This window comes from Cibotium barometz, chromosome 2 (genome assembly GCF_041138505.1).
Source record: "Cibotium barometz isolate CiBa-2024 chromosome 2, ASM4113850v1, whole genome shotgun sequence".
Taxonomy (NCBI): Eukaryota; Viridiplantae; Streptophyta; class Polypodiopsida; order Cyatheales; family Cibotiaceae; genus Cibotium; species Cibotium barometz.
Window position 1 is genome coordinate 46,820,237 of NC_141047.1, and position 119,803 is coordinate 46,940,039.

At 40.2% G+C, this 119,803-nt stretch overlaps 2 protein-coding genes and 1 pseudogene across 3 annotated transcripts; 1 reads left to right on the plus strand and 2 right to left on the minus strand.

Moving 5' to 3' along the window:
• Positions 1-64,941: 64,941 nt before the first annotated feature.
• On the minus strand, positions 64,942-68,845 carry LOC147641155 (uncharacterized; annotated as a pseudogene). Its single transcript, XR_015267788.1, has 2 exons — positions 68,474-68,845; positions 64,942-68,441 (listed from the first exon to the last, which is right to left on the minus strand). The product of XR_015267788.1 is annotated as an uncharacterized LOC147641155 (transcript).
• Positions 68,846-78,559: 9,714 nt separating this feature from the next.
• LOC147641156 (protein MRG1-like) lies at positions 78,560-119,328 on the minus strand. The gene is made up of 10 exons (XM_086818721.1): positions 119,096-119,328; positions 112,083-112,136; positions 92,226-92,501; positions 88,018-88,058; positions 87,623-87,727; positions 83,475-83,554; positions 79,866-80,041; positions 79,644-79,728; positions 79,142-79,264; positions 78,560-79,025 (listed from the first exon to the last, which is right to left on the minus strand). Exons 3-9 carry the CDS (start codon positions 92,335-92,337, stop codon positions 79,168-79,170), a joined length of 696 nt encoding a protein of 231 aa, XP_086674847.1. The 5' UTR covers positions 92,338-92,501; positions 112,083-112,136; positions 119,096-119,328; the 3' UTR covers positions 78,560-79,025; positions 79,142-79,167.
• LOC147641157 (uncharacterized) lies at positions 107,021-108,181 on the plus strand. The gene is made up of 2 exons (XM_086811748.1): positions 107,021-107,145; positions 107,290-108,181. The coding sequence occupies exons 1-2, from the start codon at positions 107,021-107,023 to the stop codon at positions 108,179-108,181; spliced, it is 1,017 nt and encodes a 338-aa protein (XP_086667874.1).
• Positions 119,329-119,803: the final 475 nt, after the last annotated feature.

The following is a 119,803-nucleotide window of genomic DNA, read 5'->3' on the forward strand; positions in this document are numbered from 1 at the left end:
GTTTTTATGTGTGTGCACACGTGTTTGTTTGTGCTCATTTGCAGGAGGGAAGTACTCACTTGGACCACACTTTGGAGGAGGGAAGTACTCACTTGGACCACACTTTGGAGGAGATAGCTAGCAAGGGTAATGTCTAAATGCTTTGAATTATTTTTATTTGACTAGACTGATGAAACTATATGCAGATTAGGGGCAAAGGTAAGGTCAAAATGCTTTGAACTATTTTGAACAAATGCCACATGATGGTTTTATGTTAATGTACTAACCTTTGCCTAAATTGTGGTAGCATTATGTCAAGAAAAATATTTTCTTGACATGCATAAGATTAGGGTTTTACTCTTTTGACTCATCAAAGCATATGCTTAATAAGGGCAAGGTCTAGATGCTGAGAACTCTTGCTTCACATGTGGGATGCCTTCTCTTGGACTGCACTTATCCATGTGTGATATGGGCTTTCAGTAAATGAGATTTATTGATGCTTCTATCTTCAATATGTAGATTACATTGATGCCTCTTGGAATGCACTACTCAATATATGCTTGGGATGGCCTAATGGAAGATAGAAGCATCAATGTCAAGAAAAATATTTTCTTGACATGCATAAGATTAGGGTTTTACTCTTTTGACTCATCAAAGCATATGCTTAATAAGGGCAAGGTCTAGATGCTGAGAACTCTTGCTTCACATGTGGGATGCCTTCTCTTGGACTGCACTTATCCATGTGTGATATGGGCTTTCAGTAAATGAGATTTATTGATGCTTCTATCTTCAATATGTAGATTACATTGATGCCTCTTGGAATGCACTACTCAATATATGCTTGGGATGGCCTAATGGAAGATTTGAACTATTTTGGAACCTATCCATCAAATGTATGCCATGTGTGGTGTGTTCACAGAAGCATGACAAGTGCTTGTGGAGCTTTCTTCTTGCTTCTCACCTAGATGTTATCTTGAATAGGGCCAAGGTGAGAAAGCATTAGAGTATACAACACGAGAGCTCCTTTTCAGATGCAGGCTCTCTTTTAGATGCAAAGACATTTGCTTACATCATGCAAGCCCATGGGCTATAGGAATAGGGACAAGGGGAAAGAAACTCACCACAAGATTGCTAGAAAACGTTTTTGGCAAATAGTACTAATTTGGTGGATATGTATACCAATTGAGGTGCACTCGCATAAGCATGAAAAGTGCTTGGAGAGCTCCCTTCTTGATATGTTCTCTTGGGATGCACTATTTGCTAGGTACATCCAACAAGGCCAAGTAGAGGAAGCAGTGGACTAATTTTAACAGATGGAACAAAAGGACCTTTTCAAATGCAATGACCTTTTCTTGCATCTAAAGCCTATGGGAGCAAAGTAATAGTTGACAAGGGGGAACAAATTTACGATGCGACTTCTAAATAGGGGGATGATGTAGGAAATATTGTTTTTCTTGGTAATGTGGTGGTGTGTATGTATGCCATGTGCGGTGGGGTTGATAAAGACCACCAAGTACTTCAGGAGCACCTTTCTTGGGATGCTATTCCTTGGATTGCACTAATAACAGGATATGCCCTACAGGGTTGATATGACCAAGCACTGAACTCTTTTGATGAATAGATACAAGGCAAGGCTTTTGTCTAGATGCGTAGATGTATTCCCCTGGACTACATTTATTGTGCAAAATGCCCTGCAAGGACTACGTCATGATGCTCTTCATAAATACCTGGATTTTGATAGCACCGCAAGTGTGCCGTCTGAACCTAAGTTGCTTCCGAGCCTACATTCCTCAAAAACCTTCTTGAATAATAATGACAGCTGTGTGCACCTTTCTATAAGCCTTCCGAGCTTGCCATCCATGCACAAGTTTCTAAATTTGAATGGTTGCAGCTTCTCTCTTCAAGTTTTCATACTGCATTCGAGCAAGCTTACCTGCAATTAGAAAAAGAGCTTAGTGAAAATATTCACTTCAATAGCACATCATCTATTGCAATTCACTTCCCTATGACAAGAGCTTATTGTTTTCCTCATATTTCTAATGCTGGCTTTAAAAGTCACCAACAATCCATTTTAATTAAAAAAAACATAAATGAACAACCCATAAAATAATCTCCTCTTGCTCAAAAAACCCTTCAAAATAACAATTGCATTTAATATTGAGCTTGATTGTAGTCACATTATAGTTACAATAAGAATGATAACGGAACATATGCAATTGTAGCCTCCTACCAAAAGGGCTTCACTTGATAATTAATCAATTTGATCTTCTTCAAGGAAAACCTAGAAAGTCTACAATTTTAAATGCTTAAAATCTAGGATTAGCCTTTGAAAATGTCAAAGGGTTATCTAAAACAAAATGATTATCATGTCTTGCATTGTTCAAAACAAACTACCGATTCAAATTTGTGCACTGCAGATCCTTGAAACAAGCTGTTCCAATTGAGGGAAATTTGTGCAAAGACTTCAAGGATTCACTAGGAAATGGAGGAAAAAGGCTTGCCACAAAGGGGCTATTGGATGAACCCAACAAGGTTTGGTGCTCTGCAACAACAAAATCCTTGTTCTTGTTAAGAAACAAATTTTCCCCTCAAGGGACATGCATTGAATCCAAAGATGCAAAGGTTAGAGACATTGCATGCATGCCAAACAAGTAAAATTGACACAGCATACTAAACCAAACGGCTTACCTCACCAGCATAGTGAGAAATCATGAAGCCTGTTCGAGAAAGGTTGGGTTTGATAAACCATTGGGGATATTAATGTTCAAGCTAGAAATGCATGCCAGGTTTCATCCAAAAGAGAAAATATCCCCAAGGGTTTCTATATTACAAACAAATGAAATAATCATAAGGTAAGTAGAACGTGGCTACACACGCGGCTATAGCCGTGCAACAGTAGCCACATGCAGAGTCGGGTACTGTAATTGTGTGCACCCTATGCCGCACTTGCCCGGGTCCCCTGTCTCTACTATTTCTCCTCTTCATGCAGCTATGCTCCCTATCTCTTGTAGTCTTGTAGTATAGTAAGTGTACTATTTTATTTTTTTAACAACTTCATGGGAGACCCTCTCATAGCCAATTGAGTGCATTTTTAACTTGTACCTTGTTTCAATCTTTTAATTACATTTGTTATTGCGCTTGAATTGATTACACTGAAAAACAATTGTGATCAATATGTAATCATGGGTAGCAAAGAAAATATTACAAGAATGCTTAAAATTTATTTCATAGGATCATAATATATTGAGTTGACAAACATGCTTTATGTGCATGTGCAGCAAGAGAACATGTCACAATGCCTTTTATCATCGTAGCCCCACAACATTGTAGCCACTTATATTAATGGTAGAAGATAGCAAAAAATCAATGGTGCAACCCCTTACTACTACTACGCCATAAAGAGAGAGAGAGGGTCAGTGTGGCTCTTGATTCTGTAATATGTATTATATAGCAAGCACTGCCGTGCATGCAAGGATATCATAGATCATAGATAAAATATTGAGTTGACAAACATGCTTTATGCATGTGCAGCAAGGATATTAAAGAGAAGTGAGAGAGGGTCCGTTTCTGTATGAGCACTGTTCACTCACTGTTTGCATGGCACCTCAGACTTGCTTGCTTCTGCCATACATGCAATAAGAATTTAAAAGATGAGATGCCATTCCTAGTATATGGAGGTTACAAAAAATTGGATTCAGATACCTGCATGCAAGGATATCATAGATCATAGATAAAATATTGAGTCGACAAACATGCTTTATGCATGTGCAGCAAGGATATTAAAGAGAAGTGAGAGAGGGTCCGTTTCTGTATGAGCACTGTTCGCTCACTGTTCGCATGGCACCTCAGACTTGCTTGCTTCTGCCATACATGCAATAAGAATTTGAAAGATGAGATGCCATTCCTAGTATATGGAGGTTACAAAAAATTGGATTCAGATACCTGCTACGATAAATATGTGGAATCTGTTATATGATGACCAAGTGTGCATGTAATAGTGTGGGGAATGTGTTTTCTGTGTCGAATGTAACATTGTAGGGTTCACAAGGCCACAGAGAGAGAGAGAGAGAGAGAGTTGCATACCCACAACTGCAATAAACAATCTTCTTTCCATGTCCTTAGTGATAGGGGGGCCAAGAGAGTATGTGGATGTCAAGAAGAATGGAGCTCATGACCTGGAGATGGGGCTGGTGGGCGAGCAGTAGAGCCTAGCTATATTCTTTGAGGAGGTGAGCATATTGAAGAAGGAAATGGAGAAGGTGAAATAGCTACTGAGCAGGTGGCATGGTGCCCACGAGGATAGCAAGCCTGCACACCAAGCACACTCAATGAATGATGTGCGTAAGCTTATGGATGGAGATGTGTGCAAGGTTTTTCTCAAGTCCACAGCTGTTAAGGCTAGAGGATCTAGATGCTTTCGATCAAACCACTAGAAGGGTTCTTGGGTGTGATGACACTAACTTTTAGCTCCCCGTTGAGTTTAACAAATGATTGACATCCTAGACAGTGGAATTGGAGTTAGTTTAATCATGGGAGAATGGTGGAGTTAGCTTAATCATGGAAGAATGGTGGAAACAATGGGGAAAGTCACCTATGGAAAAGACCCCCTAGTTATCAAACTAGTAGATATTAACCTTGCTACACCCGAAAAAATCCTCCCAAAAAAAACCACAATAACCTTTGGGATTCAATTTTTCCACACCCTCATAGTCATGCGGGTTTCATACAAACACACATCATTTGACTACAGCTTGGGGTGACCATTCTTGCATATAGCGAGAATGCTACAAGACTGGGATAGGAATAATGTGTACATCCCCGAAGGAAAAATCAAACCTTGAGAATCAACTTGGAGACTTTAAAAGTTAGAGCCATGGAAGGCATCCCTTTAGTGGAAGACCACCCTATGATCACTATTCACTCACTGTTCACATGGCACCTCAGACCTGCCTGCTTTTGCCAATACATGCAATAAAAATTTGAAAGATGAGATGTCATTCCTAGTGCTTCCAGATCGAGGATAGAAAACATTGGATGCAGATACTTGCTAAATAGATATATGGAATCTGTATATGATGACCAAGTGTGTGTGTGTGTTAGTGTGGGGAATGTGTACTGTGTGTTGAATGTAGCAATGCACGATTCAGATACTTGCTACAATACATATGTGGAATCTGTATACAATGACCAAGTGTGTGTGTAATAGTGAGTACATCCCTGCGAATGAGCACAAATAAACACATGTGAACACACACAAAAACACACACGCATGCACAGCATAGCATCTCTCTCTCTCTCTCTCTCTCTCTCTCTCTCTCTCTCTCTCTCTCTCTCTCTCTCTCTCCCTCCGAACCCTCAAGTGCCACATTATACACCTGACAACCCTCCTAGTGGCTTGATCGGAAGCGTCTAGATCCTCCACCCTTAACGGTGGCTGTAGACTTGAGAAAAACCTTGCACACATCCCCATCCATAAGCTTATGCACATCATTCATAGAGTGTGCTTGGTGTGCATGCTTTCTATCGTCATGAGCACCATGCCACCTACTCAGCAACTCTTTCACCTTCTCCATCTCCTTCTTCAATCTACTCACCTTCTCAAAGAACATAGCTAGGCTCCACTGCTCACCCCCAGGCCCATCTCCAAGTCCCGAGCTCCATTCTTCTTGAGGTCTACATACTCTCTTGGTCCCCCTATCACCAAGGACGTGTCAAGAAGATCATTTATTGCAGCTGTGGGTATGCGACTCTCTCTCTCTCTCTCTCTCTCTCTCTCTCTCTCTCTCTCTCTCTCTCTCTCTCTCTCTCTCTCTGTGGCCCCCTGAAACTCGCAATGCTACATTCAACACATAGTACACATATTGGAGCAAGGAGTAAGTGTTATTTTTTGAATTTGGGCATGGATCTCGTTGATTGACCTTGCTGGTCCTCAACGGATGAGTCCATGGCTCTTTTATATGGATCTGCTGGTTGATCTTGCTGATCTTCAACGGAGATTCCAACTGGTTATTTTTATCCTCTCAAAAATAAAAGAAAGATCCTGTTTTGGCCTGGAGAGAGAAAATGTCTAGAGGGAGGTAATTCAAAATTGAGATATTCTTGGATATAAAAATCCTCCTAGTGTCTAAAAACATTTTCCTTGAAACAGAAATTCAAAAAGAACTTTCCAATGTGCAATTGGAATTAATTGAAAATAGGTAAAAAGGACCTTAGCCTAAGGGTCCAGATTTTCAGAAATTTTTGAATTATGCTCCAATTAAGGTTCCTATGGACCAATAAGATTAACCCAAATGTAGGGAGGAGATAAATTGAAGAATAAAAGAAAAACCCCCCAAAAAAAAGTAAATGCTCACATAAGATGAAGAGTTGACTGAGTACAAGGTTTATTAGTTAAAAATTAAGAGATATTTAGAGGAAATGATGCATTTTTGACACCTCAGTGTGGGGATCTCCCCTCATGAAGGAGGTGCCTATTTCACATGTGTGGAAGAGTTTTAAACTCAAAAATAATGAGATATTTTCATCTCTTCTCTCTTCTGTTTCATCTAGATCCAAAAAGTAAGCTAAACGGACCTAAAAATGGTCAAAATTGACCAAACTGATCTGGAAAATTCTAGAATCAGTTTTCTTGGTTAGAGGCTCCTTTTTTTCCTATAAATAGAAGCCTCCCCTAAAATCTGAATGGTGTTTATGCACTATTACTCTGCTCCCTGTCCTGAGCCATTTACATTAAATTTCTTGATAGCTCAATTGTTTTTGGCTTAATCCTTTCCAAAGTAATTGGTGGCCACTCTTGCTTCAAACAAGAGTAGAACCCTCAATCCCTCAAGCCAAAGGAAAGATTACAACTCCATGTAAGCTAAATTTTCTTACTTTTTAATTTTAAATCTATGGTTTTCTTGATTTTCTTGTTTTATAGTTGATTGAAGTAAATTCTAATGCTATGCCTTGATGAAAAGGCCACCCCCTTCTCTTCTTTACAATTCAGCCTTTCTTAATCCTAAAAAGATTAGTTAAATGATTAATTAAACTTTTCTTATTAGTTACTCTCTTGATTTTTCTAAAAATTACGTAGATTAGAGTCATATACATCTAGATTGGATTAATTTAAGTTGAAATTGGAATGAGAAAAATGAGGAATGGTCAGCCATATAAAGGAGATTATGGTAAAATTCTCCAGAATTTTGTGGAAAAGAAAGTTTATTTTTATGTTATTCCAAAAGAGTAATTCCCACCGTTTGTGCATTCTAAAAGAAATATTCTAATTACTCCATGCACATATTCACCTATGAATATGCATGGATATCACTGATATTAATTATTAAAATTGATTTCTATGCATAGAAAGATGCATAATGGAATTTTTTTAATTATAAAAGTGTTATTTTCATTAAAATTGATTTTATGCATAGAAAGATGCATAAAGGATTTATTTTTATTTCAAAAGTGTTACTCTCATTAAAATTGATTTTATGCATAGAAAGATACATAAAGGATTTATTTTTATTTCAAAAGTGTTTCTCTCATTAAAATTGATTTTATGCAAAGAAAGCTGCATAAAGGATTTATTTTTATTTCAAAAGTTTTACTCTCATTAAAATTGATTTTATGCATAGAAAGATGCACAAAGGATTTTTTTTATTTCAAAAGTGTAATATTCTTTAAAGTTGTTTTTTATGCATAAAAGGATTTTTATAAAAGTGTTATTCCCACTGAAGTTGATTTTTACACATAAATAGATGCGTAAAGAATCTTTATATCAAAATTAGAATTCTCTTAAATTCTATGTGTAATTTCTATGAATAGATGTAATAAGATGTGATGAGAATCAGATAGGTGTGAATGAATGGATGGATGGATGTGATGTGAATAGAGGTGATGAGATGTGAGGTGAATAGATGTAATGAGATGTGATGAGAATCAGATAGGTGTGAATGAATGGATGGATGGATGTGATGTGAATAGAGGTGATGAGATGTGAGGTGTGAATGAATGGATGGATGGATGTGATGTGAATAGAGGTGAGGAGATGTGAGGAGAATAGATGTAATGAGATGTGATGAGAATCAAATAGGTGTGGATGGATGGATGTGATGTGAATAGAGGAGATGAGATGTGAGGTGAATAGATGTAATGAGATGTGATGAGAACCAGAGAGGTGTGAATGAATGGATGGATGGATGTGATGTGAATAGAGGTGATGAGATGTAATAAGATGTGATGAGAATCAGATAGGTGTGAATGAATGGATGGATGGATGTGATGTGAATAGAGGTGATGAGATGTGAGGTGAATAGATGTAATGAGATGTGATGAGAATTAGAGAGGTGTGAATGAATGGATGAATGGATGTGATGTGAATAGAGGAGATGAGATGTGAGGAGAATAGATATCATGAGATGTGATGAGAATCAGAGAGGTGTGAATGAATGGATGGATGGATGTGATGTGAATAGAGGTGATGAGATGTGAGGTGAATAGATGTAATGAGATGTGATGAGAATCAAATAGGTGTGAATTAATGGATGGATGTGATGTGAATAGAGGTGATGAGATGTGAGGTGAATAGATGTAATGAGATGTGATGAGAATCAAATAGGTGTGAATTAATGGATGGATGGATGTGATGTGAATAGAGGTGATGACATGTGAGCTGAATAGATGTAATGAGATGTGATGAGAATCAGAGAGGTGTGAATGAATGTATGGATGGATGTGATGTGAATAGAGGTGATGAGATGTGAGGAGAATAGATGTAATGAGATGTGATGAGAATCAGATAGGTGTGATGAGAATCAGATAGGTGTGAATGAATGGATGGATGGATGTGATGTGAATAGAGGTGATGAGATGTGAGGTGAGTAGATGTAATGAGATGTGATGAGAATTAGATAGGTGTGAATGAATGGATGGATGGATGTGATGTGAATAGAGGTGATGAGATGTGAGGTGAATAGATGTGATGAGATGTGATGTGAATCAGATAGATGTGAATGAATGGATGAGATGTGATGTCATGTGAATCACGATGTAAATGAATGATATGGGATATGAGTGGATGATATGTGATGAAAATAGATGTGAATGTGTAAGTGAAGAATGGATGTGAATGTATATGTGAAGAATAGATGTGAATGTATATGTGAAGAATGGATGCGAATGTGTATGTGAAAGAATGGGTGTGAATGTATAGGTGAAGAATGGATGTGAATGTATATGTGAAGAATGGATGCGAATGTGTATGTGAAAGAATGGATGTGGTTATGTAGGTGAAGAATGGATGTAAAAGTATGTGAAATAATGGATGTGGATATGTATGTGAAAGAATGTGATGTGGATATGTATGTGAAAGAATGTGATGTGATGTAAAGAGATGTGTTGTGACATGAATATATGTGGATGTGAAGTGATAGATATGAATGTACGAATAGATGTGGGTAATCGTACATGTGAACAATTGGATGAATGTGGATGAATGAGATGAGATGTGTATGAATGAGATATGATGTGGATAGATATGATGTGATGTTATGTATGTGATGGGATGGTGATGAGAATGAATGTGATGGATATAAGTGACTGTGATGTGAATCGGGATAGATGTGAATAAATGTAATGTGAGGTGAAATGGATGTGATGTGAGGAGATGGGTAGATGCGAGTGGATGAGATCTGATGAGGATAAATGAGGAAAGATGTGATGAGATGAAAATGATTTGATTGGATGAGAATGGGAATACATATGAAATGGATGTGATTTAAATAATGTGGATTGATGTGAAACAATGTGGAAAGACGAGAGTTCGTTTATAGAAACTGTATTTATGACCTGTTTTTAAATGACTATTTTATGTCAAGAATGTGGGGAAGCATTTTGATCATCTTGTGAATGAGGTCGTGGAGACCTAATCTAATAAAGTTACAACAGCTGACGGAGAGTCAATGGAGGATGTCTTGCGTAGCAATGGATGAGGGACCAAGGAAGCAGCCTATGAGTGAAGTGCTAGGTGACCTGCGAAGGATCCTAGAGGGTGCTAACCATATGGAGGTAGACCGATGATGAAGGACAAATTGGAAATTAGGATTCAACCGGATATTTTGGAGGTTTATGATCAATGATACTATAGTTTCAGTAAAAGATTGTTTTAAAGACAGCTGATTCTGTGAAAAAGGCAATTTCATATTGGGTGTGTAAGTGGTGTGACTAATTGTAAGTTTTTCGTGAATATCCGGCTAGGGGGCCTGGGAATTCTTTTTCCCGGGACAAAACCTAACCGAATTCTTACTTGGATCCCATCACTACAATGGTTGGGCGGTTGGCTAACCCACGGGACTAGATGGGGTTAGGCTGGACTGATGGGTCCCTAAAATGAGACTCAATTCTGTTATGGTACGATAGATGAAGTAAATCCCAGATAAAAATTGTTCTATTGGAAAAGAATCAACGGCTATGCCTCTCAATGAGGAAAAAAGCGTTGGTCTCTATGATGCAATCTTTTCCTTCATCTGACTATGGGACTTACTAGTTCCATCAGATGAGTTCAATTAGATAAGGCTTTTAACTACGTTAGAGTAAAATTATCCTGGAGGAATCGCCAGTGCTTTTCGGGCAAGGGAAGTTTTTTTCGTGTTCGGTTTTGGAAGAACGGAGGGATCAGTCTCTTGTCCGAATATCCGTGGGGCGAGGCCCCGAGTGAGGGACCCTGCCCCACGCAAGAAGTGTTATTTCCGGCTGCTAGCACCCTTGAATTTGTTGCGCGATGGGGACAAGCTGGTATCAGAGTAAATTTGGCTAATGTGGATCAACCGAGAAGCCAAAAAATGTCAAAAATTTATGAAGTAACAGTAAAAGGTTGTAATTGTGTGATGAAATTCATACAAATTGATATTCAGACTGAAATTCATAAACTAGTAATTGGGTCTTCAGATGGAAGTACCGCAATTGCACGGAATCCCTGACTTGCTTGAGGCCTAAATAGACATGATGGTATTTACCTTATAATTCCAAGGACCGTGACTACCCGTATATACCGAGGGTATAACTGCAGCTCTTTACTGGCAGTATATACGAGTAAATCTAAGACCTTAAAATTATAAGCATACTATCCAGATGATGAATTCGAATGTGGTTGATATGATTTTAAAATTCTGGTTGAGAACTGATGAGTTAATTTGGATTCTGATTGAAAAATGATGATTCCTGAGTTTTGGTTGAAAAGCGATAAGCTAAGCAAAACCACAATGAGGATGAAGGGGACGAGTTCCTATGATGATGTTCGTAACTGGAATGATGACGATAATGACTTCAGCAAATCACTATGAGATTAGTGGATTGTACTAACAGACTACTACTGTTAACACTTGATCCAGTGGATCAAGTTAAGGGATGTCAAATTAAAAATCTGTATAATTGAAAATTCCCATGGAGGACTGTTCAAATGGAAATTTCAGTCTAATGGACCATTATTGTGATAATGATATGATCTAAAAGAATTGTTATCTGATGATGAGTTCTATATAAGGGATCTTTTTTCCATGATTCTATTGGGTTCACCAGACTATAAGAAACCCCAGAATCAGTTGGATCTTGAGGGAAAGAGTTGTCCTCTAATTTTGCGAGATGAGGATATCTCGTGTTTTTTAGGTGGGGTAGGATGTAAGATTCCTCCCTCCAGCTTTTGAGGTGTGCAGGTGTAAGTACCTCCCCTTCTGATCTTATAATTATTCCCCTCTCAGAAATAAAAGAAAGATCCTAATTTACCGTGTTTTGGCAAGGAGAGAGAAAATGTCTAGAGAGAGATAATTCAAAATTGAGATATTTTTGGATATAAAAATCCTCCTAGTATCTAAAATGATTTTCCTTGAAATAGAAATTCAAAAAGAACTTTCCAATATGCAATTAGAATTAATTGAAAATAGGTAAAAAGGACCTTAGCCTAAGAGTCCAGATTTTTAGAAATTTTTGAATTATGATCCAATTAAGGTTCCTATGAACCAATAAGATTAATCGAAATGTAGGGAGGAGATAAATTGAAGAATAAAAGAAAAACCCCCAAAAATGAGTAAATGCTCACATAAGATGAAGAGTTGACTGAGTACAAGTTTTATTAGTTAAAAATTAAGAGATATTTAGAGGAAATGATGCATTTTTGACACCTGAGTGTGGGGATCTCCCCTCATGAAGGAGGTGCCTATTTCACATGTGTGGAGGAGTTTTAAACTCAAAAATAATGAGATATTTTTATCTCTCCTTTCTCCTGTTTCAACTAGATCCAAAAAGTAAGCTAAACGGACCTAAAAATGGTCAAAAATTGACCAAACTGATCTGGAAAATTCTACAATCAGTTTGCTTGGTTAGAGGCTCACTTTTTCCTATAAATAGAAGCCTCCCCCTTTGTAAAATCTGAATGGTTTTTATGCACTATTACTCTGCTCCTGTCCATTTACATTGAATTTCTTAATAATTCAATTGTTTTTGGCTTAATCCTTTCCAAAGTAATTGGTGGCCACTCTTGCTTCAAACAAGAGTAGAACCCTCAATCCCTCAAGCCAAAGAAAAGCTTACAACTCCATGTAAACTAAATTTTCTTACTTTTTAATTTTAAATCTATGGTTTTCTTGATTTTCTTATTTTATAGTTGACTGAAGTAAATTCTAATGCTATGCCTTGATGAAAAGGCCACCCCCTTCTCTTCTTTACAATGCAGCCTTTCTTAATCCTAGAAAGATTAGTTAAATGATTAATTAAACTTTTCTTATTATTTACTCTCTTGATTTTTCTAAAAATTGAGTAGATTAGAGTCATATACATCTAGATTGGATTAATTTAAGTTGAAATTAGAATAAGAAAAATGAGAAATGGTCAACCATACAAAGGAGGTTATGGTAAAATTTTCCAGAATTTTGTGGAAAAGAAAGTTTGTTTTTATGTTATTCCAAAAGAGTAATTCCCACTGTTTGTTCATTCTAAAAGAAATATTCTAATTACTCCATGTACATATTCACCTATGAATATGCACTAGTTTGGTACCAAAACAGGACACTTGAGTGTCCTTTTTTGGGGGTTGCGAAAAAAAATCAAACTCCTAATGTAGGCTTTAAAAACCAAAATGCTTCATTGGGCATGTAGAACATAACCCTATGCTTATGTAAAAAATGCTAAACATATAAAATGCCTTTTTATTTGGAAGTACATAAGCAACAAAGTAGCATATGTCTTGAAAATGAACATTTTTCAGGATGTTTCAGGATTTTTCCAAATATGCAAGCATCATTCTCTCAAAAAAAAAATCCAATGATATCAATAGCATTTTTCCCAAGATATTTTGATAGCATACATCAGTCCAAGGAGGTAGAAGTTCACCAAAAAAATCATTTTCCTTTCCTAGAATTTTTTCCAAAAAAGTTGTATAAAATCAGCAAAAGTAACGCGTATTATCAAAACTCAATCACGCCACTAAAAAAAATTATAGCCCTATCAATGAGAATGTTGATTATTGGTTTTCATGCTTGAGATGAGATAAATAAGCCATAATTTGATGTGTATGACACTAACTTAGCCTCCACTTAAGTAGGTTCTTATCGCCTAGTTCTAAAAAAACTGTAAAAAACAAAAATATAAAATTTGATCATCTTTTTTCAAAAACTAATCATAACTATGCTTGCACAAGTAGTCTACACCTATAGTTACAACAAATAATGCACTTACACAGCTTCCCCCTTTGATGAAAATCAAAATTAGGCTCATAATTAGACATTTTACGTATTAAAAACAGGTTGCACAAAAGGCCATGTATGAGAAGAGGCCCAAAAAGTGGCTCTAAAGTTTTGAAAAATTCAAAACAAAGTAGTATTTACCCTATATAACATGGGTGCACCTCAAGTTTTACATTATTAGCTTGCATATGGAAGGAGAAAAATTCATGCTCCACCTATATAAAAAACATCATTTCAATATTAGCGAGTCAAAAATTTATCCAATAATTATCGTTTGATGATTCCAAGATTTAGTTTACATCATGGGCTTTCCATCAAGCCAAGTTTCATGATCAAACTATGTCCCTTCTAAAAGTTATGTACAAATTACTACTATTTTGAAAACAGCAAAAATCATGCGTTTTATCAGCATGTGTCTAAGAAAATTAAAATATTACCTTGCAAAAGCTAAGAAAAGTGCAATTTAAAAAATCTCAATTTTTTTTTGGGTCTTGAGGAACATCTGTGGATGTTAAGCATTTCAAAACTCTTAATAGATTGCCCACAAAAATTCAAGAAAAATGCTAACTTTCAGGACACTTTAGTGTCCTCAGGACACTTTAGTGTCCAATTACAGAACTAGTGTTAAAATTGATTTCTATGCATAGAAAGATGCATAATGAAAAATCTTTTTATTATAAAAGTGTTATTTTCCTTAAAATTGATTTATGCATAGAAAGATGCATAAAGGATTTATTTTTTTTTCAAAAGTGTTACTCTCATTAAAATTGATTTTATACATAGAAAGATGCATAAAGGATTTATTTTTATTTCAAAAGTGTTACTCTCATTAAATTTGATTTTATGCATAGAAAGATGCATAAAGGATGGTATACATATGAAATGGATGTGATTTAAATAATGTGGATTGATGTGAAACAATGTGGAAAGATGAGAGTTCGTTATAGAAACTGTATTTATGACCTATTTTTAAATGACTATTTTATGTCAAGAATGCTGGGGAAGCATTTTGACTGTCTTGTGAATAAGGTCGTGGAGACCTAATCTAATAAAGTTGCAGCAACTGACAGAGAGTCAATGCAGGACGTCTCGCGTAGCAAGGTCTGGTAGTACGGTGGATGAGGGACCAAGGAAGCCGCCTATGAGTGAAGTGCTAGGTGACCTGCGAAGGATCCTAAAGGGTGCTCACCATACGGTACTCAAGCTCTAGGTCGCCGAAGATACCCACCCGTGCGTCGTGGAAGATATTAGAACAAGGAGTAAGAGTTGTTTTCTGAATTCGAACATGGATCTGGTTGATTGACCTTACTGGTCCTCAACAGATGAGTCCATGGCTCTTTTATATGGATCTTTTGGTTGATCTTGCTGATCTTCAACGGAGAATCCATTTGGTTTTTGATAAGTGAAAATATTACCGATTACTATGAGCTAGGAACTATCGAAAAGGTCCCTGAGTGGACAAGTGGTGAGTGTTCTTGTTGCCAATGATGCCATAGGTACACCGATGAAGGAAAAATTAGAAATTAGGATTCAACTGGATATTTTGGAAGTTTATGATCAGTGATACTATAGATTCATTAAAAGATTGTTTTAAAGATAGCTGATTCTGTGAAAAATAAAATTTTATATTGGGTGTGTAAGTGGTGTGACTAATTTTAAGTTTGCGTAAATACCCGGCTAGGGGACTTGGGAACTCTTTTCCCTGGTACCCGGGACAAAACCTAACCAAATTCTTAGTTGGATCCCATCACTACAGTGGTTGAGCGGTTGGCTAACCCACGGGGTTTGGCTGGACTGATGGGTCCCTAAAATGAGACTCAATTCTGTTATGGTACGATAGATGAAGTAAATCCCGAATAAAAATTATTCTATGGAAAAGAATCAACGGCTATGCCTCTCAATGAGGAAAAAAGCGTTGGTCTCTATGATCCAAGTGCAATCTTTTCCTTGATCTGACTATGGGACTTACTGGTTCGGTCAGATCAGTTCAGTTAGATAAGGCTTTTGACTACGTTAGAGTAAAACTATCCTGGAGGAATCGCCCGTGCTTTCCGGGCGAGGGAAGTTTTTTTCGGGTTCAGTTTTGGAAGAACCGAGGGATTAGTCTCTTGTCCGGATATCCATGGGTGAGGCCCCCAGTGAGGGACCCTGCCCCGCGCAAGAAGTGCTACTTCCACTGCTAGCACCCCTGAATTCGTTGCGTGGTGGGGACAAGGATCTTTCAGCTCATATCAGAGCAAATTTGGCTAACGTGGATCAACCGAGAAGCCAAAATAAATTAGTAATTGGATCTTCAGATGGAAGTACCGCAATTGCACGGAATCTTGACTTGCTTGAGGCCTAGACATGATGGTATTTACCTTATAATTCCAAGGACCGTGACTACCCATATATACCGAGGGTATAACTGTAGCTCTTTTTACTGACAATATATACGAGTAAATCTAAGACCTTGAAATTATAAGCATAAATGCTATCCAGATGATGAATTCGAATGTGGTTGATATGATTTTAAAATTCTGGTTGAGAACTGATGAGTTGATTTGGATTCTGAATGAAAAATGATGATTCCTCAGTTTTGGTTGAAAAGCGATAAACTGAGCAAAACCACAATGAGGATGAATGGGACGAGTTCCTATGATGATGTTCGTAACTGGAATGACGATAATGACTTCAGCAAATCACTATGAGATTAGTGGATTGTGCTGACAAATTACTACTGTTAACACTTGACCCAGTGGATCAAGTTAAGGGATGTCAAATTAAAAATCTGTATAATTAAAAATTTCCATGAAGGACTGTTCAAATGGAAATTTCAGTCTAATGGACCATTATTGTGATGATAAGGATTTGAATGATATGATCTCTAAAAGAATTGTTATCTCATGAATGAGTTCTATATAAGGGATATTTTTCCCAGGAATCTGTTGGGCTCACTAGACTATAAGGAACCCCAGAATCAGTTGGATCTTAAGGGAAAGAGTTGTCCTCTAATTTTGCGAGATGAGGACATCTCGCGTTTTTTAAGTGGGGTAGGATGTAAGATTCCTCCCTCTAGCTTTTGAGGTGTGCAGGTGTAAGTACCTCCCCTTCTGATCTTATAATTATTTCCCTCTCAGAAATAAAAAGGAGAGAGAAAATGTCTAGAGATAGAAAATTCAAAATTGAGATATTTTTGGATATAAAAATCCTCCTAGTGTCTAAAATGATTTTCCTTGAAACAGAAATTCAAAAAGAACTTTCCAATGTGCAATTGGAATTAATTGAAAATAGGTAAAAAGGACCTTAGCCTAAGCGTCCAGATTTTCAGAAATTTTTGAATTATGCTCCAATTAAGGTTTCTATGGACCAATAAGATTAATCCAAATGTAGGGAGGAGATAAATTGAAGAATAAAAGAAAAACCTCCCAAAAATGAGTAAATGCTCACATAAGATGAAGAGTTGACTGAGTACAAGGTTTATTAGAGTTAAAAATTAAGAGATATTTAGAGGAAATGATGCATTTTTGACACCTTAGTGTGGGGATCTCCCCTCATGAAGGAGGCGCCTATTTCACATGTGTGAAGGAGTTTTAAACTAAAAAATAATGAGATATTTTCATCTCTCCTCTCTCCTGTTTCAGCTAGATCCAAAAAGTAAGCTAAACGGACCTAAAAATGGTCAAAAATTGACCAAACTGATCTGGAAAATTCTACAATCAGTTTACTTGGTTAGAGGCTCACTTTTTCCTATAATTGGAAGCCTCCCCCTTTGTAAAATCTAAATGGTGTTTATGCACTATTACTTTGCTCCTGTCCTGAGCCATTTACATTGAATTTCTTGATATTTCAATTGTTTTTGGCTTAATCCTCTCCAAAGTAATTGGTGGTGGCCACTCTTGCTTCAAACAAGAGTAGAACCCTCAATCCCTCAAGCCAAAGGAAAGCTTACAACTCCATGTAAGCTAAATTTTCTTACTTTTTAATTTTAAATCTATGGTTTTCTTGATTTTCTTGTTTTATAGTTGATTGAAGTAAATTCTAATGCTATGCCTTGATGAAAAGGCCACCCCCTTCTCCTCTTTACAATTCAATCTTTCTTAATCCTAGAAAGATTAGTTAAATGATTAATTAAACTTTTCTTATTATTTACTCTCTTGATTTCTGAAAATTGAGTAGATTTGTCATATACATCTAGATTGGATTAATTTAAGTTGAAATTAGAATGAGAAAAATGAGAAATGGTCAGCCATACAAAGGAGATTATAGCAAAATTTTCTAGAATTTTGTGGAAAAGAAAGTTTGTTTTTATGTTATTCCAAAAGAGTAATTCCCACCATTTGTGCATTCTAAAAGAAATACTCTAATTACTCCATGTACATATTCACCTATGAATATGCATGGATATCACTCATATTAATTATTAAAATTGATTTCTTTGCATAGAAAGATGCATAAAGGATTTATTTTTATTTCAAAAGTGTTGCTCTCAGTAAAATTGATTTTATGCATAAAAAGACACATAAAGGATTTATTTTTATTTCAAAAGTGTTACTCTCATTAAAATTGATTTTATGCATAGAAAGATGCATAAAGAATTTATTTTTATTTCAAAAGTGTTACTCTCATTAAAATTGATTTTATGCATAGAAAGATGAATAAAGGATTTATTTTTCAACAGTGTTACTCTCATATTAAAATTGATTTTAGGCATAGAAAGATGCATAAAGGATTTATTTTTATTTCAAAAGTGTTACTCTCATTAAAATTGATTTTATGCATAGAAAGATGCATAAAGGATTTATTTTTATTTCACAAGTGTTACTCTCATTAAAATTGATTTTATGCATAGAAAGATACATAAAAGATTTATTTTTATTTCAAAAGTGTTATTCTCATTAAAGTTGATTTTTATGCATTAAGAAAAATGCATAAAAGGATTTTTATAAAAGTGTTATTCCCACTGAAGTTGATTTTTATGCATAAGTAGATGCGTAAAGAATCTTTATATCAAAATTATAATTCTCTTAAATTCTATGTTTAAATTCCATGAATAGATGTAATGAGATGTGATGAGAATCAGATAGGTGTGAATGAATGGATGGATGGATGTGATGTGAATAGAGGTGATGAGATGTGACGTGAATAGATGTAATGAGATGTGATGAGAATCAGATAGGTGTGAATGAATGGATGGATGGATGTGATGTGAATAGAGGTGATGAGATGTGACGTGAATAGATGTAATGAGATGTGATGAGAATCAAATAGGTGTGAATGAATGGATGGATGGATGTGATGTGAATAGAGGTGATGAGATGTGAGGTGAATAGATATAGTGAGATGTGATAAGAATCAGATAGGTGTGAATGAATGGATGGATGGATGTGATGTGAATAGAGGTGTTGAGATGTGAGGAGAATAGATGTAATGAGATGTGATGAGAATCATATAGGTGTGAATGAATGGATGGATGGAAATGGAGGACGTCTCGCGTAGCAAGGTCGCGGCCGAGGTTTTGACCAGCCTCGGTTCGATTTGAATGGTGAGCTTCCGGTACGGTGGATGAGGGACCAAGGAAGCGGCCTATGAGAGTGAAGCGCTAGGTGACTTGCAAAGGATCCTAGAGGATACTCACCATACAGTGCTCGGGCTTTAGGTCGCCAAAGATACCCACACGTGCGTCGTGGAAGATATTGGAACAAGGAGTAAGGGTTGTTTTTGGAATTCGGGCATGGATCTGGTTTATTAACCTTGCTGGTCCTCAACGGATGAATCCATGGCTCTTTTATATGGATCTATTGGTTGATCTTGCTGATCTTCAACGAAGATTCCGTTTTGATTTTTATAAGTGAAAATATTACCGGTTACTATGAGCTAGGAACTATCAAAAAGGCCCCTAAATGGACAAGTGGTGAGCGTTTTGGTTGTTGCCAATGATGCCATAGGTACACCGATGAAGAAAAAATTAGAAATTAGGATTCAACCGGATATTTTGGAAGTTTATGATCAGTGATACTATAGTTTCATTAAAAGATTGTTTTAAAGACAGCTGATTCTATGAAAAAGGCAATTTCATACTGGGTGTGTAAGTGGTGTGACTAATTTTAAGTTTGCCTGGCTAGGGGGCCTGGGAACTCTTTTTTCCTGGTACGCGGGACAAAACCTAGCCAAATTCTTACTTGGATCCCATCACTACAGTGGTTGGGCGGTTGGCTAACCCACAGGACTGGATGGTGGATGGGTTCCTAAAATGAGACTCAATTCTGTTATGGTACGATAGATGAAGTACTTCCCAGATAAAAATTATTCTATCGAATAGAATCAACGACTGTGCCTCTCAATGAGGAAAAAAGCGTTGTTCTCTATGATCCAAATGCAATCTTTTCCTTGATCTGACTATGGGACAAACTAGTTCAGTCAAATCAGTTCATTTAGATAAGGCTTTTGACTACGTTAGAGTAAAATTATCCTGGAGGAATCGCCCATGCTTTTCGGGCGAGGGAAGTTTTTTTCAGGTTCGGTTTTGGAAGAACTAAGGGATTAGTCTCTTGTCCGAATATCCGTGGGCGAGGCCCCGAGTGAGGAACCCTGCCGCGAACAAGAAGTGCTACTTCTGCTGCTAGCACCCCTGAATTCGTTGCGCGATGGGGACAGGGATATTTCACTTTTTCAGATGCAGGCTCTCTTTTTAGATGCAAAGATATTTGCTTGCATCATGCAAGCCCATGGTAGCATAGGAATAGGGAGAAGGGGAAAGAAACTCATGACAAGATTGCGTAGGGCCCACGAAATCATAAGAGTAGATGTAACTAAGGATGTTGGGGGAGAGCCTAACCAGTATTTTATAATCTTTTGTTTCAATCCTCTCTTTAAAGACTTTAATATCTATGCTGTAGAAAAAAAAGGTGTTTCTAAACACCAACATTGAACATCTCTTTAATCAACTCTTGTTCAAGCATATAATTTTCAAACATAAATATGTGACTACTAGCTCTTATCCTTTTTTTATTTATATCCTAACATTAAACTAGACGACATATACATATACATGTATATACATTATATATGTATGTATGGATGTATGTACGCACACACACACACACACACATGTATGTATATACATATATGGGTGTGTGTATGTGTGTATATGTATGTGTGTGTGTGTGTGTGTGTGTGTGTGTGTGTGTGTGTGTGTGTGTGTGTGTGTGTGTATGTATGTATGTATATGTGTGTGTCTGTGTGTATGTATATATATAAATATCCTTAAAGACTTTGAGGAACCAAGTACTTTCCCTTCCTTTACCTTTACATTGTCATGAAATAACTTTTAAATACCAATCATTCATATAATTTTATCTTTTAACTTTTTGAGGACCTCCAAAAGCAGAAAGGACCACCAAGGCCATATTAGTGCAGTGGTGCTGCCGTACGCAAGAGGCAGGGCATGGGGAAACCATTGAAGACCAGGTATTGAAGGTTGTAGAAATCTGTTATACTAAGCTCAACCCTTGCACACAAGGCATAGCTAGATAGATGGGTTTAGAAAGATGTATCCTAAAGTTAGCTTACGTGTTGCTGAGGGGTTAAAACGTACTCAAGATATCAACATATGCCCAGAAGTGCTGAAAACTCTAAATGATAACCTTGAGTGCTTGTACAACTTGCATAAGTATCCCCCTAGCAACATATGGAATGTTGATGAAACATGTTGTTAAGGCTCCAGAGAGGTGCGGGATGAAGGTCCTAGCAAAAAAGGGGACAAGAATAGTATATGACATCACATCTGACTCAAGGGAGCATCTTACCATTTTGTGTTTCATCTCTCTCTATGGCAGCAATACACTCAAGAGACTTGGATTACACCTAGTCAGCCTCTACCGTCGAAGATACTATACTACAGAGATCAGTTTATGCGTATCTCAATGGATGGATTCATACAGAGACCTGGATGGATTCATACAGAGACCTGGATACATGGATGTGTACATGCCTCATAGTGCCCGAGTGGTGATTGGCCAGCTCAGAGTGTCATCACAACAGCTTGAGATTGAGACAGATAGGGCAGCAAGGATCCCAAGAGCAGAGAGGATATGCAGACTATGCCAAGAGGAGGTTGAGAGTGAGGAACATTATGTATGCAGATGCAGAGCATATATTGTCATTAGAGAGAGATACACCACCATCTTTAGTGGACATCCCTCACTCCGCCAGATCATGGAATCCGCATACCAATGCAGATTTGGCCAGTTCTTGCTAGAGACACAGCGCCACGGAGAGACACTAATACAGACTCATACCACAGGGAGAGGTGGGCGATAGCTCCAGCTCACTGATTTCTTCCAGAGATCTATCCCAGTGTCTACCCTGACACAAGAGAGGGTTACACTTCAACGCGTTGTAGACCTCCGAGCCAGACGGAGACCGAGAGCAGCAGGCTACCAGACTCCCAAACTACATGAGAGGGAGATCATAGAGATACAGGATCGACATCAGCACCATATCCAAGAGCAGCTAGCTCACTTACACTCACACTCGGAGATCATGCTCTGAGTTATTTTTGCCTCGCCATCGCCTATGTATCACATATTACACCCCCATTATGGTACTAGTTGGAGCTAGACAGATCTGCATTGCATTCTTGTATACCCTATGCATATAGGTTGCATACTGAGCCTCTAGCAGTAGTGCTCCATCCATCACAACCCCTACTAGCTCAGTACATTCATAGTTTATTTCATATTCATTTTGTCCTTTTTTTCTGGACATCCAAAAGACATTGACAGTTGTACATTCATTTATCTCATAGGTCGAGTTCGGCCTCTAGTAGACGTTATTGTGCAAAATGCCCTGCAAGGACTACGTCATGATGCTCTTCATAAATACCTGGATTTTGATAGCACCGCAAGTGTGCCGTCTGAACCTAAGTTTCTTTCGAGCCTACATTCCTCGAAAACCTTCTTGAATAATAATGGCAGCTGTGTGCACCTTTCTATAAACCTTCCGAGCTTGCCATCCATGCACAAGTTTCTAAATTTGAATGGTTGCAGCTTTTCTCTTCCAGTTTTCATGCTGCATTCGAGCAAGCTTGTGAGGTAAGCCGTTCGCTTTGGTATGCTGTGTCAATTTTACTTGTTTGGCATGCATGCAGTGTCTCTAACGTTTGCATCTTTGGATTCAATGCATGTCCCTTGAGGGGCAAATTTGTTTCTTAACAAGAACAAGGATTTTGTTGTTGCAGAGCACCAAACCTTGTTGGGTTCATCCAATAGCCCCTTTGTGGCAAGCGTTTTTCCTCCATTTCTTGGTGAATCCTCCAAGTCTCCGTACAAATTCTCCTCAATCAAAACAGCTCGTTTCAAGGTGCACAGATTTGAATCGGTAGTTTGTTTTGAACAATGCAAGACATGATAATCATTTTGTTTTAGATAACCCTTTGACATTTTCAAAGGCTTATTCTAGATTTTAAGCATTTGAAATCGTAGTCTTTTTAGGTTTTCCTTGAAGAAGATCACACTGAGATATTATCAAGTGTGAAGCCCTTTCGATAGGAGGTTGCAATTGGTTATGATTCGTTATCATCCTTACTGTAACCATAATGTAACTGTAATTAAGTTGTAATTAACCATAATGTAACTGTAATTAAGCTGTAATTAACCATAATGTAACTATAATTAAGCTATAATTAACCATAATGTAACTGTAATTAAGCTATAATTAAGCTGTAATTAACCATAATGTAACTGTAATTAAGCTGTAATTAAGCCCTTTCGATAGGAGGTTGTAATTGGTTATGATTCGTTATCATCCTTACTGTAACCATAATGTAACTGTAATTAAGCTGAATATGAAAAGCAAATGTTATTCTGAAGGGTGTTTTGAGCAAAAGGAGCTACTTACTATTACTTTATGGGTTTCTTCATTTAAGTTTTTTTTACTGGTGACTTTCAAAGCCAGCATTAGAAATGTGAGGAAAACAATAAGCTATTATAGTGAATTGCAGTAGATGATGTGTTGTTGAAGTGAATATTTTCTCTGAGCTCTTTCAAATTGCAAGTAAGCTTGCTCGAAAGCAGTATAAAAACTTGAAGAGAACATTCAAATTTAGAAACATGTGCATGAATGGCAATCTCGACAGGCTTATACAAAGGTGCATGCAGCTGTCATTGTTATTCAAGCAGGTTTCTGTGGAATGCAGGCTCGGAAGAAATTAAGATTCAGATGGCAAACTCGGGCTGCTATATCAAAATCTAGGTATTTATGAGCATCATGACCTAGTCCTTGCAAGGCATTTTGCACAATGAATGTAGTCCAAGGGAACACATCTACGCATATAGACAAAAGCCTCATCATGCATCTATTCAAAAAAGTTCGATGCTTGGTCATCTCAACCCTGTAGAGCATATGATGTTATTAGTGCAGTCCAAGGAATAGCATCCCAAGAAAGGATCTCCTAAAGTACTTGGTGTTCTTTTGTAACCCCACCACACTTTGGCATACATACACACCAGCACATCGCCAAGAAAAAAATTATTTCCTACATCATCTCCTATTTATAAATCGCATCGTAAATTTTTTCCCCCTTGTCAACTGCACCTTTGCTCCCATAGGCTTTAAGATGCAATCAAATGTCATTGCATTTGAAGAGGCCCTTCCGCTCCATCTGTTCAAAATAGTTCAATGCTTCCTCTACTTGTTGGCTCTGTTGGTGGATGTTTCTAGCAAATAATGCATTGCAAGTGAACATATCAAGAAGAGAGCTCTCCAAGCACTTGTCGTTCTTTTGTGAGTGCACCACAATTGGCATACATATCCACCAAATAAATACCATTTGCCAAAAACCATTTTCTAGCCATCTTGTCATGAGTTTCTTTCCCCTTGTCCCTATTCCTATGCTACCATGGGCTTGCATGATGCAAGCAAAGGTCTTTGCATCTAAAAAGAGAGCCTGCATCTGAAAAAGAGCTCTCGTGTTGCATACTCTAAAGCTTTCCCACCTTGGCTCAATTGGAGATAACATCCAGGTGAGAAGAAAGAAAGCAAGCTCCTCAAGCACTTGTCATGCTTTTGTGAACACACCACACATGGGATACATTTGATGGATAGGTTCAAAAATAGTTCAAATCTTCCATTCGGCCATCCTAGGCATATATTGACTAGTGCATTCCAAGAGGCATCAATGTAATCTACATATTCAACATTAAAGCATAAGCAAATCTCATTTATTGGAAGCCCGTATCACACATGGAGAAGTGCAGTCCAAGAGAATGCACCCCTACTCATACATATCAAGCAAGAGGTCCGTGTGGTGCCATAAAGAGAGAGAGAGAGAGAGAGGGGGTCCGTGTGGCCCTCGCTTCAGTAATATGTATTATATAGCAAGCACTGTTGTGCACGCAAGCTGCAGCTCCGCATATGACAAGTTCGCCAAGCCGGCACACAGCTGCATGTAATCATGTAAACATTCTGCGCAAACAGTTAAACAAGGAACAACTGCGACAGTCTAATGCTAAAACTGAGAAAAAAAACAATTCTTTCTTTACTACAAATATTTGAGGAGCACATACCAAGTCTAATGCTAAAACTGAGAAAAAAAAACAATGCTTCTTTACTACAAATAACATGTAATCATGGGTAGCAAAGAAAGAAAGTATTAAAAGAATGCGCAAAATCTATTTCGGAAGATCATAGATAATATATATATATATTGAGTGGACAAACATGCTTTAGGCATGTACAGCAAGGATAGGATATTCAAGAGAAGCGAGAGAGGGTCCGTTTCTGTAATATGTATTTATATAGCAAGCACTGTCGTGCATGCAAGCTTCGTCTTCATCGCCACTGAGAGAAAACGCAGGCGAGCCGTGCCGTGCACGCAACCAGCAGCTGCTGCTCATGAGCGAAGCAGCTAGTGGCCTATAAATAACATAATGTGCGAATTAGAGGCTGCAAGGGAAGCTGGGAAATAAGTCGTTCGCTGATTATGTAAGTATTATTAATTATCTCAATATCTCCCTAGAGCACCCACTGTTGTCTCCTGCAAGATGGCGCTGTGTTTCAAGCAGCTTCTAGCGGTTGCGTTGATGGCCTGCCAGGTTTCATGATCAGGGGCTCAGCCTCAGCCTATTCTGAAAACTGCTCAAGCTCCGCCCTCTGCAGCTCGAACGATTGCATTACAGCTTACAACCGCTTTGACAGTGGTACCAAGTACTCAGTGCCTTCAAGCTCTCAAGTCTTCCCGTCTCACTCGCTTTATGAGACCGTAAATAATAAAGGCTTATGATTATTAATAACACGCGTATATTTACATATAGGTTTCTTATGCTTCCCCCGGGCTTGTTATAGTATATTTTTTTTTACCGATTAAAATTCCAAAAAAAAAAAGAAAACGATTGAATTTACTCTTGCCTTTACAACAAACGATGAAATTTATAGGATTTTCATATAGCACCTCACCTTCAAAGGTTCAGTATGAGTATGAGTGCTACTCGAGTGAAACTGCATGCAGCCCCATTAGGGTTTTGTAGGACTTCCCTCATCTGCCCCCGCCCCTCTCTGTTCAGTGCTGCCTTGGTCATCCTCTTTGTCCGCAAGCGCCCCCCCTCTCGGGTGCATGGGCATCGAGTGGAGGGGAACCCCCACCCTCCTTAAGAGTGCAAAGCATTAGCTCTAGTCCGACTGCTGCGCAGAATTCGCCCCCATTCAAGACAGTGCAAACACCTTTGTACCAGGAATTTCCACAGTGGCCCCCTGCCACATAGTCAAATAGAGAAGAAATGATGAAGTATGATCAAGTAATGGAAGACTTCATGGCCACAAAGAAACAGCTTGAGGAGTCCAAAGCAAGGGTGGAGGAGCTGAACCTACTGCTGCTACAGAATCAAGTGGAGGAAGGTGCACCTGCTCCCAAGAAGTCTTCACCAAAGGTCACCATTCATGCAGGTGTTCCTGGTTCCTCTAAAACACTGGCCTGCTTGCCACCATTCATGCAGGTGTTCCTGGTTCCTCTAAACCACTGGTCTGCTTGCCACCATATTTGGTTTTTTCTTTGGAAAGGGATTACACAGCCAGATGTTTAGTGGGCTTACTCTTTGGCCCAAGGCCCCCTGTAGATTTCCTCAAAAGTTGGGTTAGGGACAACTGGCTAACTATAGGCATAGAGGTTGAAATCATTCAAGCTCTCCCCAATGGTTACTATATCTTCCTTTTCAAAGACCCGGGCATGGCTCTCAAGGTCCTGGGTTTTCAGGACAATGGATGTACAAAAATATTTCCTTAAATGGTTCTTTAGTTGGACCAAAGACTTCAACCCCCAGGGGGCCAAGCCCTCAGCCTATCCAATATGGGTAGAACTCCCTAATCTTCCTTTTTACTTGTACCCAGGGATTTTAAAAAAATATCTCACCATTAGGTAAAGTTCTAGGTATGAGACAAAAAAATGATTACAATCCTGCTTGGCATCCTCAAGTTCTTGTAGAAGTGGATCTAGACAAACCCCTAATAAATGAAATTGAGATCAACTATGGTGAGTATAATATCTAGTAGGAAATCCACTACAAGCACCTTCCCAATGCATGCTTCCATTGTGGGAAGCAAGGGCATGTAATCAAAGAATGCTCAGCCAAGTACCCTAACCTGACCACTACAAGTACCCCAGTTCAGCAACCCCCAAACAGTAATAACCAACCTATTGGAGAAAATAATAGTCTGGCACCCCCCCCCTCCAAGGCGCCTCTACCTCAAAAGACAAAGGAGATAAATTATCTACTCCCAATAAAAGGAAGACCTTCAGACAGCATAGATCTAGACACCAGAAGCCTTTTGCTAACTCCTATGCTTTGCTAGACAACATCTCTGACCTTGAGGACTCTATAGACTCCCAAGAGTTCATACTAGCCACCCCCTAGACAGATCTAGAATTCTGGCTGAAACTAATCAAATGGATCATGATCTGATACCCCCAACATACTAGCCTAATGGGTTTGGGCACTTGGGAGAGGAGCCAATCAGAGCTGAACACTCCCTCTCTGATTCAGAAAATGGCGACCCCAACGAAATGGAAATAATTAAAGAACTAAAAAGGAATCATGCACTGGTTGGTTCAATTACCCCACAATCTACATCCAAGGCATGACCTAAGAAGGTCAACACCCAGAAAAAAGGGGAAACAGTGCACGTTTGACTTCATTGCATTGTATGAAGTTAAAGTTGCTGGGGATGAGAAATGACTGCATAGCATCTCTAAACACCACATTTGGATATAGGGAATGCATATAGATTTGTAGAATGACTTGAAGGATGTAAGAATAAACATGCATGACAGGTGCATTTGAGCCAAATACCTTCTCATCCATTGGGGTTTATGCTAGAGGATCTCAAGCTCATAGAATTAGAACTTGGAGATCTTTGAAAACTGTCCCTGAACCAATCATCTTAATGGGTGATTTTAATATGGTGGAATCTAGAGAGAATAGATTCAGAGGCTTGGGACAAATCCTCAAAGGGGCCCAGCTCCAGGAATGGCAGTGCATTATAGATCATTTTGGGATGTGTGATCTTGGGAACACTTGGAAAAACTATGCTTAGGGGGATTTAACCAGGAAGGCTAGGCTGGACAGAGGTTATGTGAACAAGACCCTGGGTAACTCCTTTGTCAGATGTGAATGGGTTAAAGCATGGTTAGGTGGTATCACTTTTCTCCTTTCAAGTAGAAAAAAGATGATTGATTTTAGGGTTCCTACTATCGTTTCAAATTCTAAATAATATTATGCAAAGTACTTTTATGGACAAGAATCTTAAAACATACTAGTAGTATTTTTTTAAATTTACCTAAAACTCTCCAAAACAAAATAAAAAGTAGTATTAAAAGGAGTGTCAAAGACACTACTTTTTGTACCACCTATCCATGCTTTCACCCGAATGCAGATCTGATGTATCCACTTGCCTTTCAAATCATTTTCCTATTACCTTCTCCTAGACAACTATGACAAAATGGTGTACAACCAGTGGTTTAACACTGACCATGCTTTGTTCAAGATGCCAGTTGTTCAAGAGGACGTGAAAAGAATTTGGACTGACTTCTTCAATTGTGGTCTCACTCCTTCTAGGACTTGGAGTCTGGCCATCAAATTTACCCAGGCTTTGCTAATATGAATCAGAAAGGAGGTAACCAAAATTAGATATTAATCTTCTTGCACAAATTGATATTTTTTATCCTCCTCATTGATGTTTTTCTATGTCTTACAAATGTTGATCATTATGATGGTTATGCAAGTGTCTAGGATGTCTATTATATAATATTGTGGAGATTCTATAGAAATTATCTCTGCAATCACAAGATTTGTGTAATCGAACAAGTACTATCACTTAATGCAAATGATTTATCAAGGAGTATTATTTGAAGATGGCTATGATTCTATAATCGTGGAATTATGTGAATGTAAGGAGAATACAAGATACAATTGATAACATTATGAAATGGTGAAAGAGAGACTTAAAGAAGAATAACACCTTAGATGTAGAGTCAATAACAATAAATGATGCAAGTGATTGGAAAAAACTAGTCGTGTATGATAGCATGGATAATTGTAAAACTTGGAGGCAAAGGAATGTATTGCTTGGGTCAAAGGATAAAAATATGTGCATTGGAAAAGGGGTGATTCTTTTGGTCTATCCATATGAGGCTTTAAACTTTTCATAGCTTAGTGAACATGGTCTATCCATATGAGGCTTTAAACTTTTCATAGCTTAGTGAACATGGTCTAATTGTGATGTATAGAGAATGAATGTAACAACATTACCACACCTTCAATGGTAATAAGTAACATAAACTTAATCAGGTTTTAATCAATAGACTTATCTTTAAAGACAGCTCTCTTTCACTTTAATGCAATGACCATAGAACAATATGATGAGGAATAGCCTAGGATTAAAGTAATGGGTTCTTTCCAGTGTCAAAAAGAAATCGTTCTTTAATGTAATTTTCACGAGTCAAATTGAGAAAAATCGGTTGTAATTTTGGCTAGCCGTGAATTTAAAGATTCAAAATTTTAAAATTTTAGTTATAAAACCAGTTAAACTATACAAGTTTTCAATAAAAACCGGTTGAACTTTAAGGTCATGTTTTTTTTCACTGGTTAGAAAAAAAGCTTATTTTTGACACTGCTTTCCACAAAACAAAAAGAGGTAATAGAGTAATAAAACCCGATCTAGAAAGAAGAAGATATAGATAAAAAACATTAGAGGTGGTTTTACTTATTTCTCGCATTGATTGTCTCTAGCATTTATTGTTACAATTGATAATATTTTTAATTAGCATAATGTAAAATGGTCATGGATTTGCAAAAGAAATACTGAGGACAATGCTTGGAAGCGCAAACAACTTATCTTTACAAACACATTTGGTGCTACATGTCGTATATTGATGGTTTTGATAAAAGAAGGGTACGATATGTATATTGCAAAGCATGGTATAACATGTAAGGCAGAACATCATTTTACAAGTACAAATAGTGATGTGTGCATGCTACAAGGAAGAAAATACATGAAAATAAGTATATGTTAGGGGAAAGAGCAAAACTCGAACATAGTATTTTTTAGAGAATGCCTATCCTCAATGTAAAAAACTAAAGGAATCATTCCAACCTACGGTGGATGTAAAAAAGGAAGAAATTAAGCTAGTTTGACCATCAGAACCTGTATATCCTTCTTGGTTAGACATAGCTCAAACTAATGTGGATATGAAAAAACCATAATAAAATATTGATTCAATATAGGGTGTTAATATTAATACTTGATATTGATTCAATATAGGGTATTAATATCTCAAAAAAGAAATGTGGATGATGTAAAATTATAAATATATTACTATACCAAAATTTTAATGTGTCAACAAAAAAATATTAAAGTTTGACGATTCCATTTTATGGGCATGGTGGGTGACCAAGGGACAAAAAATTCATAAAAGGATCAAGTAGGGATAAATATACCTCCAAAAATATATAGTAGGGCCCACGAAATCATAAGAGTAGATGTAACTAAGGATGTTGTGGGAGAGCCTAACCAGTATTTTATAATCTTTTGTTTCAATCCTCTCTTTAAAGACTTTAATATCTATGCTGTAGAAAAAAAAGGTGTTTCTAAACACTGAACACCAACATTGAACATCTCTTTAATCAACTCCTCTTGTTCAAGCATATAATTTTCAGACATAAATATGTGGCTACTAGCTCTTATCCTTTTTTTATTTATATCCTAACATCAAACGAGATGACTTGCGTATTTTTTTTGCAGACAACAATTACGAGTGGATTCCTCAAAAAAATTTAGGACTCCAAAAAAACAACAAAATAAAGGAGTCTTAGCTGTAGAGTATAAGCACACTTACAATTAAGTGTTAATAACTCATTTTACATAACACTTTTAATAAACACCATCATTCGTAATTTGCATTATTTCTACATCAAAAACATAAATTTTTGCGGTCATTTCAAAAGTTAATTACATTTTTTAATTGAAAATTCTCAAAGTTAACAAGAATCTCAAAACTTCAAGCTCCCAAAATTAACACAAATCTCACCAATTCAAATTTTGAAATTTCCCAAAGTTAACAAGAATCTCAAAATTCTAAAATTTCAAAATCAACAAGACCTATGTTGGAGGTGGCAATTCTTGTAGCTACTCTCGGGTTATCGCATGACTAGAAGTTGTGGTGGTGGATTATCCCATATGCAAGAGCATGGCAAGTTAAAGAGCCATATATAGGGTGTGGTGGCACCTTGTCATAGATATCTCCTCCGGTCGGGTTTTTGGGGGGAGAAACAGCTAGGAGATGGGAGCCCAGCCACTGACGTTGCTCAGTGCCCTAGGATGGTGTGCGTGCTATTGCTACGTGACTTTGACATGGTATCAGATCTCGACCTGTGTGGTCTTGGGTGGTCCTAACCTCTATTTTATTGAGGTGCTCGAATTGAAGGAGGGTGTTGGAGGTGGCAATTCTCGTAGCTACTCTTGGGTTATCGCATGACTAGAAGTTGTGGTGGATTCTCCCATATGCAAGAGCATGGGAAGTTGAACAGCTATATATAATAGGGTGTGGTGGCACCTTGTCATAGATATCTCCTCCGGCCGGGTTTTTGGGGGGGAGCAATGGCTAAGAGATAGGAGCCCAGCCCACCGACGTTGTGCTCCTGCTGTGTGACTTTGACAACCTAGACATTTCAAAATTTAAAAATTATATGTATGTTCTTAAATTTTCATATATATATGTATGTAATACATACATACATATATAATGTATATACATATACATATATACATGTATATATATGTATGTATGTATGTATGTATATATATATGTATGTATGTATGTATATACATACATACATATATAATGTATATACATGTATATCTACATATACATATACATATATACATGTATATACATTATATATGTATGTATGGATGTATGTACACACACACACACACACACGTATGTATATACATATATATGTTTGTGTGTATGGGTGTGTGTGTATGTGTGTATATGTATGTATGTGTGTGTGTGTGTGTGTATATATATATATATATATATATATATATATATATATATGTATGTATGTATGTATGTATGTATATGTGTGTGTGTGTGTGTGTATGTATATATATAAATATCCTTAAAGACTTTGAGGAACCAAGTACTTTCCCTTCCTTTACCTTTACAGTGTCATGAAATAACTTTTAAATACCAATCATTCATATAATTTTATCTTTTAACTTTTTGAGGACCTCCAAAAGCAAAAAGGACCACCAAGGCCATATTAGTGCAGTGTTGTTGCCGTACGCAACTTTAGAGCTTGCATACTCTTTATGCTTTATGCTCTATGCTCTATGCTCTATGCTCTATGTTCTATGTTTTTTACTATTTATGATTTTCTTATTTGCACCCTTGGGTGATGGGGTTTAGGATTAGAGAATAGACAGCATACATAGAGCATGCTACATGCATGCATAGAGAATAGAGAGCATGCATACTCTTCACCACGCATCTATTGGACACACAAAAGGTGATAGTATAAGGAATTTGTCTCATGTGTACATAAAAGCGAATGTATGAAATCAGTAGGCCTCCCATTGTTCCCATAATTGAATGGAACATATCATAGTAAAGTTGAAACTCCACATGGCATCGACAAAAACACATGCCACATTAAGTAATACACAATCCATGGCTTGCATTACTCAAAAGATCTTTGGCCAATCCTGAGGTGAGGGTGTGCCTACACAAAATGAGTATATAACACACCTCAAGAAAGCAAGCCCCATGTTTATCACATAAATTAACAAATAGCTAATCTTAAAAATGATTTTTAATAACTCATATGAGTACAGTAATATATTTTTATATCATAAGAGTATTTTGCATACATATGCATGGATTATCTATAATTATTTTATATATGTTTTATATACATGTGAAACTATGAATGACATGGAAACTCAAGGTGATGACATATCAAGGTGGATTATTGAGCTGGCATACACGTGTGTGACATATGACACTGACTCAAGATGATGTGATATGTCCACATGGTGATGTTTTGATGATAAGGACTAATAATGTGGCAATTAGAGTGAGGTGACAGCTCTCCCTCCTTAATAATACATCAATGCATATGACATAGCATCAAAGGAGGTGGTATGCCATGTTATCAATGATGAGGTGATATAGTGAGGTGCCATGTCATGTAATTAATGATGAGATGGTATGCTATGTCATCAATGATGAGGTGACATAATGAAGTGGCACATTGAGATAGCACATTGAGGTGGAATGCATGTCATGTGTAGGTAACATGTCAAAAAACATGGGCACATGCATTTTCACATTAGGATTCTCCACCTAGGCTTGGTACATTACCTAACATGAGTTATCAAGCATAGTTAGGTTTAGAAGGACAAAAACTACTCACGTAGAGCTATTTTCACAAACAAATGAATAAAAATAGACCTTTTCTTAGTAAAATTAAACCAAGTTTTTTCTATAGATTCATAATGATTAGCACTACTATCTTACATAAATTTATTGCACAATCATATAAAAATGAATTTATATAATTCATTTACTAATTATGTTCAACTGCTTTAAGAGTTTAAAGTAAATTTCCAATAGAGATCTTGGAAAATCTGATCCACAAAAAATAAAATTTGACTAAATGGCCATATTATCCTCATAATTATCTATCCTTATATCTTTTAATCAAGTCAAAATAAATATTTTTTATGATAAAGATGTTTCATACAAAAAACGTACTATTTTTATATATCTTCAAAACATATAATAGTTTTAAATAGAAATTATATGTAAAAATTACTCAATAAATTAAGTTAAGATCACCATTACATACCTATCTGGCATGCAGAGTGGAAATGGAACTAGAGTTAAAATAAGGAAGCTATTAACATTTGATGATCATATTGTCTACCTATTCAAATTTGGGACATGCCATATACAATACATTTGTGACTTAGGAAATTTAGCATTTAAAATTTATAATTGTTCATTATAAGAGCTCAATGTTAAATTCCTTTGCCAAGTGGGTGAGATTAGCCATTTTTAGTGAAAAATGGTTAGTTTTTTTCTATAAAAATCTTGGAAGGTGAACCAAGGTGAATTGCTTTAAAGCTTTAATATTTTATGCCCTCATAAGTATCACTAGAGTAATCCTTACATAGTGACACTTGTAACTATAAAAGAATACCTACAATCTACATAAAGATTTACACTCTTAGATATTTCAAGCCATTTAAATACTTAAATACCTACAATCTACATAAAGATTTACACTCTTAGATATTTCAAGCCATTTAAATACTGAAACTCTCACCGTCCCTTCATTGCCTCCCACCCATGCAACCATGTAGAGGATAAGAATAATCTTAAAAGTAAATGGATGTTACGCCATCCCATGCGTGTCCTAGTGAGATATCCTTATTTCTTTTATTCTAGTTGTTAATTTGTTTTAAAACTAAAAATGTAACTTTACTCTATTATAAAATTATTATTGTTTGTATTCTAAATATGTTATATTAAGGTTTTATGTAGAATATTCATAATATTATTTGCTATTATAAATCTATTTTGTTAAATTTTTCTTTAGAATATTAATGATATTAGGTTTAATAATAAAACTTAGTAAATCATAAGAACATAAGGTTTAATAATAAAACTTAGTAAATCATAAGAACATTAGGATTATCAAGTAGTCTAACAATGTATGATATGTTTGTTTTGTTTTGTTTTGTTTATTTTTCCTCTAGATTCTTCTCCTTCACATCCCAAAGAGCTGAGTCCACTAAGCTCTTTAATTTTCTATGGGTCATTTTAGATTTTATGTATTCTTATTTTTTATAAATTCATAAAATTTAACTATTTTTAATAATGTTGGTTTATAGTTCTTTTATTTAATTTATGTAATGATTAAGGGCTAGGATCTCTAAGGCCCTTTATTATATAAATTAATTAGTCAATTATAAGTAAAAAAGACTTACAAAATCGGTTTGGTTTGTGAGAAAGAGTGTGAAGATTTAAAGCTTTGAATTGTTATTACTGTAGGATGTGCTACTATTATTATAACTATAGGATGTGATGTTACTATTATAACTATAGGATGTGCTACTATTATTATAACTACAGGATGTGCTACTAATAGTACCACTTCATAACTCTTTATTAAAATTCCTAGTACTCTCTAGATTTTGATGGAATGCATTCTCATTTAAAAGCTCCATGGAACTTATTTTTGAGGTTTAGAAGCTCCTTCATTCATCTACTATAGCTTGATGTGATGTATTACTCTTTTTAAAAGATTGATTTATGAGAGCTATTATTAGTTGTTGCCTTGATTAGTGTGCCTATGTTTAAGCTTTTCATAGTTCAAGTTAACTTAACCTTTACTTAACTTAAATCATGAGGTTTATGAAGTTTAAGCTTGGAACTGTTATTATAACTATAGGATGTGTTACTATTGTTATAACTATAGGATGTGCTACTAATACTACCACTTCACAACTCTTTATTAAAAGGCCTCTTGCCCTTAGGATAGGGTGCCCATGTAACTTGATGTAATGTGTTACTCATTCAAAAATCTACATGGAACTTATTTTTAAGGTTTAGAAGCTTCTTATTTGAGCTATAACTTGATGTAATGCATTACTCTTTCAAAAGCTTGATTTATGAGAATCATTGTGAGATTTTTTGCCTTGATTAGTGTGCCTATGTTTAATCTTTTCATAGTTCAAGTTAACCTTGATTAGTGTGCCTATGTTTAATCTTTTCATAGTTCAAGTTAACCTTCAAATTGTGAGGTTTAGGAAGTTTAATCTTTAAATTGTGAGGTTTAGGAAGTTTAATCTTTAAATTGTTATAATTATAGGATGTTCTACTAACAGTGCCACTTCACAACTCTTTATTTAAAGTCCGACTACCCTCAAGATAGAGTGTCCATGTAAATTGATGTAATGCATTACTCATTTAAAAGCCTCCATGGAGCGTTTTTTTAAGGTTTAGAAGCTCCTTCATTGAGCTATAACTTGATGTGATACATTACTCTTTTCAAAAGTGTAATTTATGATAATTATTATGAGTCTTGTTACCTTGTTTAGTTTACCTATGTTAAAGCTTTTCATGGTTCAAGTTTACTCAGATTGGGGACACTATAATTTTATATAAAGGTAAGAATCTATTTTTATATGGTGTATATGCTTTTAAGACATGGATATAACTTGCTAGCAATATAGAAAGAGGATGCTTTTAAGCACTTTTACAGAAATATAGAAGGATGATGATTCTATTATGCCTTGCTAAAATATAGGAAGATGATGTTATTGTATGCACTTCGCAAAACAACTTCTGGACTCCTTATCCTCTCACACACCACCTTCTCAATGATTACTGGCCTCCTTATTCTTGCACGCACCTTATCCATATCTATACCCCTCCCCTTTCCTTCCACTTAGCTATGTTTTTCAAATCCAAGCATCCCCACTAAGGTAACATCATAATTTCAACTAATGGCATGATCGTGCAAGTTGGGGGATTACAAGACCATGTGTTTTAGCAACCTTCTTATAGTGTTCAAAATGAAAATAACACAAGAAAAGATTAGAAAGAGTGACATAAGAGAAGTGTATGCAAATATACCATGTGCGGTGTATATAAGAAAATACTCACAAGAAGTAGGATTTTTCAAAGCATAAAATTTTAAACTTAAATTACATAAACATAAGGAACGGAGTAAACCCACATGGATAATTGATGAACTATGTGAAGAAGGGATTAGCATTGTATCTATATAGTTCTATACACTTATAGAAGCTAGGGAGTAAACTCACAGTGATAATTGATTAACTGTGTGCAGGGTTTTAATATTTACATAATCATGTAAAATTTCATGTTATTAACAAATGTTAAAAACATGTTAACGTGATCACAACGCTAATAACAAGCTATATTAACGGCTATAGGTAAAGTTTTTTACCTATAGCACATTCCAACATCACAAATTCAATGTCAAGCACCTTGATGGGAGAGCATATGCTCCAATAGTAAGAAATAGGCATGATGGGTGAGCCTAGTGTGAGATTTCAAGTGGTGAAAAATCAATAATGTTAATACTAACGTAAATTAACGTTAATAATAAGTTTGGAGATGTTATTAACAAACGTTAATAACATGTTAACATTTATGTGACCACTTCAATGAAATCCTTGACTATGTGAAGAAGGGTCAGCCTCGTATCTATATAGGCCTATACATATATACGTGGGGCTACCACATCTGTGTAGATCCATAATCATAGTTGGTGCCACCATCCCATAGTTATCAGAGTTTATCTTGGGCCCTCACAATGAAATTAAGATATTAGAGTGTCCATGAGTAAAGTCTATCTACTCTATGTATGGATTTTTATGGGGTACAGTCCAATGTATCATGTAGCCTATTTAAGTAGTGTCTTTAATTTAATCTAAGTCATCTCTAAAGTATCTGGTCTTCTACTCCACCGTACAAGATGTTGGTGTACACCCATCTTACTTAGCCATTAGGCAAAATTTGGACTCAAAAAGGGCCCTCTAAGCAATTCCATGTCAACTTTTTCTTTAAAAATGGGTTGATGGTTAAATTTTTATAAATAAAATCAAAATTTGTTGGAGATTTTAGATTAGTAATCTACTCTTTGAGATCTTTCCAATGCATTAGGGGAAGCTTGAGGTCTATAGGGGCCCTTTAAGTTGCCATATTATGATTTTAATGACTTTTTGTTAAAACGTTAAGTTTCTTTGACTTTAGATACCTTCTTGTTCTTCAAACGGCTAGAAGTTTGAATTTCAAAGTTTCCCGCCAAAATTGAATTTGAAATCGAGTGAGCAAAACTATATCATGTGACATATCTATGGAAAGAGCTCGACGAGTAGATTCTAGATCTGTAATCTCTGATAAATTTTGAGCTCATATGTAGAAGTTATGGACGTCCAAAATTTCAAAAACTTTCCCCCCACTTTTTGGAAATGAAAAGTACAAAAAGGCATCTTCTAGAGAATCTTTTGACCACCTTTAATCACAAAAAAATTTTGTATACATGGCATCACACGATTGGCTCTTTTCCTTAATAACCTTTTAATCACATGGCATCTTAAAGGGCCCCTATAGACCTCAACCTTCCCCTAATGATATATAGCATGATGTGAAATTTTGCATATTCAAGAAGTTTCCAAATTAGTGAATGATGTAGCATGTGACATGCCATGTCATCACCAATAAGTTCCCATTGGTGATGATGTTACATGCCACATCATCCCCAATTTGGGAACTTCTTAAATATGCAAAATTTCCCATCATGTTATATATCATTGGAAAGATCTCGAGTTACATGCCATGTCATCACCAATTTGGGAACTTTTGAATATGTAAAATTTTCCATCATGCTATATATCATTGGAAAGAACTCGAATAGTAGATTCATAATCTATGATCTCTGAAAAAATTTGATTTGACTTGTAAAAAATTAACTATGAGTCCATTTTTTAAGAAAAATCTGACATGGCATTACTTAGAGGGTCCTTTTTCGAGTCCAAATTTTGCCTAATGCCTCATTGCACTCAGGTTGTTAAGTCCCCATCTAGACTTCTAGTCCACCATCTAGGATGTTGGTGGGAACCCAGGTTCCTCAGTCCCCATGGAACCCAACTTTCTCATCCCCACAATGTTAGGATAGGGTTTCCAGGAGTAAAGTTTATCTACTCATGTGTGAACCATTATGGAGTAATAGTTGAATGTAGCATCATGTAGTGTGCTAAATTTAATCCAACTCATCTCTAAAGTATCCAATCTTCTACTCCACAATCCAAGATGTTGTTGGTGGGCACCCAAGTTGCTCAATCCCCATGGCTACTCCTCATAAGAGTGGTTGTAAAAACATGAGCATGATGACATGACAATACATATGAAGGTAGTATGATGATAAAGCAAGTTACATCTCATTTGCCTAAGATCTCTCATTTTCATATATTATGCATGAGATCTCTTGTGCATCAAGTGTAAGAGTTCTATGCATAAGATCTCTTATGCATGAATCTCTCACTTGCATGGAGCTCCATGAGTAAAGTCTATCTACTCCATGTGTGGACTATTGTTAGAAGAGTTGTTGTCCTCTTAGTGCCACGTGTAAGGGAATTATCCCACATGCAAAACAAAGGGGTTGAAACCCCTTAGTATAAGTGTCAAAAGACCCTTAGGCCTCCCACATCCCTCCATACGGGTGAGTGGGTTGAGGGATTGGATGGGCCATGTAGGAGGCTGGCCTGCTAGGCCATTCCGGGCACTGTCTTTCTCTCTCGACATGGTATTAGAGTTGGCACTCTACCTTGCCTTGCTTTGCTCATTGTATACTCCCGCTTGTGTGTACACGTTTGCTGGGCTGAGTGAAGCCAAGCTCTTTGTAAAAGCCTCTGTGCCCAAGCTCGCCATGGCCTCTAACCAAGCTGATGCTGCCATGGCCACCACCACTGCTGCCTCTGAGCCTAAGCCACTCTCGTGCCTCTAAGCCAATCCATCATCGTACATCACTGTAGCCTTTGTCGTGATCTCCATGGAGCCAAGTTTGGTGCCATGGGAGGTGTTGGAAGAGCCGTGGTCCTCATACTGCCATGTGTAAGGGAATTATCCCACATGCAATAAAAAGGTGATGAAAACCCTTCGCATAGGGGTTAAAATGCCCTTAGGCCTCCCACATCTCTCCACAACCCTTTACGGGTGAGTGGGTTGAGGGATTGGATGGGCTCTAGGGGTGGCTATCTAGGCCATTCCATGCACTGTCTTTCTCTCTCAACAACTATTATGGGGTAACAATCCAACCACTATATGGCATTTGGTCCTAAAGCAACACTCTAAAACTAATAAAAGTTACAGATGTTGCTATACTACTCTTGTAAGCAACTAGCAACATTATAAGCAATTAGTATTCCCTTTAAAGTGATGAGTGTCTATTAGCAACACAAATAGTGACTCTATAATTGGGTCGCTAAGTGACAGTTATAGTGACAAGATTCACATCTAATAATAGGGTATACTATAGTAACTTTACCTTAAAGTTTTCATTTATGCATTGTGTACTACATCCTACCTTTTTTCCAACGTTGCCTGCATATGCACCCTCTTAGATCTCTAGAGGCCTCTTGTTTTTTTACACCTTAGGAAACCAGCTTTGTTTCCTAGCTATAGTTAACATTGCTCGCAACCCTAGCTATGGATCTTGTCATTACCACATTGTTGATCTTGCTCAGGGCAGATCTTAGTAGATGCCGGTTTCCTTGGGGATGTTTTGGAGGATGCCAGTTAAACTTGAGGTTTGGATCCAAAGTTTAAAATCTTGAATTCTATGGACTAGAAATGAATTTCAGTGAGTCACTAACACAATTTGTTAGCAAGATGAAAAGCATAATGACACAACTAGATGGTATAGATGCCAAGATAGAAGATAAAGATGCATTAGCCCCTTTCTCTTAAAAAGCATGCCAAAAGAGTACATTAATTTTTTTCAAAACCAACCTTTAAACGATGTGTCTCCTCTGTTCTTGAAGAAGAAAAAGAGCTAAAGCAAGGAAGCACAACTGTGCATTAATGACTATACTAAAAACTTTTCTAGAGAACCAACCTATGAAGGATGTGTCTCCTCTCTTCTTGAAGAAGAAAAAGAGCTAAAGTGAAGCATAACTATACACCACCACACACTTTTCAATAAAACAATCAAGAAATACTTTCACTATGAAAGGATGGGATATTACCAAAGAAAATGTAGACTCATGTACAAAGTGTGACCATTACAAGAAACAAGGACCCAAAGAAGAGGAATGCAGGTTCAAGAACCAAGAAGCTAACTACATTGAGTCTTTATCAAGCAAAGAGGAGATTCCCACCGATAGAATCTTCTAAAAGCTACATCAATAAACCTCACTACCCAAGCCTATTTTTCAATCTACATGTTATAATAAAAAGGGGTCACCATATGAGTAGACACCCATCTCATTTCACTTCTGTTGTTTCCACCACACCTTAGTAGCTATATTGGCACTAAAGGGAAGTGATGACATGTTGTAACCAAACCTGACTACCTAAGAGTTGCAAATCAAGAACCCTAGGGGGGTTATTAGAGTTGTAAATCTCACATCTAACCACCTTACAATAACCTAAGAATATGTCACCAAGGGGGTGTTGAGAAATATGGTGCCAAGGAGCACAAGGTAGGTAGTTAGTGTAAGTCTCACAAGCTACTATATGAGCAAGAAAGAATTGTCCCACATAAGCTAACAAATCCAAGATACACCCACCTCATATAAAAGGGGTCACTTTTAAGCAATCAAAAATATGAGCCAAGTAATTGTCCCACATGAGCTAACAAAGCCAAGATGCACCCACCTCATCTAAAAGGGATCACTTTCAAGCAATCAAAACAAGCAAGCTCTCGAGTCTTTCTATGATTACAAGTCTCAATCTTGTAACCTAACTGATCTTGAGTCTAAAGCTTAATTAGTTTATCTTTTCATCATTATGTGTGTCCTTAGGCAACATCCACTTAACTTAGGGTTTTACATCATTTATTCAGCCCACAAGCTTCCATAGCCATAGCTTGAGGTACTCATGTTTTTCAACATGGGGCTGCAGACGACAAAGTCTCTACTTTAACCTCTCTAAACATGTGGTGGTATGGACACTCATGCATGGGTGCTTGGCCATTATTGGCCTATACTTATAGGGGAAGATCAAAGAAGGCCATTTTTAGCAGAATTCAAGTTTTCTTCATGCAAATTATTGGGATTGCAAGTGTGTTGGATTAGAATGTGATTAGCAAAATTTTCAAAGATTTTATAATTTGTAAAACTCTATGGAGGGGAAGCTTATGTGAGCATGAGTGCGAGTGCGGGTGCGAGTGCGAGTGAGAGTGTAAGTGCGAGTGTGAGTGCAAGTGCGAGTGAGAGAAAAAGTAGCTCAAAGCTTGAGGTGGTAAGTAGGTTCAAGCTCTACCATGGAGTGCCCTTTCCATCATACTTCCATTATCAAAGGTTCATGTCGATTCTATCCATATGGCATAAATATGCCATTTTGAGTTATTTTCTATTTAAAAACTCCATTTTTTATAGTTTTCTATAAATTCAAGTTGTGTGATGAGGAGGTCTGTTGGATATGATAATTCTATATTACAGCCTCCATAATTTCCATATTTTTTGTTTATTTGGGATCATGGGTGAACGAACGCCTCACATGTGATCTCTTAGAGTTTTTATGCATAAATATATCTCATAATGCATAGCGCTCTTACACTCTATACATGTGAGCGCTCTTATGTATTGAGTTCTCATGCATTGTGAGAACCCTTATGCATTGAGCTCTCATGCATTAAGCTCTTATGCTTATGAGAGCTCCTAAAGATCCCATGCATAAATAGAGCTCATAATGTGTATAGAGCTCATGGATTGAGTTCTCATGCAATATGAGAGCTCTCATGCATTAAGATCTTATTCATTGAGCTCTCACGGATAGAGCTCTCATGCATAGAGCTCCATACATAGCAATCTCTATGCTTAAACTCTACACATAGCAAGCTCTATGCAAGTGAAAGCTTCATGCATAGGAGCTCTTATGCTCTTACACTCGATGCATAATAGCTCTAATATGCAAATGAATTCTCTCATGTATACATATATGCAAATGATGAGAGATCTCATGCAAAGGAAATGTCTAGGTAATTTGCTCTACCCTCATATTGTATTGTCTAAAAATTGGCTAGCTCATGTTTGAACAACCCCACTTAGTAGACATTGGACTAAGCAACCTAGGTGCCCACCAACATGCTAGATAGTGGATTAGAAGAGCAGATGCTTTGGATTAGATTTAGCACACTGCTAAGGCTACATGCTACATTCACTACAAGGTATAGGGGGGCCCTAGCTACTGACACTATGGCCCCCTCGGCTAGTGTCAATAAAAGTATCGTATATCTAATACATCATATAACAATAGGAGACATACTTATTAAAATAATATTGTTTATTATGTCGTTAAGTGACACAAATTGTGTCGCTAAGTGACACATTGGATTTCTTTTTTAATGAAACATACTACTTCTTAAGCTCTCTCTCTCTCTCTCTCTCTCTCTCTCTCTCTCTCTCTCTCTCTCTCTCTCTCTCTCTCTCTCTCTCTCTCTCACACACACACACACACATACATCTTCTCTCTCTCTCTCTCTCACACACACACATATATCTTCTTCTTCTTCTTCTTCTTCTTCTTCTTCTTCTTCTTCTTCTTCTTCTCTCTCTCTCTCTCTCTCTCTCTCTCTCTCTCTCTCTCTCTCTATCTTTTTCAACCTACTCTCTCATCAATGATTACTATCCCAATATTTGGCTTTCATTTTTTACAATATGATGGACATCTGTCGACGATTCCTCTTCGTGGAGGTTACCTCATCTTTCTTAATATTTGGTATAAGTTTGATATTCACATGTGAATATACATGTTCCTTTGTTAACGGTTTGTTAATATAAATGATAGAATATAGCTAGAGATATGTAGAATAAACAAAAATAAGACAAAGACCAACCCATGAGTCATTCTTAAGCAATAACAATACAGTACAATGCCTTAGCAACAAGAGCTCTGCTCATAAACTACTCACTCAACTCTCATGTCTTCCTATTCCGTATTGTTCCTCTCCTTTAGGCCCACGTAGACCCAACATGATTCTTGGACTTTCCAAACAGCAATGCACTCCTTCCCTACAATCTCAGCCGAGTAGACCAAGTCTACTCTAACCCCTATATCCCCTTTTCCCCTACAACTACAAGAGTAGACCAAGTCTACTCTGACCCCTATATCCCCTTATCCAACTAATTCCCCTTTTCCCCTACAACTACACGGATACTACCCGTTCTTCAAGAAGTTGTTATTACAAGTTTGTTACAAAACAAGAAGGCTCGGTTTGTTGCACAACGGTCAATCCGGTGGCAATCTGGGCAACGTCCAAATGACGGATTGGCCACCAACAACCATGTTCATTGATGCTTGGGTAGTATGTCACAGGGTCAAAGTTATATGGGTTAAAATGCCAAGAAGGTTGTAACACTCTTTAGACATTCCTCATATTAAATGGAAATGTATAAGTATGGATTTCATCACTATATTGCCTCCAAGTCATATAGGGTATGATTCCATCTTGGTAGTAGTGGACTGAATTGCCTACTTTATCCCTATAAATAAGACATATACTTCTCTTGATGTTGCCAAAATCTTCTTAAAGGATATATTAAAATTACATGGATTACCTAGGAGGATTAAAAGTGATAGGGATACAAAGTTGTCATCCAAATTTTGGACTACCTTCTTTGAAGTAGTCGGCACTTCTCTATACTTTAGCATTGCTTGTCACCTAGAGACGGATGACCAAATTGAAAGAGTAAATTAAGTAATCGAGGATATCCTCGATCCTACTGTGGTCAAGAATCTCAAAGGTGGATGAATTACTTGTGTTTGGTTGAATTTGCTTACAATGCCTCATACCATCACATCATTGGGATGAGTTATTATAAAGCACTTTTTATGGACATAATTATCTCACATCATTGGCATACCAATTGATTTGATTTGAGGTATCCAAACAAATGTTGGATGAAATGGATCATCAAATGTGCTCCATTCAAATTTGCTTTTTCCTTCTGACTTCCTTATTTCTTTTTTCTTAGGTTGTTTATAGGAGAGAGGTCTGTAGGACTTTCTAAGTATACTCCCATTGATGAATCCTTCCATTTGGACACTCCATCCAATGTTTCTAAGCAAATTTCTCCTCCCATATTCATTTCATATATCCTAAAAAGACCTTGAGTTTTCTTTTGTTTTTCTTAAGGTTATAGAGCAGGACCAAGTCCCCTACCTTGAACCTCTTGGTTTTGATGTTTGAATCAAACCATATTTTCCTCATCTTCTTTTCAGCATACATTTCCATCAAAGAGCAACCTAGCCTCATCTAGTTTTTCAAGTTCAATGAGTCGTTCACATAACTCATGGCCAAAATTATCTATTTGTTTGTGGTATGGGGGAGACTTACGGTGGAACACATGATTTAAGAAATAAGTCCCTCAAGTATGAGTTCAAGGGGACACAAACCTTGTGAACGATGTTCTCATAGAGGAATTTGGTAGTCATCTCAGTGTCATCCTTGACTGTGGCCTTAGCCCCTTGTCCCATTTGGTTACATAATATGTAGTTGATGTGATGATATATCGCACTAACAAAATCCATTCTCCATTTAGTAAATGGTTCTACATCTTTGTTAAGGTATTATGAAGCATTGGCCACACATCACATATTTTGATGTTTTCCATGGCATCTCCAAAGAGTATTAGCCACCAAAATCTAGCATAGAGAACTTTTTGAGCAATGATTTCACTCCCAAAGTTTTCTCTAGTGACTCCTATGTGAGCTTGTTTAAGAATATCAATGTACTCATCTTCACATACATAGTGTCTTATGATATTATCTCTGCGAGGCGATAAGAATGTAAGGGGTTGCTGCCTTTAGAAGTTGTCTCTTTCTTTTTAAAAGGACATTTATTCCTCCAATGGGAACCTACCATGGCTCAAGAATTGAGCGATTTCAAAATTCCATCTTGGCACTAGGCTGATTTGGAATAAAGAAGCATATGAAAGATCATCCTCAACTCATGTGGGTAGTTCTCCACTCAATATTATCAACATATGCTCAACGCTTAATGTGTCAACTCTTCTCACTGAGACGATTAAATCAAACTCAAGAAAAAGTAATAACCACCTTGTGATCCACCCCGTGGTTGCATGGTTTGTTCACTAGATAGAGTAAGGATTGATGGTAAACGTAAAACAAAAACTTGTTTGCCAAAACTTCTTCATATCATATACCATCAACAATAATCCCTATCTCTTAGTAGTTATATAGTTCTTCTTTGGATTGTTCAACTATCTACTAGTGTAGTAGATTGGGAAATCCATGTTCTTTTCTCTTTGTTGAGTTAATATGCATTCCATGTGCATAAATGTGCACATGGAAGACAATAACCCATCTTGGTGCTCTAAAAATTGGAGCCAAGATCAGATCTTGATTTGGAATGCTTCCTCACATTTGAAACATAGTAACAAGTCATATAGAGGTCTAACGATTTCTACATAAATAAATATGAACCATTTATAATGCCCATTGTGCCCCATAAACCTTTGAACTGCCTTCAGGCTTTCAAGTCTCTAGAGTTTTAAAATAAGTTGGATCTTTTCTTCGTTAGTCTATGATCCCATTTTTGTACACAACATGCCCTAGAATTCTACCATGTCTAATAATGAATTTTCACTTTTCTAGGTTCAAGCATAGCCTATAATACCGGCACCTCTCAAACGCTCACAAATCATGAGGGATGTTCTCTCTTCTCAACTTTGATTTCACACAGAGGTCATCCATGAAGACATCTAAGTATTTATGTAAGAAATCCTTGTAATCAGTAGACATCAGGTATTGAAACATATCTGGTGTGTTTGTAAGTCTAAACAGCATTACTCTATATGAAAATGTCATATTCTCTATGAGTCCTCTATATAGAAAATGTGGTTTTATGTTGGTCTTTGGGATCTATGGGATATTGGGTTGTATCTTGAAAATCCATCTAAGAAGATATAAGCTTATTTTTAATGCTACACTTTCAAGCACATGTTTAGTATAAGGCAACGGGTAATGATCTCTCACCCTACTGCTTTTTTAAGTTAATTTGTATGCAGATCTTACCATTCTTCTTTAGTACTATGACCATTAGTCAGTGTCCTCAATTTCATATATGAAACTTATTGAAATAAGTATGGAAACTTCTTCCTTAATGGTTCTCTCGAATAGGTTTTATGTAAGTGTAAAGCTTTTGTTTGATTAGCCTTACACCATCTTCTAGTGGAATTGTACAATGCTGGTAGACTTCAAGAGGGACTCCCTTGAGATCCGAGTAGCTCTAAGTGAACACCATCTTTGTATTCCTTTTGAGAAACTATGTTAATTTGGTCTCCTCCTCAGGGGTCAAGTTAGTATGAAACTTGGGATCTATGGATACTTCGTTGTATCTTGGTAATCCATCTAAGAAGCTATAAACTTATTTTTCGGCTACCCTTTCAAGCACATGTTTAGTATAAGGCAATGGGTAATGATCTCTCACCATTTACCTTTTTAAGTTCACACATACGCGAATCTTGTCGTTCTTCTTTAGTATTATGACCACCGATGATACTCAGTTAGTGTGCTCAACTTTCTATATGAAATTTGTTGAAATAAGTATGTTAACTTCTTAATGGTTCTGGAATAGGTTTTATTGTAAGCGTAAGGCTTTTTTTTTAATTATCCTTGCACCATCCCCGCTAGTGGAGTCATGTGTTGGGGCAGACTTCGAAAGGGACTCCTTTGAGATCTGGGTATCTCGAAGCGAACACATCTTGGTATTTCTTGAGTAATCTATTAATTTGATCTCCTCCTCAAGGGTCAACTCAGTAGAGATCCAACCCTTTTGGGCTCTTCCCCTGATTGTGCTAGGTGGTGTCTTTAGGTTCATCATAAAACACCCCTATCTCTTTTGGACTCTCTCTTTTTGGTGTTTGTGCTCACACCTTCCTATTTTTTATCTTATAGTTCTTGAAATGGAAGGGACTTGTCTCTAGACCTCTTCTTCATAACTAACTTCTTTCGATTCTTCCCTGATTCTAATTCTGTCAGAATGCGCAACGAAAGACTAACGCACGTAGGAGTCGCATCACCATCGAGCTCCACGAACACCCCCAACGGGCACTGCAGCATCCCTCCACCGGGCTCCCATCTCCCGCGGTGAGCTGCCTCCCAAAACACCAACCAGAGGAGATGACTATGACAAGGTGCCACCACACCCTATATTTGGCGCTTCAACTTCCCATGCTTCCACTTATGGGATAATCCAAGGCACCTTCTAGCCATAGATCACATGCTCGAAATCTCCAACCTTCCAACAACATATTCTCCCCTCACCTATAGGCTTTTTTTTGTCTTCTTTGTCTAGACTTGGATGTCTTTTTGGAGTCAGATTATGGGATTATCTTCTGCTAAGGTTTTAGCAGTTTTATAAGGCAATATGACTTCGCTTCTTCATTAGATCCTTCTAATTAGAACAAAACTCCTTTCTAGATCTCATGGCCTCGACATAATGCAAATAGTTCTCTTCATCCTTGAGGCTATATAGATCTCTTATTCTAAGTTGCATTGGATTTTTTAGAGAAGCTTCTCTACTTTCAAGGAATTCTCTAAGGATTTCATGTTCTTCTGACACATCCTCATCATTTTCATCTTTGTCTTTACCAACCACCTTGAGGTATAGCTCAGCTCAAATCTTACACTAAAGCATCTGAATGGTATGACTTTATATTTCTTTTACGATTTGTTTCTCCTCCCTTTTGTTCTATCATAACTTTGAGTTTCCAATTTTGGTGAAACCATTTTTTCTTTTGAGAGTACCAAAGTTATGGTTCTGATAAGAATAATACATTTTTCATCTTCATCATAGAATTGAGTTCCCCTAGTACTTTCACATGTGTCCATTGTAACACATGCATCCAATTTTCCTCCTCTTTAGGGTCCAACAGTGAAGAAGCAATGAAAGTTTTCTTATCATGCTCACAACATTTATAGCTATGCGTGTTGACATAATATAATTTTAAGATCTCCAAAAGTGTTGTCCTATATCATACTACCCTAATTCATTAATGGGCATCCTGGTCACATCTCTATAAGAATGGTTTTTTAGGTTCACCTTGATGGTGCTATCATCCTAGAATCCTATTAGAGGTAGATGTAAGCTCTTCCCCAATCATGGATTAAGATGTAATCCTATTAGAGGTAGATGTAATCTCTTCCCCCAATCATGGATTAAGATCATTTGATGCATGAATGGGCATCCATAAGAATCACATCATAATTTGTAGGCCTTCCAAAGTCAACAATAGCAAATGTATGCTCGTAGGCTAGGACACACAACATTACTTCCACTTCCTATAGATGTTCCTAAATTGCCATCAAACAATTTAAGGAAATTTTTGAAGGTTTTAGGGGTTTTCTCCCCAGCAAGATTGGTTGAGGAGGTAATAGTGGAGGTGGAATTTTCATGTCCCTATAAGGATTCCTAACAATGATTGGGTTCCTATTATTGGAGTAAGCTACATTTGCACCACTAGGAGGTGGCATTGGCAAAGCTAATGGTTGAGGGGGCACTAACAATGCACTCCAGTCATTCTCATTATTCACTAGGCGTGGTAGTAGTTAGTTAATTCATGATTTTCATATCTTTTGCAATAACCACATCATTGATTTGCTCTAGCTTTAAGGATTGAGCATTCATGAGCTATGCAATTTTTTCTACAAACATCACACCATGTCATTTCAAGCTAAATGAGGACGGCTTGACACCATCAATCTAGGTTTGAGTATTAGTTCTAGTCCTTTGATCACAGCATTTGTCTTCGGCACTCGGGTCCTTCGGCCTTCTTTGAATCATGGCTCTTAAATAATGCTAGAATCAATTTTGGTCAGTAATTTTGACCTTAGACTTTCTCATAATACAATGCCAGTAAAGTTGTCATAGTCTATGGCATCAAAACAACACTCCACTAGCATTCTCAATGCCTTTTGGCATGCAACGCATGATGTAGTTGCTTGCTTCTCAATCCTTCTAAGAACAATGAAATCAGCCTAGTTTGGCTCGGTATTTTCTTTGTAGGACACCTACTATTTAAGTTCTTGAGACGATTAATGCAATCTCTCACTATTTCATGTTCAAGGTGCTTGAATTGATAGAGTTGATTTACTAAGCTATGCTTGACACCGGTCTTAGATAATCCTATCGTAAATGCTAGCTCCAAATCTTCTAACATTTAAAACCAATGAAAAGTGTTATTTTCTAAGGTTGCTCAAAGGAAAAGAAAATGTATCTCCTCCTCCACCAACAGTGCACCAAACTCCTCAAAAGTAAGAGGCGAGCTATGCTGAGTGAGGTCACCAAACTATCATACTCTGAGGGCAACACTCTGATGCAGTTGTGTGCTAGTTCCTCATTGGTCTTTGTGATCCTCACCTATGCCATCTGATATTGCATATTTTTTATCCACGATATGAATCGCTCTGCTACTTCTCCATAAGTATGCCTTTAATGCCTTTCAGCTATACAAGCTAATTCTCAAGGTTTTGAATCCTTTTTCGATTCCTCATCTCATACTAGTTCTTTAGAACTTGCATGCTTCAAAAATTGTGGTGGTATATTGAATTCACATCATCACAAATCAATAATGCTGGTGGTGACGATGGCACACAACGTATCTACATTTCTTCGCCTCCATGCCAAAGCAAGAACAAGATTTGGTAGTATGGTCCATAGTGGATTTGTTGGATCTAAAGTAGGACTCGACTTTGTATCACCCCAGTTGCAGTTTTCCACAACTCATATGAATCAAGAATAGATATAATCTTAAACTTACAGATTGTAACTTGTCCCATCCAACTTCCCATCATCAAAAGATGGAGGATGGGCATCAACGACTGAATTATTTGTCAGTTGGGCCATCTCTCCAAATACGCCTTTAAATAGCAAATTGCCATAAGCTTTGCCTAGAGCCTATGCCTTGATACCATGCAAAAATACATAGTAGTGAAAGAAAGATCAACATAATACAAAGCACTAAATTGTAGAAAGAAATAGAGAGTAAACAATATTACATCTTACAAACTTGATTACAAATTGATGTCTGCCTATCCATATACTCTAGGTAAGCTTCTAGACAGACTCTAGATAGAGGATGTCTTGCTTACAAGAGTGCTGGAATACAATAAACTCAATGATGAAATAAGGCCACCAAACTAGTCTATATATAGTACCCAAGGTCACCATGTTCGCCCGTGTCAGTTCACCCATGACTTGGTCCAAAATGACCAACTAATCATATCACCCGAATGGGACCATATTAGACTACAACAAAGTATCATAGGGATATTATGCAGCTCCCATGTCTGTTTGAGATCGTCTGGTCCTCAAACGGGCCATGCAAACCTAAGAATAGTGTGTTCTTAGTTTGCTATCCAACACTCACTAATGTGGGCATTGAGCTTGCAAAATCATGCATTCTACTTGGCAAAGTTCCAAAAAGTCTATATAAGCCGTCTCCTAACCATCTTGCCACACCTGGCTCCACCATCTAGTGTCTAAACTAGGAATTGCCTGGATACTCACCCGCACTGGTGGGCGGCTACTCATTCGCAATGGGAGGCTACTCCTCATAAAGGTGACCCTACATATTAGAGCACATCCGCATAAATAACATGAGGTTGGAGCATTAAGAAAATACTTTTCCAACACTGTCTTTGATCATGGAAGTCCCAATTGGAGAGACAAAAGAGGCCAAGAGGTGTGTTAATCCCTCTTTTCCAACAATGTCTTGGATCATGGAAGTCCCAATTGAAGAGGTAAAAGAGGCCAAGAGGTGTGTCAATCCCTATTTTTTGAGCCCTTTACCTACTCTCAATCTTCTAAGTAATCCTTATAAAAGGCAATTGTTAAGCTAGATATCTTGAATCGCCCTCTTCTCCACTCTTGCTCAATCACACTCCCACTCAAGCTAGCAAGCATGCACACTCACCACATTCCAACCACACACATAAGCATGCATTCTAAAACTAAGCAATCAAGAAGGTAAGATCTCAAGAGAAGAAGAAATCCTTGTACTTGAGAAATGATTGAATTCCTCCATTCATATTATCAAAAGTTGTATACATACACATGGGATTTGCCTGACCACCCAACTTAAGTGGGTGCCCATTTCTTATCTGTACCCATATATACAAGACTTATCGTTGGGTTTTGTTACATCATTCAGCCCATCGCCATGCATAATGTGAAATATTCCTACGCTAGAGGTGGGATTTCAATTGTATGAAATCAGTGAAATATCAACATTGTTCATCAAACAACCATTTGAAAATGTAAAACTGATTTTTTAAGACCCATTAATCCTACTGATAGATTAACACAAACCAATTATATTGGCAGCGATACTTATACAGCGGCTAAATTCTTATACGAGCATATGATTTCAAGGTTTGATTGTTTGCTTACGATAGAGATTTGCATTTCATTAATAAGGTTATTAAACATCTTTTAATAAGATTTCTAGTTTTACATCATAAATAGTTGCTTTATTACAAATAGGCCAATGGATAGGCCAAAAGCACCAACAAGATGTTGTGTGCTATTCTCACTAAAATGGTGGAAGCTAGTCAAACTAATTTGGGAACACATAATCTTGTCCGGCTACGCTTTAGGCTTACCGTATCTCCTACAAAGGTACCATTGGTCATACACACTTTATACTACCACATGGGTGGATACAATAATGCCTATGTAATATGATACCTAACCTAAGGATTACAACTTAGGCTTACCATATCTCCTACAAAGTTACCACTAGTCAAATACCCTTTATAATAACATCTGGAGTGAAGACAGTAAGCCTATGGAATGTGGTACCTAGTGTAAGGACTGCAATTTGGAAACAAAAGACTAAAAATGCATTGGATGCACTTAGTATAAAGATGGAAAAGTCTGAAGAAGAAACAAGTGTGATAGCCATTAGAAGAAACAAGTGTGATAGCCATTACACGGGCTTGAGGATGATTTGGAAATATATCATATGCAAAGCTAAGGGTAAAAATATCAACTTCAAGTATTCTTATCCCAATCATTGTCTTTACAAACATGGATACAAGTCATAACCCACTCTCATATGAAAGAAGGATATCTTTAGGTGAACCAGATCTCGAGCACATAAGTGCCAAGGTGTAAGGTATTCATTCAGGTTCAATTAAGGCTATGGGTGTTCTAAAAGTCAACAGTTCCATTAGAAATAACTGTGTGGCATGTGGAAAGGTGTATGTAATGCTTGTAAGGAGGAAGAATGGGTACAATCGGGTGTAGCTTTGGAAGGAGTGAAATCACTTGAGTAAAGCATGTAACACCATTGAAAGCTTGCTCTAAGGGAAAAGAGAAAGTGACAAAACCACAAGAACCTACTTCCAAAGAAGGGGTGGATACACAAGAATGGATACACAAGAACTATCAAAGTGTTTATGGATGCATTGATACACTAGATGGAAGAAGAACTTAAATGCTCATAAGGTTTTGATGGCAACGTGGAAAGCTTGTATGATGAGAAGCTAGCTGCTTATCTTCAAAGGCTTGATGATGATTCAGCTCTTGTTTCCAATGAAGGATTCCAAGGATTTCTATGTAATATTATGTATTAGGTGTGAGAATAAGTGGAGTGGTCATTGTTGTAAATACCATGTGAGAATAAGTGAAGTGCTCATTGTAAATACCATGTGTATGATTTATAAATACATTGGTATAGGTTATAATGCCAATATATATATAGAATTGTGATGAGTCATAAAATAGAAGTGGGCCTTACGTCTACATGGCATGGTAACTCTAGTTTAAAAAAACACATGCCAAGCTTGTGGAGGCGGGTGAAAAGCACGTTGATGAGTCTGAAAGTATGAATAATAAAGAAGAATCCTTCTAGAAGTCTTACGTGGATTGAGAGACTTTTAACATATGTACTTGAGGGATTTTTGTGTGGGCTCAAGGTAGGGTTGAGCCTATCTTCCAAGTCAACAAATTTTTGAATTAAGAAATCAAGACAACACATGTCAAAACTAGCCAAGAAGAATCCTTCTAGAAGTCTTACATGGATTGAGAGACTTTTAACATATGTACTTGAGGGATTTTTGTGTGGGCTCAAGGTAGGGTTGAGCCTATCTTCCAAGTCAACAAATTTTTGAATTAAGAAATCAAGACAACACATGTCAAAACTAGCCAAGAAGAATCCTCTTACTCAGGCTTTGTAAGACATATTAGCATATTGAGCTATAAAACTTTCTTAGATGATAGAGCTACTCTCTCTTATGTGGGTTATTCCTAGTTAATGTGTGATTTGATTATGACTAATTGAATTCTAGTTTCCTTGGGTCTTGATGGTGGTGTTTTAACTTAGTAAGCTTATCTAGACTATAACATGTCATGCTCGTGTTAATGTTCTCTCGTATTGTCTACTCATTACCTCTTCTAGCATGCATCTAATTCAATCTTTTTCCTCACTTTTGATTGTAACATCCAGCCATTTAAAAGTACAACTAAACCATAAAAAATACAACCCATTTTTGAAAATGATAAAATATCTCAAAAAACACTATTTTTTAAACCAAAAAGAGCAACCAAAAAGAGCACGAGGTCCTAAAAAGCTCAAAAAAATTGTTAAAAAGTGCAAGTTTTACACTTCAATACTTTGAAAGATGATAGAGTTTCTCATAAAATCACACATTTTTTGAGAAAAAAATACTCAATTTGCAATAAAATATAATGTCCACGAAATTGGTTACAATGAGAGGTCTTATGCCTCTCGTGTGTTAAATCTTTGACTTTCTCCAGAAGAATTTTTTTGGTTTGTTCTCATACATGACCCGACTTTTTCAAGGTAAAACCATAAACAAGAACTTCCACATCCTCCATGCTTAGGCTATCCACGCGACGTTGACTACGATTTGCTTTCTTTCCCTTTTTATTTACTCGAATCATCTCTGGATAATATTTTCCTAATAATGCATCATCTCCATTGACCTTGTACCAGTGGACCTCAATTGAACTTACTTTTCCATTTTCCTCAAGGACTTTAAGTACCTTTGCCAACCAAAAAGGACATCCGCTTTCATCATCTGTTTGCTAACACTACAATCATTGCACCTACAGTGAGCTCCTCAATATTTCCTTCCCACATTTTCTTCTGTTGTAGCCGTCGTTGACTAGTCTTTCTAGCACCAACATACGCTTCGTGAGTCTCCCCATGCACCAATGTTTGCAATTCTTCAGGTAATTCTGTTTGTTGATTTGGCATTTGAATATTATGATCACGGTCTTCAAGTTCTTGTACCCTTCAAAGAAAGGGCTCCAGATTCATCAGTGATCTTGAATTGCTTTGAACTTCCTCAATCAAGATTTCTTACTCATGAAAAAATGTATTCCACCATCCAAGTGAGCAAGCTAGAAAATACACGTGCTGATTGTATGGTCTCTTTAATTTCTATCAAACATTGCTGATAATTGTTGATGGCTCGCTTTTCTTTTTGAGCTTTTGCTGCCTTAATGCTTGATGCCAAAAGCATTTTTGCTACCTAAAGAATTTGTCGTTCTGGGACACTGAGTAAAAACTTCAAACCATCCTGAGGATGCCATGCCTCTGAGTTAGAGTACTTCTTATACCACAAACGTGTTTCAGCTTCTTTTTCTTTTATTTTGAATTGATGTTGGAAACTATGGTCATTAAGCTGAGCGAATGTAGGGCTTGCAAAATCTCCACCTGTTGAAAACTCTCTAAAATCATAGGTGCCTTTCAAAACATGAATTTCTCGCACACAGGATCATAAGCTTCTTTAAGAATTGTGCACACCTCTGGAAGGTCAAATGCACTTTTCTTAGCAAGTTTGACTGAAAACTTGCTAAACATCTGATCAATTTGATCATGAGTGTGACCCACCAACAAAAATCCAAGTTTCACCTTTTTGAAAACTTTCTTGCTGCACCAACATACTCAAATAAGCAAGCACTATTTGATTTTTGTTTTCCCTTGCCGTATTATCTAGCTGCACATAAAGTGTGCCAGGTAATTCTCCTTGCCGTATTACCTAGCTGCACATAAAGTGTGCCAGGTAATTCTCCTTGACATTCACTTACTATTTTCTGAATTATGGTGATGGTCAAGTTAGGGTCGTTGTGTAAATTTGGAAAGTTAATAAAAACTTTCGACGTCATGATGCCATTAAAGATGAGGGCTCCAACAACGTGTAGTTGTATGAAATTCTCTTCCTTCAAATTCTTTGGAGCACACATAAAATGGGGTATCAACGTCTTCTTTTAATCCATTCCATCTATGACTAATCCCAAATACATTTCTTTCTGCTCAAGGCACTTCTTTCGATGATTTGCTAGCTTTTGACGCTCTATACTTTGTTGTTCTCGATGAGCTTTAAGTGCTTGTAGAATAGGACCTGAAAAACTCAAAACAATGTAAAGCTAGTTTAAATTATACCACTTGGAATTCTCATTCATAAATTAAAACGTACAAAAAACACAAATTAAACATACCTTTTTCTTCAAATGTCTTTGCAACATCTCTTTTGGCTTTAAGCTCTGCACAAATTTGACAAACCCCCATTCTAGTTTTCTTGGAAATTTTCACATCAGCAAAATATTGTCTCCAAACTCTAAGAAATGAAGTTAATGAAAGAAATGACATGTTCCTTCCTTTCAACGTTTCCACGTAGAGGTTATAAACTTCTCTTTGTAAAATTATCAAGCAAATGGGTGAATTTTAAATTTGGCATGCGCTCACCATTGTAAGTGACAAATCGTTCCATCCAGCTCTTGAGAAAACACAGCTGAGGAGTGTCACGTGTACTAAATGAGTACCGTGAATCTTCTTCCACCACCCATTGCAACCGCTTGAAGATCTTTTGCATCTGCTGATTGCTTAAACAAAACACTTGAGTGAAGAAAACACTTTCGACACACAATCATGCCGAAAACTGTATATTTTATCTTCTCTCCAGACCTTAATAAAAAACCATGTAATGCTGTATTCTATTGAGCACGTTTTAAAGCAAAGAAGTTTTCACGTTCCTGCTTAATTTTTCTGAATCCAAGTGTCCTCAAGCAGTTTTTTTTACAACAATACACCCTACATGCCTCTCTCAATGCATTGCGATGCAAAAACTTGTCTTTTCTTCTCAAGGGAGCGGTTGTCTCCACACGAATAGGCTGAACTAATGATGGAGAAACTGGAACATCGGTATCAGAATTTGATAAATTAGCAAATAATGGGCTTGTAACATCATCATCACACTGATAGATTGGCTCAGACTTTTAGGAGTGAGTACGGATACAGGCACTTGAAAAGAGCAAAACGAGCTTGAGAGAGAATTTTGTTGCCCTGCCATGACTAGGAACTTCAAACCTCTAAGTTTCTCTAAAAAACAATGGTCTAAGCTACAAAGTGGAGTGTAATCTCAAATCCAAATAACTTTCTTTTAATGGTTGGATTCAAAAATAATATTATTAATTTAAATATTAAAATTATTAATTATTATAAAAAATGAGACTTAAAAGATGAGAGGAAGTCCTTTTTAGACACACATTCCAAGGGTCTGCCTGCTAAGAGAACCACAAGAGCGTTTTTTAAAATTTGGAGCATTTTTCTTGAGTTTAATTCTGTAAGGTATGCATTTTCTTGATTACTTTGTTATTTGCTACAATTTTGAATTTTTCTTTCATTGTCATTTTGTTCAAAGTTTGCTACGAGGAAATTATGGCTAGGAAGAAAAACAAAAACATTATCTAAGGAGGTAAGTGATTTCAAAAATAGACTTTTTTTTTAAAGATATTTTTTTGAAAGAATTGTTTGTCTTTTAAATACACAAAAATACCAAAAAGAAGATATCATATGTAAATTAAGAAAAAAAGAGAGATTGAAAAAATAATATTTTATAAAATAAAGATTTAATCAATAATTTTTAAAAATTATAATGACTTCATTTTTTTAAAAGCTAATTCTTGTGTTGTATTCTGGAATACAACACAAAAATCGATAAGTTCCCATGTTTCTTGTCTATTAATTCTTGTCTATTAAGTAGTTTGTATTCTAGAATACAAAGCTTGAAGTCACATTTTTAAAAATTTAACACTTCTGCACTTTAAGGTTGTATTCCAAAATCCATTGCTTGTACAAGTTGTATTTTGGAATACAACTTCTCTCAACACTTGAGTTGTATTCCAAAATATGAAGCTTTAACAAGCTGTATTCAAAAATATAATTTTTCTCTATACTTGAGATTGTATTCTAGAATACACAGCTTCAACAAGCTATATTCTAGAATACACAGCTTCAACAAGCTATATTCTAGAATACAACTTCTCTCTGTGCACTTGAGTTGTATTTCAGAATACACAGCTTCAGCAAGCTGTATACTGGAATACAACTTCTCTCTCTACACTTAAGTTGTATTCTAGAATATAGAGCTTCAATAAGCTATATTCAGGAATATAACTTCTTTCTTCACTTGAGTTGTCTTCCAGAATACACAGCTTCATCAAGTTGTATTCTGGAATACTTCTCTCTACACTTGAGTTGTATTATTCCAGAATACACGGCTTCGGCAAGCTGTGTTCTATAATAACCCAAACTCAATGTAAACCATTAGAATAGACCTTCATGCAAAAAGGATTTGCTTTTTTATCTAATTTGAGAAGACATGCAAAGAAAGCAAAAGCTCTCAGTTCGCGTCACACGCACGCGTGCGTGACTAAAAAATAGCAAACTGTAGTTTTAACATAAGAAACGAAGGAGGAGCAACCCGGGAGTATTTGGACCAGGTGTCCTAGGGTTTTACCTCCCCTTTTGAAGCCAACAGAGCGGTTAGAATCTCCATCAAAGCAACATAGCAGAAGATAGATTTTGGGGATAAATTTTTCTCAAATTGTGTTTAAGAAAGAGGTTCTGTAAGTACTTTGGTGATAAAAAGGGTCCTAATTGTTTTGGGTTTGATCTATTCATTTCTTAGTGCTTTCTCCTCTCTTTTATATCTCTGTATTGTGTTTTGAAGCTTCTTGTGAGTTGTATTCTGGAATACATAGCTCTAGAAAGTCATTTGTTGAAATTCAATTACAAAACACATCTTTGGAGGAAAATAACCTATTGTATTCTAGAATACATCTCTCTCTCCCTCTTTATCTCTAGTGTGCTGAGGAGCTCTCTCTCTTACATTCCTATCTCATGTTTGCTTACACATCTAGGTCCGTTCTTACATGGAGGTTAACTCTCTCTCTCTCTCTCTCTCTCTCTCTCTCTCTTTCTCTCTATGTCTATTTGTTCTCTTTCACTTTTTGTCTTTCTCGTTTGTTTGCTCACATACACGTTTGCTAATCTTAAATGTTGTTTCACTTAACAAATCATATTTTTTCATGAGAAATATGATTTTGTCTCTGTTTGTTTATCTTAGCAACAATGAGATAATGATTTTTTATTGTCTTGTTTAGGATTAAGATGGCCTCACCAATACGTGATGCTCGAACTTCTAAGAAGCAAAAGAAAAGTAATCAAGCAACTACATCTGTCTTTGTGGGTGGCTCAAGACGTTCAGGAGTCTTGACACCTTCCCGATCTCAACCTGCTCCAATTAGTCCTCACTTTCAGACACCTCAAGTGACTATGACTCTTCCAAACCCTGATAGGCATCCAAGTGAGCCAAGAAGACAACTTTTAGCAGCTCACCAGTTTCCAGAGATACAAGATCAACCACCATCAAGCAAAATGGTTTTAGCTACTCATGGACTTCCTCCATCATCTCAAGGAAGCACACCTTTAACTCAACATCAGTAGAAAAAGTCTTCAAGCATCGAAGCTACAACTCTTTGGAGTAGTGCAAGAGGTAAAGCACGAGAGGATTTGCTTAGACAATTCACTTTGGCATGGTAGGTAAGCACAAGACAATCATTGAGCCAAACACACCTTTCCTTTCTATTGCTGAAGAAAAAGGAGACTACTCTAAAAATACAAAGTATTTAACTTATGGTCGTATTGTTGAAGTCAAAGAAAGTATATCTCGTGGGATCATTCATCATCATCTGGTAGACAACAACAAAGGGAAGTTTCTTGCAGTTAGAGTTTTCTCTGCAGATTTTCGGCTTGAAGAGATGAATCCTGTTTCTACCTAGTAAGAGTTTAAAGATGCAATGATTACTCGCAAACGGGTATGGATGTCTTTCTCTTGACCTTTTTTTCATTAGTGTTAAAAAAATTTCTTATCTTTGTGTATTCTGGAATATGTAGAGAACTGTTATTCTTTTTCAAGTTTGTTTGAGTCATGTCTTTCCAGCTCATATATTGGAATACGTAGAGGTCTAGTCAACTCTAGTTTGCATGTATTCTAATAATATACATGAAGTTTGTCTAGTCTAGCTTGTATGTATTCTAGTGTACACGTAGTTCATAAAACTTCTTGTCTTTGTGTATTCTAGAATACGTTGAGAACTATTCTTTGTTTTTTAGTCTATTTAATTCTTGTCTTTCTAGCTCATATCTTGAAACACTTAGAGGTCTAGTCAAGTCTAGTTTGCATGTATTCTAGTATACAAGAAGTTTGTCTGCTCTAGCATATGCTAGAATGCATTCTAGTATACAAGAAGTTTGTCTTGTTTAGTTTGAATGAATCTTAGCAAGAAGGAAGTTTGGCTTACTTTTTATGTCTGGTTTAATGAGTTTACCATGTATTCTAGTATATAGAGAGATGGTTATAGTGTTCTTACTTTTGCATAAGTTACGCTTTGGTTCTTACTTTTAAGTTCACTCTATCAAGTCTTCAAATCTTCTTATACTTATTAGAATGATTTTTTCTTTTTTTTTATGTAGTCTTTTTTTGAAGCATTTCAAGAGCATCATGACAATTTGTATAATACCAACCACTCCACTGATGATTTTGATTTATGAAGAGAATGAAGGTACAAACATAGATGACTCACAGGAAGATGTTGAAGTTCTTGAAGATACTTCTGGGTCAAAGTCTCAAGATATAAGTGATACTTTGCTTTCTGGACCTGGAGCTCCAAATTCTGATCCTTCAGAATCTTCTGGTCTTAATACCATAAGAAATAAAGCCAAAAGGTTTCATATGGTTGATGAGAGACCCTTAATTTTACTAAAATCAATCAATACAAATACTTTATCTTGGGGGGAACTCACTCTCTCATTGCTAAAAAAGAGTTGTGCTGAGTATCCTCATGTAGAGAGCTATAAGACAGTCCTAGCATGGGTCTATGCTAGGTTAAGTGATGATGATGCAAAGCTACTTGCCCTTGATCACAACATTAATTTCGAGATGCGACTATCCATGTCTTTCTTACAAAAGATAAGATTTTTTCACAACGAGTGGATCAATCATATTTAGCAAGGTCATAAAGTTGATGAAGCTTTCAAAATCAAGCTTTGTGAGCAAGCTAGCCTTGTCACAAAGAAGTCAAGCAAAGCTGGACGCTCTGGAAAAACAAATATTCGAAGTCATGACAATTTCTTTCAGTTGGCCTTTCGTGATGGAGAGATATGGGATCTACAAGAAGACATTTTCAAGCTTTGGGAGGAAGGTAAAATCAAAGGGCAAAAAGTAAAGCTCCCACCTGGAAGTCAAAAGGGCAAAGGAACAGGAAATGAGGACACTTTGAAGCCAATTCCTGAAGAAATGCGTATCACAAATTGGCGGAGCAATGCAAGGAATACGCGAGAAAAATATTATCATACCCATCTTGGCACGAGTGAAAGGAGGTTCTTTGACACTCGATGAAATGGCAAAGGAATTAGAACAGTACGTTGCTAATTCTTCTTTTTAATCTACGTATTTTATTTCATCTAAAGTTGTTTTTTCATTTTGTTTTTTTTTGAAATAGGCAAAATACTTTCTTGTAAATGCAAAGAATCATGATTGAAAAACTTAATTGCAAGGATTGAAACGAGGTTCAAATGTTTCATCCCATCACTAGTCAGCCAAGCTCCTTAGAGCGTTTCATTTATCTTTTCATCAAAAATACGGTAAGTAAACTACATATTTGAATAGATTTTTTTTTATTTGAGTATTTTTGAAGGTTTTGTAAAAATTTAGATCAAATATTTCAAAAAATTGATTTTGATTTTTGTAATCCAGTCAATGTGTATTCTAGAATACATTTAATGTTTACTTATTTTCATTTTAACAAGTCTCGAGCACCTCGTAAAGAGCATTCCTCAAGAGTTTGAGCAACATTTGAGTCGCGCAAGGGCAGAGTGGAAGAGATTAGAAGAGGCACAAACTTTGGAGACCATTCAAGAGGCAAATATTTTCATTTCTGATGATGTGTCTGCAGAACCAGTTTAATATTTTGTTCATGAAGGCAAAGTAGAGAACATGGAATCGTTTGTGATTGCACAACATTTTACTTTAGCCATTGCTGATGCTCCGTATGGATTTAAGGCACCACACTCAATACACAACGAAGTAAAGTACGGTGTAAGTGCATAAGTGCATATAAAAGAGTCATCAACGCATTCAAGAAGGTCACAATGGCTGAATCAGGGCACCGGTAATTTTTCATGCTCATGATCAAATCTCTGCTCTGCAGAGAAAGCTTTCGTTGACAATCAAATGGTCCATCAGCTATGCATATGGTATGTTAAATTTCAAGGATTATTTTGCAAGTTATAAAAGCTTAAGTTTTTTTTTCCACAAAAAGATCCTTCCACCAACAACAGAACTGCCCCGTGGGCTACAAACTCCCGATCAGGCGGGATCAAAGTATAGACAAAGGGAGGCTCTCCCACTCACACACCCAGACTCTCTGAAGCTATCTCAAGTATGAGGTGGAGGGGGGAATAGCCACACAGGTGGCCTATAGCTCCAGTGCACAATGCCCTGTTGCTCACTAAAGAACGGGCCGCTCTTCCATAGTCGAAAAGGAAGGCAAGCCTGCGAAGGATCATGGAGTCTGAAGTCCCCTGAAGTCTGTCAAACTGACCTCGAAGTGTGTGGATAAGCTCCAGCCAAAAGTCCCAAACAGTCTCAGCTGGCGGAATGACCCTCTACTCAAAGATACATCTACAAGCGTGCCCGCCATACAAACCGAATTGCCAGGCTGCTAATGAGCTCCCAGCGAGGATCGCCCTCTCCCGAGTCCCGACCATAAAGCAGTGCTGAAGTCTAGAACCTGAAGTGGAAGAAGGTGACCTCGCTGAGCCTGAAGAGCAAGACTATCTGTTGTCGTCTCATATCCAAGCGCGGGTCCTGAAAGAGTGCTCCAAGCCACAGCACCCCATGTAAAGATATGGTCACCCCCAAGGTGGCTGTATAATCGCAAAATCCATCGCCAGATCTGTTGTGCAAGAGTGCAATCCCAGAGGCAGTGCCTCTGTGTCTCCTGTGGTGGGTGTCCACCACAGGTCTGCCACCGAAAACTGAGCCAAGTGCCCACAGCAATGGCTCTATGAGAGCAACCAGCCCCACTGAAAGGTAACTGTATGCCTAGGCTGTCTACTACTCCAAATGCGCTGCCAGAATGCAGTCAGGAACTCTGCTGAAATGCCCTCATGCCGCCAATGCTCTGCAAACAGCTGGATTGGCCTATCTCGCTGAGCTAGCAAAATATGTCTGCCAAGCCGTGCCGAATACTGAAAGAACGGCGTGGGTGGTCTCTCTGCCAAGGCAAAAGGGTCTCTTCACTACCACTCGCCTGGGTCCCATGGGAAACGGGCCAGTGGCCGGGCCTCCCATGCCCAAAGGCCTCACTCAGAGTCAACGATGATGGCTTCCGGGTCTGGGTCAACATGCCAAAGTCTGCCCCACAAGCTCCTACTACTCAGATCCGCTGAAAGATGCAGTCAACCACAAGCTCCGACTCAGTCATGACTCTGCGAAGTCGTCCACCCTCACCCACCTCAAAGAACAATGTGCAATCCCCAGAGCAGCCTCTCACTGCAATGAGTATCTCCAAACACGTGAATGCCCCCATCCAAGTGGGTGGAGTCTAAATCCTGGGCTGTAACCAAGTCTCTGGCACTGCTGCCTCAATACCACTAATCATCTGCGGAACACCCCTCAAACCTGCAAGCCTCAAACTCTGCTACTCCTCACGAAGCTGTCGAAACTGTATCCAATCACCAAGGCACCGAGTAGGTCCAACAGTCAAAGCTCCCCAAGAAACATGCGGTCTGGATCCAACCATGTAGCCTCTATCTGTCCGAACCTGTGGATTCCAAACCAGGGGCTGTCTCATGATCTCCTCAGTGCAAGAGGGAGGAATCTGGATCAAAGCAGGGCATAGCTGCTCCCATGTCCTCAACAAACTACATGCAAATCTATCCTCGGTCCTCCGCACAGGAAACCAACTCTGCGCATCTCTGTGAAAATCCATCGGACCTCTGCCTGCCACCACGGGCCTCCTGTAGCTGGAGTGCATCTACCAAGTCTGTGTAAGAGGAGCTCCTTCCAAGGCTCAGCGCCTGGTAAGAGTCCTCGAACAATAAGCTTGCCCAAAAGCGCTTGGCTCTGGGGCAAGCTGGGTCCACAATCCCTAGACCTCCCTGTGCTGTCGGCAAAGTGATAACTGGCCAAGCAACTTTGGTCCTGGCCGGCCCTCCGTTTCTCCCAGACTACAGAAAAGTCCTGATCAGGCACTGAACTTGGCTGATACATGAGCCTGAGAATATCCAGCAGGAAGTAATGTACCACATAGTGGCCAAAAGCACCTGATTCGCCACCACTACCACCCGTCCAGCCAAAGAAAGTCTCACAAAGCTCCAGAAAAGAAGCTTCCGCCGAATGCTCAAAAGTAAAGGAGCAATCTGCTGCTCGACTGTCAAATCAAGTCCGACATGGCATCCCAAATACCGCACCGCCGTGCCAGGGGGAATCCACTAAAACTGCATGCTAGGTCGCCATGGCGGTACCTCGTCTCTACTGACCCAAAAGCCACATGATTTGTGCCAATTAATCTTGGCACCAGAGGCATCACAAAACTGCTCTAAAGCATCCTGAAAACGAGTCAAATTGGCTGCATGGCCATGCAAGTAAACTGTTGTATCATTTGCGAACTCTGAAAATCCAATAACTCCTCTTCCCTCATCGGGAGACGGAGGCCCTGTAGGCCTGTATCCTACGCAGTCAAGTAAGAGCTCATCGCCTCATCAAAGAAAAGGAAGAGCGTGGGCGCTAGAGGGCAGCCTTGTCGGACCGAACAAGAAAGGGAGAAGTGCTCCCCACCTCCCCAGCCCAACAAGACCTGGCTATGAGTGGATCTATAAAGTGTAGCCACACCCCTGATCCAAGCCTCAGGGAAACCCATCCGAAGCATAGTGGCCTCGAGAAAAGCCCAATCCACACGATCATAGGCTTTCTCAAAATCAAGCAATAGCACTGCCAAGGGCTCTTCCCTCATACGAGCAAGTGAAACAGCCTCCCAAAAAGTAAAGATATTGTCAAGGATGCTACGGACCTTGACAAAACTTGTCTGGGTAGGGTGGATGAGGCTGTCCAGCATAGGCTACAATCTCAAACTCAAGGCCTTAGCAATAATTTTGTAGGCAGAGTTCAAGATCGTGATCGGCTGCTGCCACTGTCTAATCTCCTCGGCGTTTCCTCCCTCCTTGGGAATAAGGCAAATCAACCCCTCAGATACGGCCTCGGGCATCATACCGCTATCCATCATCTCTTGGAAGGCAAGCCTCAGCCCCTCCTTTAAAGATCCCAATATTGCAAGAAAAAAGAGGGAAGAAGACCATCCTCTCCTGGACAACTGTCTCGTGCCAAAGAGCACAAAGCCTCATGTAACTCACTGCATGAAAAAGGGGCCAATAACTGCAAGCGCATATCATCAGTCACTCTCCTGCGAACATATCTCAAAACCTGCTCTCGACTCTCCATGCAAGTCGGCGAAGGAGCCTCCTCTGTCAATAACTCACGGTAGAACTGCATAGCAATCTCTCGCATCTCTTCAGGTTCCATGGCCATAATACCATTGGCCCTAACGGAGCCGTCGCACTCCTGCTCTAGAGTGTCGAGGCCCAGTAATCGAAAAGAACTCCCCAGTCACGCGGTCCCCTACCTGAGTCCACTAAGCCGTTGTCTATGAAACAGAAAATCATGCCTGCGCTCCTCTGTCTCGCGAAGCTCCTGCTGTGCCTGAGCCGGCTGTGTCCCTGCCCACTCACTATCAGGATGACACTCAATCAATCTCTAAAGGGAGGAACGAGAAAAGAGGAGACTACCTCGCTCTCGTGCAAAGCCCTCAGAATGCCATACATCAACAACCCTCAATGTCATACATAATCTCTCCCATGCTGCAAGCTCTGTGCCATGAACAGTGGTCTGGCTACCACCACATCTGTCCTCAGGTGCTTCAATCATGTTGAAGTCACCCCCAATACACCACTCATCAGCTCGAGGCAAAGCAACATCAATCTGTGTCCAAAACTCTGCACGAGCACTCTCATGATTCGGGGCATACAGGTTCAGGAGACCAAGCCTGATCTCTCTCTCCCCACCACTGAAAAATCATCCACTGTGCTCTGCCAGGAATAATAATGCCTCTATCAATGATGGCAGCCCGCCAAGTATCCGCAATAGACATACATACAGAGGGTCCAAACGATGCTCACCAAAACACCTCAGAGTGTCTATGCATAGGCTCACTACAACGCCGAATGCGGCTCTCTGACAAATGATGCTCCTGCAACATAAGAACATCCACTGGACCACCAGTCAAGCAACGCATCATCTCCTAGCGCAGACGCCCGTGGTAACGCATAAAATTGGAGCCTCCAAGCCCCTGTACATTCCATGAGATGAGCCTCATGGGGATTGCAAGAACCAGGAGGCGGCCACAGCCGCTAGCCGAGCAATCTTGGAGATAGGTTTGGACGGAGAGAAATCCGAGTTTGGACGGAGAGAAATCCGAGTCCAAACGTCCCCTAAATCCTGAAAAGCGGCCTCTCAAGGCCTGTCTCAAGCAACTCCAGGTCTCAGTGGTGGCCAACTCTCTGGCAAGATCATGTGGAACCTCATCCTCATGTACATATACATAGCCTGGAGTCATCCTGGAGTCCACAATCAAATACATGACAATATGTCGCTCAGTGGCCTCTAGTGAGCCTGGCACCACCATAAACTTAACCAAATCCCAGAAGTAAGCAAGCAATTCCGTGCACTCCAACTCTCCAAGATGGTGTGGAAATTCAATGATCTGTGCACGCATGAATCGCATAGCAGCTGAGATAGTCCAATCTGTCTGTGAGCTGCCACAAAGTGGGAAGGAGAAGGCCACTGCCGAGTCAATGGTTGTTGCCCCACGTGAGGCAAGAATCGCTACATGCACCCTCAGACAAGTAGCCGGCCTGCTGTCATCAAGTTCACCGAAGTGTCTAGTGAACTCATACCCAAACCTCTCGCCCCGCAGGTGATAGTCAACAGGTGATAGTCAAAAGAAGCTAATCCATGCGGAATAGCAGCCATGGGGGAGGTACTGATCACCACTGGGGGGGACGAGGAGAGGAGCTACCCTCCTGCGCAGCTCTGCTCGCCAAGAAGGAGCTCTGTAAAGACCGTCGAGCACTGCCAGGAGGTGTGGGAGATCGGCCAAGGGGAGGGGTAACAGTGGGTGTGGTGCGAGGAACAACTGGAGGGGGGAAAGCGGGTGGATGAAGGTCACGTGGTGAAGGGGTGGAAGCAGACGAGGGATGCGGGTCAGTAGAGGAAGGGGGTGAATGTGGGCGGGAGGAAGAAGGCAAAATGGTGGCAGCAGAGGGTGAAGAGGATGAATGGCCGCCCGGACCTGTAGGCTCCTCCTGCGGCTCTCTCTACGGATGACAAGTCGATGCGCCCTTCAAGGAGGCCCCAGTCGACTCCTCCTAAAGGACACTAAATCGGTTCCCTGTGGGAACCCACTGCTGCTGCGGGCCTGCCGTCCTCGTGGGATAGCTGTCTCTCTCTCAACAGTAGGATGACGGCGCCGAGTAACTCGCTGCCAATCAGGACGAGCCCATGCTGTCTCTGGGTCGCCTGGCTTGCTTGAGAGCTCCTGCCCAGCCATCGGGGTATCTGTCGTCTCCAAGTCAATGCCCCCCAACGTCTGTTGTGGGTCAGAAGCCTCCTGTGGTGTCGCTCTAGCCTGTCTGGGCTCCTGCTAGGCCCGTCTCGCTGAGCCTGCCTTTGAGTGCGCCTAGGGCAGGCCTTCGCTAGATGTCCTACCTGACGGCAAATGAAGCACTGGTTCGGGAGGCCAGAGTATTCCACCTTCTGAGCCAACCATTCACCTACCAAGGTGGGAAGCTGTATCTCCGTCGGTAGCTGAGCCGGGTCTGAAACAAGAACTCTCACAAAAGGAAGACCCGCTGCCTTGGCAACCACCTCGCAGCCATGCTGCGAGGTGACTTGATGTACGTCCCTAGGGCCTTCCCAATCTGTGGCAAGAGGTGTAAGTACTCCCTGCGGAGTCTCGGCAGACAAGCTGTCATCACTGGAAAGCCCCTCTCCTCCTTCTTGATGAAAGAGGAGGAGGTCTCTGCTCTACTGGATCAAAACCATGGATCCACGGTCAAAAATGAGCCCTGGAGGAGCGCAAAGCCAATGGAGACATCTGTAGAATGCGTGCAGCTGCCTCCTGGGACTCGAACTCAATCTGGTAGAAACCACGGCCGAGCAACTGTATATCAACGATTTTGCCCACATCAGTGAGCAAACGGCTCTGAAGAAGATCTTGAACCGCAGCTGGGTCTGCTCTTCCGACGACTTTTCCAATGACGGAATATTGCTGGAGTCGCTCAATCTCGGTGATGAAGCCCGCTCTCTCCTCGTCGGTGAGAGAGAGTCGAACAGTGGGGGAATCAGGGGCGGGCGAGGGGGCTTCAGTAGAGTCTCTCTGCGAAGAGGATGCCTCCGCCATTCGTGTCTACTGTTGAAAAGAAGGAGAGAGAGGAGGCGAAAGGGAGGAAGAGAGCGGGGAGAAAGAGGGGGGGGGGAGCTTAAGTTAAAGCCTAACTTTTTCTTTTGTAGGACAAAGCCTAACATCAAAGGCTATAAGCTTGACAGACTTTCTTTTGCTGCCGAGTTTGCTACCATTGGTTTCTAGTCTCCTGCGGGTTTGAAGAGTAAAGAAAATTTTAATTTTGCTTCGAAACCTAACCGAACAAATATTTTTGATAGACCAGGCGTGTGTCGAAAGCTTAGGGATCTTTCTGGTGATTCAAATGAGATCATGAATCCTTATCAAAAACCACAACTTTTGATGATGGATTTAATTGAGCTTCTATCTTTAAAAGGAGAGTGGATCATGGATCTTTTTGCGGGGACAGGTAATCATGCAACCTTAAATTTTTACATATTTTATATTGCTCATTTAAGTGAGCTTTACCATGTTGATTCTTTTTTTCTTAGGAACAACCACTATTAGTGCTCTTAAAAAAGGAAGGAATGTTGTTGCTGTTGAGCTAGATCCAGTTCAAGTTTGTTTTATTCAACAACGAGTCACTGCAATGAAAGAATTACCGGAGGAGTTTCAAGAGGTTGGAATGAAAAACATGGCAGCAAACTCAAGAGTGGTGGATGCATCTGGAGAACCTGCCTCCCTTTGGACCTGATGATGAAATGCAGTTTTTGCAGATCTTGAGCCTTATGAAGATCCACATACTGTGGATATTGATATTCCTCTTACTACTACGGAGTCAAAACCACTCATTGTAGGACACGAGCAAACTGATGAAGAAGTTAGTCATGAAGAGGAGGAATTTCCTGTGCTAGAATAAATTTAGACACTTGTTGTTTCAAACAATTTTTGGTGTTTAAATCCTCATTGGGGGTGTTCAAGGATTTCTAAGTTTTGAGAGTATTTTGAACAACGTTTGTTTGTATTCAAAACTAGCATCACAAATCTTTTTGAGGAGCTTGCGTTTTGAGATTGGTTCAAAAAATTGGTCAAATGTTGTCACACTATTGAAGCATTTATAGGAATTGTCTCGTAATTAAACTTGTTTTTTAATCAATGAAGATTATTTAATCATGACATTGAAGTTGTGCGATAAAAGTAGTTATATTTTACTTTCTAGTAACGATAGCAATAATTTTGTATTCAAAGTGAAGCTCTTTGTTGTGAGTCTCTAATGCAACTTTTGTGTCATGTTTTTTTGTTGAAATATTCTAAGATTTTGTAGTTGATAGGCTTGTACTTAGACATCAAATAGTGAATTTTTAATTTAGCGAATGAATCACTTGCAAGTATGTTAATTTAGTGAATGAATCACTTGCAAGTATGTTTTAAATTAAGCAAAAAAGTCTCTTTTTAAAGTTCTACTTTATTAGGCACGTCAAAGATTCTTTTGGTGCTAGATTTGGATTGTTTTTAAAGAATTTTTTTGGTCTCTCAAAACTACAACTCACGACCGGTTGTATTTTCAAATGGCTGGGTGTTTTGTGTAATTCAACAATTGTGTACCCAACAAGGTCACAAATGAGGAGCCCTAGAATTTAGATTAGCAAAAGTGTACATATTTTCGTTCCGTTGGCCGAGACCTCCTCAAATTTAAGGAATACCTCAATGTCATCAAATTTAGGTTCTCCAACGATCACCATTTAAAGCGAGCTCTTCCAAACTAGTGTGGGAAAATATAAAGGCACTACAAAGGCTAAATCACAGCAACCAAGATCATTCTCAACAATAAGGGAGTATGATGTGAGTAATCTTCTTCACACATAGAGGAGAAATTGCTATTCAACTTGTTGTTTTTCTTGGTACCATGTTTCACAGTTTTGATCACATCTCTCAAGCTATGAAGAATTTTAAGGTGCTTCTTATAGTACTTTTTGAGAGCTTTCCAATGAGCTCATGGATGCCACTTTTTGAGTTTATATGCAAAATATTTTAAGCTTTAAATCAAACCATGTGCACCATCAATGCACCTTTGATCTTTACCTTTTATAAATACTAAATACACATAACCTTTGAAGCTAGAAACCATACAAATATGAGAGAACCATATTCCCACTAAATCGACACATACCATGCAATACAAACCCCAAATTTTAACATGAACCATGTATAATGCATCCAATAAAAGAAATATAATCTTGTTAACTATATATTCTCCTTGGTCAAGATAAAGAACTCGAGTGTTATGGACATAATTTCTATGTTTCTATGTACCTTGTATATTCATGATTTGTATGTCCGACAGTTAGCGTCATGAAACTATTGTGAAAATTACATGAAATTTAAAAGGCAAGGTTCTCTATTGACATCGTATGATTTGGCGTTCAACCCCCCACTTATCAATCCAAAATTGGAGACCATGAACGTTGTTAGAATTAACAGTGGCTCTGCTAAATATGGGTCGCATGTAGAGCATATCTACGAACACCTCGTTGTGATCATTTGGATTCACATGAGTCCTAATGCACGTGCCTTGCTGCCATAACGAAAGTGACATCTTTCCAAACGTATGGGTTTGACCTATCAAAATAAACCAAGGTGGTTGACACATTAGAATATCATGACTACACAACTACTATATTATAGGCTTGCATTGTTTCTACTAATTTTTGAGATTTTTTTTCCCTTTGTCAACAATGTTCTTTGAGTTTTCCTTTACACATTTGTATATCCATATTGAAGACAACACCTTTTGTGTCATGATTTTTACTGCCTTTAAAAATAGATGCTTTGAGCAAATCGCCTATCCTTGTGCAATAATTCCCATTTTGATATAATTTGGTAGTTTTTAATGGCCAACACGTGATATTTTCGTAGCTCACCATAGTAAATAGGAAATGATAGTTCCTCTAACTACTTGTTGAGCAATATTGATTCCATGCAATAAAACATCAGTAAATGGATTATCTTCATCTTCAACTATTGCATTTATATCCTTGTCATCTATTTGCTGCATGGATTGCAACTTATGAAGGTGACCTAGCCAATCTAAATTTAATGTTATGTTATTAGATTTATAAAGTATGGTTGTAAGAAGGTCTTTCATTGGTTGTCAACATAGTCAAAGTAGGCCTAACCAATCCACTCATGTAACAATGCTTGAACGACAATTTACACTTGATACCGACTAGCATAAAAGCTTCAGTGCTAATAAATCTAGGAAGTTCTTTCTAGGTTTTGTCCATGTAAGCGATAACATTTATGACACTACCACGCAAGCCAAATTGCCCATCAAAAGTTAGCTCTCTGATTTTTACAAAAGGTATGCATACTGAGACTAATCGCATCTCAATTAGGTTCAACCTCTTAACTATCTTAAGTGGGGCATTAAACCCTATGTGGTTGAGCCTTGATAAACTTAGCATGGATTTTTTGGGGTTATGTAGCTTGCAACTCCTACACTGACTTGAGTCTAGTGAAACAGTGCTTATACAATTGCTAAATTATTATACAAGCATGTGATTTCAAGGTTTGATTGTTTGCTTAGGATAGAGATTTGCATTTCATTAATGAGGTTATTGAACATCTTTTAATAAGATTTCTAGTGGTACATCATAAATCATTGCTTTATTACACATAGGCCAATGGATAGACTAAAAGCACCAACAAGATGTTCTCTACTATTCTCAATAAAATGGTGGAAGCTAGTCAAGCCAATTTGGGAACACATAAGCTTATCTGTCTTCACTTTCGATTATCGTATCTCCTACAAAGGTACCATTGGTCATACACACTTTAGACTAACACATGGGTGGAGACAATAATGCCTATGAAATAAGATACCTAACGTAAGGATTGCAGCTTAGGCTTACCATATCTCCTACAAAGTTACAACTAGTCTTATACGCTTTAGAATAACATATGGAGTGAAAACAGTAATGCCTATGGATGTGGTACCTAGAGTAAAGATTGCAATTTGGAAACAAAAGACTAAAATTGCATTGGATGAACTTAGTAGAGATGGAAAAGTTTGAAGAAATGAGAGTGTGATAGCCCCTATATGGGTTCAAGATTATTTGGAAATTGATCTTGCAAAGCTAAGGGTAAAAATATTAACTTCAGGCATTCTTATCCCAAGCATTGTCTTTATAGACACGGATACAAGTCATAACTTTCTCTCGTATGAAAGAAGGATATCCTTATCTGAACCAGATCTTGAGCACACAAGTGCCAAGGTGCAAGGGATTCATTCATGTTCAATTAAGGCTATGGGTGTTCTAAAAGCCAATAGTACCATTAGAAATAATTGTGTGGCATGGGGTAAGGTTTATGTAATGTCTCTAAGGAAGAATGAGTAGAAACAATGGAAGAACAGGTGTAACTTTGGAAGGAGTGAAACCACTTGAGTAAAACATGTAACACCATTGAAAGCCTGCTCTAAGGGAAAAGAGAAATTGAGAAAACCACAAGAACCAACTTCCAAAGAAGGGGTGGATACATAAGAATGGATACATAAGAACTATCAAAGTGTCTATGGATGCATTGATACACTAAATGGCAGAATAACTCAAATGTTCATGTAAGAACTCCAAAACCTTCAGCAACATATTCCGTCAAGCTCAAGGTAGAAATCCATGTACCAATGAGCATGCAAGGTGCATCAAGAAAGGACCCTAGCATTTTATTTTCAACATGTCAAAAGTAAAGGTTTCTTATTTTGAAGAATAATCATATTCTCATGTACATGGGAATCCCACATGCATTCTCAGATTCACTAGTCTCTCTAATACACAAATCCAAGTAAAGTGCAATTCTCACCACATTTATGAGTATCATCATGATTTTAACGTACATAAAAATCTCAACAACTATGCCAAGAAAAGGAGGATTTTCATGTATGTGAAAATGTCCTACATTTTCACACCCATGAAAATGAAACATGAATTTTCACCTCAAGCCTTGATACCCAAATTTACTATCGGGTTTTGAAATGTATCATTCTTATTCAATATGGTATACGTATGTCAAATTTAGCATCATATGAAGTCAATTTGTATATTGAATTCTCACATTGTGAAAATTCAATTTTAATGGCATTTTCACATACATGAAAATGGTATTTTGATTGACCAAAGATAGGTTAAGTGACCATGGTTTTGCAATACCAAAAATTTCATGTTATTAAAGCTTCTTTATTACAATATATAATATATATGTGGTGATTTTCCATGTAGGAGCCAACAATTTGTATACCAATAATGTTCTCTAAGAAGGTGTTACAAGAAGCTAATACTTATGGGAATACATTCTCATGAGGTTTTGATGGAAACTTGGGAAGCTTGTATGAGAAGTTGGCCACTCATCTTCAATGGCTTTATGATTATTCAGCTCTAAATATCTTGTTTCACATGAAGGATTCCAAGGATTTCTATGTAATATTATGTATTAGGTGTGAGAATAAGTGGAGTGGGCATTGTAAATATCATGTGAGAATAAGTGGAGTGGTCATTATGAATACCATGTGTATGATTTATAAATACATTGGTATGGGTTATAATGCTAATATATACATAGAATTGTGATGCGTCATAAAGTAGGAGTGGGCCCTACATCTACATGGCATGGTAATTCTAGTTTAAAACACATGCCAAGCTTGTGGAGGTGGGTGAAGAGCATGTGGATGAGTGTGAAAGTATGAAGAATAGAAAAGAATCCTTCTAGATGTCTTACATGGATTGAGAGACTTTTAACACAAAGGAATATATTCTAGCTTGTGGATGTTGTTCTCATTGTCACTATCATCACCTTCACCATCTATAGTAATGTTTCTCTTACTATCTCTTTACCTGGTCTATGTGTTTCCTCTTCCTCCATTATTTCAATTGTTTGCTTATTTTTCTTATATACATTCTCTACTATTTCATCTTTATTAAATGCATACCTCAAATTGTCAACTTCATTCTCATTTATTTTCCATCTATTCATGAACGAATCTAATCTTGGATGTCAAGCATCGAAATTCTATTTGTTAATAAAAATATCAAAGATATCTTTCATTGTTGTGTGTGATGGATATACCATTATACTCCACAAAGCATTAACTTTTTGTAGCTCCATTCTTCTTCCTTCCATTCGTTGTACATAAATTATTCCCAAAAAGATGCTTTAAATAAAACTTCAAAAACATCAATGCTCTTTCAAAAATGTTTGTTGGAGTAAGATGAACTTTGTTCTTGAGATCATCTGCACCATCTTGCATTTAAATTTATATTCCCATAGAAATATATTCTGCACTACTATTATGTGACACATTTTTATAATGCGACTTATCAAGATCTTTCATACAATAACCTATCATACCATGAAATGTGTGCATATTTTTCTTTCTTAATGCTCTACACATTACAATTCCACTAATGGGATTATTCTATTCCATCCAAGATTCTTTTTGATGAGTTTATTGACTACAATTATTGAATTTGCATGAATTTTAATGACCATTTGATAGTGTAGATGGAAAACTATGCCTCCTCTTTTCTAATGAGCGACTATGAGCAAAGCATTCTTTAGTAATAAAATCATGAAGCTTATTTGTTAATGAGTCATCCATATCACTACCACCTAATGATATTGTCACACTTAGCTCAAGCAATTTGAAGTTGACATTGCGTTTATCACACATTGCATCTTCATTAGATAACTTCTTTGGTCTACCACGATTTTTCTTCGGTTGTGCTTGAAACCTCACTACTTTTTTGATTGGTTGAATTTAAAAAATTTCGGTCATTGTTTCTCTTGCTCTTTTTTTCATTTTCGACAGTTCACTACATAATGGATTTTTTTAAGAGTTTAAAAAATAAAAATTTCCTTTTTAAAAAAAAGAAATGTATATTACCACCATGCTACATGCTAAAGAAGAAGAGTGTGTCTTAGCAGGTGGAGTTGACGATACATGAAGCCAAAATCTGGACTGTTAGCGTAGCCTTAGCATTTATGATCCATGCCTTGCTAAGAAGATCAACGCTATGCTGCTAAGATTATACGGTGGTTGCAAGCGTATAATCTTAGCATTCATGATCCATGCCTTGCTAAGAAGATCAACACTCGCGTGCTATTCTACCAACATTACACGCTTGCTATCTAGCTTTCTTGTCCTCTAAGCCTCTGATACAATTCAAAAGGGCTCTTCTCTCATCTTTAAAACAAATTAGACTAGTCTGTAGAGCAAACTCAGAAACAACACAACATCCTCATCCAGAGCGGAATTTGTCTTGTTTGCTTTGGGAAAATTGATCCAGCTTATAGCATCTTTCCATTCCTCTAAAAACCAAAGACACTCACACACTTCAGACTTTATATGAACTTCAACTTATGCTTGCTAGTGTACCATCCTTTCCTCTGAAATCAGACCGAGATGCTAAATCCAGGGAATCCTAGTCCTTCTTATTTACTATGCCTCCTCTTTGATAACATTTTTGAAAAAATTAGCTCCTCTTGTCTTTATTTTTCTCCTTGGACCCTTTGGAACATAACACTGAGATCTTCTAATTTATATCTAGCTATCCATTATTGACCCCTCTTGAATAAACCTTAGAATTCTAAGACCCAATGCTTCTTAACAATGCATGCTTGACTTCTGAAATCTACTCAAACTCTTTGGACTGTTGAGGATGAACTGATACAATCAGAATATGGCCTCTCTTGTCCAAAAACATACACAGAAGCAAGGCTAAATATCCACAACTAACAATCCATTGTTCAAACATTGAACAACTAGATACTATCATTTAAGAACTCTCACTCAACACATAATTACATGGAAAACTTACGGCATACCCTCTTCATTTGAGCTTACAAAAACAAGAAGAAGAAAGCGATGGTGCTTTACTCTCTTGGAGATGAACAATCTAATAAAGCTGAAGAAGATGAAGTTCATGTTCATGAGCTTACAGCAACAAACAACAACCAGGCCTTGACTTCATGCACCAACAAAGAGCTTGAGGAAGAACCATATTTCAACTAGGAAGATGTGATAGATGCTCTCAATCACCCGACTCACCTGGGCTTCAACCTGCATCTACACCCCTGCTATGGCTCAACATCCCACAAGTTTAATTTCTTTAAGAAAGGTTTGCAAGTCTCAAGTCTTTGTAGGGATCAAGTGAGGAATCTTTGTTAATCGATCCACCACAACAATAGGGAGTCATATATAGTCCTTGTTGTGGCCTATACAATCGATATGGTCAATGTGGGTGTACGTCAAGACAAACTATTCAAGATCATTACATGCTCGATATCGTCATGGTGTGGCTTGTATGGTTGGAATGGGATGCATGTGATCTTAGTATATTCCTTGTGCGGTCTAATATATCAAACAAAGATAGAAAGGTTATGTTTGGTGCTTCAAAAGTTAAATGTTAACATCTTGGAGAGTGCAGATCATTATATTAATAAAGGAAGGATCATTAGTATCAGAGCATCAGGCTTAGTAAGGTCTAGTGCAGCAAAAAGTGTCCCAACAAGGTGCACATGTCTAAGAAGAGTAACACGTCCAAGGTAGAAACCCCGGGGCTGGTCGATGTCACTTAAACCCAAGAGAATGGTAGCCCTGAGAGTCACGTGCCATTTGTGGCATACCAAGGAAGGCTTTCAAGAAAACAATTCCAAGTGGGCGGACCAAGGATGCCATAATCAATCTCGGGAGACAAGCCATTGCAGTGTTGAGGGATAGGGCATGGACAAAATGGAACATGTGCACATATCTCAACACGAGATCTCGAGTGGAGTTAGCAAGGTTTTTAATGAAATGCCAGTAGGAAGGAACAATGATAGATTTGAGAGTCCGTGAGGAGATAAAGGGATGATGATAGTCATCAAAGGTTGGAATCTTGTCATCAAGTTTAGTAGGAAGGGATTTCATGTGCACACGTGGACATGGTTATTTTCCAATGTTAATTATCAATTAGGGCCTAATTAGGCAACAAATAAACATTAGGATTTGAGCATTAGCACCTATAATAGTCATGTGAAGGCTTATTTATGGACAAGGACCTTGTCGGTCACGCATAGGAGGTGACATACTTTCGATCGATAGAATATATAATATTTCATGTCCATGGAACAGTTTAATAAATCTTCCAAGAGCCTATAAAGGGCAAGTCTTGTATTCACTGTAGTTCATCTATCCCCTTTCTTTTAGTGTCTTTACGTTTCCTCTTTTTTAAGGCCAAAGGCTACATCTTTGTACAATATTCATTTACTATATAATACACTGAAAATGTAGCTCTCTCTCTCTCTTCTCACATGAAATTAAAGATATTTGATCAGCTTCCAAGCCCATTATTGAGCATATCTTGATGTCTTCTTGGGCCTTGCAACCCGAGGATATGTTGAATACTGTTGAGCCTTGCAATCAGAGGATTATGTCAAATAAAGACCCTACAGGGCAAATAAGTGTCAAATGCTAGTCCACTTTTGCATGTAACCAATTTGGCCAAGTATCCAGTAAATTTTACCATCTAAGCAACCAATGGCCATTATTGGTACCCAGATTGGGCATTTCGGTTGAACCAAGGAACATGGCTGACTCCACAGCTAAATACTCTTTACACAGAAACACAACTTACAAAAACACAACAGATTCAATGTCGAGTAAAAATAATGCATTTGCATACTCGTGCTCACCCACTGAGAAGCTAGAATCCGTATGCATGGTTGTTTAAATGAACTGAAGTGTCCAAAATACTCTTTATTGTTATGGCAAGAGGGCAGTAGTTCTTACCAAATGAAGTTAAGGGAAGAAATATTTTACATTTACAGCTTCATAGATGCTGAAAAATAGAGAGTATATAAACTGCCCCAAATAACGTGTTAGTAGCAAGCTTTATGGCACACTATCTATCTTTGCATTTCGCTCTATAAACCAGGGCCAAGTTCTGGTCACATCACAATGGTGCAGACCTTTCCACTAACGTGCCTATTCTTTGAAACCATCATCTAAAAGTACAACCTTAGGGACAGCTAAGACCCATGGAGATATAACATTGTCACTTGTCACTTGCAGCCAATAACTTTTCCACCAAACCGGGCTGGTCGGCAGGAAGGGAGGCTGAGTCCGAATTTCTGAGATGCTACTGTATTACTGCCTTCACTAGCTAAACATGGTGGTGAGACAAACCTTGATGGTAGCTGGACTTCACACCTGCAAACCAAGGTCAAAAGAGTTATCTCAAAAGAGTGAATCTGTGCAATGTCCTGTTCTTGAGCAAAGGCAGAATAGAAAGAATGTGGCGTCCACATTTTCAGCGATCACATTACCCAAGGGTGCTATGTGAAAAGCCTTGTTACGAATGCCTCTCCTTTCCTTCTTCCACCCCAATATCGACTTTTGGCCCGTCATAGGTGGACAGAAAAAAGACACTCTGATTCTTTTGCAAATATCTGATGTCAAACAGAGAACCAAATTTCTCAGGCTCCTTATACATCAATTGCGTCCATTTCAAAATAGAAATTCTAACCAGGGATTAAGCTTGAAAGAGCAATTTGGGCCAACCAAAGTACAGTCGTCCACATGTGTACCCACCCTTAGAACTGAAAGCCTTGAGGTCACTCGCCTTGGCTGTATCAAAAGCTTCCCTCACATGTGCTAAATAAAATTAGGTCATTACCGATGGCTAAAATGAGTGTTTTAATCTTGGGCCTATTTCTGAAATTAGGGTGTTTTCTAAGCTAAAATGAGGGCATTAACCTTAGTCTATTGCTAAAATGAGGGTGCTTCCTAACCTACTGCTGTGAAATACTGCCACCTTAAAAAACTTACTTGAGAAAATCGGCCAGTTTTTGTTGCAACTGGGCAAGAGCATCATCCTCCATGTTGGTGTAAACAAGTAACTCGGGCAGTTTCACTGAAAACACACGTAAACATGTTTGGATCTCTACATTGTCATGCACCAAAAAGCTCTCAAAAGAAAACCATGGCTCCACCTCCAAATTACAAGATGTGCAGTACAACCATGCTTTTGATTGGATCAGCAGACCATACCAAACAGGCGTAAAAGGTGCTCTGCTCCATATACAGAAGATGGGGCAACAGTGCTGTTTTCAGGTACATGTTCAAGATATTGCCCTCGCTCTGGTTTATATAGCAGCATTGCAGGCAGCGACTTGTCAAAGTATGTACGCAGGCCATTCAAAATCTCCACCAAAGTATCACCAACACTGCCTTCCCAAAAAAAAAAGTATGATTTAAGCTAGTAATCAGATTGAAACGGTCCTAATCAATTGTAATGAGAAGTCAATAAGGACGCTACTCAAGAGAAAGCCAGAATGGTACATGTAACCATCAATAATGATATGAATCCAAAAAGCATGTGGGAACACCTATTGTTCTATATGCAGATGAGTTTTTCACATACATTCTTATATGATTTCTAAGCAAGAGTCAATGTGCCTTACACTTGGATGCCGGCAATCGAGGGTGCTGGACAGCACATTATCAGTTTCTGGCCAGTGTGGGCTTTGTCTGCTCAGTTTGAACTCCATTTGGGGAGGCCGCACGGCAATGTGGGGGTCAGGCTGAATTGATTAAAGGTCATGGGCTTGCTGTGGAGTCGTCGCGCGTGCTAGCCAACTGCCAGGGGAAACTTTTTTCCCTAATTGAAGGACCCTTACCTTCCCTCATTGATTATCACTCAGATGTACAATTGAGGCATCAAAGATGCAAGCATCCAACATCAAGAGCTTAACGCGCAAAGACACGGCCAGCCATGGAAACAGCGATTGGATATCCACAGACCAGCAGGCAGCCTGCCAGGCACACACCACACATCCCCCCTCCCCCCATATAAAAGACTAATAGGCGTTCAGTGTTGACTGTCCTAAGCTATGGAGGCTTGAAGAGCTTCATGGCTATGGCTGTGCGAGCAGCAGAGAGAGAGAGAGAGAGAGTGTACTACACAACTCATTGATGTGATTGTTATATATTTTATTCAATGACGTATGTGTACCTTTATAGGTTACAAAGGTTGCCTTAGTGACATCATTGCTCATGTCATAACACACAAATATCTGGATATTATTAAAACTGGTGGTTTACACACACACACTACCACTCATAAGAGGGGGTTCACACACAAGTAAGACCAACAAACCCGGTTCAAGCATGCATCATGAAATGCAAGTGCTGAGAAAATCCTTGCAGGGCTTTTGTCCTAGTTGCAAGCCGTGAACAATTGGTTTGCATAGAAGGGCTGGCTCTGAAACAACATAAGGTGGCAAGCTCAACAATTGGATAATAGTGATGGAAGCTTCACACTGATCATAGATGAGGCTCTTATAGAGGGAGAGAGAGAAAGAAAGAAAGAAACTTTTATTAACGTCTTCAAAAGACCACTAGGGTCTATGAGACAAAAAAGGGGTTACAAAGTATCCAAGTGTTACACTGATCCTCGTAAAAGAGAAATAAAACTGGAAAAAGACTACTAGCTACAATTACAAGTAGCATACTCAAGAATACATCATCAGGAATACAATAGCACGAACGAGAGAAAGAAAGAAAGATATATTAAGCGTCAACCAAACACTATCAAAAGCTTTGCGGAAATCCACAAAGCAACAGTAAATCCTCTGATGTCATGCTCTACCCTCCTCGATGATGGCACAGAGGGTGAAAATGTGGTCAAGGGTAGAGTAGCTCCTCCGAAAGCCTGCCTGTCCTGAGGCTCTACATCCCTGTCTCTCTAGCAAGGAATTTCAGGGGGCACAGGAAACGGGGGGAGGGGGGAACCAGCGGATTCAATTGAGAGAGGGCCCTTGATCTGGTGACCTTCATCATGCATGGAAAGGAGGTGCCTTGGTCCCTCAAGGCTCATATGGGACCCCTTCCCTCAAGGCTCATATACGACCCCTTGAAAGTAGTAGGAGCAGCCACTTGGCCCACTGCGAGTAGTAACAGTTCAAGGTGAGAACTGTTACCTTTTGCTCTGCACTTGATCAACTGCACCCCTCCGTCTCGGAGATCTCCATCATGAGCAACAACCAAAGGTATGCCACTCCTGCTCTGCTATTGCTATTCCTACGCCTACCAGGGGGCCTGTCAGTGAGGGGCTCCAAACTCTTGGAATTGCGCTCCATATGGCATAGAGGTTCAGGGTGGGGCATTGATAGGGAAATCTTGAACTCCGGGGATGATGCTTATGGTGCATGTGCCAGCTACCATGGCCAGAGCGACGGCAAGGGCAGGAGGATGCAACGTAAACCCATCCATCCACAAATGAAACGATACCTTCATAAACCACAAAACTTCATTCCCCACAAGAAATGGGAACCATCCAGTCACAGCATCGGGAGGTGTAGGGGAAGGTTCTCTACTCTAGAGGGCAATGAGCACTGGAAGAGGAGTCCCGCCACCGCCATCGGTAGGTTGTTTTCACTAGACTTGGAAAGCAAACCGTGGCCGGCAGGAAGCCAGTTGCACCAGCCAAAAGGTCAAAGTCAAGAGAGACTGTGATTCCACCATGTGTGACCAATACTGCGACAGAGCTGAACAGCATGGTCTTCTCCATGAGGGAGGTGGATTCAAACTCAATCGGATGTATCCATTGACAAGATGTCCATAAAGCACCCCTGTTCACTGATAAGGGCGGCTTTCAGGTCATCTCCAATCACGCCACGCATACATTGCCAATAAGCTTACAAACCAAGGTAGTGATGCTCCAGAGAGGCCACGAAAGAGGACAAGAGTGTGAAGTCTGTGTCACAAAAACGGCAATTGATGGTCCGGGAAGGAATGGCTGCCATGGAGTTTGTGCACAGGGGGCGGAAGAGGAGAAAGGGGGGAGGGGGGGAGGCACTGGCAGCTACCAACATGAAGGGAAAATGGGGAGCAGGGGAGGAGGAAAGGCATGAAGGAGGAAGCAGGAACCGAGGAGATGGACAAAGAAAAGGGAGACCAAAGAACAGAAAGAAAAGGAAAACAGAAAACGAGCACGACTAAAGGGGGTGCAGCAGAGAAACTGGGGCAGTGGGGAGCCAACAAACGGGGGCACAGCTGAAGGGGGCACAGCAGAAAAACTAGTGTGACAGGGAGCCAAAAAAACAAGCACGACTGAGGGTGCAAAGCAGAAACAGGGGTGAAAGGAGGGGGAAGGGTTAGAACCGACATGGAGGAGGGGAAGAAATGGGGGGTGACAGCAGAAACGCGGGGAGGAAGCGAAAGCAGACTGCAGCCTTTTCTTTTCTTTGGGTGTGTGTGTGTGTTGGGGGGGAGGGGGGGTGCACGCAGCTCATTCACATCTACCAGAGCTCCAGCTCTCTGCGTCATTTGAATATGTTAATCCGCTTTTTACCTCATTTTTATTTAAATTTCTTAAGAATTCGTGCCATCCAGCCTTTTTCTTGTGATGTGGCAATAATTTTCTGCATGCCTACTTCCTTTTTTCATCTGAGGTGTTAGGTGCACATATGCAATATCTGCATAAAAGCCTCCTACTGCAAAGAGGACCCCGATACTTTGAGGCCTGTAAATACATGGCTACTTTCAAAAACCATCCTTCAAAGTTGAACTGTTGATTGCCACACAAAGTAACAAAAAGGCTTTTGTTTACCTTTGAAATAGCAAAGGAAAACAGCAAGAAAAGAAAGGTACACTCACACGCCTTCCTGCTTTGTTTTGAACTCCAGATACTTCTTCAGGATGTCATCAACCGTGGGGTGTCGTGGAAGCTTTATTAACTGCGAACAAATAAAAGCACAACATAAGAGTGGATTTGATTGCCTGCCATTATATAACATCACCTCATTAGTGACCATCGTTTGGTTAATGCATGGCATTCACACCAAGGAAAACTGGTGAACTATGGAAATTCGTGCAACAAGTTGGAGCTCAAATGCATTATCGTTTCGTTAATGCATGCTATTCGCACCAAGGAAAACTGGTGAACTATGAAAATTCCTGCAACAAGTCGGAGCTCAAATGTTACAAAAAGGGATCAGATCACCACACAAATAATCATAGCTACATCAATTTTAAACATTTGTACCAAGGGAAAAATGGTGAAAATGTTAACTGCAAAAGTCATCTGTGAAGGACTCTATGAGATAGCGGGGCTTCAAGTGTGATGTTTGGAAGTACTGGCCCAGGAGCAGTAGCCTTAAATTTGGTATCAGAGCTTAAGCCTGCAGATGCCAGAGACCTGAACTCCAGTTCACTGAGTTTTATGTATTTCTGACGTTGGAGGTTTTAGGATATTACTAGATAAAAGTTTGCACGACAAACTGTTTTTTTCTTCTTGTTCTTTTGAAAACTAAACTCTTATATTAAACGCAGGCCAAAAAAGCTATTTCAGTTTGCCTGAAATGGCATTGACACTAAAAGCAAAGACTATTAACTTTTAAGCACAATAAAGTAACATTGCCCAAGACTCTTCGAGTGGAGGGCATTTCCAACAGTTCTGCTTCCCACCGCTCTCAACTATGCGGATTGTCTCATGGAAAATCCAGGTGTTGGGGCGCCCACAGTGCTTCCAGAGGCATGGTGTCCTTAGAGAGGAGCTCCACACAGCAGCAATTGGTGGACCCATTGACATTCTCTTCTTACAGGAACACCATCTTTCAAAGGGACGGACCCACCATAGCGGAAAGATCTCGCAGGGCAAGAGTCACACCTTCTGGTCCCACTCTTTTGGCCCTTCTGGGACACAAGGTGGAGTATGCATTTCCATCAGTGAGCAGATTTTGCCAACAATGGTCGACTCAGGCACCATTGTCATTGGATGGGCTCAGTGGGTGACCATCAGGATAGGAGAAGACTGTAGGCTTCCTGAATGTCTACGCGCCGAACGCGGCAGCAAACAGAGGCACCTTTTGGAGTACAATCCGTCAGTCCCTGCCACAGGCAGATTTCTGGTGCATGCGTGGGGACTTTAACATGCTAGAGCCGACTGATGACAGACTCGGAAGTGGTATGCCTCCTATATCAGGCACAGAGTTGATCTTGGCTCTAAGGGGACAGGACCCTTGGCATCTTCCTCAGTTTGGACGTAGTCCCGAAAGTTTGTGTTTCTCCAGATCTAACAAGAGGAATACCGGCCTTAAGTTATCCAGACTTGACAGGTTCTATGTTGACGAGTGGGCTTGTGGGCATGGCGGCATGATTGGTATACGGAATTCTAGCCACGGTCATCAGCCGAAGATTGCGACCCTTTATCCCCGACTTGATTCATGGTACAAAGACTGGTTTCGTTCAGGATTGGAGTATTCTGGATAACATCTTCACCTTCTCGGAGGTGACCGTGTCGGCTATGGGATACTGCAGAAAGATTTGATTGTGCTCCTCGATGACTTTGAGAAAGCCTATGACAAAGTAGATTGGGGCTTTTTGGAGGGGACGATGTGCAGCATGGGTTTCCCGAAGGAGTGGGTCCAAGGTGTATCGGGACTCTACTCGGCTTCTCATAGCTAGGTTCTTATTCAGGGTGCTACTGCTTTCACGCTCAGTCCTAAAGGGGTGCCCTCTAGCACCTTATCTCTTCCTATCTGTCGTCGCTGAGACCATGAGCAGTTTTCTCTCCACCCAAGAGATCGGACTCCAGGGACTACCACTCCCCATCCGAGTGCAAGAGGAGCTTCTTGATTCCGAGTTCAGCGATGACATAGCAGCATATCCGAGTACAGGAGGAGCTTCTTGGTTCCAAGTTCACCGACGACATATCTGTTGGGGGCAGAGGGGAACCTCCAGAGATTCTCCAAGGGCGATTGAGATTTTCTGTCGTGCATCCGAAGCACAGATCAACTGGCATAAGTCGTGTGGATTTTGGGTTGGCTCATCGCCTGGCCCCAACTTGGAGTCTCCAAATCTCTCATTTTGGACAACAAGGATGCCCCTTAGTCATCCTGTTATATCTCATCGTTGCCGGGCTAAGAGCATCTTTCTTCGCTCCGCTGCTGCAGTTTCTGGTTTGAGTCCGCCTTACCGCAATGAGGATGAGCTTTTGGACTTTGAGCTTGCTGATGATACTGCTATGTTCCTCGAGGCCTCACACATATGCTTTTTGACGGGCGTCACATTCGTTTTTGAGCATTTTCGCCATAAAATACTTGGAAATTTTTAAAATGCTTATCAAAGATTACACTAAGATACAAAAAAGCTTGCTATATTTTACCAAACCCATGAATTTTGAAGAGCAAGGGTGCCCATCAAAAATCAAGCCTGATCACACATGATCAGCAGATCACGAGTTCAAATCCAAACCCCCCCCCCCCCCAACCCTTCTTATACTAATGACGAAACGAACCCCTCCCCTCTCCCAAAAAAATGTCAAAACACTATCATAATCAACAGAGATTTTGGCACTCATACAAGAGCCAAATCTCCACTTTTTTGGTTATTCTTGCATAGTGGCCTCCCCATTAATCAGTGGAGGGCTATTTTTGGGGCAGACCCCACCTACCCCAAATGCACTGTAGCTTCTAGGAGAGTGCAACATTGCGTATGGAGGTGTAGAGCTGCTCAGAGGATTTGGGGCTCTAATAGCTTAGCTTATGTGCAGATTGAGGAGTGATACCATTTATGTTACTTGGGGTGCTATTGCTTGGCTCACTAAGTCTAGTCCATAAATATTTATGGATCTGAACACCGCCATAATGATATGCAGAGGTGTGGCCCAACCCTACATGCTCCTCATACACAGTATAGACCACCTCTACAGAGGATTGATACTACTTGGGAGCTGGGCCAGATGCATAGAGGCTATTGAGGGAATTCAGATATGCGACACTCAGTGCATTTTTACTATATGGGGAGATATTATTAACACTCTTATGGCCACATGGGCTCGTATGCAGGGACCCCATCCATATCTGCGCAAGCAAAGCGCACTGCTTTCATGAGGGAGTGGGATCAAGGGATCTTTTTCTCTTTGACCCCCACAGGACACTCTTGGCACCTTTATGCCCCATATTGGTTGGCACCCTACATTTTGGACGTTAAGTAGGCCACTCTTTTTCTAGTTTGAATATATAAAAAATAAAACAATCATGTACAGATAATGTGTACATGATGCATGGAAAGGAATATGATAAGGCATGGAGGCCGCCTAATAAGGTCTAGGAAAAACAAGACCTCCAGGTTTTAAAAGCATTCTGTACGATGTATCGAACGATCAGTAAATATGTGTGCAGCACGCAAAGTACCATATTGATCACAGATTTGAGTACAAGTCGAGAATGCAACTGTGGTCATGAAAACAGCAAAAATAGCAGATGTGAAATGCCAGAAATGCATCTGTTTCAGAGGCCAAAATGGCTGAAATTGCCAATAAATGTTTTGTGCACAGTGATTCCCCAAACCCAACATTTCAGATTGGAGACCCATGCTTGCCCATCATTACACAAGAAGCTAAAATGTTGCCTCATGTTGATTTACTCACTTCTGAGTATTCAAAGGCTTGCACATATGACCATAACCATTGAAATGAAGGTGACCCTTTTCAAATCATCGGTGCTACCACAACCATATACCGTATACCTCGGATTGGAAAACCACATTTCCACATATACTTGACATTAAAATCATTAGCTCAATCACTGAAAACCATGTTGATTACATGAATAAACCAATTAAAATCATTAGCTCAATCGTCGGTGCTACCACAACCATATACAGTATACCTTGGATTGGAAAACCACATTTCCGCATATACTTGACATTACAACCATTAGCTCAATCACTGAAAACCACGTTGATTACATGGACAAACCACATCAGCAATACATGAAGGCAATGTATTTAGAATGATTGACCTTTCCCAATTGAGTTACAAACTCCCAATCATCAACTAGCTGCTTCTTTAATGTGCCTGGAAGAGGAATCTTCATCACTTGATCAGGTTCATCAGTATCTCTGTCCTGACAGGTGAAAACAATAAAAACCTTTAGGCAATGTGGTGATGAGATTCAAAAAAGAGTATTTGATCCTGCTGCACAAATCATATGGGTTCTAGATGCACTATATGCATGGCGAATGCATCGTACATATGATATTTGCATTCAAATGGTCAGCCGCCTCATATATTTGATCCTGTTCACATGACTTCACATATGAACATGAACGGTCACAAGCTACATCGTATCATGGGATGGACTAAAACAAAACACTTTTCAATAATAGCACTACATGAGCAAGGAAGAGTGCATACCTCAACACCTGATTCTGCTTTGCGCTTTTTCCCTCTTGTCACTGCATTTTGTAATCAGCAAAAGACAACCTTCCGTAAGATATATATGGAACTATCCACAAAGTAAACAATTAGTCCAGCATGGCTTCTTGGTGTTGCCATGATAAAGCACGTCCGAATAGGCTGGATGGGTTCTTCCCATGCTATGAGTCTTGCAGGGGGGGACCTTAAAATAGGTTTTCCCCTTTACCTGGATTTAGCAATTTTCTTAGTTACAACTTCCCTTTCTGGAAAGTATTGGCATCTAGAGAGAAGCCTTTCCCATCACCCAGTCTTGATATGAACTCAACCTGCACTGCTGAATCCATAACAATTGATTGTATACTTGCCATGCACCATCTCTCTGCCTCTTGTTTTGGCCTTTTTAAGGTCAAAGTCATTTGGAACACACACAACCTGCTTTGCTGAGCGATGCCCAGTTTCCCGCAAAATTTAACTCGACAAAGAAAGCCAAATGGCCTAAGAACACCTGACTTGCATCAATTATAGATAAGACTTAAACTTGAAAAAAGCACAAAGATATGGATCATATAGGAATTGACCCCAATGCAACTCAAGTAGAAGAATGCTAAATCAGCCAAGGTTCAAGCAACTTGCAAAGAAGGCATGTCAGCAATCTACTGTGAGGAAAGAGAACTCATTGAGGATTTTTGCAAAACCAAACAAAAACCCAAACCGAAACTCAAAGAAACATAGAGTCGCAAAGATATGGATCACACAAAAATTGACCCCAATGCAACTCATGCAGGAGAACGCCGAATTAGCCAAGTTTCGAGAGCTTGCAAAAAGAAGGCAAGTGGGCAGCATATCCAGAAGGTAGAGCCGAGAATTTTGTCAAACCCAAAACAAAACCGAAACCAAAATCCATAACAAAACCAAATGATATTTAGTTGAGGTGAAAGTACACCTAGCATCATAGCTCTACTAGCTGATTAGTAGGATTTTTTCTTTATTTGGGTGTTTACTTTCCTGACCACAAATTTGGCTCAACTAGACTGACACACTGTCAAATCCCAAGTCCCTAGCAAGGCTAACAAGTCTAACATCAGGTTCGGTTAACCAGGGATTGTGGATTAGGCACCTTATGGGAAAGTTAAAGGTATTTATGAGGCATGGGCTAAGTATAGCTCCTAGTTTATAGGAGGCCTCTGTAAGTGACTTTTCGAGTCTGTTTGAGGGAGAGTTCCTCAGAAGGGTGTGTCCTAGTGGTATGGGACACCAAGGCTTTGCATTTGGAGCCATGTCCCAGATGCTACTAACCTCCGAGCTCGGGGGTGAGCCTGAATGGCTCTATGGTTGGGCGGTGAGCTAGATGTCATTGTCTCTATGTTTCCTCTAATTCGCATAACTATAGGTGTCTGCTAGGATGAGGGCCTTACATTGGTATCAGAGCCAAACCTTCTAGTCATAGTTGCAATGAAACACGTTTCATTCAGTTTGAATGAAACAAAACGTTTCGTAAACATTTCATTACGAATGAAATACGTTTCATTCATGTCCACCAGGGAACTGTACAATTTAAACGTTTTTTTTACCCAGATTCTTTAGTTTTGACTTGAAAATATGTTTTAATGTGTAAATGATGCATGTTTAATATTGTTTTGCAAGGAAGGCAACATATTTTTTACATATTATAAACTTATATACAAATTTTGGGGCCTGTAACCCCCCTGTTTTGTATGAAACGTTTTTGAAACGTCTGGGATTTGAAAGAAACGTTTATGAAACGCGTTTCATGAAACGCCTGAAAACTATGCTCCTAGTACAAAGCATGGGGAATGGGGAGAAATTCCAACACCAAGATCTTCTGGATTCAGGCCAAGAGGCTCACTTTCCAGTTCTCCAAGGTCTAAGGTGGTATGACACCTAGGACGGAGAACAAAAAGGAACTCGGCATGACAAGACAAGATGGTGTGGTTGAGTGTTTACTGCTGCATATGCATAAAAAAGCAGGTGCTTTTTGTTGTGTACATGTTGAGTTCTCATGGTATTTTCTAGCTCTCTGATGCACGGAAACAAAGGGTTTCCTATGGGGTCTGGTCGTGGACCTGAGAAGGGGGTAAGGCTGTCCAGAAGCTATTTGCAGAAGGCTGGTTATGCCTATTGCAGGATCAGAAAGTAACTTCACATAGATAGCTGGCTCGGAAAGTAAAATGCTCTTTTTTTATCTGTATGGTTACACTGATGATCAGTGTATCAATTAGGTACAGCTCATGCTTCAGCATAAAGCTTTCACCTAGTGGAAGGATCTCCGTGTGTAAAGCAGCCGACGTCGGCTGATTTTCAGCTTGTCTTCAAGGCAGATTTTATTTCTATTAACAAGATCAACAACTTCCAGAAGTTTAAGCTGAGGATGGGAAAGAAGAGTCTTGATAATTATCCGCAGAAGTTCAAGAACTTGGTGAGCCGCTGCAAGGTTCTTGAGGAGTGAACTGGTTGGTTTACAGGCTTTTTTGGTCTTCCACCAGATTACCAGAATGAGGTTCTATGGAACCAGGTTCATTCACTGGATGACATATATCGCTATGCCAAAAACTTTGATATCTTACTGTTAAAAAGACGTGGTGAGCCTGCAGATAACTCTTGCAAGGACCAAAACCCCTCAAAGGAATAAGGGCATGGCAAGGCGAGGCACGGTGCACCCCCTTCTCCCCTTTCCTGTACATAAAAAAATCAGCCAATACTCTTGCTTCTTGATAGTTTTTTCTCATTTATGAACCAAGCTGTATGGACTGATGTTTGGAATTGCTTGTTTTGTTTGCTATGTGGAGATGCTACAATGTTTGTCGGCCTGTTTTAAGGCTGCTTGAAGGTTCCATAATGCTGGCCAACCTTATTTAAAGCTGAGAGGAGTTGCCCTACCCTCTACAAGGAGGTAAAATCAGCAAATGTCAGTTGTAGCTTCGTTTTCTAAGACTTTTACCCAACAGATCAGATTTTAAAAGTCTTTGGAAGAACCAGATTACCAAGTGAAAGTGAGTCTTCACACCTAAAGCGGGTATATCTGTTAGTATGTGATCATTTGTTGCTTATCATGATCCAATACACCAACATTAGTGCTCTTTCAATGTTTTCATCAATCAAATGTACTTGGATAATTATAATGAGGCGGCGGAGGTAGCTCAGTGCAGTGTTTATGACCTTGAGATTTTGTGGTTCCATCTTTTATGCTTAGAATATGTTTAATTATACTAGTGGTTAACCGTCCCAAGATCTAGGCTCCCCATTACAATTTCCAAGCTAGCTCCTCCTCTTCGAATCATTCTGGCTTTACATGGAGGTCCTCTAAATGCAATGTATAGGTTGCCAAAGATCAGCTGAAAGCAGCACACACACTAGAGCAAACTCTTAAACTCGGGTGCACGATGGAAAATATATAGTGGTTTGCTAGATGGGACACCCTGCATCTTGCTAATCTCTTCAAGCGCCCATGTGTCATCCTCCAGCAGAAAATGTGAAAGCCAAAATGGATCGAAGTACTGCCACTGCACTTCGCACATCAGCCCCACACATTAACTCTCTTTTGCAAAAAGAGGTTGTAGGACGCCCCACTGTTTGATAGAGCCAATGGCCCACTGCCACTATGTGAAATGCACAGCAGCTACCATTCAATCCTTGAGAGGTCAAGAGGATTTAGCTCTTGTTACATCACCTATATTAACAGGAATTCTCTAAGGGCATAGTTACTAGGCATTTCAAAAAACGTTTTTCAAAAACAATTCATACAAATCTGGGAATTTTCATAAACATTTCAAATGAGGGAAGACACGGGGAAAGGAGGAAGGAGAAGGGGAAGAAGAAAAGAGAAGAAGAGAGGAAGGCTACGGAGGGGGTGGGGTGTAGTATATACACGACAAAAAAATGCCAGATTTGGCAGTTAAATGTGAAACATACATCGTAGGCTGTAGCCCAACATGCAGACATGAAGTGTAAACCATTATACCAGGGTGCAGAATTCAAATGTCATCCTGATTCATGAATCATGACATGAATTTAACAAACTCACATAAAAAGAAAACCAAAGTTATCAGCTACCACCGTACATGAAAAGCAATGTCTCGTAAACCAGGTTCCTAACCCACAATGGTTAAACACCTGACATTTTTCTTATTATGACAATAATTGAGGAAAAGTTGTGACCCATCACCAAGTAACAAGAAGGGTACTACCTGTTGTACTCTTGGGTTTACTTTGTGCCATGCGTCCCTTTAAATTTTTGTCACCATTCTGGTTCTTGAATAGCTTCTTTTGCTTTTCAACGTTTGCTTCACTGTACTTCATCAAACGATCTGTGCCTACCCACTCATCCCAACTACTCTCACAACACAGACAGCACACATTATCACAAACCTTCAATTGACTGCTTTACAACGCTGCAGAGCAATTATCCTTGCAGAATGTCAATTGCTTGAAATGGAACGGATGACTCACTTTTTGCTCCATCCCTACACAATCATGGCAAAGAGCTGAGAATGATCTCCAAACACCGACGTAACTATTTACATTCATTTGATTTAAAATCACACAAATGTTGATCTTAAGCACTTAATTATTACATCTGTAGGAAACAATTACGGGGTAAGAATGCTCTAAAGTAGCAAGAAAGCTGAGAGCTGAAGCTGTATCCTGAGTCAGGTGAGACAAATGTAAGACTGAGCTCAAGGATCCCAATACTGGGCTACAATACTGGTGATACAAGATGCCAACAACACCCTCTCAGAATCGAGACTGCTAGATAATGCGAATTCTATGCTTATTTCAACTCCTGCAGCCTTCTTCCTTTTGAAGGAATCATTTCCTAGACCAGTTGGTCTTGAAGAGTCGTGGGTATCACATATGACTGCTCTGCCATGAAGAAGCTATGTATCACAAGAAGTGAACAGAATGGGCTTCGATTTTGCACGACTAATTACACACAAGTTAATTCTCTCACTTGACTCACACAAACCTATGGCACTGCATAACTGCTGTAGAACGCACGAACTTCTTGGCCTCTTGAACACCAACACACATAACACTTATACAATCACTCTACCACATCAGTAAGCTCTACCAGGAAACACAATTGCATAGGCATGGCCACACTTAACACCATAAAAACAGCATTTGCAACAGTGTAGCAATGAAATGCGTTTCAGCTGGTATGAAACGGACCAAAATGTTTCATAAAAGTTTCGTTTAAAGAAACGCGTTTTTTATCTCATGTGTTTTCCCCAAGAAAAGAACATTATCACTTGCACAGACTTTCCGTTTGTGGCAAACATTTTGAGGCTGCTGTTTGCGCATTTGTCTTGACTCCCGACTCCCGCTCAGCTGCCGTCGCCTATGTACCCGCTGATGTCGCCTGTGTAAAGTTGGCCGACTGGTCATGACTCACAACTGACGACTGCTGTCCACGGTCCACCCTCCCAAGCTGAATACTGCTGCTGGGTAAGCCAATGTTTGCATATGTTTCTATAGACTATACTATATAGGCTGCTCTAGCCTGCTGCTTGCAGCCTTCTGCCCTTTTTTTGGGCATATGCTTCTATATATGTCCAGCTATAGCCTGAGACCCCATAAATTCTATGGGTATACCGTGTTGACAATAGTTATTAGGGTGTAAAATCAAGCTTTTTTTCCTACAACTAAAACGGGGATTTTTTCCCATAACCTATGCAAGGTCTCAGTCTACAGGCAACAGGGTATTTCTCTTGCAACTTTGCAAGATGCCTCACACAGGATCCATTGTGGAGCACTGTCACATGGGAGAGCAAGTATGCACACTCAGGCTCAAGAAAATGGAGGTGCAATTTTTGTGCAAAGGTGCATCCTGGCAACATTACACGGTTGAAGGCACAATTCACACATACAAAGGGCCATGGGGTGGGACCTTGTAAGGCCGTACCAAGGCACATTTATGAAAGCCTTAAGGCTTGGAAGGCTAAGGAAATAGGCCTTCCTGTTGAGGAGATCGTGGATCTTGAGCATTTAAGAGCCTGCCATCAGTGTGGAAGAGCAAGATTCTCCAATAGGTGACATGCAAAGTCAGCATCATTACACTTTTACTGTTGGGGGTAGCTGGACAAGTGATTGAGACACCCTAAGTCAACAACAGCTCCCATGGCTTGGGTTGAAAGCCTCCCGTCCATCTCACTGTGCATCCCTTCTTTAGAGATCATCCCCTCACTAGAGAACCTACCTCCGCTTCTCTAGATCCCCCAATTGTTTATTTAGAGGATAGAGTTCTCTGGGCTCCCTGGCAAATGCTTCATTTTTTGTTAGATGAGGCACATTGGGGACAGCCCTGCCTCTAGCGGCAGGTGACTCAACAGAGAGCTAGACTTCCTTGCACAAGAGACACCCTCCCATCGTGGGGGTCCCAGCCTTGCCCACCCCCTCCCTCGTCCCTCCCTCGTCAGACGTACCTTCCTACGGGAGGCCTCCTCAAGGGGTGTGGGCTGGATGATTGAAGTCATCTGTGTATTTCCCCTCTGGAACTAAAGGGGCAGTTGGCAAATCACAACCTTGAGCAAAGAGGACAGCTTTACCTTTGTTGAAGAAAGGGCATGTGAAGGCAGGGTTTCAAAAGGCTGCCATGAAGGAGGCAACAAGAGAGGTGCAGTGTGCATTGTTCTTCAATATTTTGTGGACTCCTCGATGGAGGACAACAATTAGAGCAATCTCATGTGCATAGGTTGTGAGTGGGATGGTCCCTTATATGAGGCCTTGCGTACTACAGAGCTTCGGAAAGAGAAGCTAGTAGTGGAGACAGAGATGAAGCCTCTTAAGGCTACTTGGGTAAAGTATGGGTGTACTTTGATGTGTGATGGCTGATCTGATGTGTGTTTATAACATTCTGGTCTCCTCATGCAAAAGCACTATGTTTATTCGTGCCATAGATGTCTATGTGGCCGGGACAATGGTGACAAGGGAGTTCATCTTTAGGCATATACGCCAAGCTATACAAGAGATTGGCCAAGACAACATTGAGCAGGTGATAACAGACAATGGGTCAAATTGTGTTTCCATGGGAAGGATGCTTGAAGAAGAGTTCCCCAAGATTGTATGGACACCTTGTGTTGCACATAGCCTTGATTTGATGACAGAAGATGTGGGAAAGCTAGATTGGGTGAGAAACATTTTTTCTGTAGCCTCTAGTGCGATGAACTTTGTCACCAAGAGGCCGAAAGTACTGAGCATGTATAGAGCCAATTCTGATCTTAAGCTCTTGAAGCCGTCCAAAACCCACTTTGCCTACATGTTCATTGTGGTGGAGAGACTTGTGAGGGCGCGCCATGGCCTAATGTGCACAGTGGTATGTCGTGAGTGGGCAACATGGGATGACAAAGATGCACCAAAGTCAGATTCATTTGCTCGTATGGTCATGAGAGAGACTTGGTGAAATAATGCGCAAGCACTTGTCTTGGACAAGATTGGAGAAGCTCTCGATGCTTGTACATTATTGTCTCCTGAGAGGTATAACTCTTATTCTTTCTCTTGAAGTTAGATAGATCATAGAAGTTAGAAGTATGAAGTATATGTTCATTGCTTACTTTTTGTTTTCCACTTACAACTTTGAACTCATATACAGAGTTCAAGATATTAGGGAGATATGGAACCAACGCTGGAATTGGTATCATAGGCCAATCCACGCGATTGCACACATTTTGCATCCTCTTTAGAGAAGTGAGGAGCTGTACTTGGGTGAAGTGCTATAGACAAAATAAAGCTCTTACATTTCCAGGCTAGTGGATGGTGATGTACAACTTATGAGAAAGTTAGAGGATCAGTGCTCATATATCAAAGCAGTAGCCACATGTTTAGACGGCCAACAGCACAACTGAGGAACACACAATTGGAGCATGTGTCTTGGTGGGAGAAATATAGAATTGGTACTCCAGACTTGGTAAGTAACAAGTTACCAAGTATAACTTTTCTAAGAATATTGACAATCTTATACTTCTATTCAATGATGAATGGTGTTGATTTTCATTTGCAGAGACGCATTGCCATGAGAGTTCTCTCACAAGACTGTAGTTCAAGACCTTGTGAGAGAAACCCGAGTACATGGGCACTATTCCGCACTAAAAAGAGGAATAGGCTGCATAGCTGGAGAGGCTTGTGTTCTGTCATTGTAACTTGCAATTGATAGAGCAAAAAGGCAACCGCATCGAGCCTCACTAACAAATCTGATATCACAAAGGAGATCCCCGACATCCCTTAGGAGGAGAAAGATATCTATTCCGTGTTGTACGAGGAGATTACAGCTACATCTCATGATACACGATCCCAGGCACTTGCTAGTACCAATGCAACACCTGCAGATCAAAGCATTTGAGGAGGACTCAGCCAATGGTTCTAGTAGTGAGAGTGAGGATGAGCGTGATGGAGAGGATGATGAAGATGATGGCCAAGAGGATGAGTCTTGAACTCTCATGAGCCTTGAGTCATTTATCTATGTCCTTTTTTGGATTTACTGGGACATTGTGTGATTGTCATGACTCTTTGGGAGTCATCATGATTTATCTTTATTATGATGTTTTTTTATCATTGTATTAAGTGAAGTACCAAACTCTTGGCTGCCCAGTATCATGTATGGAATGTGGATTCTAGAGAGATGAATATGGGTGTTGTTTTCTAGCATTGAATCACTGTTTACATTGAATAATAATGTGTTTTCTCATGAGTCATATTTTTCAAGCATTCTGTTTGCTGAAACATGCTAATAAACACCTAATTCTTGTACAGTTTGGACTCCCCTTTTCTCCAGCTATCTCACGAGGATACCAACCGGGTTATCAGGTTAGATCTTCTCAGCCTCTACACACATTGCACATAGATCACACCTCCGGAGCTCCCCACGAATATGCACTTCTACAGAGATCACTTCCTCACACTCACTGGGGATGGATTCATCCAGCAACTGAGCTACTTCCCCGTCGGCCACGATCACCTCACCAGCTCCAGATCCAGGACATGCTGCACCGCCATCGAGCTACCTTTCCACGTGACATAGCTGAGGGAGACCTCTCGACCATACTCATTAGCCCCATGCTTAATATTTTGGAGAGTGGTATACCATCTACTCGGAGCTAATGTTGCTCTCCTGTTTCTATGTTCTTAGTATTCCATGATGAGTTTCTATGGACAGTTCTGTATCACCCCAATGAGATAGCTCTGTTTATGTTTTCTTTCTATTTTATTTTCCATTCCATGATGAGATATGCCATGGACATTATTGTATCACTTTGGTCTCATAGGCCCATTGGGTCTTTAGTAGACGCTTAATCTCTCTCTCTCTCTCTCTCTCTCTCTCTCTCTCTCTCTCTCTCTCTCTCTCTCTCTCTCTCTCTCTCTCTCTCTCTCTCTCGATGCTGCTGCTTGGAGGAGACTCAGAGAGCCCCGTCCTCCCACACCTATTGCCGATCCTCAGACCTGGCAGACATATGCAGAGAGACTTTATGATGTGCCTGCATAGCCCCCTATACCACAGCCCACAGAGCCATGCTCCACAGTCTCCACCTTCACCCCACCTATGGTTAGGAGGGTCATATGCCGACTCCAACATGGACGGGCGACATATCATACAGGATTACAAGGAGAGCATCTCATCTATGCTATTGATACATTGGCACCATTTCTTGCTCATCTCTTCAATAGAGCTCTGTCAGAGGGGTTTCCGGCTGAGTGGACGATGCACACTATTGTGCCGGTCCATAAAGTGGGAGATGTACTAGACCCCGGGAACTACAGGACCATCATGATTGGCCATATATTGGCCAAACTATACGGGGCAGTTTTGGAGGTAGAGCTGAGCACTCATGCAGAGGTTGGGGGATTGAGAGCAGCAAGCCAGGCAAGCTTCCGTCGAGCCTTCTCGACCATCGACCACATTTTTACATTGAGGTGCTTGATTGATCAGGCCAAGGCACGGAGGCAACGGCTCTATTATTGCTTTGTGGATTTCCGCAAGGCATTTGATACTGTGCCCAGAGAGCACCTCTTTCGGCGACTACAGACAGTAGGCATACCTTCAGACATGATGTGGGGCATATACAGGCTATATGAGCAAGTCTTTGGGAGAGTCCGATGCCGAGGAGGCTTGTCCGACACAGTTGCTAGCACCATTGGTGTGAAGCAGGGGTGCCCGCTCTCCCCCACGCTCTTTGGGCTCTATATTGATGAGGTGGTCGATTACATCACACAGGGAGGAGGCTCTGGGGTTAAGCTATCAGGTATTACTGTCCATGTTATGCTTTATGCTGATGACATCGTCTTGGTATCCAACACGCAGGTTGGGCTTCAAAGACACCTTGTGGCTCTTGATGACTTCTGCGCACAGCAGGGGCTCACAGTGAACCTTGGGAAAACCAAGGTTATGATCTTCCACACCTCACCCGCAGTCAGGAGCCACACTACTCACACATTAGCAGGAGGGCGGGTTGAGGCGGTGAGCTCTTACGTTTACCTTGGCATCACATTTACTAGCTCAGCTGGACGCTTCTCCATGGCTCAGGCAGTCCGAGACAGAGTGACCCGGGGGTATGCAACTCTTGCTGGCCTTGAGCGTCAGTGTCATCAGGCACATTTTCAGGAACCCCGCACGAAGGGGTGGCTCTTTGATACATTAGTGACACCAGCCTTGATGTATGCAGCAGCGGTTTGGGCACCAGGGCTTGCAGCCTCCACATGGGTACAGCTCGAGAGACCACAGATCTTGATGCTCTCGAGGATGATACGCAGCAAACCATCCGTCCCGCACGACATTGTTCGAGTTGAGTTTGTTGCACCACCTATGGTAGTGGAGGCATTGTTCCAGACGATCTCCTTTACATACAGGATGAGGGAGATGCCCACGGAGAGATTATCCCGCCGAGCTTTTGAGGCATCCAGAGAGCTGGCCGAGGCTGGACACACTGGATCTTGGATCTTGATGCTCTCGAGGATGATACGTAGCAAACCATCCGTCCCGCACGACATTGTTCGAGCTGAGTTTGTTGCACCACCTATGGTAGTGGAGGCATTGTTCCAGACGATCTCCTTTATATACAGGATGAGGGAGATGCCCACGGAGAGATTATCCCGCCGAGCTTTTGAGGCATCCAGAGAGCTGGCCTAGGCTGGACACACTGGATCTTGGTATGCACACATGCTACAGTGGTTCTCACATCATGGGATAGACATTGAGCGGTTGCCACCTTTTCAGTATGATCAGTCTGCTCCACGGGGTTACCTCTCTCTCAATGAGAGGAACAAAGTGATGAGAGAGGACATATGGCAGCACTACATACAGGAGACATGGACAACACCAAAGATAAAAAACCTCAAATATTTTTAGGGCAATTCAAAACTTTTATGAAGAAATCCACCTAAATGTGCATAATGCATCTATAAGACGTTTTTCGTTGCTATTGGACAGCTACGAGTCTCATCACATCAGCTAGAGATAGAGGCTGGGAGAGCGGCACGGGTTCCCAGAGCTGAGCGGATATGCAGATTGTGCCGCGAGGAGGTGGAGACTGAGGATCACTTTGTATGTAGATGTAGAGCCCACCAGGGGGTCAGAGATGGATATGCAGGATTGTTTGAGGAGCACTCTTCACTACATCAGTTGATGGAGGCCTCGGACCAGCAACAGCTTGGCAGACTACTACTAGAGCTTCATAGTTCTCGAGAGAGACTCCTCCAGACACCCGCTCCCACTAGGGGTGGGAGACAGTCCCAACTCACAGATTTCTTCCAGAGAGCTATGCCATTGCCAGCTGATGTACCACGTGGGGTGACCGCAAAGAGAGCAGAGGAATTGAGAGCCAGGAGGAGACCTAGACAGACTAGACATAGAGCACCCCGACTCCGTCACCGAGAGATAGCAGCTATCCGAACGAGACACCAGATGGAGACATAGGAGAGGCTAGCTCGCTTTCATTCAGACTCAGGGTACATGTTCACGCCATTCACAGCCTCAGCATCGACGATGTATGATGTATGATATCTTATATCCCTCTTATGGCACTGGATGGAGTTAGCCATAGATCTGCATAGCATGCTTGTACTACCCCTTAAGCATATAGAGATGCATCTTGCCTTAGCACTCCATCCACATCCCCACCCCCCCTTATATTGTTTGTATATGGGCTCCACCGATCCATGATGATTCACAGTTGTATCCAAACACATGCACACTTGGCTTTCCTACAAGTCCCCTAGGAAAGAGCTTCCTCAACTGCAGGAGGCTCTTCGTCCCGACTGATACGAGACATCAAAGCATAGTTCAGCCTGCTGCAACGTATCCACACTCGAGTGGTCATGACGACACTACCACACATCACCTGACTGAGAACCTGTAAGAGAGAATGCTGAGAGTTTGTAAATCCCAGTCTTGCAAACCTCATGCACTGACAACATATGAAAACCAAGAGATGGGACAAAAAGAACTCGGGAGGGATGCTTCCCCCCTCTGCCATCGAGAATGATCTCCATCCTACCCTCACTATGAATGGGTATAGTGGACTCGTCACCAATCAAGATGTGACCTGCGTGCCTCCGACGATCCTATAATAACTCTCGAGAAGGAGTGATGTGCCTAGAAGCACCCCTGTCAAGAATCCAATCCCGAGTGTCCCTAGCGGTGAGTCCAACCGCCTCCCTGCTCGAAGAAGATGAAACACCGGTGTCCATAATCTAAGTGCACAAAAGCTAGAGTCTTCACGATTACTGCTGAAAAATCATCACCCTTCTCGGTGAGCCGCGTAGGACATTTTCTCCAATAATGGCCTTTCTCGCCACAATTGTTACAAGTCCTCTTTGCCTTCAAGGCATCACGATCCACGTCGGGCACCTAGTCGGAAGACTTCTCTTGTGAAGACTTCCCTTTGCCCTTACTGCGGCCTTGCGACCACCACTGGCCAATCAAGGCCTCAGAACCTCCTCCCTGTGGAGGGTTCGAAAAACGCTCTTCCTAGTCCAAGACCATTGGCACAAGCTCCTCCCATGTGATGGTATTAAGCCGGCCACTGGTGATCAAAGAGGAGTAAAATGCTGAGTACTGAGAGGTCAGATGAGACAGCAAAGTGATGGCCATGTCCTCTGAAGATATCTCCTTCCCAACCTAAAGAACCTCCTGCTGAAGAGCCTACAACTTGTTGATGTGCTCCCGCATCATCGACAACATTGCAGGATCCATCACCCGCATCTGAACTTCCAAGCAGATCCTCTTCATGGGTGATACCCTGTTATACAGAGAAGCCAAATGCTGCCAAATCCCTCTGGCCAACGTCATATGCTTTATATGGTTGATCACCTGTGGTGTGCAATTTAGGAAGATGAAAGAACGCACACGGGCATTGACACGATCCCACAACTGTGCCTGAGCCTCCCGTTCTTTCCGAGTAGAGGGTAACAACTCCCCGTCCTCCAACTCCGGCCGTGGAACACCAACAATAATGAAATCAGCCAAGTCATAAGACTCCAATACAGACTCCATCGTTACCTTCCATATGCCGTAGTTGGTCCCGTCCAACTGTCGATCCATGGGGAACGTGGGGAGAGTAGGGATCTTCACGTGCTTCTCAGCCATCTCAAGCAAGTCTGCCATCGGGGTGGTTACTTTGGTCTTGTGAAGGGAAGGTGGGTGGGAAAAAAAAATGAAGAAAAGGCTACAACTAATATGCACGGTGACTCAAATCTCTCGTAAGATCCAAGGTCTTCAAAAAACAATCCCGCACACTCTCCAATTGTCTCCAACCTTCAAGCCACCTGGGGCTCTAATACCATGTTGGAATACGCAACGAATATGAGACAAATTGCTGAGAGCACAGCATAGCAAGACACCAACATGAAGATGAGCAAATGCAAGAGAACCTCCAACAAGAAAAACGCTTAAGTGTGTATGGAAGAGAAAGCGCAGAAGATGAGAGAGTGAGGCTATGTGAACTCTGCACTATATACAAGATCCAGTACAACAATACCCAACTGAGAGTGGGGGGGGGGGGGGGGGGGGCAAGGGGCCATTTTATATGGCCCTAGGCTGCTGGTTGGCCAGTCCAAAACAGGCCGACAGCAGCCACTACTCACGACCAGCACCAGGTGTGCACGCGGCCAGAAAAACCCTGGTCGGCCAGGTGCCAACAGTTGGCCTGGTCACCAAAAGGAGTCGGGTAGCAAATCAACAGTCGGCCAACATCAAGAATCAACCGACAACCCTCCACACCTCAAGAAAAATGGAAAAAATACATGGAGAGTGAGGAAAAATGGGAAGACACCAAAACTGGGTGGGGACACCCACAACAGAGACCCTGGTATAATGTAAAGACAGGAGATGATTGCTAACAGTACACCATCTATTGGGGACTAATGCTCCTCTCATGTTTCTATGTTCCTAGTATTCATGATGAGTTTCCATGGACAGTTTTGTATCACCTCAGTGGGATAGCTATGTTTATGTTTATGTTTATGTTTATGTTTTGTTTCTGTTTTATTTTCCATTCCATTATGAGATATGCCATGGACATTATTGTATCACTTTGGTCTCATAGCCTCATTGGGTCTTTAGTAGACTTAATCTCTCTCTCTCTCTCTCTCTCTCTCTCTCTCTCTCTCTCTCTCTCTTCACTAGTCACCCCTGCTTTGATGTATGCTTCAGCAGTATGGGCACCTAGGCTCGCCACCTCCACATGGTCTCAGATAGAGAGGCCTCAGATTCTCATGCTCACGGATGATCCGCAGCAAACCCTCCGTCCCACATGACATTGTCCAAGCGGAGTTTGCTGCACCTCCTATGCTAGTAGAGGCCCTCTTCCAGACGATCTGCTTCATACAGAGGATCAGAGATATGCCATCACATCGACTCTCACATAGAGCTTTTGAGGCGTCCCGACAGCTCACACAGAGTGGAGATAGGAGATCATGGTATTCACAAATGATACAGTGGCTCACTCAGCATGGTCTCCACATAGATCACCTGCCACCTTTCTAGTATGATATACATGCACCACATCCAACTCTCTCACAGTGAGAGGAACGGAATTCTTCAGCAGGATTTGGATTACACCCACTCAGCCTCTACCGCCAAAGATGCTATACTATAGAGATCAGTTTATGCGTATCTCAACAGATGGATTCATTCAGCGACCCGGATATATGGGTGTGTACATGCCTCAGTGTGCCCGAGTGGCGATTGGCCAGCTCAAAGTGTCATCACACCAGCTTGAGATTGAGGCAAGTAGGGCAACACGGATCCCCAAAGCAGAGAGGATATGCAGACTATGCCAGGAGGAGGTTGAGAGTGAGGAGCATTATGTATGTAGATGCAAAGCATATAGTGTCATTAGAGAGAGATACACCACCATCTTCAATAGACATCCCTCACTCTGCCAGATCATGGAGTCCACAGATCAGCGTATATTTGGCCAGTTCTTGCTAGAGACACAGCGCCACGGAGAGACACTGCTCCAGACTCATACCACAAGGAGAGGTGGGCGACAACTCTAGCTCACTGATTTCTTCCAGAGATCTATCCCAGTTCCTACCATGACACATGAGGGGGTTACACTTCAGCGCACTACGGACCTCCGAGCTAGACAAGACCGAGAGCACCAGGCTACCAAACTCCCAAACTACATCAGAGGGAGATCACAGAGATACGGACTCGACATCAACACCATATCCAAGAGCAGCTAGCTCACTTACAGTCACCCGAAGATCATGCTCTGATGTATTTTTGCCTCGCGATCGTCTATGTATTACATATTATGAAACCGATCCCGTCAAGTGGGAGTAGACTCCGTTGGACACCCACACGCGTAATAGCACAACTTAAATATCACAATATGAATGGACAACTCAATAAAAACTGAAAAACTAACATGAAATAAAGATCAATGGACACTAGCACTGGGGCCGGAACAGGCCGACCCCCCCCCCTCAATATATATAATATATTATGGAGTATTTAAGGGGTACAATGTTCCATGGGTTCGATGAACCAGATGATGTCCATGTACAACCGAAATGAATACAGTTACCAAACAATAGTCTTGAAGTAGACGTTCAAAGTAGAGCGAACCACTTGAAGAAGTCTAGTCTCTACGGTCCCATGCCTTCACTAGAATCCACAGAGAGCGCCCCACTGGTGTTCCAGGACCACGCACAAGCAGGCGCTCCCGTACTAACGCCTGGCTCTCCCGATCTCGGCACCCACAGACCGTGGTTCTCCAAAAGCTTGAACTACCCGGCACCGAACGGGTGTTAGCAGCAGTGAATATCCCTCGAAAGATTTACACCAAAGACCTTCGTTTGAATCTCAATCAATGTACCTTGTAAAACAATGAATATGGCCTCTAATAGAGCTAGGCACCCACGCATGAGAGGAGATGGCCCAATCGCTGCTGTTGCTGGCCGCTCGCAAGAGAGAGAGAAATGAAATGAAATGAAATGATATATTAACGTCTTCAAAAGGCCAAAATGACCTATGAGACCAAAAAGGTTACAACAATTAGTGGATCTGATACAATGTCTGTGTAAGGAAAGCTAAAAACAACTAAACAACTAACTGAAACTGAAACAACTATGAGGAAAAAAGAGAGAGAGAGAGAGAGAGAGAGAGAGAGAGAGAACCAGCTGCAGCCGCTTGCGTGGTAGAGAGGGACGCATGTAGCTGCCCGCTTGTGGGAGAGGAAGACGCCTATGTGCAGCTCGCTTGTGGGAAAGAGAAGGAGGCGCCTAGGTGCAACCCACTTGTGGGCAAGAGAAGGTCGCCTGCAGCTGCCCGCTTGTGTGCAAGAGAGAGGAGGTCGCCTGCAACTGCCCGATAGCATGAAATGCAAGCGAGTCACCTATAGCTGCCCGCTTGTGGGAAAGAAGGCGTCGCCTGTGTGTAGCCTGCTTGTGTACCCAAGCAAGAGAGAGGCACCAAGCGATGGTGGGGGCACCCCTCGAACAGCTGGCCGGCCCACCCTTTGCATGGGGGCGGCCAGTTCCAAGGTTCCCAAGGGGGGGTGGGTAGGTGGCCATGCACCCACCCCCACACACACGATTGAGGGAGGGCTTCCCTCCCCACCATGGCCCATGTGTGGGTGCCCATAATGGGTGCCCACCCTACAAAGGGCACCATAAAATATTGAGGAGGCCGCCCACTCATTAATGAGTGTGAACCTGCAACCTTATAAAAAACAAAAGTTAGAAATAATGCTATAAAATAAACAAATGCAATACACTTACCACCTGTTCACTCGCAACAAAACTCGTCAGAAGACAGAGCAAACTTCACGACTCACTGGCAGGTGTCCCTGCTCAATAAGTGGCACGTCAGGCAAGCAAACACAAGAATACAAGTCACGCGAAAACAGTTCCAGGCATGCAAACATGAATGCATGTGCAAACAGTATCTTGGACATATCTCCCGTTCATGGAACAAGTACTAAACATTCCTGTCGGGCACAGTGATGGCACGACAGAAAGTATAAATCCCGGTCTTCCTATGGAGTGACAGTCCCATAGGTAAGACACAGATCCAGGCATGAGCCTCCCTATGGAGTGACAGTCCCATAGGCAAGACACAACACAAATACTGGCTCTTCCATGGCGTGACAATCCCATGGATAGAACACAGTCCAAAACATACACGGGTGGCACCAGTCTGGCTCCCGTCCATGTTATGCAAAATACTGGCCCCTTCACATGAGACATCGGCCTGGCCTCAAGTGAACAAGACACAGATCTGGAGATGGACCAAATGGTCGGCCAATTGGTGACATATTACACCCCCATTATGGTACTGGTTGGAGCTAGACAGATCTGCATTGCATTCTTGTATGCCCTACGCATATCATAGTAGCAAGGGAACCCCGTTTCCCCCCATTGGGAACGGTGGAACGCGTTCCCCCATCGCGTGGACCAGTGGAACGCTAGAAACGCATGGTGGAACGTGGAGGTGGTCAAAAAAATGTGGAACGGCAGGGAACGTAGGTGGAACGCTTCGTGGAACGGGCCAGGAACGCTAGCCTGCCGTTCCCCCACGTGGGAACGTGCAGATGACGTGGATTTAAAAAAAATGAAGCCCGTAAGCCTTGCAAGTTGCGCTAGGCGCTTTTCGGAAATTCGCACAAGTCCGTACGCCGCCCGTCGCCCGTCGCTTTTCGGAGTTCACGCCGTTGCTGTCCACGACTCCACGAGTACAGCCGCCAGCGCCCGTACTGTCCTGCCCGTACAACAGCGCCCGTACTGTCCTGCCCGTACAGCAGCTGTTCTTTCAACTTCTGAGTCCTGACATTCTGTACTACTGCCTGCATAGTACAGTCGCCCCAGCCACTGGCAGCCAGGCCCCCAGCCCTTGCACTGTGCAGACTACAGTCATCTAAAAGGCAAGGCAGCAAGAAGCTTTTCTCTTTCTTCTCTCTCTCTTTTTTTGTTTGAACTTTGAACTTTTGGTGTTTTAAAAATTACCTATGGTGAATCACAATCTGGACTGCACACTGGTGACTGCACAGTGCACAGTCTCTCCCCATTAAACAGAAGAAAAAAAAGGACTCATTTCTCTGGAATGGTTAACTTTGAAAGCCTATTCAACTTTTTGCCCGAATTTGCAGACATCATGGCTTACTCGGGTTCAAAGCGATCAGCTTCGAATGCTACTTGGTGGGACGAGGTTGAAAGGCTAGAAAGGTATTCATCTAAGGGAGGTGCAACACGATGGAAATGCAAGCAATGTAACAAAGAGAAGTCAAGAGGAGCAAACCGTGTGAGAGCACATCTATGCCATGTGAACAATGAAAAAGCACAAGTGAACAAATGCCCAGGGACAACACCTGAAATGCGTAGAGAGCTTTTGGCAAAGTACCCAAGTGAAGAGGAGAAAGCATGTGCACGAAAGAAACCGGCAGTTGATGCATCTTACTTCAGTAGACAAGGGGAAGATGTACACTTGGGAGATGGACAACAGTATGGAGGACTTGGGAGCTTTGCATTTTCCCAAGATTCGCAGTCTATGGGTGCAAGTTCCGGCAAGCAGCAAACCTTGGGAGCAGCTTGGGATCCCCGCAAGAAAGAGAGGGTAGATGCAGCTGTTGCAAGGTTCTTTTATCATGATCATGTAGCATTCAATGTTGCAAGGTCTCCATATTTCATTGAAATGGTCTAGGAGATTGCACGGTATGGCCCAACATACAAGCCTCCTTCATATGAGACCATACGCACCACCTTGTTGCAAAAGGAGAAAGCTGCAATTGAATGTGCTTTAGAGTCTGTGCATGAAAGTTGGGCAAAGAATGGTGTGTCACTTATTGCAGATGGTTGGAGTGACACTCGAAAAAGGTCCATTCATGGCATGGTTGCTTATTCTCGAGGAAGAATGCAATTCATTTCCTCACATAATGCTTCTGGGACTGGAAAACCTGCAGATCAGCTTGTGGAAGAGTGGGCCGAAGGTATTGAGAAAGTTGGACCAGAGAATGTTATTCAGTTCTTAGCTGATGGTGAGGCAACAAATAGAGCAGCTGGTCTTAAGCTTGAAGACAGGTATCCGCATATCACATTCAGTCCATGCTTTGCTCATTGTTTGAGCAACTTATTGAAGGATGTTGGCAGCTTGCCATGGGTTGATCCACACATTCAAAAAGGCAAGGAGATAATAAGCTTCATTCAAAACCATCAGTTTATTTTGAATGAATTCCGCAAGAGATCGGCCAAAAAGGATCTCTTGAAGTACTCAGAGACACGCTTTGGTTATAACTTTCTCATGATGAAGAGGTTATCCAAAGTGCAATTGCCTTTGAAGCAGTTGGTTGTATGCAATGAGTGGATGGGATGGGCACTTTCTCGCTCAAGAGCCGGCATAGAGGTTGCAAGAACCATACAAGACTTCACATTTTGGGATGAAGTCAATACTATCAATGCTATGATGAAGCCGATCATGCGCTTGATGCGGATTGCAGATGGACGGGAGCCATGCATTGGCAAGGTTTATGAGGGGGCTGACCGAATGATCGAGAAAATAGGGGAAATGGGCTTGTCTGATGAGAAATATGCAGAGGTTCGAGAATTATGTGAAGCACGATGGAATGGTTATCATTCTCCTATGCATGCTGCAGCGTATATGTCTTGGATCCCGAGTTCCAAGGATGTGGACAAGAGGCCGATGATGAGGTGATGGATGGTTGGGAGACAGTGCTTTCTAGGCAGGTTCGTGATGCAGATAAACGAAGGTTGGTGAAAGACCAACTTGGATTTTATCGCAGCAAGTTGGGAAGGTTTGGATCGGCTGATGCTCAGAGAGATAGGTTTAAGATAGGGGCTGCTTTATGGTGGGAGGATTATGGGGCTTGTACACCACAGCTTCAATCATTGGCAGTAAGGATCTTGTCTCAAGGTGCAAGCTCCTCTCCGATTGAGCAGCTATGGAGTGTGTTCGGCCATGTTGCATCCAAGAAGAGGAACAAATTTGGGACAAAACAAGTCAATGACTTGATTTTTGTAAGTGCTAATTTGCGCTTGCTTGGTGATATGGCATCTCCCAAACCAGAGAAGTTTATATTGCTTGATGAGGAGTCCTCGGATGATGAGGAGACACATGGACTTGCAGATACTGGTCAGGATGGGATTGAAGATTTGGATGCTGCAGATGTTGGTCTTGATGATATGGCTTTCTTGGATGACATAGATGATAGTCTCCTTGATGGCATCACTGGCAGTAGCCATGCATGATATCTCCTTACTATTTGCAATGTGCATGTCACCTTGAGGCTTGGACTTTGGACTTGGATTGTTTCTTTTATCTAGGCTGTGCCATGTGGGCCACATTTTGTGCTTTTTGTCACTTATGTCATGTATGATGTGGGCTAATTTATTTTGACTTGTGAGATCTGTTCAGTGTTAGTATCTAGCCATGCAAATTATGGTGCACTAGACTTTAGTGTGTCTCTGATTTGGTTATATAAATGTGCATTGTATGTTAAGATTTATCATCATTTCTAGGAATTATCTAGGTCGTTCCCTGTTTCCGTTCCCCCTCGTTCCCGTTCCCCCTTTTTCTCGTTCCCGTTCCCCGGGTGGTGCTTTCGTTCCGTTCCCGTTCCCGTTCCGTTGCTACTATGACGCATATAGGTTGCATACTGAGCCTCTAGCAGTAGTGCTCCATCCATCACACCCCCCCACTAGCTCAGCACTTTCATAGTTTATTTCATGTTCATTTTGTCCTTTTTTTTTCTAGACATCGAGAGGACATTGACAGTTGTACATTGATTTGTCTTAATACAGCTTTCTTTCTTTCTTTCTTTCTCGGACGTATAGATCATATTTAGTCTCTTGGGATTGTTCCTACAATGTTGAAAAAGCTTCGTTCATCACAAGTGTGGGTAAGAAACAAAATGGACTAACCCTTCTCTCTCTCTCTCTCTCTCTCTCTCTCTCTCTCTCTCTCTCTCTCTCTCTCTGTGTGCATCATTGTCATGGCTTGAGCTTCCATCTCATCTCTTGTAACATGCGTTGCGGAAGCATGTTCATGATTAATGCTAAGCAAAGAAGATTGACGCTAATCCTACGTTCAACAAAGACACAAAAGAGAAGGAGCTCCAAATAGGATTTGGAAAGATCTACCTGCTCGATCTGCGGTTCTGGTTCTAATTCTGATTTTGGTTCTGATTTGGCCTCTGACTCTGGTGCTAGTTCTGGTTCTGGCACGTGCATCTTGGGTAATGGCACCTCCTCGGAAACACACCTTTCTGTGATCATGTCTCTTGAGAACCCTGGTCTTAGAAGCTCTCTTTTTGTTGCAGCAATGCCCTCAGTCTTGGACTGCTTCACAACCCAAGGTGATTCCTTCTTGGCCTTTGTTGATGCTGCCATGAACTATGGCCATGTTTCCTTGAGTTGTGCCCATCTTTGCTCATACAAAAGTTGGTCTTGGTGCACCTCTTCCTAAAGCTTTACTTGATGTGCTTCTTTCTCGAGTTGCCGATGGTCCTCTTCTGTGAGTTGTTGCCTAAACTCGACGATGATTTGTTCGTACTAGGCTTGGCGTTCTTGTTTCCCCTTGTATCGTTCATCTTCCCATCTCCAAACAACTCTGCACTCATGATATTGTTTTGCTGTTTTTTCTGTTGTAATCAGCCCAAAAACCCTAACCCTAGAATTCTACATGCTTTCTAAACTCCCTAGGATCATGCTAGGCTAAATTCTAGACTTTCTAGCACTATACTATGCTGAAAATGAGGAAAAAGCTATGCAAAAACACAAATTTAACGCAAAAACACAAACCCTATTTTTCCACAAAACATTGTTTAAAAAAGTAATATTTTGTGTCCAAACAACGCCCAAAAGGTGTCCCAACCATTGGGCTATGTCTTGGGCACTTTCAAGAGCTTGTAGGATTGCGAAATCCACTCTACATCTACCCCTAAATTTGCCCATATATTTGCTAATAAGAATATCCATGTCTATGAGCATCGGAATTAATGGATGCACATGACATCTCTCTACTTGCAATCTAGTCCACACCTATCATGGATATATTTATCCTCCATAGTTGCATATGTGTGATCCTGGATGCCAATATGGTATCAGAGCTAGGCTGAACGCCATCTCCATTTTTTGTTGGACTGCCCCACCATCAAAACCTGCGTTTTTTCTTCCATTTGGCCTTGCTGTTTTTTGAACTGAGCCGGTGCCATCACCATCATTAAGGGTGCATTTTTGTTGTTTCCGCCACAATTGAAGCTCATGATGTCACCACCTTCACCACCTTGCCGCCACTATTGATATTGATGATGGCGTTGCCGCTAGCCCTACTCTGTTCCAGCCCGCATGTAGATTTGCCCACACCAACCACCAATGGCTCCATTATTTAAGTGCGCTCCAACTACCTGGCGCTTTGCTCTTAGTCTCCTTCGCCCTCCTCTACCAAACGTTCACCACCACCTTCTCTTCAATGCCCTACTTCAGAGGTGCTTTTGTGCTTCCCCTAGCCTCTGCAACAAACTCTTGCACATGCTAGCAAAAGTATTAAGTAATCATATCAGTATCTTTCTGCGATAAAATATCATGGAGGCGCTCATCCTTTCCCTTGGATCCTCTATCTTGGATCACACCTAAAACAATTGAAACCATCCCTAGTCCAAACATCACCACGAGACATCTGCTCTTTGCAAGTACACTTCCCACACTTGACCATCAAGTGTCGGAATCTTGGAGACGACGATGCAAAAGGATCTTCATCAACATCAAGGGTAAACTCTTGTTCTAGTCCCTTTTTTTATCAAGGATTCTCTGCCTAAGATGTCCCCCTAAATCTGAATATTTTGTAGTCATGGGTTCTCTGCCCGAGATGTCTTCCGAAATCTAAATCTTTTTGTAGCCTTGTTTTTAAAAAAGGCTCGGCTCTTTTTTATCCTACTTCCCCTACTTAGAGCTAGGGGGGATTGACTATGGATAGACTGATGTAGGCATTATGTATGGTCAAGCTCTTGTATCAAGCCTAACAAAAAATTTCAAGTGTTGGCATCATTGTGTTCTTTTGTATCACATGATTGCACTCCAAGAGCCCAAATCATCATACTGAAAGTCTCTCTCTTAGATGACACTCCTTTACTCCGAAGGGGGTTTGTTGGATTTTTTCACAGTCTAGTAGTGTGTCCATTGGTGTGAACACCCCCTTAGCCTTATTAAGGTCTAGGTCAAAAGATGAGGATTGATGCCTATAAAAGCAATGTACAGGTGGAAGTATTATCATAATTCATTCATCATTGTGTTGTGCAATCAATCTCTCTCTCTCTCTCTCTCTCTCTCTCTCTCTCTCTCTCTCTCTCTCTCTCTCTCTCTCATTGTCAAGGCTTGAGGTTCCATCTCATCTCTCTACTTGCATGCTACCCCACACCTATCATGGATATCTTCATAGCTGCATGTGTGATCCTGAATGCCAATAGGGGCTCTGCGTGCCTAGCATTGACAAGTTTTGAAGGGCATTTTTGTTACAATGAAAACTCCATTTAAAAATTCGCAAGCACACAACTTGAAACACCAAACTTTGATCAATACATGAGCAACTTGATACTTACAAGGTAATGTACGAAAAACTTCCACTCTTTCTTTCGAACTTCTGCCCTTTGGATCTATGCAAAAACAAAGTTAAGTCAATTAGGTATAAAAGTCAAATAACCACATTAATTCCATGACTACCTAAATTAGTATAAGGCCTTAGTACCTTGGTACATCCTCTGAGACCTTAATAAAAGGCCTAAATCAAGGCCTTAGAAACAAGGAAACAACAGACTAACTTCTAACAACCATAGCAAGCACCTAAATAAGATCCTATATGCCTTCCAATTTCTATTCAAAAATTATTCTCAAGTATGAGATAATAAACATATTGTAAAGCTAATAAAGGGGGCGTATTTTAATTTAAAAAGGACAAATGAGAAAAGGAAAAAGGGGGATGTAAGGCCAATTTGTCAAAATGTGAGGGTTTAAAAGAGATAAACAACAAAACACAAGCACACCCAAATACCTAAATGTCACGTGCACACCGTTCTTGGCATTAAGCAAAGGCATTTGAAGCATTATCCAGGCATTTATAGCATGTTCCCAAGCATTAAGGTATCCAAGCATTGAGTGAGCATGATGGCATCTAAGCATTTCAAGCATTAAGCAAGGCTTGGTGGGCAGCTGACAGCACCTACAAACCAGCCAACAGCAGTCTTTAAGCATTTAATGAAGTCGTGGGCTGGCCGACCAGCAGCATTCTCTCATATATAAAGCAAGTGCATCATTCATCTCAGATCATCTGATAGTTCCAACATATTCTCAGTGTTTCCTTCCTAGGGAGCAAAGGGAAGACAGCAGATCAGCATCTTCATTCAGCAGTTCATCATCAGTATATTCAGCAGCATACAGTTCATCTTCCTACCTCCTACATAGAGGAAAACCGGCATCTAAGGGTGGACCTCAGCATTGGAGAAAGGATCAGTCATTCGTCATCAGCATTTCTCATCCTAAGAAGGATATTCTTTAGGACAGCATCATAGATCTGTTTAGATCTCATTGTAAACGCATTCATTTAATATAGTTGCATTGCATTGCATTGACATCATTGTCTATCTCTTAAGTATCATTAAGTGAAGTATAGTTTAGCCTAAGGTTGTTTTACTACGATCAATTACTCACATGTCACACTAAACTACTGTATTCTATTACTATTGTGAGAAAAGCTCTATTTGCATGCCGTCAATCTAGCTCAAGGATGATTAGTTCCCAATTAGCGTTCGACAAGCTAGCTCACCACCCAACGAGAACGTCAAATCACCCCCAAGCATAGGGGCTAAGTTTCCTTCCATACAAACCACAACAAACCAGCCCTAGCATCCCATACCGCCTACACCCGCCTTAAAAGGGCTACCGATGGACCGTCTGCATCACACAACAGACTAATAGGGGTGAAACAGCACTCGGTACATACCCCATGTGCACGATAACACAATACAACAATAAACCCACACATAACCCACACTTACATAGCTTTTGGCAATAGCCAATAAAAGCTTTACTTATGGGATTATTAACTTATAAGCTTCATTATTAACGTGTAAGCTTTTATGAGCCTTAACCCTTATAATCAACTTGCTTTCTAATCTTTTGGGCCTCGTAAAACCACATATTAGCCAACCTAACCCTAGGACTAGTAAAACTAACCCTTAGGGTTAGCCTCACGTACATGACAAGAAGCAAGTGTGGACTCCAAACACAAAAAAACAAGGGGAGGAGATGTTGGGGAACCTTATTGATAGGTCTTTTAGGATCGTGCCGCACACCTCAGAACCAAAAGGAGGGGCCCATACCATAATTGCAAGGCATTTCATGAAACACATTTCATAAAGGTATATTAAAAAAAATTCAAAACGTTTCAAGAACATCATGTACAAGGAGGTTCAAGTCCCAAACAAATCCCAATTTGAGCCTTGATATATTTAGCAAACCCTGTAGAAGTATAAACATACACAAGACGCATCATTTTGTACTCTTAAGACAGGTTGCAACCATAGTCGCATGTAATGGAGACAGCAACAAAAACGAAAAATGTCTCCACAACCAAAACTGCATGAAACTAGCAAACAAAAAAGGCTAAGAATCAGCACGTCTTTAATATTAACATCATATAGTAGATGTAAATAGAAATGATGAAAAAAGTTGAGAGAAATTGGGATATATTTGAAAAGAAAAACAGTTAAAATTGAAAAAATGTGGAGAAATTCCTCAAGTGAGATTAGAAAATGAACAAAAACGACGCCTCCAAAAAATAGAGTTTAGCCATTTTGGCTACTTAACAACCATTTCTTGATAATATGGGTACAACTCAAGAGAGTCAAGCTGGCCAAAAAAACAAACGAATTTCCAAATCTAAACAAAAAAGGGTAAAATCAGCCAACTTGATTTTACCAATGTTATGATAACATCTCTAACCTTGGATTAGGTTAATCCGAAGGCTCACATTAGGCACCTATTGGAGAGGTCTCAAAAAAAGGATGGTAGAATGCGATTGTGTGTACAAAGGGCTAAATAAACTCATTGCTCATTGTGAAGAATCGATATTCTTTATTAAGGATAAATGATTTGGTAGATCGTCTAGAGGATGCAAAATATTTCACCAAGGTCGATATGCGATTAGGTGTATAGCACTTGCACCTATGTGCTAGGGTTTTCTAGAGATAGAAAGAAGAGTGCGACAAAATCACACATACAGCACACACGAGTCCTAAACTATTGCTTTGTATCATGTACAAGAAGAAGTAATACAATTGAAATTCAAGTACAAGATGTGGCAAAGAATGAAGACGTTAAATCACAACCCTATGACCTATTGTTCACTCCTGGCTAGCACTTCGCCTACAGAGAAACACTCTGTGAAGTACAACGTTTAGGAAAGCAAATGAATATGACGATTCGGTGGCCCACGTATGTATATGCACCAATGCTTCTAGTGGGCCAACTGTACATGTCATCACTGCCACATCATCATTGCCATGTGGCAATGCCACATGTCCTTTGTTTTGTCCGACTTTGCCTATCGGCTGCTATCTGATGTCTCGCTCTGTCCTACATACTCGTAGGTGTGTCACATTCTCCCCTACTTGCATTGTAGTTGTCCTCAACTCCACGATGTCACATATAAAGTGCCCTTCCATAAAGGAAAAGATCCAAGCAAAGCTCATCCAACAAACCCAAGATCTCGAACACTACGAGACCACTTGACGTCCATTGCAAAGGCTTACATTTCATCCTCGCCGCCTCAACACGAAGACCTATAGGGAAACTTGCACATAACCTACTTTTGTCACCAATATGTGGATGGCTTTTGGATGCATGTGCAAGCTTTGGGAAGGGGTATTATCCAGTACAAAGGACAGGGCACCTCGAAACAGTTTCTTGGACACAGAAATGGTCATTGGAGCTCAAGTGTCAAGTGGAAATCATGTATGGTGAGCTCCCGAGGATTTGCCAGAAATTTGGCATTGAAACATGTTCTACATGGTGCTCATATACATTTCTAATAAGGTGGAATACCAAGGAACATACTCCTAAAATCTAGAAAGGTTACTATTTTTATACATCCTCAAATGGAAATTCTATTCGCGTCATTACGTCCGTAAGTTGTGTAAATGGGGAGACATGTCAAAGCACATTTGGCAAAAGGTCTACCAGTTGGGATATTTTTAAGATAAAGGTTATGGGAGGACCCATCTGTTAGATTGAGACATGTGGCAAGAAAGTGGATCAAAGTGAGACAAGTGGCCTCACACTTGTCACTTCAGCTATTGTGCAGATTGGAGCCCTCTCTCTTCATTTGGAGGCTCTCTTGCTGCACACTAGCCTCTACCATGTTGGTTGCCCGCATTCTCGTCAACTACTACTTTTGGAGAGTTCCTACACTCCTTCATTCCCCTCAATATAACATTTCTTTAGCCTCTTTATGGTTGCACTACATACTCCGGGATCTTCTTGTGTATATAGAGCAGAGTTGCACGCCTATATCTCTCTCTCTCTTGTGCTGTATTTTTTTACATGCGTTTTGCTCGTGTTCCCAGATCTAGTCATCATCTCTGCTGCCTATTCTGACATGGTATCAGAGCCCTAGGCTCTAGATAGTTCTTGGGATTTGTGTGGGCAAGAGGGGGACTGTTGTGTGATTGGTGGACTGTTTGGGACTGTTCGGGAAGAGGAGAAGCAAGAGGACGGCGGGCTGATTTGCTGGACAGCCACTTTGCAGGTATTAGTTCTTCTTTGTTCCCACCCACCCACACTTTTCAGAGTACATTTCCGCAATGGCAGATCTGTTTGAGATGGTCGAGAGGCATGTGAAGATCCCGACACTCCCCACGTTCCCGGTGGACCGTCAGTTGGACGAGAGCCACTACGGCATATGGAAGGTTATGATGGAATCTGTTTTTGAGACTTCCAAGAAGCCATTCCAAATCCAAGCAGAAAACAATATCCAAAAGTAGATCGCCGAGAATCAACACAAACAAAAATCAACATCCGTGAATCCCACCAAATCAAAACCACTAGAATTAGTGATATCATAACTGGATGTGCCGCGAAGATATCGAAGAACTTGCAAAGCAGTTTGCTAGTGAGACCGTCAAGCCGCAAAGAAGAACTGACTGAGAATACTCAATGCATAATTGAGGTAGAGCAATGAACCAACCAACTACCGATAACCGATAGAATCAACCAAAGGAGAATCATCTTCCTTTGAGAGCTTGAAACTAGGATCCATTGGACAATAGAGTGGAGTACAATCTGTCAAACCATAAAGAGAAAGCAAATCGCACATACTTCTCTTGAGAAATAAAAAATGCAATCATCACGTTGCCATACTTCAAGACCAAGAAACTAATGAGATCAATCATCTCAATCTGCTGTGAAAGCTGAAACTGAACATGAGTGACTAACTGAGAAGTGAGAAGCAGCTCTTGAAAGAATGAGATCATCCACATATAGCACAATGATACAAATATCACCATAAGAGAGAAAGACATAAAGATTTGAATTTGGATAAGCTCTCAAAAAGCCAAGTGAAATCAAGATGGCATCAAGCTTCTGATACCAAGCACGGGGTACCTGTTTGAGACCATATAGAGCCTTTCGTGATAAATAAACATGATCTGTGTGTCCCATAATCTCAAATCTTGGAGGTTGCTCAAGAGTCAACATGTATCTCCTCCTCTAAATCTTCGTTCAGAAAGGCAAATTTAACATCCATCTGAAGCATCAACAAAAGCTTCCAAAAATGAGCAAGATAATTGATTATCGATTCGCCATGTTTCTGCATAAAATGCTCCCACGGTTTCTTCGATTCACGCTCGTAATCTACAATAAACTCCTAGACGATCGCCTTGCGATAGTCATCCCAGCAAGTCACGAAGTGATACCTAAGTTGGTCTTCCCACTAAAAGAAAGCGGCACTTATCAAAGCCGTACGCACTAAATGAAGCTGAAAAATATCTGAACCACCTGCTACTGCCAACATGGCAACCATCTCACGGATCCAATTGGTTACGACTTCTCCATCTATCTTTCCATTGAACTTAGGAGGGTTCAAAAGCCCCAGTAACTGAGCTTGTTCCTCACGAGGTGTGGAGGAAGAACACGGCAAACCGATAGCGAGCCCCCTCCCTGGTGCCTACCCGCCATCACCCTCTCCTCTCCCTGCTCACCATTGTTGAAAGCTTCAAAGAACCCAAGCATAAAATAATTGCATAAAAACTCAACTTAAAAAATAAAGCAGAAGAGATTGCACGACACACTATTGGGTCCAATGTGCCCTTACCAAAAGTGAGCCCACGCTTCTAATTGGTGTATTTCAATCATATTTAGAAAAAGCACTAGTGGATCTCAAAATAGCTTCCCTTACAAATATGTCGACTTCAACAAAATCAGCTTGCTTTGTTTGAGCGTGCAAGCTTTCTACCAAAAATAAAGTGAAACTATAGCCTTACAATTGTATCACAATTGTGGCCAAAAATAATAAGTCATAAGAGAGCATTCACATGCTCTAGAAAATGTAGGCGCCACCCAAAATGAAATAAGTGACGCATGTTGCTCAAAAATCAAATAACGGCCGTCCAAACCATAGTCGAGTCATAATAAATATTTCCGGACCTCGACGAACTCGCCTCCGTGATCCTGTTCAATAATCTGCACTTTATAACTACGTCGTCAATTAATACATAAATTGACAAATATAAAATAACCAGATCAATAACAATAAAAATATCCTGGCAATGCATCCTGTACTCATACACATGTATGGAATCACCCGCATACGCATGGTAAGCTACAATCGCAAACAAAATAAGAGAGGCGTCCCAAACTTATTCGCCCAACATAACTGCCATCGCTCCCTACCCACCTAGTGCGTTTGTGCCTCCCCTTGCGCGCCATTGCCCTTTCCTCCCCCCTTGCCACCTTCACCGTCTCCTCCCCTTGTCGGCCGTCTACACCCATTAGAGACCTATAACTAAACCCGTAACATCTCTCTCAAAAACAAGTGAAGAAATCATTGTAACCTGCCCTTTTTTTAAAGGTAAGTATGGTGTGCAAGTCATTTGAGCAAAACATCGAACTAACGAATCCTCCACAGCATGGATCGCACATAATGGACAGCAACAGGGTCATGTGTCGCAAGGCTCTGACAGAAAATGGTAAAAACACCTAGACTCCAAGGCAAGCCAAAAAGGATCGTAGGCAGCAGTAAAGGAGGTCTGACACACATGCTACAAAAGCATGGCTTCATCACAACAGCGGGAAGGCCAAAAAATCTATATAAACAGATGTATTGGGTTATTCTTGCTTTGTTTTCCCCTTATTTGCTAGAAACCCTAGCTAATGGGGCGAAACCTGGCTAGCCTGGCAACCCTAGCTAATGTGCCCTCACAGAACATGTGCTTAAAAAACGCTGGCTCATGTGCTCTGACAGAGCATGTGTTGAAAAAACCCTAGCTACCGTGCCTTGATGGCGCATGTTTTAAGAAAATCCTAACTAGGGTATTGAAGCGGAGAGAGGAAGAAGGCACACCTTGGCCTCGTAGATAAGCGGGCCGTGGTACGCGAGGACCTTCTCGCCCTCGCGGAAGAGCCCGTTGTCGCTGGCCCCTTCGCTGTTATCACCGCGGGCATCATCCTCCTTACCGCCAGTCGTCGAGCTCCCCATGTCTGTCACCCCCCCCTTGCAAATTCAAAATACTACTACTCCCCCGCCCCCTCTCCCTCTGTCCAAGCTCGTCGTTGCGGGGATTTAAATTGTGCTTGTGGCCACTGGCTTCTCGTATACTAAAATCTTGAAATAAGGCACCAAAATAGTCTTTTAAATAATTAGGACTAGTTTTTTAAAGAATGGATGATTCTTTTTAATCACACATGGGATATGGAGAGTCAAGAGTTACTTGAGGGCCCTTCTATATAATAGGGGCATGGGGCACACTCAAGGGATGTTATCTTGAGGCTAGGTGATGATATGATGTTCTCTTGTGTAGAGGATTGTATCTACTCTCATGCCATTTCACATTACTACTACATGCTGCTGGATTGGATTCATACCTCTTGGTGGTATGGAACATCAAGGTAAAGGTATGAGGTATTTCATTATAATTCATGTGTGCATCCCTTGGGCTCGGGGGTGGTTGGGTGGATGAGTTTATGCCTGATTTATGCATGTTTATGCATAACAATTATTTAGAGAGATCTTAGGGTTTTAACAGTTGCTTACTCATGGGAGAAGACAAGC

Excerpts from the sequence above, each read along its gene's own strand:
- LOC147641156 (XM_086818721.1), bottom strand. The coding sequence starts at position 92,337 with ATGAAGTACAGTGAAGCAAACGTTGAAAAGCAAAAGAAGCTATTCAAG. Across the intron at positions 79,729-79,865 it reads GCACCTTTTACGCCTGTTTG|TGAAACTGCCCGAGTTACTT; the intron begins GTATGGTCTGCT and ends GTGTGTTTTCAG. Across the intron at positions 79,265-79,643 it reads AAACTGGCCGATTTTCTCAA|ATATTTGCAAAAGAATCAGA; the intron begins GTAAGTTTTTTA and ends GTTTGACATCAG.
- LOC147641157 (XM_086811748.1), top strand. The coding sequence starts at position 107,021 with ATGGGTGCAAGTTCCGGCAAGCAGCAAACCTTGGGAGCAGCTTGGGAT. Across the intron at positions 107,146-107,289 it reads GTAGCATTCAATGTTGCAAG|TTGGGCAAAGAATGGTGTGT; the intron begins GTCTCCATATTT and ends TGTGCATGAAAG.